Here is a 143,677-nt window from a genome sequence, read left to right as displayed (position 1 = left end):
GGGGTAGCTATTTTAGAGGTTTTATAAACAGGGAAGAGCCAGCATGCCTTACTAATCTATTAGCATTCTTTGAAGGTGTAAGTAACCACGTGGATAAAGGTGAACCGATAGATGTAGTGTATCTGGATTTTCAGAAGGCGTTTGATAAAATCCCTCATGAGACACTCTGCAGAAAACTAAAAAGTCATGCACTAGGGGACAAGATCTTACTGTGGCTTTGTAACTGGTTAACAGATAAGAAACAAAGAATAGGTCTAAATGGTCAGTTTTCCCACTGGAGAGGGTAGATAGTGGAGTCCCTGAGAGATTTGTACTGGGACCTGTACTTTTTAATATGATCTGGAAAAGGGAGCAATGAGTGAAGTGATTACATTTACAGATGACACAAACATCTTCAAAGTACTTAAAACATTAACAGATTGAGAAACTGCAGAAGGACCTTACAAGACTGGGGAACTGGGCATCTAAATGGCAAATGAAATTGAATGTGGACAAGGGTAAAGTGATGCACATAGGAAAAAATAATCCTAACTATAGGAATTGTATGGAAAGGAATGGAGAATAAAATTGAAAGCATCCTAATGCCTCTGGATAGGTCTATGGTGCGATTGCACTTTGAGTACTGTGTACAGTTCTAGTTGCCCATCTCGAAAAAGATAGAGCAGAGCTAGAAAGAGGGATGGAATGGCTCCCTTGTGAAGAAAAGTTAAAACACCTTAGGGCTTTTCAGCGTGGAGAAGTGAGGACTGAGAGGGGATTTGACAGAGGTTTATAAAATCATGAGTGGTTCAGATAAATAGGGAACAGTTATTTATTCTTTCAGATGGTCCATGGACTAGGGGGCACTGTGAAGCTAGCAGATAACAGATTTAAAACAAATTGGAAAAAGTATTTTTTCACTCAGCACTCAGTTAAGCTGTGGCATTCATTGCTGGAGGATGTGGTTAAGGCAAATAGCATACCCGGTTTGAAAGGGATGTGGACAAGTTTCTGAAGGAAAAGTCCATAACCAGTTATTAGCCAGGTGGATTTGGGGAAAGCCACCGCTTGTCCCTGGGCGTGAGTCCCAAGGAATTGGATCCTGCTGCTTGTGATCTGCTAGTTACTTCTCAGTGACTCGGATCGGCCACTGTCTGAAAGAGGATGCTGGGCTCGATAAACCCTTGTAGCACATTTTCTGTTCTTCTGGTGTTCTTCAGGGCTTTCCTGAGCTAGCGGGAGGAGGAAGCGACTTAGAGACCTGTTGGCCGATAAGAATTTGTGCAGCTCAGGAGCCGTCAGCACAGAAAAGGTGGAAAGACAAAGCGATAGGTCTTAAGTCAGGCAGAAGGGAATGCGTTGAGTAGGGGGAGAGTGAGTGTTTTATCCAAGAAAGACTGATTTGATTTTTTTTTTCACCAGGGAGTATTTTATCAGTGTTTATTGGTTAAAACCTAAAATCGGAAGCCTTAGTTCTCATATTTCCCTGCTTATAAAGTCTCTGTGCCTGGTTATCGGGACACCTCATTATAACATTCCCCTCCTTATGCAGTTATTAGAGATGTCTCTAATATAGTAACTAGTTACAGAAGGCTTTCCCCCCCTGCATTTAGTAAAAAGCTAGTTAAGTCTGTGTGATGCTATCTAGTGACTAACTAGCCACTTGTGTTTCTGTGTGACTGCTCAATTTTCCGAGCAGCTCCTGGTAGTGATCGTATTCCTGTGCCAGACCTTTCTTCTTGGTTAGTATGACAGGACTGGTCACTCCTGTGATTTTGCTGGTGGGTGGGAACCGGCTACAGATTTAGGTGAGGGTAACTGCCTAGGGTGCCAAATCACCAGGCCACAGAAGAGTCTGCTCTGCTTGCTTTAGGCCCATGTGCTGGCTTGAAAGGGGCACCACCATAGCACTGCCCGTGAGCGCCATATCCAGTCCTGATTCATGCGACATGACCTGAGAAGTAACTGCCTTCAGAGGTGAAGGGTCCTTCCCTATGAGCCCAGCTTATTCACCGGGGTGGCAAGCAACCCATGCAAAGGCGTTCTAAAACCCAATGAAATAAAACATCTGAAAGTCTGCTCCTGAACTTTTTCAGCCTGTGTCCTGTCAGCAGCATGGAGTGAGCCTGAAATGACAGGCCAGACCATGTCCCCACCACGTTGTAGAGTAATAATTGGCCGAACTGCAGCAGGATCTACAAGAATGAACTGCAAACTGACCCACATTGCTGTCCCAGGAAAGCGTGCACCGGCCGCTGGCCGGCACGTGGAGGTTACTTCTACTCCAGAGGAGCAGTGAGAAACAAAACAAAAAAACCCGTGAGTAGTTAGGAAGGGGTTAGGGGTCAGGGAGGAGAGGGGAAAGGGTAGGAAGGATAGGTAGGGGTATAGGGAACTGGGGAAGCCCTACTCAAGTTGCCATGTGTTGCCTTTTAAAATTCCACCCCTGTGCATGGAGAAGGCCATCTGCCTGGCCATGCATGCGCAGACATTAAAATCTGGCTTGACTGTATGTGCGGGAAACGTATTTTGTAACATGCATGTGCCGACGCACACGTTATAAAATTGGCACGTCTTTGAATATCCAGCCTATAGGGAATAGCCACTTCTTATTACTGGCATTAGCTGCATGGGATTTATTTACTGTTTGGGATCTTGTCAGATATTTGTATCCTGGTTTGGCCTCTGTTGGAAACAGGATGCTGGGCTTGATGGACCCTTGGTCTGACCCAGTATGGCAACTTCTTATATTGTTTTGAGATATGATAATTATGTAGTAAAGGACCTAGTAATGTGAGCCAATGAAATGGAAACAACTCTTTCCACTGGACCAGTCACAGCACTGTTTCAAAGGAAAACACAGCCTGAACTTTGTCATTTATTTTCTTTGTGCAGTAATACGATAAAAAAAAAAAAGAAAAGCCTCTTTGCCATTAAGTAATTAATAGAGCAGAGGTGAGTTTGGAAGTCTAGAAGCCATGCACACATGGGTATTACCCAAAAGGATGGTTCTTGCACCCAAAAGGGCGATTTCAAGGTTTGTTGGTATCATTTAGCAACACCACGATAGGGAAATGACCCTACCGTGAGCAGAAGAGGTAGATTTAATGCGCTTCTTATACTGGGCCTATTCAGATATTGGGGACAGAGTCCATAAAAGAGGCTTTTATTACTGAGTAAAAATAAAAGTGGAAAATCTGGAGAGGCTTCCGGGTAACCCTGCACTAGTGTGACAAACACTGCTAAAATTGTATAAGCAATATTGTTTTAAAGAGATTTAGATATCCTAGGCACTGCTTTCTTTACGGGCCATCGCATTTGTGTGCGTTTGAGAAAATGTAACTCTTTTGGGTTGCGTTTTTAACATAACAGCTCTGCTTACAGTTGAGTGCCAATGAACTTTCTGAAGCACAGTTTTGAGTATCTGTCTTGACCCAAGCATCAAGAGAAATTAAATCTTTAACACAACTACATGTTCCCCTTTTTAACTTTCTGCCCCTTCTCCCTCTCCCGTTTACAAAAGGCACCGACTTTAGAAGCGAGTCAAATCTCCAGCAGCCACTCTGCAAGAAATAAACGCAGCATCACCGGTTTCTGCTTAAGATGCGTCCAACAATTATTCCGGAGCTCTTACTGGGAAGGTCCGTGGAGAAATCCTGCCAAAAGTAGCAGGTACCCCCTTTTGCAGAGAGTCTCCCCATCCCCCATCGTATGAGGAACCTGGGTTGGGCGCCAGTTGATTAGCAAACCTTGCTGGCAATTGCTCAGCATTTATTAATAAACATGTGAACTCACTGGGTTGATTCGGAGAGCTCAAGCATGTCTAGAATGCAGATTGATGCTGGCATTTTGTCCTATCGCTAATCTTCATAACCGCTCTCCAGAAGTTACAGATCTTTCTGCACTGCCACAAACCGAAGTACATTTAGTCTCTGGAGATAACTGGCTTTTAACGCCCTAACTGCCAAAGTACATCATTTAACTGTACCTGCTCTTCCCAGTCTCCTGCAGCAGCAAAGGGTCTGAAATTCTGCCACATATTTGCATCTTTTGCATACTAAAGCCACTTTCTAATCTTGACTGTGTTATGTATAATTTATTTCCCATTTTTGTGTGGGGGAAAAGGGATCTTGGGGAAGGGAGAGGTATACAGAGGACGAGGCATGGGAAGAGGAGGGAGAGGGAGAAAGGTTCTTTCACTCCCTTGCTCTCCTCCCCTCCAGTCTCACATTCTCCTGCTCTCATGCATGCATATCCCCCCTCCCCACCCAGGTGGGCACCAAGCCCCCATTTCTTGTCACCTCTGCTGCCACACTCCCCCCCCCCCCACCCCCCCACCATCTGAACTCCTCTGGGCTTCAACCCCTTGACCCTCATATCACCCAGCTGATCTCCTCTTACATCCCAGCCCCCCTCCTCACTGCCACCTACGCAAGCCAATCCCCCTCACCCCCTCCCTCTCTGCCAGTGAGAAGGAGAGCAGTAGGGGCCTTGGGCCCATCCTCTCCTCCTCTGCTGTCCAGGTGCAAGCCTGTGATTGGAACGGCAAAGGACACCACTGCTCCCAGCGGCAAAGAAAAAGAGGTCTCAAGGTGCCAGCGCTTTCCCGCCTGCCGGCCTGGATCAGGTCAGGGGGAGAGTTGCCAGCCACCTGGCCGCACGCGGTCCCCGTGATGCCGTGACTCCGTCCCTTGCTGCAGCATCATTAATACCTTGTACAGGGGCTGGCGCTTCCACTAAGCAGTCGCCCAGAGCACCGAGATTTTGAGGGGAACACTATGGAGACAAATGGGTCCAACGTGGAAAAAGCGCAGCATGCTATTATCAAGCCGCTCTTCCTGCAAATATCGTCTGTGTGCAGCCAAAGAAAGAAAAGCTCTCTAGCCACAGACGTGCTGGCCCGGCTGTCACCGCTCACACTACTTTCCAGCTCCCCTTTCTCCCTGGGCTGGCACCAGCTGAAGAAAATTAGACCTGCCAGCTTGGCCGCTGCTGCCTCACACGTTCCCCATTCTCCCTTACGGCCCATGCTGGCCAAAGCATCTTTCAACATCTTTATTAAACAATAACAGAGTACAAAACAAAACAAATTCATTAGAGTGCAATATAATTGCCAGATTTGCACATCCATGGAAACATGAAACATGAATATCTCTTTTTCCATCTTTTATAATTCTGTCCCTCAATCGTCCCACCCCCCACCCCTCTCATCACCCTCCCTACAATATCAGCTTACAAAGCCTTTACTTGATGCTCAGTATTTGATCAGAATGTCAGGAGAGAGCATTTTTCTCTTATGCCTCCATGACTTAAATGATATCCTTTTAACCCTTCCTTGTCGTCGTCCCCCCCTTCTCCATAAATGGCTTGTGCATCAACCACTAAAGACTCCACAAACCAAGGAGCTCAGATATTCAACACCCAGCTCTCAGCACTCAGCGAGAGACCCTGAATATATTTTTGCCACACGCACGCAGAACTTTTCTCCGTCTCGTATCCGTCTCACGACTAGCCATGTCTCCTACCTGCATCGAAAGGGGAAGCGGATTTCGCCAGGGCCTATCCATACCTTTCCAAACCAACAGAATTGATTTCTTGCCCGATAAAAAGGCTTTCCTCACAAGAAATCTTTCTTCCTTAGTACAAAAGGACACGATTAATATCACAGGGCACTTTATGGCCAACTCCCTGACTTAAAAAAAAAACCAACCACCTGATTCCAAAATTTTTATTTATTTATTTATTTATTTATTTTAAGTTTTTCTATACCGGCATTCACAATAGATATCGCATCATGTCGGTTTACAATTAACAAGTGGATAGGTAACAAAAAAGGTAAAAACTAATATTTATATTAATAATGATAATAATAATAATCGTAGAAATAATAATAAAACATTAAACAAGAGAAGGCTAAGGTATGCAGTTACAATAAAACAAGGGAGTAATACAACTTGGAGCATAGAAAAGAAGCAGGGGATTAATCACAGGACAATCCCAAAATATATTTTTGACAGGTGTCAGTGACTGTTGAGTGGGCCTTATAAGGCCTAATGGGAGTAATGTAAGCCCTATGCAGGAATTTAAAGAGCAACCCCTCTCAAGTATTTCCTGTAAGGCCTTTTAAACCATTTCAATACAGTGTCTGCCGACCTGAGAATGGGCTTATGCCATGTTAGCCAAAGTAAAAAAAAGATATGTCTGGGCAATAGAATCTCAGAACTGCAGGCCTTAATGGCGGAGGCAGACTTGGACATTGTTGCTTTTATGGAAAGTTGGTTCACTGAGTCTCATCCCGGGCTATAACTTGTTAAGGAAGGACAGAGAGGACAGAAAAGGGGGAGGAGTAGCTCTTTATGTCAGAAACAATATCCAAGCAACTGAAATGCAAGGGATGTGAGGTAGGGGAGAAGCATTATGGGCCGACCTAAAGAAAGAAGACGGCACTTCCATTTACACAGGTGTGGTCTACAGGCCTCCCACTCAAACAGAAGAACTGGACAGTGATCTACTCGAAGACATCCAAAAGGTGGAAAAGAAGGGTGACGCGTTGCTCGTTGGATTTCATCTGCCAGATGTAGACTGGAGAATCATACTGAGCAGCTGTTTTCCTAACGTGCATGCATCCATATCCTCTGAGTGCCCAATGCAGTATTTAAGTGAGAAGGAAATTAGGGCAATGTAAAAAAAAGATGCGCTACAGGAGAATTGCATGTTTCTGGTGCTCAAAGGAGTTTATTGCATCAGGCGCCACAATTGCAGTCAGGGCCGGTGTTAGCTTTTTTGATGCCCTGTGAAAACAATTACTGTCTGCTCCCCCCCCCCCCCCAATTCATTCAGTATCTGTCCTGGGCAGGCCTGGCGCCATTGGGTGTGCAAACCGTACAACTGCCCAGGGCGGCACACCCAGTAGGGCGGCGTTGGAAGCAGGGAGAGGCCCGTTTTGCCACCGGTGAACCCGATCCCACCAGTGGCAGAAGAAGTGGCAGCCTGTGGTACCGCCGGTTGTCCCGATCCCACTGGTGGCAGAAGCAGGATGCCACAGCAGAAGAGGAAGCCCGTCTGGCAGCTCCTGCTCATGTGCTAGCCCCATAGTATTCAACTCTTGTGGTGCTAACACTTCCTGTATTCTCATCTCGCGATGCACGACATGAGAATGCATGAAGAGGGTTGAATTTCCTCGGGGCCAGCACATGAAGAAGAGCTGCAGAATAGCTGCTCTCTACAAAGAAGAAGATACAGGCTGGCAGCAGCAGCGGAGAAAGAATGACCCATGGGTCCTGATTGCCTGGTCTGCATGTTGTGTGAGTGAATAGGAAGCTGCCTGTGATTGGTGTGTGTGTGATTGGGAGGCTGCCTGTGATGGGTATGTATGTGTGTGACTGGGAGGCTGCCTGTGATGGGTATGTGTGTGTGAATGGGAGCCTGCCTAGGGAGTGGGTGTGTGTGTGTGTATGTGAGAGAGAGAGAGAGAATGGGAGCTCCCTGGGTTGAGTGTGTGTGTGAGAGGGAGAGAATGGGGGCTGCAGGTGGATTCCAACCTGCCAGTAGCTGAAATTAAGAGAAGGGCCCAGGGCTGCTGGCAGATCCCAACCAAAGAAGTGCTGGAGATACCTGGGGGTTTGTCTGAGAGGGAGTGTATGTGTGTGTATATAAGAAATAGAGGAGAAAGTTTGGGCATCCCACTCCCACTAATCCGCGACAATCTCAGGGTGACTGAAAATAAAAAGTTCCCAGTTATGGAGAATGTGAATTTTTAAAATCCTTTTTAGTTTTATTTTTCAGGTGTTATTTGATGTATCTGCTGTTTTGAAATATTTTATTGGTGTTTGGGACATTTAAAAAAAAGCTTATATACAAGTTTTTAATTATTTGATCTTTTATTCATCAGCTTTTTTTGAAATATTATTAGTATGTTTTTAGTATTATGATTGTGTATTTATTTTATTTCTTGATTTTATTGTTTGAATTTTGAGGAATGGTGGTGGTTCTGTTTTTTCATTGTTGCACCGCATAGAGAATCTGGCTTCTTGTGGTTTCCAGTTCAGTTTTTACCTGCGCGTTTGTATTTCTACTTTACGGTTGTTCTTTTCTGTATTTGGTGAAGGTAGGTTTATGTTCTGCATGTATGACAGAGGTGAAGCCCGGCCCACCAGCCTTCCTGCTTGCGGGGGTGGGGAAGGGGTGGGAGCTGAGTTTGCCACAGGTAAAGCAGTGTGCGGGCACATGTGCATGCCTTCAAGGGAACACCAGGCCTCTCATTTTCAGCTGCCAGGAGTTGAGTTCCACCAGCAGCCTCTGTCCTTCTTTGCCTGTCTTTGGCTGCCGGCAGGTTAGGCTCCACCGGCAGCCCTGTGACCTCTAATGCTGCCGTCAGCCCGCTGCCTCCCCCCCCCCCCCCCCCGGGTGTGTCGCCCCATTCAAATGCACGGAATGCACATCCAGTAGCGCTGGGCCTGCTTGCAATGGGCACTCAATACCAGCATCCATTTTGATCTCGCTTCTTTTGGTTATTTTGCTGAGGTGCTGAAGGTCGTTATATCAGGTGCCCATTGCTACGGGCGTCTAAATTGTGCAGTCATAAGAAAAGTGCCCTTCTTTTTGATCAAATCGATACACGTAGATTTTTCTCCACTGCCAGCACTAAATCCAAGAGTCAGAATAATGCCAAGGAGAAGGACACATTATTCGCAACACAGAGGACCATACCTTTCAATTGTTTCTCATGAGCCTTTGACTGCGAGTTAACTTTACTCCACCTGCGGAGCTAGAGCTAGAGTCCCTGCATTATAAAATGTGCGCTGAGCACCCAGCCTGTGAGCATGCTTTCTTGCATGGGGTGGAAATCGCTAACATCTTCATCTACATGGAATGTACAGGCGCCAGGCACTGTCGGGTATGTGTTTGTTAGGGCACGCGGTTTGGATGCGCTAATCTCCCTTATTGCATCGGATGCTATTCTTAAACCTCAAAATGTGAGCCCAATCACGAGTACACCCTTGTGCTAGGCTGGTGACATCTTATTGCACCGGCCTGAATATTTGTATTCATACTACTGTGCAATTCATGTTTGAAAATTAATTGTGAGGGTTGTGTGTGTGTGTGTGTGTGGGGGGGGGGGGGGCGTGCAAAGCTGCTAATGTGTTACATCCCACCTTGGATGAATTTCTTATTCAAAAAAAGAGGGTAATCCAAATAATAAATACGTAAATAAAATTACTCTTGCACCCGCCCTGATCTCGCAGTATTTTCCACAGTCTGCAGTTCGGAGAAATTCCAATGGAGGGCAGCAGAATAGCAGTTTTCAGATGAGCAGGAACGGCGGCCGTCACGGCAACAGAGGCCTTACTTTACCTTCCCTACCTCTTCCCCAGTCTCACAGACATTTCAGCCTGCCTAATATTCTGTAGCACTATGGTGTATCACTATGTCCTTGGGAAGCTCTTCTGCCCTGCTGACATTTTGTACACCCCTGACAAAGCAAAATGGCTCTTCGGTGCCCCCACCTTCCCCCCCGATCCCTCTTTCACTCTCATCCCAACATCAAGAACTGGACTCCAGTTTGATGCGCTGTGAAGCTGCACCTATGCTGGCAGGAGTCTGCCTTTCGGGGGTGGCAAAATCACGCCAGCCCGATGCCCGGATGGGTGCTGTGCTAGAGCCAATGCCGCCAAAGAAGGGAGCGGTCTGTGGGAGTCGCTGCCACTGGCAAGAGGGAGCACAGTGCTGGAGCTGTCTCCAGTGATGGAGGAGAGGGGGGTGTCTGACTGAAGGTTCACCTAGGGGGCCAAATACTTTTGCACTGGCCCTGTGAGTGGGCATTGATCAGGGTTTAGGAGCTTGGAGGCCATTTAATGCCAGGTGAGAGTTGGTGATTGCGGTGCCCCAAAGAGCCATTCTGATTTGTTGGATGGAGAGAGGGCTCGGGGAGAGGGACATATTAATTTGTCTTGGGAGGGGAGGGGAAGGGCAGAGAAGATCTTCAGGACAAGACCTTATGACAATCTGACATACAGCGCCTTAACCCGGATCTGGTGTTACATTTACCAGGGCCTGCCTGAATAAATTCAGCTCTGGATAAAGAATAGCATCGTAATATCCAATGAGCTTGGTTATCATCCCGGCTGTATTGTTTTTAATGCTAAAATCGTTAGCGATTACGCCAGGATTTAGCGGCCTTCGGTACCTCGGCTGGGAGGTCTGGCCGGGCGTGTCGGGCCCCAAAACGAGGGCATGGGTGAGGGTCTCTCATTTCTGGTGCCCCCCCTTCCAGTCCGCCTGCCGATCAGGACTGCTGCAGGCTCCCTCCACGGTCTCCTCTGCTGCTTGTCTTTCCTTTCTGTTTTGCCCGTTACTCCCGGGGCGCTTGTCCTGGAAAGCCCCGTGCGCCAGGGCCTGCGTGCGGCTGGCAGGGGGAACGAAAGTTCCGAAACGAAAGGCTTTACGCCTGTTCCAGAGGAGCGGGGGGGGGGGGGGAAATACCCCAGGAGTCCTGCAGTTTCAGGCAGCTGCACCTGCCAGATCGCGTCTCTGCTTGCACAACGCCCCGGCTCGGGCTCCGGTGAAGTTTGGGAAGTTCCAGGTGGCTACCGAAAGTGCAAGCGCGACTTGGTGGTGATTTCCACGGTCCTGCCAGCAGGTAGCGATGGGCACCCGGCCAGAGGAGCGAGGATCCGGGGAAATTCCCCTGCGCCTTCTGGGACTCCGGGTGGCTTCAAAGAGTCCAGGGTCAAGAGCGGGGAAGCCCCCGTGTGATCGGGCTCTGCAGGCCCCTGGCAAAGGTACTTCGGGGACAAAAGCAAGAGGAACCGGTTACAAGAAGGGCAGAGAGAAGTGGGATTTAAACCAGGTCCCTTTTTTTTTCTCCGTTTTCAAGGATCCTAAAAATACTTCCAAACTTCAGCCAGGACTTAGCCTGGCTGGAAATTCACACAATGAAATGCTGGTTTTTCAGGGTTAGGTGCCCGAGTCCCGCCCCCTTTGCCAGGAAAACCGTTTTGTACTGCTGAGAATAACAAGAATCAAGTTGGCACAGTAATCTCACCGGCCACTGCTATCTAGACTGAGACTAGAAAAGGAAGAAGAGTGAGGGAGGTTTGAGGCGTTTGTTTTTTTTTTTGCAGTATCCAGCCAGGAAGGAGTTAACCTGCAGCACAGGGGCGAGGGGCGAGGTACTGGTCCGGGAGCCTCCGAGCAGGACACCGAGCCCTCCCGGCCATCATTGCACACTTCTAGCTCAGGGGCTCTCTCTGGCTGCCAATGAGCGCCAGTTTAAACTTTACATGTTTTTTGTGTTAAGCGATTAACAAATTCTCAATAAATACAAATAGATCCACAGGCCGGTAAGGGGGCTGCAGTTTCTCACTCCTTATAACAGGCAGAGCCTGTTATTGACTCATAAGGTCCCTGCATCAGTTGCATCATTTTACCGTGCAGTTAAAAAACAAACCACCCAATTCATTTGCTTCTCAAATCACCCCCCAGCCAAGCCTAGCATTTTCGGCTCCTGGCTGGAGTCTCTCCTGCGACTTTCAGCCCCTGCCCCCCCCCCCCCGCTGCATTTTGCTGGAGGCTCCCCCACATGTGCCTTAAACAGGAGAAACCCCATTTTAATATCCCCCAAATGGCAACGGCTCCTCGGCACAGCTCTTAACAGCCCTTTTTGGATTCGGACTCCAAACCACAGGGAGAGCCAAATTGCAAGCAGGGGGAGAGCATGAAACAGCAGGATTAATTATCGCTCCAGAAAGTTATGAAAAATGCCAGCAAAGAGGAGGGGAGCTTAAACCACACACACCCACAGCCACAGCCACCCCTCTTCTAAAACCTCTAGCCCTGAAAGCTGAGCTGTTACTGCCTTCTACACTGTAATATCTCATCCATTACCCACGCATTTCCTGGGTGGAGCTCAGGCGAAGGGAGAAAAAGAGAAGAGAGAATTTATTTAAAACACAGTCCAGACCAGTAGCAAGTACCAGCAGGCAGGAGAGAGAGAGAGAGAGAGAGAAACAGACAGCAGAGTCCTTAAATTATAGGGTGAGAGAGAGGATGAACCAAAGTAAAGTAACACTTAGCAGCAGCTCTCCGGAGGCAGGAGCAGCCTGGAAATCCTTTTTTTGAGAGCCTGGGGCCGCCTGGATTCCCCTCCCCCCCCTCCCTTTACCCCTTCTGCTCCTGGGATGATGAATGAGAGACCGCTTTTGGCCCTCTTCGGCTGGGACCTGCCCCAGCTCAGGGCAGTTTCAGGCCTTTAAATGCTTCCTTCCTCTCTCTCTCTCCCCCCTGCAGGTTTTCAGAGGGTTGATTTGGAAGCAGAAAGCAGATAAAGGGAAGGAGGAAACAGAAGGGTTGTTTTTTTTTTTTTCAGTGTAGAAATTAGTTTTTGTTTCAGAAAGTTTTTTTTTAATTTTTATTTTTTTTTATGCAGAGCATTTCTTTCTGACCTAGACTGAGATCTTAACCTGAGTCTTGGAACTTTGGCTGACTTCAGTAACACAGATCAAGACCTCTTGAAACCTGACAACAGAAGGAGGAAGTGGCTTTTGAAGTTTCAGCGGCGCTGGGGTCGGGCTGGAGGTTGACAGCCCGGCCGCCCACCGCCCCTCCTGCAGCCCGGCAGGCTCAGCATGGAGCTCCCTAGGCTTCTGCTGGTCCTCCCTCTCCTGCTGGACATGCTGTCGGTGGCCCTGTCCCTGTCCACCTGCAAGACCATAGACATGGAGCTGGTGAAGAAGAAGAGGATAGAGGCCATCCGGGGCCAGATCCTGAGCAAACTGAAGCTCTCCAGCCCCCCTAAGGTGGAGAGCGAGGAGCTGGTGGTGCCCGAGGAGGTGATGTCCCTCTACAACAGCACCAGGGACATGATCCAGGAGATGGCCAAGGCCGCGGAGATCCTGGAGGAGAAGGAGGCGATGGAAGAAGAATACTATGCCAAGGAAGTGAAGAAGTTCCCCATGTACCGACCAGAAAGTGGTAAGCGGTGACTGGGCACCCCCCCTCCCCTCCCTGTGCCAGGTGCTGTTGCTTGCTGGGCAGGCTGCTCCTCTGGGGAAGCTGTTTTGAAGGAGGCTTTTTGGGCGGTGGATCTGTGTGTGATGGAGGTGTGGACTCCCAAGGAGCATGTCCTAAGTGTATGGCCTTATTCAAGCTCCTGGGCTGAGGTGACTAGGTGGGGGGGGGGGGGGGGGATTTGGGCAGGAAAGAGGTAGTTTGTTTTACCAAAACCAGAAGCCCTCCCCTGGCCTGGCACCGGGACAGTAAGCCTTCTTGTTGCCGAGTTGGGCCCCTTCCACCTCTTCCTAAAAATAAAAAAAGGTGTCTCCAAATTTAGCATTCTCATCCTGTTTTGGAAGGTTAAAACAACAACAACTAAAGAAGGGAATTTTACTAAAAAAGACATTCTTGGTTTCCATTCTAGACGAGACTGCCAGCAGCCTGGCCTGGACAAAGCAGGTTGGGATTCTTTAGTGGCAGGGTGCTTGTAACACCTTCAGCTGCTGTGCCACTTACAACTCCTAGGAGCTCCTGCTCCCTTTGCACCTTTATTGATTTTGATGAATTTGGAAGGGTCCCTCCACCCCCATCTCCCTGTGGATTTTCCACCCTTACATCCAGACTCTTGGTTCAGGGATCTTCAGAAATTCTTCCCCTTCTTTTGATCTCCCTGCCTTACTTCAATTAAAAAAGAAAATACTAAAATATAACGAACAGAGTGAAAGTCTACTATCTTTCCTTATTATTGGCTGGGAGACTCCCCACCAGCAGATCTATTTTTTAATTATCTAGAAAACAGCTTTACATTGAAAGAGAGGGCGTGCACGCTCAAGCAGACTTCCTGAGTGAATCCTGCGCTCAGCATATTTCATCGGAAAAGTCATCACCAGAGGCTCCGGTAGTGCTGCACTGATCCCAGCCTGCCTGCCGCTGACCCGAAGTTAGAGGCATGGGTGGCCTCCAGCTCTGGGTGAAATGTCTGGCTACAGAGTTTGGTTCTCAGTCCTTAGGGCAGGGAGGCAAAACAAGAGGAACTGGGTTTACGCCCAAGGGACAGTTGGGTAAACTGAAAGGTTTAGTGATTGACCCCCAAGATCACACAGAATCAGTGACAAAGCCGGGGATTAGAACTGCGGCACAGGGAGATACAGAGACTCGCTCCGAGGTCACACACAGAATCGGTGACAAAGCTGGGGATTAGAACTGCGGCACAGGGACACAAAGTGACCCTCCTCTCCACCCAGGCCATGCGCGCATAGTAAGCGGCAGAGCCAGGAGTTGAACTCTGACCTCCCTGTAACTCACCCGTGGCTTGAGTTTGCTGTTCACTGCGCTGATCAGCAGCACCGGGTTGCGGTGAACCTATGGTGGCCAAGTCTACTGGTCCTGAAGGGGCAGACCTGGAGTTAAAGCTCAGATGTTGGGCGTTTGGTTTGGTAATACAGGATCTCAGGTTGCGAACTCTCATTCCTCCCACGCAGCATGAATCTGAGAACCTCGGTCAGGCAAGAGCTCCAGCATCTTTCTTTCTGTCAGCTTAGTGGCAGGCAAGGGCCACATCATGGTCCCTTAACATCCGATTGAGGGTTGCTAGTACGTAGATGTAAAAATAGATAAATATCTTCAGAGGTAGTCACTGGGTTGTTGTGACTGAGGGTTGTTGTGTGATTGAGGTGGCAGCAGTGAGCCTTGTCATTCCTGTGCTGACAAGGTTCCCCAGGTGTGTGTCACGCTGTGTCTGTGTGTGTATGTACACGCATGTATGCATATTAGGTCTATGCCTGGGTATAGTAGCATGTGTGGGGGATGGCTGCATGTTTTCTTATGGTAAGTCATCCGGGTCAGATTATCTCCCCTAAAATTCTGCTACCTCCATATTATCCTAAAACCCCACACGACCTCATAAGCGAGGACCTACGCAAACAACACATTAACCGCTCCCAGGCTATAATTACCTGCTATACACAGCAGCGGGCAGGGGCGGGCCAGGCCATGCTGCCCACTGAACACTGTGCTGCATGGCTGCAGATGCTTCCTGTTACAGAACACATCCTGAGCTTTAAAAGTTGTTTCTTCTCTGCAGTAGAAGTGTGTTTAAAAAAAAAAAAAAAAAAAAGAGTAACTTTTAACCAGTAAACTGAGCAAACGTGGACTGGAAGTCAGAGCATATATAAGGGTTTTATTTATTTTCAGAGCAGGGGCGAGGGAAAGGAGTTTAGCCTTCTTGCCTTCCTCTATACCACTTGTCCACATAAACAAGATGATCTAGGGATTGGAGACTCTGACGGCCTTTGGCTCTTTCTTTCTGCAAAACACGTTGGAGCTGTGAGAACTTGGTGTTTGGGTGGTAGTGGTTTGTTGTAAACAAAACACCTCCCTGTTTGCAAGGGATAGTGCACAGGAAAAAAAACCCCAAAACCCCGGTGCACTAAATACCTCTTCCAAATACACAACACCCCCCTCCCTCGCAGCCAGTCCCTGAGTCAGGAGGAAAGTGATTGACGAAATCTCTCTTGACTCAGCACGCTCCTAGCAAAGCTCAATGAATCCTGTATGTTTTGTGTGAACCTATAAAACACCCAGAGGGTTCTGAAACGTAACCACGAATCAACCCAGCCGTCCTCCGGAGGGACTGATTTATTTGCCTTTGAATTTCTGAGTCACTTTGTGGCGTGGCCCCAGGCCTCTTCAGCATCTCTACCTGCCCAGTCGGTGACCTCATCCAGCATCGAACCTCATCTGTTGGCTGATGACACGCGCGGCTTTGCATCACAGCAGGCACTGAGCAAACTGCAGCCATCTCAAGGGCTGTCTCTCAGCAGAGGCCCTGAGGTTTAAGGCTGAACGCCTCCAAGTCCAAACTCCTCTGCTTAAACCGATGTGGGTGTTCTCTATTCACTTTCAACCTCCTGGGGGGGTACAAAGCAACCAAAATCTCCCAGTGGAAGCGCACGACTCCTGACTTCCTCTATGCACCTATACCAGATTTGTCAACTGCCCAATTACTCTGAGAAACGCGACCTAGCTACTGTCGTACACGTACACTCGTCACCGACCGCATTGATTACTGTAACTCTCTCTTCCATGGCACTGCATGATACAATCTCAAACATCTCCAATTCTTGCAGAGTGTGGCAGCTGGACTTTTGGTACAGGCCAGATCCGCTGATCATACTACCCTCGATTTTGTGTGGGCTACACTGGTTGAGAGCAGGACAACATTTAAAATGTTTTGCTTTCTCATGTGTGAACCGACCGGCCCCTGAATATCTTTCCTAGCTTCTGCTCTCCCACACCCCCTTGAGGGGATTTTGATTGCCCCCAACAGGCCGTTCTCCCCTCCCCTCCACTGGCTGCAGCCAGGCTAAGGTGCACGAGATGTCACTCGCTCAGCCGCTCAGCCCCTGAAATACGGAACAAGATTCCCCTAGTGCTGCGGCGGGAAACTTGGTTACCTCACCATCCGGGAAAACGTCAAAGCTTGGCTGTTTAACCAAGCCTTCTCCTGCACTGCACAACCGAGACTCAGCCCTAGTCCTCCAGAAGTCTTCCTGACCGTGAATCCCACAAGCTTCGCCCACTTCCAGGCTATCTCTGATTCTTAATGTCTGTTACACCGCTGTTTAACATGTTCCATACCTACAGATGCGCAATTCCTACCCAAACGCCGCCTTATTCCTATCCAATGTTGTACATATTGACTAGAAATCTCCTTCCTATTGGTTATCCTATCTGTATGTATTCATTACTTATGCAGGCAATAAGTAATGAATATGCAGATGATACAAAATTGTTCAGAGTAGTTAAATCACAAGCAGATTGTGATAAATTGCAGGAAGACCTTCTGAGACTGGAAAATTGGGCATCCAAATGGCAGATGAAATTTAATGTGGATAAGTGCAAGGTGATGCATATAGGGAAAAATAACCGCAATTTAGGTTCCATATTAAGCTCAATTTAGGTTCCATATTAGGTGCTACAACCCAAGAAAGAGATCTAGGCGTCATAGTGGATAACACACTGAAATCGTCGGTTCAGTGTGCTGCGGCAGTCAAAAAAGCAAACAGAATGTTGGTAATTATTAGAAAGGGAATGGTGAATAAAACAGAAAATGTCATAATGCCTCTGTATCGCTCCATGGTGAGACCACACCTTGGATACTGTGTACAATTCTGGTCGCCGCATCTCAAAAAAGATATAATTGCGATGGAGAAGGTACAGAGAAGGGCTACCAAAATGATAAGGGGAATGGAACAGCTCCCCTATGAGGAAAGACTAAAGAGGTTAGGACTTTTTAGCTTGGAGAAGAGACGACTGAGGGGGGATATGATAGAGATGTTTAAAATCATGAAAGGTCTAGAACGGGTAGATGTGAATCAGTTATTTACTCTTTCGGATAGTAGAAAGACTAGGGGGCACTCCATGAAGTTACATGTGGCACATTTAAAACTAATCGGAGAAAGTTCTTTTTTACTCAACGCACAATTAAACTCTGGAATTTGTTGCCAGAGGATGTGGTTAGTGCAGTTAGTATAGCTGTGTTTAAAAAAGGATTGGATGAGTTCTTGGAGGAGAAGTCCATTACCCGTTATTAAGTTCACTTAGAGAATAGCCACTGCCATTAGCAATGGTAACATGGACTAGACTTAGTTTTTGGGTACTTGCCAGGTTCTTATGGCCTGGATTAGCCACTGTTGGAAACAGGATGCTGGGCTTGATGGACCCTTGGTCTGACCCAGTATGGCATGTTCTTATGTTCAAAACCTTGTTATGTTATGTAATCCACAAAAGATGTGGAGAAAATGCAAAACACACCAAATAGTATCAAAAAAATGAGTGTGGTGCTACCAGGTAGTTTTATGGTCTGATAATTCATATAGTGACCATAGGTTGCGTGATTGTGTTGTCAAAAATTGAATTAATAACAACTGTAGGTAAATCAAAATCAACAGTGTGTATTAATGCTCCTCTGGCCCCACCTGTTTTTTTTTTGTAATCCGCCTGAGGCCTGCTTTTTTTTTTTTTTTTTACGAAAAGGCAGAATATCAGATGCGTTGGTTCTGCCTGAGCTGGAAATACAAAGCAGCAGGAGGAAACTGCCAGGTCTCCCCCCCCCCCCCCCAAAAAAAAATAACCAGGAGACCAAAGCGTGATGCATTATAAGGGTGATCCTGTGAGCAAGGCCATCTTAGGCTGGTGCAACAGACGTGAGTGCACCAGGCCCTGTGATGATCGCATCGCTCAGGCCTGAGCAAGGCCCTGCTAGCAGGAGGAAGGAGCTGAATCAGATGTGTGGACCCCACCTCTTCCATGCATCACCATTATCGTTGTTTATTTAGGACGTACTTTTCCAGCAAAAAAGAGTTCAAAGCGGTTACAACAGTGAAATCAGTAATTGGGTGCAGTTACAATTAAATGTCAAAGTCAATAGCAGTGGTTTGTGGTTTTGGGCTTTCACTTGGGGGTGCTCTGGAGGGCGTTTCGGCATTGGTACGTTGGAGGGAGCGGGAGAGGGAGACCCCATAAGCAATAGCAGCTCAAGGAGGAGGTAGTTTAGTGGTGCAATTTCTGAGGGTCAAAGGTAGTCTGTGATGATGTAAATAGTGCGAGATGTTAGAGCTCTCTAGTGGTGTTAATGAGTGCAGGGATGGCTGGTGCTGAAAGCTGCTTTGAAGAGCCAGGTTTTTAACTCATTTCCTAAATGTTAGGAAGTCTGGGGCAGGCCAGATGATCCAGAGCCTCAAAGGTCCTTTTCCTGGTGCGGGTGAGGCGCGTAGCTCTGGGGGACGGTGTCACACGGCGGGCTTGAGACCATGAGCGAGGCGGGCAGGCTGGGTTTTAGGGGCTGATGGAGCTGCCGAGGTAGGCAGGGGTCGGCTCTTTCAGGGATTTCTAGGCCAAAATCAGGATCTTGATGAAATTGGTGTGGACGTGTTGGCAGCCAGTATTAGCTTTTTAGGACTGGGGGCGATTTGCTCAGATTGGTGCGGGCAGTAGCGTTTTGTATAAATTGAAGGGGGTGGGTAGGGTGCTGGTGATTTTCTACAAGTAATGTGTCACAGTAGTCCAAGCATGAAATGACAGTGGCCCAGATAAGAGCTGCGAACGCCGAGTTGCTTAGTAATGGGCAGAGCTGGAAGAAAGCTGCTCTGGTCACCGCTTGGATTCGAATCTTGGTGCTCAGTCTGCAGTGCAGAATGAAGCCTGAACTCCTGGCTTGAGAGCTGAGTGCTGTTCCCCCTGGGCTCACTGTCGGGGGAAGGGGACTGGGATCCTTCCCCCCCCCCCGATCCAAAACATCTCTGTCTCTTTTGGGGCTTGAGCTTGTTCAGGAAAAGATGATGGCAGCGGATTGTCAGTCAGCTCAGAGCTTAGGAAAAGCCCCACTCCAGCCTAAGGATGGCCCGGCCTGTGCCTGCACAAAGGGCTGACGGCCGGGTCTGATGGATTTCCGTACCGAGAGCCGGGGCCTGACCATAGGGGCAGAATACCAGAGCTTTCAGGGGAGGAGGGGGTTACTTTTTGTAAAATGTAGTTGCAGAAGCTGTGTTTTTTTTTTATATTCAGCTGTTGATTCTCATGTTGCTCATTGGATGCTCGGGTGCGTGAGAGATGATCTGTGACACGGCTGTTGCTGGGGCTCACACAGACAGCATTTTAAGCTCTTTAACCGGTGACTTAAAAGGGACATTCTGCAGGGTGGGTAATTATTACTTGTCCTGCGGATGCTGGCGTGGGTGGGAGGGTGCATGAGGGTTACCTGCCTCCTTTCCTTGGGGTTTTGCTTTCAGTAGATTAAAAACAGAGAGTGGCGAGGTTTTGCTTGTGATATTTCAGGCTGGTCCACAGGAGGGGCCTTGTTCTGTTCCCAAGCAGGGCCAGCGGAAGCACTGGGCAAACTAGGCCTAGGCCTACAAATCAGGAGGCGCGAGCCACGTGGGGCCGCGAGTGGCAGCGCCATCCTCTTTGCCGCTCTCATGGCCCCACATGGCTCCTGCCCCCTAATAGGGGTGGCAGTGTGACCGGGGTGGGGGGGTGGGGGGGGAGCATAGCAGAAGATGCCTAGGGCGCCTAATCCCCTTGCACCAGCCCTGCTCCCAAGACCCTTATAGAGAGAAGGAGAGGGCCTCTGGCACATGTGATGTCAGAAGGGTCACAGCCCGGGCAACCTGTGGTTAACAGTTTTCCAGCTTGGATTAAGGAGGATGTGATCTGCTTATCAGGTGCCAACTCTCTACCCCACAACCCGCCCCTGAACTCCACTTGTATATCAGAGGATATGAAAAGGGAGAGGCTGGCACCAGCTGCTGCACGTGCAAACTTTGTGTGTGCATGTGTGTGTGTGTGTGTGTGCGTGTGTGTGTGTTTGTGTGTGTGTGTGCATGTGTGTGTGTGTGTGTGTGTGTGCATGTGTGTGTGTGTGTGTGTGCGTGTGTGTGTGTGTGTGTGTGTGTGCGCATGTGTGTGTGTGTGTGTGTTTGTGTGTGTGCGTGTGTGTGTGTTTGTGTGTGTGTGTGTGTGCATGTGTGTGTGTGCGTGTTTGTGTGTGTGTGTGTGTGCATGTGTGTGTGTGCATGTGTGTGTGTGTGTGCATGTGTGTGTGTTTGTGTGCATGTGTGTGTGTGCATGTGTGTGTGTGTGTGCGTGTTTGTGTTTTCATTGATTCGAAACCTGAGACAGCAGGACTGAGAGAAAGAGAGAGAAAACTCCCTTCAAGATCTTTATCTGGGCCTGACTGAGAGCCCACGTTCCTAGCCATTCTGTGCCTATGGAGAAAGGCATTGTCGTGAATCGTAAGAGTTTACAAACATTAGAAAGGATGTATAGTTTGTTTGCGCCCTCCGGTGAGAACAGCCCTTGGCCTCCATCCTGTGTCTCCAGTGATGTTTCACACACGTTTCTGGGCGTGTTCAGGATGAATTCATTTACAATATTGGGATCCTCTCTGGACAGTGAGGACGCGCATCTGTACGGGTCGTGTTCCCAGTTGGTGGGGGGGGGGGGGGGGGCACAGATGGTTGCTTGGAACCAGGTCCCTCTCTTCCTTGACCCACTCCTAATACGGGCCCTGACCTACTGCAGCCCCCAGGGCTGACACGTGCTGGACCGCCCTTGATGGTGCCTGCTCCTGTTCAGGACTGGGTGGCAGCGGGCAGCAGACTCCCAGTCCTGTGCCATCTTTGCAGTTTGATAACCTCCATGTTAACATGAGGCCTTCGGCTAATGCCAGTCTCCCTCCCAGCTCCCAGCTCCTGTCTGCTCAGTTACTTCAAATGATTTTGTTTTTACAAGTTTTGACTGGCACTGCACAGACAGAATGGAACCGAGAGCTCAGAATGTGCTCTCTCTTCTACAGTTTTCTTTTGACCCTGTTGGACAATAACTGCTTTCGACAGATTGCTTTGGTTATAGAAAGAATATACCTTCTGGGCTTGGTCATCTAATTCCACTCTGAAGTAACGAAGAGTAAAACAAAAAAACGAAGGTGATTTTTAACGAGGGAATGGAACAGATGTGTTGCTGGGAGTCGCAGAACAGGAATGCACGTAGCTAGCACTCAGAAGGATCATTTACACACAGGGACTTTATCCTTGAAGATACCAAGGATATAATTACAGGTTTCTGCTATATCCTTTGTGTTGCTGCCTCTCTACGGAGGACACCATTCTAGTACTTTTGTAATGTTTCTGTCGTGGCCTCCCTGTACCCAGTGTTGTACCAGATATTCCTTTTGATCATGGGGAGCGTAAGTCATTTTCTGAGGGTCCCATGGTTGACACTGGGGACAGAGTCTGAACTGGTAGGTTATATTAATGCTAAAACATTTGGGCCCCCTGCTGCCCTCTGTACCTCTGCTGACCTCCCTCTTTGTATTGAGCCTCAGTTGCCCTCTCCCCTGCTCTCTTCCCAGGATTGTTTCTCAGGGTCTGGCTGGCTTGTTGCTGGAACGTTACCCCCCTCCATTTTTCTTTTGCAGCTGGCTCAAGCTCATTGTGTGAGGCAAATGAACACGATCTGGTCTTCACGTTCAACGCCTCGCTGATCCGGGCGCAGGTTGTCAGCGAGTCCCTGCTCCACCGCGCTGAGCTGCGCATGCTGCAGGTCATGTCTACCCGGGCTGAGCGTGGAACCGAGCAGCGCGTTGAGCTTTATCGGGTACGTACACCATCAGTCGCTTTTCCCTTCTCCTGCAGTCACTTTCTCATCCTTTGCCTTGGTGAACTAATAGGTGAAAGGATGCAATGAATTAAAACTGACCCAAACCTCAATGGTGTTAAAGGGACACTGTTGCTTTTTCCATGGACTCGTCCCTTCTTGAAAGCTTTGGGAGTTTGATAGCCCTGATTACTTACGTCTTTTTTTTGTTGGCTCCTTGATGTCCCTTCGTGGTCCTGTTTGGTTTGCTCCTTTTCTGTTGGCCCAGTAACATCCCTTGGTGACCGTGCCGGACGTTGGGTAGCTACGATTACTAACTTCATGCATCTTCGTGCTGTGACGGCCTTAAGGGCTGAGTGGCTCCAGTTGCTTGCCTTTTTTCTGTTGGCCCAGTGATGCCATTGGGAGTTGAGTATCTCCAGTTGCTCGCTATTTCTGGGACCAGTGCAATAAAGTGTGCTCAGCCTAGTGCACAGATAAAAGTGCGGCCGGACGCACGTTTTGGATGCACTAGACTAGCAACCACATTCAAAAAGAGGATTAGCACATCCAAAATGCGTGTTCAAACAAACGCGCAGCTAATAGCGCTCATCACATGTAAATGCCATGCAGATGAGGCTACTAGCTATTACCCCCAGGGCAGAAAAATGCCGGTCGCCTATCGCACCTTTTTAATGCAGCAAATTTAACGCCAGCCTTGGAGCTGGCGTTAAGTCTCACCGCAAGCCAAGGGAGCGAGAAAAAAACCCCCAAAACACTGCTCTCTTTGGTTCCTCCTACTGAGTATCATTGCGATACTAAGATCTACTATTTGTGGTGATGAAAATTAAAGGAGCGTGTAATGGGCTGATAGCCAAGAAAATATTTCTGGGCGCACAATGCACACGCACAATGTACATGCTCCAGGGCGATGCTATTGTGTGTGTGTGTGTGTGTGTGTGTACTGTGTGTGTAAATCAACTGTGGGGGCGAGAAAGCGGACGCTCGTACTGAGCGCACATCCGCAGCCCCTGGGCGCCAGATGCTTTTGAGTGCTAGGGACGCACGGATTTTACCCAGCGCATCCTTTTTAATGCAGCTGCTCATTCAAACACAGCAGCGGGCGCTCAGGAGAGGCGGATGTGCACGGCCCCTCTGTTGGCTGTGTCTCTGTGACATCCCTTGACGAGAGTGTCGGGAGCTGGGTGGCCTCTGTTGTTTACTCCTCTTCTGTTAGTGCTGGGATGGTGTTTTGGCTCTGCCCCCCATGCTTTTTTATTTTTATTTTTTTCTGTTGGTTCGGTGATGGCGTTGGAGGGCACAAATCACTTGCACCTTTTTTCCTCGTAAGGCTCTGGTTTAAGAAATGGATTTGCCCTTCTGGTTCTGGTACAGTTGCCTGTCGACGGAGCTCCATCTTGCTTTCCCTGATTCTTATGGCTCTTTGCGTCCTTTGATGAGAGTGGGCCCGCTCCTCCGTGCATGATATTCTTCTTGATCTCCCTAATTTAAAAGCAGCATCACATAGGCAATAAATGATACTCCATTAGCCCAATGTCTCTTCTTCGTGTTTATTGAACGGGGCAGTAGTGAAGATTGAATTTGTCCTTGGTTCAGCCGTGCCCCCATGGCCAAGTTTTGCTGCGGCTCAGAAGCTGATGTTCGACCCTCTTGTCTGCCCTTCTTCGCAGTGCACTGCACGGGGGACCTCGCGGTACCTGGCCAGCAGGTTTGTGAAGCCCACCTCCGAGGAGCGTCTCTCCTTTGATGTGACAGACACCGTACGGCTCTGGCTGAATGCGAAAGGTGAGGTGGAGGGGGGGGGGGGGGGGCGGGATCGCGGTCACAGTGCTGGGGGAAGCTGGATGGAGGCTCCCTTAGCTGGGAATTATGAGAGTTGCATCTCCCAAACTTTCTGGGTAGAAAGAGCCTGGAGTCATTCCTCTTCCAGCTTCTGCAATTTGCATGCCCTCCCCTGCAGATAGGTCCATGCTCGGCACACGCTATCTCTTTATTGTCCCTGCCCGCTCTTCTCAGTTCCTGTATTTGTTTCATTACTCTTGGGCTTGCCTTCTCTGCTCCTCTCTCAGCAGCTCCTGTATCTCTCTTTGTAGTGCTTCTGCCCTTTTCAGTTGGTGGATTGCTTTTAATGAAGAAACATTTAATGGAAAAGTAAATTTAGCAGCAAACCATTCACTTTTTCTTCAATAAGAAACTGATCCCTTCCTGTGATTTGTGTATTTGTTTGACATTCATTGCATCTTTGCTTTAATTTACTTTTTTGTTTTGCTTTTAGCTACTGTAGAGTGCAAATGGCATCTGAAGTGCAGGCTGTATTGTACCTGTAGACATCACTGTGACGCGATCTCCTCAAGCTCCCAATGGCATTATTTTGGGCATAACACCACCCTGACTTCAGAAGCTGTTTTCATTGTTGCAGGACATATGTCACCCTAGATAGCATAAATGTGTTACTTGTTTCTGGATCCCAGGCATCTGGCTATAATTTCTGCTGGAGTCGGACGACTGCTCTTGAGTTGGCTTCACAGCCCAGCTTTGCATTAAAAAAAGGATCTTCTGAATGTGTTTCTACTACTACTACTTATTTCTCTCGCACTACTCTGTGTACACAGCACTGTACAGATACACAAAAGTGGCAGTGCCTGCTCCTAGTCAAGACACAGATACGAAGCAATTAAGAGGCTTCAGGAGCTTTATCAGAGAACACAATGTTGAGATCAATGAGGTTATGATCAGGGAGAATCAGGGTTTGAGATTTAAAAATAGCCTTAAAAGGAAAACTTTTAGGTGGGATTTGAGTCTTACTAGAGAGAGTATGACCCCTTAACCCATGAAGGCTGTTCCAGGCAGCAAGGTGGAAAGTGCAGAGCCTGGAGCTGGCCATGGAGCTTACCCAGCGACCAGAGATGCTGAGGAGGGGTGTAGGGAGAGTCAGGAGAAGTAATTAGGAGCTGCAGAGTGAGTGCATGTGTAGGCGAGTAGGAGAAGCTTGTGGAGAACAGGGCTGTAACCAGGGTTGGAAAAATGACTGAAACGCAAGTGCGAGCTGGCAGTGGATGAAAAGCTGGGAAAAGTACTGCTCTCCTCCTACCATGTAGGTTGGAGGGTAAAGGGAAAGAGGACTGGGGATCAGAGTGGAGAGATAGTTGGAGGGGGGAGGGGAGAGAGGGGCAGATATACAGTATGCTTGCCTGCCCAAGGGCGTTAAAATGCCTGGTTACAGCTCTGCTTCAGAGGAGGGGTTTACCTAGTCATGATGACATTGGAGGGAGATAAGTCAGACAGCTGAATCTGGCACAGCCTGGAGGTGAGTTTGGAGGAGGTGAGGATAGAAGGAGCTAAAGGGAGAGAGGAATGAAGTGGGGGAGATAGAGGTATAATAAATCTGTCAGATGGGCCTAGTAGGCCTGCTTGGTGAGTGCCATAGCAGACTGGAATTTGAAATGTATGACGTCTGCATTCTTACCTTCCACAGAAGTTAATGAATGAGTAGATGAATTAACAAATTCTTTCCTTGCGGGGGCAGCGCCTCCCAGAATAGAGCACCAAGGAGGATGGCGGTGCTTAAAAAAAGGGCAGATGGAGATCCAGAGGGACAGGGAATACCAGAGTTTCTTCTGTACATAACTCCCAGTTTCTTTTCTCTTGTTTTCAGATCAAAATGAAAGCTTTAAGCTCAGCATTGCCTGTTCTTGCAATAAAAGCACCGAAGATTTAAAATTAAGCATTGCAGGTAAGGAAATGTTTTAAAAAAAAAATCTGTTCCATAGGTTTTAGAACCAATTAAAATTTCAGCATGTTGGCCCCTTGCTTGTTTTTGTTTTTGTTTTGCTTCCCTGGGAGTCGCTATGGGGGCTCGTGTGTCGTTATGATGTCACAGATATCCTAGCCGTTATAGACCAATCTGGAGCCTGGGTGCGTGCGAGGTCATTGGTGATGCTGTTCTGTTGCTCCCAGGGCTCCGCTTAAAGCCTTTCCTCAGAGCAGCAGGGAGCAGGGCCTGCTCCCTGCCGACTGGGCTCTTGACACATTGCATGGCAGGCTGTGGGCATTAGTCTTTCTTTACTCTGGCACGGCTCCCTGGCAGCTACAGCTTTTTTTGGGTTTTTTTTTTTTAGGAAAAATGTCTGAAAAGACTTTAATAGCCTCCCATAAATTTCTGACCAGTTGATGGTAGTAAAACTGTCATGGCTCTTGCTTTTAAAGGTCTGGAGAGTAAGAGAGGGGATCTGGGCGAGCTCCCAAGTCCGAACCAGCCTTACCTGCTCATCATGTACACGCCCTCGGACCGGGCCAATCACCTGCAGGGTTCGCGCCGTAAGCGGGCCGTGACCACAGAGTACTGCTCAGTGTGAGTACAGCCGCTTGCTGCACATCACCCGCTGGCGCACCTCATTCTTCAACCTCTCTCTGCTCTGTAATGTCATTGCTGTCGTACACGGTATTGCTTCACTGGTTTGTGCTGGTGAACCCTCCTGGTCCCTCACCTTACGGTCTCTCGTCCTCTTTTCAGACTGGAGGAGAAGAACTGCTGTGTTCGCCCGCTTTACATCAATTTCCGAAAGGACCTCGGCTGGAAGTGGATCCACGAACCCAAGGGCTACTACTCCAACTTTTGCATGGGCCCCTGCCCCTATATATGGAGCTACGATAACCAGTACAGCAAGGTAAGGGAGGGGAGAGGGCTGGGGGGACCTTGTAGCCCGGCGGTAAAGTGTCGGTGCCTTTGAGAGAGCAGAGGGAGGGTTCTCTGGACCTCCCAGTCTGGCAAATGGATGATCCACGGCTCTTCCGCCCCATACTCTGCACATGGCAGTCCCCCTCTGATGGAAGGGGACGCCTACCCAGGCATCCCCTTCCGACCACGTCACTGATGCACGGCCCAGGCTGCAGCCACTTTATTCAGTGGCAGTGGAAGATTTATTTTTTTTATGTGCCATGATGCAGGATGTTCTTTTTCTGACCACCAAGGTCAGAAAAATGGCCTTGGTGGGCTAGATTGGGCCCACTGGCCATATTTTCCCTTGGCCTGAAATTACGCTTTAAACTGCAGCACTTTCTCATAATGTTCTTATGGCTAAAAGCTTTCTATGCAATAAAGAAACCCAAGCCAGTTTCAACTCCCCCCCCCCCCCCCTCAATAAAACAACTACTAAAATTCTATTGCATAATTTATGCCACCATTTCTAATACAATAATTCAACGCAGATAACAATAAAACATCCATAGTTGTTATCAACAAACAAAACATCACATTAAACACATAAGATATTCAAATGCTTTCCAAATCGTTCAACCAGTTCTTCTATGTGGGAGGGTCCATCAAGCAACCATAAATGGGACAGAACCACAACAGGAACCCTGTGTCTCCAGTTCTGCAGCAAACTCTACGTGTCCACGGAAACACCACCAGTAATGGGCGCAGAGCAGAGCTAAGGTGCTTGCAAGAATGTTCAGCTTCTGGTGCCGACTCCATAACAGCAAAGCAAACTCCCTCCACAGAGGACGCAAAGCTGCAAAGCCCACACCCTGTGCAGCAAGCCTGCCATCCCAAAACAAGCACCAAGTCCCAGGACTCAAACAGCAAAAACCCTACCTGCCAAAGGGCAGCCTTGCACATATTGTACACAAATACACCTCCCAGTGGGAAAACAGAAACTGACACGCCAGCAGAATATTGCACCTTCTTGCAGTTTGACAGCACACCTGCATCAGGCCAAAAAAAAATCTCTTGAACCTGAATGCAATGGTGAGAAGTGGGAGGGAAGAGACTCACTTTCAACAAATTATTTTATTTAAAATATTTATATATTTAAAATATTTATATACCGTTTTACCAATACAAGACTGACCAAAGCGGTTTACAATGGTAGTAACATAAAAATTCAAATAAGATAAAAATAATAAAACAAAGTTAGAATAAAAATACAAGCTACTTCATGATCAATATAAATAAAATTATAACAAAAGAAGAACATTAAAATAATTAACTGTTATTTTTAAAGTAAAAATATAGAAAGAAAAAGAGGAGACACAAACATAATTATCAACAGATTATATTGTGCGTTTGTAAATGCTTCTGATGTCTTATTAAGTAACAGCTGAAATTTATTTTTTAAGGAAATATAATTTGATTACAAAATTGAAAATCTAAATTATTTTCTGCCATGCAACGTGCGCTACAGTGATTTAAAAGACACTACTTCCATCAGTCCATCAGACCTGTTTTCCAGCTCAATGCAAGATGCAGCCAACCTTCAGCAGACTCCCAGTACCTCCTTTAGGCCTCAGCCACTTATGAGACGCAGCAGGGAGGGGGGGGGGGGTTCCAGGTGAGGGTCTGCTCTATTTTTTTTTTCTTTTCCAGGGGTGCTGCTGCCCCCCCCACTATTGGTTCTGACTTCACATCTGGAAAGAAAGGCAGATGTTAGAGGCTAAGAAGAGAAGGAGGGGGTGGAGGGCCTGCTGGAGGGGAAAAACGGGGAGTTTTCCTGGAAAGACGTTAGCACCTCCTCGCCCAGATGCCACAAGGCCTTCTTGCCACAACTGGAAATACTCTGTAATAAGACACCTTAATTTGTCCTTATTACAGAGTGGCAAGTGGTAGGTGGGGAGGGGCGGGGATAGTTGCAGCAGTCGCGTCTCTTGTTTTCTGTACGGTGGTTTGCTGCGCTTCCACTTACAGAACAAGCCAGCAGGGAAGAGTGCAAAGTCAATGCCAGAAAAATAAGTGAGAGAATGCAAAGGAGCTGTAAGTGAGAAGGCGGGGGTAGGTACAGCCCGGGAGATTCAGAGGCGCAGGGAAAGCGCCCATGCTGAACTAGGTGACATAAGACAGCCTTACAGCAGCGGAAGCAGAAAAAAAACCCACAAATAGCTCAACCCCCAAACAAAGAAGTAAGCCATCAAATCTTTGGCTACGTCTCCTGTTCATTTCATAAAAAGCCCGGCCAGTTTGCGTCAGGACCCCATCCACCTGGTGGAGCTTTGCACTTCGGATGGGTTTTGAGCCGGTGAGGGCCGGGATGGGCCACACGGCTGCAGGGGCCCGCCCTGTGTGTGCGGTGCGCCTATGTGTGGGGGATGGGGGCGGGCGGGGTCCTGACACATCTTTTTACAGCAAGGTGTCTCTGAGAAAAGGGAAAATGAAGTGACCCTGCTAGAGTGCTGTACACTCACCGCCTAAGGTGTGTGTCACCTGCTGCTTTTAAAGCAAATGAAATCTAAACTCAAATAAAGGAAAAAAAACAATCCCACTTCTCGGTGTAATTACCTGTGCAAAACTGGGCCTGCCGGCTTCAGCGCTGAATGGTAACACTGTAAGGAGGAGGATGGCAAATGCGTGCCTTGGATCCGTGCCCTTGCAGCTGCCCCGAGGGGTTTCTGCTGCGTTCCACCTGTGGGGACAGATCATCCCCTTCCCTCTCCTCCAAGCCCACTCACACGTGGCGGGAGGTCTCAGGGGATGCGAATCCTTGCATCTACCTGTCCCTGTTACAGTGGGAAGGAGGGGAGGCGCAGGCAAACCACCGCTCCCTTCCACCTAAGTACAAGATTAGGAAAGCTACTTGTCAAAGAGGATTGATGGCTCAGTGATGAGGTTAACTTAGTAAGAAAACAATAACAATTTAGACAGTCCCTGAGGGACCTATTTCCCTGCATTTCGTGTATTTAATTATTTGGTATTTATATACTGCCAGTACCGAAGTCCAAGGTGGTGAACAATACAGCATGCACAATTTAAAACAATCAAGAAAGAAACGAAATAAATACATAAAACTAGCAAGATAAAGCACAGGCATCATAACAGTTCAATAGCCCAATTACGGCTCAATCAAATGCAAGTCTACGTGGACGGGTTTTTGAAGAGGACTTTACATGTCTTTGTGCTCGTAAGGGAGAGAGTTCCCAAGCCCACCCTCTGGTCTCTGCTAGATGAGAGGGAAGTCCAACAGCCCCCTCTGGGAGAAACGCAAGGCACAAGATGGATTATACTGGTGGAGAAGTTCATTAGCCCAGGGAAAAGCAGTTTGTGGGCTAACATTGCAACCTTTCAAGTGACTGGCAACCAATGGAGGTCTTTAAGCAATACAGAAATACGATTTTGCATCGGAGGACCGGAGAGGAGATGAGCTGCAGGGCTCATAGAGCTGACACGACATATAGCGAATTGCAATAGTCTAATAATGGGACCATTCGTAAATGACATCACGATCCGACGGGGGGGAGTTACCACTTTTGTGACGAGGGATTGAAAATTTGTGATGAATTGTGATGAGAGGGGAGGAGGGGGTTGATTTCAGGCCAAAATAGTATGATGTCATTTATGGATGGCTCCAATGGCAAAATCAGAGCCTGTACAAGGCATCAATCAGTTAGGGGTAATGATGGGTTTACGTTAAGTTAAGTTAATGCACCTAACATAAAATCCTGAACGAATCACGTCCAAAATTTCACCCGAGGACAGAGTTGTACTACAGTGTTATCAATCCAAAGCAACCGAGGTGCTGTAATGGGATTGCACTCCTCCCTATAATCCACAGCTAAAAGATGAGTTGTATCATCTTTCATAAGAGCACAGGGTGCCCGGCAGGCACGAGAGCCAGGAAAGAGAGCAGGGAGTGCTGAGGCACCCAAAGTGCATGCAACAGCACTCTTACATCAGAAGAGACACCTCCACCAGCTCTCACGGGCTCGTGCATTTACAGCTCCCTTCTTTCCGGCTGGCTTTCAAGTTTCCCATCCATTTTAAGTTCAAAGGCTGCATTCCCATCCCCTGCATGCAAACCAGGCAGATGCGATTGTTCCAGCTCTTCTTATTTTCCGTCACAGATGTATTAAGTTAGCCCAATATCTTATGTATTTAGTTTGACTCTTAACCCACTTGTTCACTGTGAACTCTTCTCGCGAGTTTCACTTCTAGCAATGCACAGCAAATAAATACAAATTCTGCATCCAGCAGGTCAATAACAACACAAATTCGCCAAAGCATAGCAGTACAGTTATTCGACCAATATAAATAGCATTGTGATAAGACTTTAGAAAGCAATTATCCAAGAGAAGGTTTCCGCTTTGCTTGATTGAAAAGGAAATGGAAAATGTGTAAACATTTCAGGTTAAATCCCCAACCCTTCTTGCTGGAACTGGTGGAGAAATGGAATATAAGGAACTTATTCTGCAACTGATAACTGGCCACCAACTTTGTCTTGGCAAGGAAGTGGAAATCATTAAGGAGTGGAGAGCTGATGCTTTTTGACAAATTAGCCAAGTCCCTGAAAGGGGAATGGGATTTCTGGGGTTTTTTTTGTGTATGTAAGGGTCTGCAACCTGTTTATGGACAGTAACATGTTGCGAACAGTACCGGGATGGTGCATTACGCAGTTGCCTGAAACGAACGGGGCGGATTTACTCATAAGCGAATGTCCGAGGGCAGCCACCCTACCTGCGTGAGTCACTCATTCCACATCCCTGGCTGCCGCACCGCGCCGCTACAGCGGCTGTTCTGCCCCGCTGAACAGCAGACGCATCTAGTGGCCGTTTCCTTCCAACCGTGCCTGTCGGCAGGCCCATTGCTGCCGCTGGATTAAACAGTGCCTTGTGGGGAGGGGGGCCCTGGAGGAGAGGACAGCCAGCTGTCCACATGCCAAAGGGCAGCCAGGGGTACAACTCCACCGCTGGATTGGCGAGATCTCAGTTTTTTTCATGTAGAGGTCTAATGGGGACCGTGTTACTTGGCTGCTGAATGTTTAAAAATATTTTAACAGAGAATGTCTACAGTACCTGAATGGAATCTCCTTGAAAAGGATCACCAAAGGCAGAATGTGAATACAAATAAATAAATTAAGTGAAAAAGAGAGAGGTTTTCTTGCCCCTGTTTTCAGAGAGAAAGGTAGATTACAGGAAATTCTTCAAGCCCTTCCACAAATGACTGCTGTATTTGGTTAACCCATTTATTTTTTGGTCCTGGTAGTGGTAGTTTCCTTCTGCCTTTGGGGGATTCCAGCTCACATCAGAACACCTTGAGCCTTCCTTTAGAACTCGCGAGGGAGGGGGGTTGTCCAATACACTTATGTTACCTCCCTCCCTTCCACCACCACCACCCTTCATGGTCAGAGAAACAGCAGGCATCTGAAATAACCCCCTCTGCTCACCTTCTACTTTCGTGAAGCTGAAAACAAAAATACAAAAAGAGGCTCCCAGGTGCTCCCTATAGCTTGGTGTCCAGGGGCTCTGACCCTCCCTGCCCCCACTCCACCACTGACCCAGTCATTTGCAAGGGCAGGTCCTCAGCCAGGGGCCACGTGCCAGGACTCCTCCGGGAACCCTACAGTCATCACCCCTAAGTCTGGCCACCAGGTGCCACCATTGCATGTCAGCTGTGGACCTTCCCTCCCCAGGGTCTGTGAGTGCTACCTCCGCAGCATCCCCCCAGGTGGCCTCGGGAACGGAAGGCCGACATTTCTACAGCGCTGCACGACCTACGCGGCGCTGTCCTGACTCGGGGGGACAGCAGACAGCACTGCCGCTGAGCCAGCCCAATTATCACGTTTATTCGACCAGAAGTGAAAATCAGGGAGGGAAGTAGTGGTCATTAGTGGATAAGGGAAAACAAATGACACTTTTTTTTTTTTTTAATTCCTTTTTAACTCTGTCTTTCTGCAGGTTCTGGCCCTGTACAACCACCACAACCCCGGAGCTTCCGCCTCTCCCTGCTGCGTCCCTCAGGTCCTGGAGCCCCTCCCCATCATCTACTACGTGGGACGGACCGCCAAGGTGGAGCAGCTCTCCAACATGGTGGTGAAATCGTGCAAGTGCAGCTGAGAAGAGGCCCTGCCCGAGGAGCACGCACACCAGCCCCTCGGCCTTAGAGATCTCCTGGGGGTTATTTGATTGGTATTTAATTCTTGCTGTGCTCCTGGGGCCAGATGGTTTTATGTTTTGTTTTTTTTTTGTTTGTTTGTTTTGTTTTGTTTTTAAAATAACTCATCAAATGAGGGGTTATTTTGCCATGAAATTTTCCAATTTTTTTTGGGAAAGTTTAATTTTTTTTTTTATATGTACATGTATAATAATTATTTTTTAGAATTTATTTAAAAAAAAGGCAAAAAGGGGGGAGGGGGTAAAAAAAAAAAAAAGACAATTTCCGGAATGGCCCTAATATTTTAATTTATATAAAAAAAAAAACAAAAAAAAGTGGCAGGAAGGCAAGAGGTTGAGGAGCCTGCTGGAGAAAGAGGCCCTGTTCCCCTAGGACAGCAGCAGAGGGTGCACCCTCCCCTTCCAGCTCCACCCTGGACTGCATCACCAGGCTGACCCCACTCTGGAGCAGCCACCTCAGGGGTGTAAAGCACGTGGCAGGAACTAGGACCACTGATGTTCGGCCACCGACTGAAGCTGGATGGGAGAGATCAGCTGACACGGTCCCTGTGATTCAACCTTTGCGCTTCCCCGAAGGACTCCGCGCTGATACAAACAGGAAACAATGGACATTACATTTATTTTTAAAGAGGGGAGGGGGTAGTTTTTCTATCTTCCTTCCCCTGCTAATAAATGCTGAATGGAATTGTCAGAATTATGATTTTATGTTTTTGGCTGGGGATGGGGTTGCAGGGATGCTATAAACCCCCATTAGAGAGGGGCAGATAGGCAGGAAGGGAGTCCTGTGTGTCATTGGGAAATATTGACGAAAAGTGACACCCTCTCCTCCCCAGCAACTCCCGTCATCCTCGAGTTCTAATCCCAGCTCCATCACAGACTCTGCCCTGGTCCCCTGAGGAGGTCACTTTATCTCTTTGGGCCTCAGTTTCCCCAGCTGTAAAAGGGGATCCTCATCTGTTTAATCTTAAAAAAAAAAGAATAAGAAAAGGAAACTCTCTTGGGAGAAAATACGGGGGTTTGGAATAAGAGCAGGACCAGCTCTAGGCTAACTGAAATGGGTGCGCCTCTCCTGCTCTGGCATGGCGCTGTCTCCTTTGGCAGTGGATCCAGTACAGCATCTGTCTTTCTCTCTCTTCTATCCACCCCCCACCCCCGTTCCTTTTGCTCAGCACCCCCTCTCCCTCCCCCTGGACCCCTTCTCTATTTCTCTCTGCCTATATGGTGTGGAAGGGTACGGAGGGAGAAGGTGCCAACATGATGGCATCCCCTTCATTTATGGCGTTCTGTGCGGCTGCACAGATCACCCACCCCAAAAGCCAGCCCTGAATCAGCATGGTGGCACGCAGGCTGATAATCCGAGGCCTGGTACAGTCCCTTTGAAAGCGCCAGTCATGAGGCAGGCATCCTCTCTACGGTCTGCAAGGTGAGCAGTGTCAGAGATTAAGACTGGCAAACAATTATTCGGAGATTAGTAGCGGCCATGGCACATAACAGGCCCAAAGCCTCTGTCATAAGCCCCACCAGCCTCATTTTGTTTTCTGCGCGGAGCCGCCCAGCTCCTGGGAATCAAGAGCTGCATTTGCCAGCAGACAAGGAAATGGGACTTGTTCAGGTGTCCATAAAGGAGGGCTAGTCCATGCCTGGTTGGCTAGGGAATGTTTAAACATGCCATAAAAATTCTACATAGAAATACTTAAATGGAGCAGGAGAGAGACATTTCCTTAGCAGTCCATTAATTAGCTTTGGACCATGCCTTCCTCAGCCAGGGAGAACCGTTGACTCCATGTCATCAGGAATAGGCCAGTCCAGTCCTAGTTTTACTTCCCCTCCCCGCAGCCCCTCTAGTGTTTCTATGGATGTGTAGTCCCTGCTTTCCTTAGTGATACTGAAACCAAAAGTTCAAAGATAGGGCAAACCAGAACTGGCCCAATCTGGCCCCCATGGGATGGAGCTGCGCAAACGTGCTTTAAAAAATCTGAAGACACAGCTTGCAAATATGGCACCTGAGTATTAAGGAGCATGGAGAGCAAACTAGGCTTGTGGCTCATCCTTGCTTTGGGACTTCTTTCTCTGGACTGTTGTAGGACAAAACCTGTTTGAAACTGGTGCTGTGTGACAGATGGTGATGAGCTGGACCTCTCCCCTCCCCCATCCCAAGCTGCCTGTATGGAAAGAGGCCTTCTCTGATGGATTGGATAAATATCAGGCAGCAGGGAGGGATCTAGGTATCCTGGGTGAAAATCAGTGCCCTCCCTGAACCTCTCTTCCACTGTGGCACGATGGGATCCACTGTGGTCCATGTTGGACCTCTCTTTTGCTGCAGCGAGATGGGATTCGCTGCGGCCATGCTGGGCCTCTCTTCAGCCGTGGCAGAATTGGATATGCCCCAGCACCATGAAATGGGTGATCTGATGGTGCCCTGGGCACCCCCTCAGCTCACGGCACCTCAGGGCAACCACCCAGCTACCCAAACACCAGCTCCGTTGGGTAGGCTCACCCATACTGTCACACAAGAGAGAAAGAGAGGCCTGAAGCAGAGGCAGTTCCTCTACTAGGTGAAGTAGCAGTTGCCTATAGGGTGTCAAAGCTTGGGTGGGGGGAAGCTGCAACACCCCCAGAGAATTCCAGGTGCCGTCTACACACTTTGAAGGCACAGCACCACGAGCTGGAAGGGAATGCATGCTGGGTAGCGTGGGGGGGGGGGGGGGGGGAGTTATAGAAAGAAATGGCTGGGCAGAGAGGATTCTGGGCAGGTAGAGTGTCAAGAGGCAGAGGATGCTGGACACTGCAAAAAAAGGGGCAAAGGGATTGTAGTGATCAGCAGGGAGTGAAAGAAGAGGATGCTGGTGTGAGTGTGTGTGTGTTGGGGGGGGGGAGATGCTGGAGAGGGGAATAGAGAGATGGGATGCTGGGCACTGAGGACAGGGGGATGCTGAAGTTGGCAAAAGGTGAGAGCGAGAGGTGGATGCTGTGTCGGAACGTCTGCTGATGGGCAGGTGTGTAAGGAGGGAGGTGAAAGATTGAGGGTTCGCTTAGGGCGACTAGTACCCTTGCACCGGCCCTGGCTAGACGAGATGGAGGAAGGTGGGGAGAAATACTGCAGAGATGGCTGCAGTCATGGTCTGAAGAGGAAGTGTGACACTGGTAGATTAGGCCTTTTCTCTCTCATCCTATTTCTCCTGTTCGCTGAGGCTTCCCACGCGCTCACAGAACCCCTCCCCCACCCCCTACATACTTGGAGAGAAAAGGGCCTTATCACACGCTGGAGGGGCTGGTGGGTAGCCCGGCTTGTATTCCTAGAAACCTCATTTTTAAAGCTTCCTTCCTATCAAGAGGTCCCTGTACAAAGAAGCTCTGGAGCGGGTTGGGGGGGGGGGGGGGGGAGAGCAGCTTATTCCGAGATCGGGTGGAAGGATCGAAATAGTAATGGTCCCCAGTGACAGTAGCACCAGTGCTGGACGGAGGGGAGGGCAGGGGCAGGCACTGTTTGATCCTGTCTCCCCCCTCCCCATTACCCCCATAGCCTTCTGTAGGAGCAGGAGCGTAATGCAATCGACAGAGGCTTGCAGAGCAGGGGACGAGTTGCAACAGGAGGCTGTAGGCAGCTGTCAGGAGGGCTGGCATTCCATTCTCCAGCAGGGAGAATGAATACTGCAGGTCACGGAGCGACGTGGAACTAAGGCCCCCAGCCACAGGGTCCACGTCCCTCCATGAGAATGAAGGAAGAAAAGGGGGCAGGGTGACTGCAGGGCCTCAGCGAGGAGGAGGAGGAGGTGGTGGTGGTGGTGGTCTCCCTCCTCCACCAGCACACAGAAGGGCGACCGACGGGGTGAGCTCCCACCCACAAGACTCCCTGAGCACCGGGTTTTCCGCTTCCACGGCTGTTGAGGAAATGCGACCGAAATTCTTTGTAATGGGTGTGGGTGGCCCTTATTTTTTTTCCTCCTTCTTACCTCGTTCTCTGCAGAGTATTTATTTACGTATTTAAAAACTCTTTTATACCGCACATTCAAAGTTCTGTGCGGTTTACAAAATAAAACGTTCATAAACACCGATAAAAAACAGCATGTCAAACACATCAGCGCCAAATCAATAACCTCTGCCCCATAAAGCAGCACCAAACACGTATCAGGTGCTCCAAAGCAGAAGAGTCAGGGCGAGCCCCTTCAGAGAGAGCACGGCTACCCCGGCGAGGTCCGGGATGGAGATGGTCCCTGCTGGGATGACTTGACAGGTACCAGACACATAGGAGAAGAAACATCGATTTTATTAATGAGTTTGTAACCGTACTTAATGATAACCTACCTATACATACCTTATTTGGTGCCTGTTTGTAAACCGTTGCGATGGTACGTAACTTAGCGACGGTATAGAAAAGTTTTTAAATAAATAAATAAGTAAATAAGAGCCGGATGCTGCAGCTGCACAGACAGACAGACTGGACGTAGAACCTGCCATAAGCAAACAGCATGTCAGGCCCTGCCATTAACCTCAGAAGAGGTCCTCGTGCACTTTGGAAGAGCTCTGCGGGGACTTGACCTTGAAGGGGGGTCCGCAGCCATGGCACAGGTTCCCAGCCACTATCAGGTCATTTTATTAGGTTTTATTTTTTTTCCCCCAGCAATTCCCTCCTCCTTTTGGGCTTCCTGCTCAATCGGAACCTGTGGATTGGGCTTCAGCATGTTTTCCGTCACAACAAACTGGGTATTTTTTTCCCCCTTTTGCTTTTGCGGCCCTCTCTTGACTCAGCCCAGCCACTACCGCAAGGATCCTTTACCAGGTTCCAAAAACTGCCGCTCCCTCTGGAACCTGGCCAACGTAGATCCCGAGAATGGCGGCCAAGACTCCCTCCCCCTCCGGGGACTGTGAGTGCTGCCTCTGCAGAGTTCCTGGCCTAGGATTCTAACCCAGATCCTCCCCATGGCAGAGCACAGCAGCCGCCACTGGGTCGCCTGCCAGCAGCTGTTCTACTTTTGACGCCTGCGGGTGAAATAATCCCCTGAGGACGCAAAGGCCCTGTTTTAGGAAGTGACTTTCCCAGGGGCACTTTTAGCTGCCAGGTCCCCTCTCACCTGCCCCAGTGCAGGACCACAGAGGGCTCTGCTCTGCCCCCTTGTTCTGTTGGCCGCTCTCCCGAATCGCACCCTGGCGCCCCACATTTCAAAATTCACACTTGCCCTCCTTCCAGTCTGCTACTACCCTTGCCAAACAGGATTACCCTGTCCATCTCACAACCTCTCTTGCCTGCAAACTCCTCCCCACTGCCTCCTTGCCACACTCGCCTCCCTCCTCCCGGCCCCCTTCACAGGATTAATTGTGAGCTCTCCAGCGGGACCCGCCACCTCCGCCCTGCTTCCTTCACCTCCTCTTCCTTTTCTGAAATCACAGAGGAGGAGACTGCCCATCGTCTCTCCTCCTCCTCCTCCGACGCCCATCCCCACACCCAGGCATCTCTGCAATTGTCCCCTCTTCCTTCAGCCATCTGCTGCCCTGGCTTTCCTGCCATCTCTCTCCTCCCTTTTCCATCCACATTGCTTGTCTGTGCCGTTCACCTCCGCCGCCTCGACTTTCTTTCATCTCCGGCTGTTCTTGACCGACTCCAGCCTGGTGACTTCTTCGTGGCCAATTCCTCCTTGACCTAGCTGCTGCCTTTGACACCGCTGACCACTGTCTAACTCTTTGACGCTCCGCACGGCCCTGGACTGCAGGATTCCGCGCTCTCCAGGCTTTCTTCTTACCTCTCTCTTTGCACTTTTATTGTCTCCTCTGCTGGTTCTTCCAAAACCGATCGCTGTGTCTGCAGGCTCTGTCCCGGGCCCTCTCTACAACTCTTCCCTTGCTGTTGTGATCTCCTCCCATGGCTTTCAATACCCACTTTTATGCTGATGCCTGCTTATCTGGCGTCGCTGCCTGGCTGTCCCGCTGCCATTCTTAAATGTAACATGGCCAAGGCAGAACGTCCGGTCTCCCCTCCCCCCCAAAATCTGCTTTCCCCCTTCCCTCTTTTTCTGTCTCTGCGGATGGCGTTCTCATCTTCTCGATTCCTTTGGCCTGTCACTTTGGGGGGGTCATCTTTGATGCCTTTTTCTCCTCCTCTGTGCTCATCCAAAAACACTACTAAAGCCTGTCCTTTCTTCCTCTCTCACATTGCTAAAATCCATCCCTTCTTTTTTGAGCAAGCTACCAACATGTTCAGGCACTCTCTTATCACCTCCTGCTTAGACAACTGCAACCTGCTCTTTGCAGCCTCTCCCCGAGCAATCTTTCTCCACTCCAGTCTATTCATAATTTGGCTGCACGACTTATCTTCCTTCAGCGTTGCTATGATCATCTTATCCCTCTTCTCAAGTTACTACTACATTCGCTCCCCATCTGCTTCCGCATACAGTTCAAGCTTCTCGCCTACAAATGCATTCACTCTGCAGCTTCTCATTACATATTTTCTCTCTCCCTGAATTCCATTCATCGGGCAAGTCACCCGTCTGTACCCTTCTCCTCCTCCACCAACTCCTGGCTCCACGCTGCATCGAATGCCCGGAACAGACTCCTTGAATCCGTGTGTCATGCTCCCTGTCTGGTCATTTTCAAATGCAGTCTAAAAACTCACTTTATGAGGTTGCTTTTAAGTCCTAAACACTCCTCTACGATGAACACTCTTTCTACAAACTCTTGTTTGTCATGACTAGATTGTAAGCTCTCTGGAGCACAGACCATCTTGTATGTCTATCTGTATAGTGCTGCGTATATCTAATAGCGCTTTAAAAATAAGTAGAACTAGTAGGCAGCAGAGAACAGTCCTCTGCTTCCTGCTCTAGCACGTCCCCTCCTGGGAAGTGTGCAGGGAACAGGAGTGAAGGGGTGAGCTTGAAGAAAACAGAGCACAAAGCACAGCAAGGAAGAGCCATTTTGCTCTCTAATCACGCCCTTCCCCTCCTGTCAGTCAGGAACGGGAGCAAACACTGCAAAGAGTAGCTCCTCTGCTCCCTAATCCAGCCCTCCCCTTCCTCCTCATCTCTCCAGCCTTAAGAGCCCACCAGCAACATTTTTGAACCAGGAGCCATCCACAGAAGTCTGCCCCAGCCCTTTAAATGGTTACCCACATTAAGTTGGGGAGAAGGGAGGCATTTTTATGTGGATGAACATACTTTACCTGTATGAAGTTTGAAAATTCCTCTCTAAGGATGCTCTTTTCCTGTAGGCAAGGCATGGAGTCTCCTAGTGACCATAGGCCGCCTAACCAATAGCAGGGCAGCTTTAAAAATGCTTGATGACATTACAGTTTCCGAGATTTTCCAATGAACTGGCCTGGCCTGTTTCCCTATAGGAAAGAGAGAGAGATTCTAAGTGTTGGGGATGTCAAGGTCACATGAAAAGCATCATCCAGGCGCTCTGCTGTCCGTGACAAAAAATGTGACAGAAATTGGAGAAATAGTTAAAATGTTATGGGGGTGGGGGTGGAATAGGCAGTGATTTTGACAACGTGCATATTTACCGCCAATTCTCAAGTGTCCTTTTCAAAATACCGATCAGATTGCCATCAAAGCTGTGAATATTCCCAAGAATGTGCCATATACCATCAATAAAATATAAATGTTTGTTTTGCAAACAGCAGGCAGTTTATTAAACTAGAACTGAACTAAGTCTAGACAGAAAGGGGGGGGGGGAAGGATTTAATGCTGGATTTGCATATAAATGAACCGCGTGGCATATTAATGAAGGCCTAAGTCTTTAAGTTCCCTTTCCAGCTAGCTCAGGCGTGCCTTGCCGGCCCGAGCACGATGTGCAGGGAAGCGACCGGGAAGAAGGCGCCTCGGGCAATGCCAGTTAAGACCTGCCAGGCGCCAATGCCACAACTTGCTGCATCCTTCAAGATCCTTCTGTTCCTGAGGGGAAAGGTGGGGGGGGGGGGGGGGGGGAGGGGGAGGGCTCCTTTCCTCCCCCTTCCGGGGAAACAACCTTTAAATAGGGTCCTGGGAAAATAAAGGAAGCAAACCTTCCCCAGAATCTCCCCGTCTCTGGCTTCTTGCTTCCAACAGTTCCCGAGCCACAGATTTTCGACCCGCAAATGAAACTGCTCTGTGACTCGGGTTCTACTTGTTAGGCAGACTTGCACCTTCCCTGGGTGGAGGGGAAGGAGACAGAACGAGTCGCTGGGCATCAGACGCAGAAAGTTCCCAGAGGCCCAACTATGATGCCCAGATCTTTTTCCTGGGTGGTAGCTCCTAATATGGAACCCAACATTGTGTAATTACAGCAAGGGTTATCTTTCCCTATATCCATCACCTTGCACTTGTCCCCATTAAATTTCATCTGCCATTTGGATGCCCAATCTTCCAGTCTCACAAGGTCCTCCTGCAATTTATCACAATCCGCTTGTGATTTAACTACTCTGAATAATTTTGTGTCATCCGCAAATTTTCTCACCTAACTCGTCGTATTCCTTTCCAGATCATTTATAAATATATTGAAAAGCACCGGTCCGAGTACAGATCCCTGAGGCACTCCACTGTTTACCCTTTCCCACTGTGAAAACAGACCATTTATTAATCTTACTCTCTGTTTCCTGTCTTTTAAGCAGTTTTATAATCCAAAAAGGTGGGTGCTCCAGAGGTAATCCCACCATCCCCTCTCATGGCCCATAAGCAGCCTCCATCCCCTGCCTGCAGAGAATAGCAGGGCCTGTGTTCAGGCTTCCACCACCCTGATGTCACAAGGGAGGGGACAGCAGAGGCTTTGGAAGGGGGCACTTTCTGCAGGCGACCAGAGGAGCTGTAGGAGGCAGCCCAGTTCCTGGGGCAGGGCTGAGAAGCGTATCTGCAATAGCAGCAGCTGCTCCTACCCTCCATCTATGGAGGAGCAGCCTAGAGGAGAGAGCAACGGGTTGTGAACCAGGGAAGCTTGGGCTTGAATTCTCTTTCTTCCACTGCTACTCCTTGTGAACTTGGGCAAGTCACATCACCCTCCATTGCCTCAGGTACAGCTTAGATCGTAATCCTCTGGGGCAGAGAAATAATTGTAATACCTGGATTATAACTTGCCTTGAGCTTGAATTTAGGAAAGGCAAGTCATTAAGTCTGAAATCCCATAAAATATCCTTGCTGTGTTTCCACAGCTGGGTCAGTCATTCTGACCCTTAAAGTCACTGGCCAGGCCTGTAGCATTACTATTTTACAGGGAGCGCTCATAGTCAATAACTGTTTGCCAAAAAAGAAGCTTATTATATTAAGGAGTTGCTGAATCAGGGAAGACCTATCCTTCCATTAATGTATGCCTAAATCATGACAAAAGCATCCCTGGTTGATGCCGCAGCGCATGGGTTTCTGCCACACATCTGGCTTCCAGCTGTGGCTTCAGTTCCTTAGGGGTGTGGGGAAATAAACAGCCGAACGCAAGAGTGAAAGTTTAGTTTACAGACAAGTTATTTCATTAAAACAGCATTCTCTGTCCAAAAACACTCGCTGTCACAGAGACGTTTGCTGTAAATGGGGCTTCGGATAGCCTGGAAGAATGAAGGATTAGAGAGAAGTTTATTTTAATCGCTGTAGCACTGCTCTGCACAGCGCTGCATGCGCCTGGTAGCACTATACAAATGACTAAAATGGCAGCAGGCCGCCAGAGGTTCCCCAGGCAGCTTGGAAACAGGAGGAGAGGGAGAGAAGAAGGGCATAGAGCCAAGAATGAAATGTGTGAAAGAGGGCAGAAGATGAAGACAGAGAGAGGGCCCGAGGAGCAAGCCAAGGAGAAGGAGAACGCGAGCGATCGGGAAGAACTTTCTCGCTAAGCTGGATAGCAGGGACGTTGCTAGATACTTCAAAAAGCCAGGGTGCACGGGCCCTAGGCTATTTCCTCCCCCACCCCCCCACCCCAGGGTTGCCAACTTTTCCACAGACCAAGGCTGGACACTTCAGGACCAGGACGGGGGAACCCGACTCTCCCCTCGTTTGCATAAATTTGCCACCACTGCCCCTGAACCTTCCTCCTCTCTCTTCACCTTCTGTTCCTTCTACTCTAGTGTCCCCAGGAGAATGGCAGTGAACAACCTACTAGAGCAGCGATTCTCAACCGGTGTGTCCCCAGGCACCGGCAGGTGGGTCGTGTGCTCCCGCTGGCCCGGCTGCGGGAGCACACGACCCACCTGAGTGGGTGAGAGAGGCGGACATCCTTCTACTGCTGCCGTTGACGCCCGGGCTGTCAGCACGCTCAAGCCCGGACGGGAACGGCACCAGTGTCAGTAGCAGCTGGCAACTTCATCGTGGTCTGTTCTTCCTGCTCCCACGGCCCGGAAGAGGAAGTGATGTGTAGCGGGAGTGTGGGAAGAAGAAAGGGCCATGCTGCATTCAAAAGTAGCGGCGGCAGCACCTGCCCGAGAAGCAGCTCAGGCCCGGAGAAAAACAGAACATCAGCTGATGATCTGCAACGGGAGAGAGCAGCTTTAGTCCCCGCAGCCGATGGGATTCTTTTTTGGACCACGGGGACTGGAGGAGGAGACTGCAGTTCCCATTTGTGCTCCAGGGGGTGGGGGGAAATGAGATTGAGAGTGAGCCAGCATGTGTGTAAGTGAGAGAGTGAAAGAGAGAATGTGTGTGACTGAGAGCTTGCATGTGAGAGAGAGATCATGTGTATGTGAGAAAGATAGAGCATGAGTTTGATTGAGAGCATGTGTGTAAGTGAGAGAGAGAGAACACATGTATGTGATTGAGAGAGATTAGTTAGGGAGATGACTGGTTAGGGAGGTGAGTATGTGTGTGAGAGAGTGTGAGAGACTGGACAGGGAGAAGACTGATGTGTGAGAGACAGAAAGAGACTGGTCAGGGAGGTGACTGTGTGTGAGAATGAGAGACTGGTCAGGGAGATGACTGGTATGTGAGAGACAGAAACTGGTCTGGGGTTGTGACTGGTATTTGTGTTTGTGTAAGAGACAGAGATACTGGTCGTGGGCCCTAAGGAAAAGGACTGTGAGGACAAAGCTTCAGCAGCTACTGCTGCTTCTGGTATGTGCTATTGGACTGCAGATTAGCAGATTAGCTTGTGCATGTTATTGCAGATCCTGGAATTATGTTAGGTGCTATATTTCTGTTTCCATTTCTCCAGGTTTGCACTGCATGCAGAGTGTCTTTTTTGGGTTTCCATTCCAGTTTCTGTCTCCATATTTGTAATATGTGGTCTTTCTGTATTTGGTGAAGGTTGGTTTTCAGTGTGTGACCAAGGTCAAGTATTTTACTAGCATATAAGCATCTGTATCAGTCTTATTTGTTGTGGATATGCATTGTAGTGATCTGCTGTCTTTTCGTAAGTAGGGCAATTGCACCTGGCAGTAGAGGGAGCTTGTGTTGCTGTTACTGAGATGACACCAGAATATCTTTTTTGTATGGTGAGTTGCACAGGGAATGTCCCAGTTCTGCACCCATTGTTGGGGGTCGGGTTTTCTGTGGGTGCAGAGTGTATGTTTACATGTAGCCCCGTGACGGTCATGTGTTCAGCGTGTCACGTATGTGAGAACCATCTGTCAGGAGTGTCCCAACAGAAAAAAGGTTGAGAATCACTATTCTAGTGGATCATCAGGGTAATTGAGGATGAGTGATGCATTCATGAATCAATTTGAAACATGAGAATGACGGAGCATAATCTGCATAGATGCATGCATTCCATTAATCATGTGTGTGCCTGCTCATTTTTTCCAATGTTATGGAAATATTATGAGTGCATCAGTTATCCACACCCTTCATTGATTTCTTCCTAAGATGTTCTCACAGCTAGCTGAGGGACGCAGACACAGAACAGCACACAGTCACTTACATACAGCCCTGGGGTTACAGTATTGTAGACATTCAAAAATTAAGAACATAAGATTGCCATACTGTGTCAGAACAAAGGTCCATCGAGCCCGGTATCATGTTTCCAATAGTGGCAATCCAGGTCAAAAGTATATGATAGGATCCCAAGAGGTAGAGAGATTCTCAGGGATAAGCTGTTGATTTCCCCAAGTCCACTTTAATAATTGTTTATAGACCTTTTCTCCAAAAATTTGTCCAAACCTTTTTTTAAACCTAGCTAAACTCTGGCAACGAATTCCAGAGCTTAATTATTTTTTTGAGTAAAAAAATATTTTATCTTATTAGTTTTAAATGTACAACTTAGTAACATTATTGTGTGTCCCCTAGTCTTTGTACTTTTTGAAAGAGTGAACAACTGATTCACGTTTACTCATTCCACTCTACTCATTATTGTGCTGACTTTAATTTGATGCTGAAAACAAACTGGCAATGAGACCTCTGAAAAAAGTGAATAATAACATGCCATACCAAAACAGCACTAACTGCCAGCATTCAAACAGTAACAACCCTAGCTGTGAAAAGGCAATACTGCAAATATTACACCAGGCCCTGTAACACCAATACACCTCCTAGTATGAAAATAGAACAAGCTAAGCTGCTATACAGATCCCTACATAGAAACAGCATGCTACCGTAGAAGATTATCTCACTTTGGTCACAGCAGACTCTCACCAAATACAGAATAAAGACACTATAAACAAGAATAAATGTGCAAACTGAACTGGAAACTACAACATGCCAGGCACCTTCTGAAGTGCAACAATGGAAACATAAACATCACCATTCCATACAAAACACTGAACAATAAAATCAAGAAATATAAAACATCATAATAGCAAAATCATACTCATATAAAGAATAAGCGTTTCAAAACGGCTGACAAAAAGAATAACCAATAATTAAAAACTCATAAAATATTTCAATATTTCCCAAACACCAATACAATATTTAAAAACAGCAGAACATCAAATAACACACAACAAATAAAACTAATCAGAATATAAAAATCCCCCTACTCTCCATATCTGGGAACTTTTGATTTCCAGTCATCCTGAGATTGTTATGGATTAGTAGTGGATTGGGGGCGAAGCACAAACCTCCTCCTCAATGCATACATACTTGCTTACTCACAAATGCTCATACCCACACATGCTCTCTCTCTCTTTCCCATATGCTCTCTTCCGTACACACACATATATATGCTCTTTCACACATGCTCTCTTTCACACACAGGCAGCAGCAGCCTCTTCCCTGGTCCAGCGCAGCATCTTTCATGCATGGATGATTCTCTCACATGTTCATGCACGCATACATGCTCTTTCTTTTTCACACAAACACACGCTTTGTCTCTCATGCTCACATATATCGTCTCTCAGCCACATGGTCTCTCACATGCTCTTTCTCTCAGACACATGCTCTCTGACATGCTATTGCTCAAACATACACATGCTGTTTCTCTCACATAGTCTCACACACACATGCTCTCTCTCTCTCATACACACACACACACTCACTTTCTCTCTCCCCAGAATGTGCAGGGTGCAAGCAGCAACAGCCTCTTCCTTGGGCCTGCGCAGCATCTCTCATATACAGATAATCTTTCTCTCACACACATACATATATTCTCTCATGTGCTCACACACATTTTTTCACTCCCTGAAACATACAGACAGCAGGAGCCTCCTCCTTGGGCCTGTTCAGCATCACACACACACACAGGATCTCTCTCAAGACTTGCCGTAGGGCAAATGATGCTACCCCAGCGAATGGTACCTCCTTAGGTCTCTCTTTGGCCGTGGTGGAATGGCATCCACCATGGCCAGGCTGGGCCTCTCTTCAGCCATGGTGGGTTGAGGGCTGCCGCAGTCATACTGGGCCTCTCTTTGGCCGCTGCAGGATGGGATCCATTGTGGCCCCTCTGCCACATGATTTAATGCTGGTGGTGCCCATGGCACCCCTCAGCTTACGGTGCTCTGGGCAACTACCCAGCTTTCCCTATCCAAATGTCAGCTCTGCTCTCTCTCACACATACTAAGACACACACACTCTCTCTATCTCTCTCCCAGGACTGTGTAGGTTGCAGACGGCCTCCTCTCTTGGGCCCTGGAGGCAGAAGCAGCCTTCTCTCTTCGGCCACACAGATCCAGGCAACGCAGCAGCTTCCTGTCTCTGACCCTTTAGCTGGCCTGTGCGCCACCCTCTTCTTAAGTTCGGCACAGTACCAGCTGATGCAGCAACCTCTTCTCTTTGGCCGGCACTTGGCAGGGAGTAGGGATTTAGCAGAGGACAAGTGGTGGGAGATTGAAAAAAAGTTTAGCGGTGGATGTGGCTGAGACTTGAAACATTGATCTTTAGACTTGGGGCCTAGGCCTCGTATGTCCCTGTTGGGTCGTTAAGCACTGGGAGTTACCCAAGGAAATGGTGAGATCTCCTTCCCAGAGGATTTTAAGAACAAAATCAGAAACACCTAAGCTTGGAATGGTTTATATTTATTTAATTTTATTTAAATTACTTCTATACTCCTTACCCGACCAGCAATGGGTGCCCACCTCAGTGGAGGCTTTGGGGTTATTGGGGCCCTGGGTGAGAGAGAGTCATTTCAGGTCACTTAGAGGCTTAAGATTAATGACCTATACCTGAGTTGAACATTTTTCATTTTGGTTTCACTCTGCCCTATAGTGAAACTGCAATTAAAGTTGTTATGATGGATCATCTTAACGGCAAATAAAATAGTGGTGTGTTAAAATGCAAACACAGCAACTTCCCTGAAAAATGTTTACCCCACATAAAGTTGCTGCATAATTTTAGGGGCCTGCAGGTAGGATGACTCGATGACCTGCTGAGGTCTTTGTCTTGCCCCCTTATTGTGTGTTAAAGGCGCTAAAGGACAGCGGAGAGTGTAGGACTGAAGAGTTAAGAGCACAAGCTTGCCACGCAGAAGTATTTCCAGAGGATAATTCGGCCTCCCACGCTTTTCCCGGCCTAGCTCGACACCTGCCGAGTCTGCATAGCCCTTCGGAGCCTTGGCTTGCTGGGGCTGGAACTAAAGGCAGCAGATTCCAGGGACAGGCCGAGAGCTGCCGGCAGACCGTGTGGGTCATGTCCCGAGGGGACATCTACCTCCTCCATCCACTCCTCTGTGCCCGCCTGTCTCTCCCGCTTTCTAGCACTTCTGCATTCCGCCTCAGGGCTCAACAATGCACAGATGCTATATATATATATAAATAAATATATATTGCCAGGGTGGAAGGTCATCCCAGCAAAATAAATCAAACGCACTCTAAAAATAGCCTGGGCGGCGGAGCGTGTCCAGTTACAAGGGAGCGCCGCTGATAAGGGGCAGGGGACTAGGGCAGATACCCCCCCCCCCCCCCCCCATCTCTCTGGCCTGAAGCAGGCCGAAGCAGGCCTCTACCAGTCTGGGAGGGGTTGGGGGGGAGCAGAGTTTCCTGGCTGCTGGTACAGAGAGGCCTAGGCCCCACCACAGGCAAGTGTCAGGTATCAGCCGGCTGTGAGCATGGTGCTGGGGGGGGGGGGGGGGGGACAGAACCTGAACTTTAACTCCTTGAGTGCTCCACTTCTGGGCAGGGGCGAGGAACGCTGGAGAGGCCGGAGAAGCGGGGAAGGTGCAGGCAGCCGAAACGGCAGACTGCTGGAGAGTATTTTGCTGTCTACCAGAGATGACGGTAAAAAAAAAATTTTTTTTAAATCCTACAAAGCAAATGAAGCGTCTGCTTCGAAAGACACAATGCAAAATCGGTATGGGGTAAAGCCCTTTCAGAGCTTCATCATATGAGAGGCAGGAGCGCTACCAGCGTGTGGCCTCAGCCCATGGGCAAAAGTATAATGAATCCCTTCTGTGCTGAGCCTGCTCTGTGCATGACGGCTGCACATTTCAGAAACGTGGCTTGCAGTTATTTACACAGGAAACCCACATCAGGCATTAGTCACCTGCCTTGCAAGATCAGGTGCCCTCTTACTCCTGACACCCCCCCCCCCCCCCTTCGATTCAACACTGAGCTTGGATTACTTTTAAGGAAATTAAATTTTATTCTCTGCCCCCCCCACCCCGCATATTTCAGTCCCGAACCTGTATCGTTCATTATGGCGAGGTAGCAGAGGGCTTTCCCGTCACTGGATGGCCTGATGTGACCTTTGACTTTCCTGCACAACCAGGTTAAGAGAAAATTCTGCACCTGGATTACAAGGGGCATGGGAGGTGTGGATGTGTTGGGTTTTCTTCATTCTCACTTACCTGGCTCAGAATACTCTGTCCAGCCCCAGTTAGCCATGGCGTGGTGGGTGGCTAAGAATGGTACGACCACGCTACGGACACCTTTATTTATTTACTTACTTACTTGTTTATCACCCATTCTATCAATATTCCTAGGCAGTTCTACATCCATAAAAATTATAACAAATAAACATCAGAAACTAGACTAAAAACAAAGCAATTAAACAGACAACTAAAAAAAATGTGTAAAAAATACATTCTCTTTAAAGCGGACAGCGCAAATTGAACACATTTTTCAAAAAGCCTGCTTCAACGGGCAAAGACCAATTGATAAACTGTCCCAGGAAACCAGCCAGATCTTCACCCAGCAATCTGATAGGGACATTAGAACATTCATTAATGGGACAAAAATTATTCTTCATTTCCTCTGCAATGTGGACAATGTCAGCAGCTGACACTGCATCAAATTGCTCCCACGCCCTTATCTTTTTACCCTCAAAATTAGATACTATCGGCAAACTGGAATCAAATTGAGCTGTTAGACAAATTTTATTTAAAAAAAAGAAAAAAAAAAACAAACCCCGGACCAAAGTCCTCAGGGCTGAAACATGATTTCATATTAGTTATGTCATCCAACGGCGAGGTCAAAGACTTAGCAATGTTAAATAGTTCACGTGATTGATTTGGGGCAGCCCTTAATACAGGATGCTAAGTAATGCTTCTTTAGGTCGTCAGCTTTTGACCTCCACTCTTTCAAAGTGTCTAGGCAGCATTGCAGATCATCAGGGGATTTGGACTTGTGCCACCATCGCTCTAAGCGATGCAACTGTCACTCGCTGGCTAGCAAACTGTTGCTAAACCAAAGGCACACTGGGGTAGGTTTCCAAAGGGTAAGATACGCGCGTAACCCCTGAAAACCTACCCCTGCGTGTGCCGAGACTATCTTGCATAGGCTCGACGGCGCGCGCAAGGCCCAGGACGTGCGTATGTCCCGGGGCTTTCAAAAAATGGGCGGTCCGGGGGCGGGGCCGAATCCTCCGGCATAGCGAACTGTGTCGGGGGATGGCGAGCCGGCGCGCACAAGTTACACCTACCAGAGGCGAGGTAAGGTGGGGGGGGGGGGATTTAGGTAGGCCTGGGGGGGTGGGTTAGATAGGGAAAGGGAGGGAATCAGAAATCCCACTCTTCCACGGTCTCAGGATCCATTCATCCCGGAGCTGATCAACTTCAAAGTGGAGGACACACCTCATAACACTAACTGGGGAGATTTTAACTAACAAAGAAGGCTGTGAGACAGACATTTTCATTTCAGTTATCTAATGAACCGACCAGGGGACTTCTGTGCATTTATAGTTGTAATTACGACAAAGAGAAAACTCTGTTTTCAGCAATAACAGCTCAAGTGGGTGACCATGGCTATGTGTAACCTGCTGGATAATTTGGGACCAGCCTAATGCAGTCATGGTATTCAAAATTAGATCATAGCTATCATAAGAACATAAGACCATAAGATATGACAATCTGGGTCAGACCAAGGGTCCATCAAGCCCAGTATCCTGTTTCCAGCAGTGGCCAATCCAAGTCACAAGTACCTGGAAAGTATCCAAACATTAGATAGATCACAAGCTACTATTGCTTATTAATTACCGTAATAGCCGTTTATGGATTTTTCATCTAGGAACTTATCCAAACCTATTTTAAACCCAGATACACTAACTGCTGTAACCACATCCTCTGGCAATGAATTCCAGAGCTTAACTATGCGCTGAGTGAAAAAGAATTTTCTTCAATCTATTTTAAATGAGCTATTTGCTAACTTCTTGGTGTGCCCCCTGGTCCTTCTATTATCTGAGAGAGTAAATAACCGATTTACATGAACTTGTTCAAGTCCTTTCATGATTTTGTAGACTTCTATCAAATCCCCCCTCAGCCGTCTCTTCTCCAAACTAAGCAGTCCTAACGTCTTTAGCCTTTCCTCATAGGGGAGCCATTCCATGCCACTTATCATTTTTATCACCCTTCTCCATACCTTCACCAGTGCAACTATATATTTTTTGAGATGTGGCGACCAGAATTGCACACAGTATTCAAGGTGCGGTCTCACCATGGAGTGATACAGAGGCAATATGCTATCCATCCTTTTATTTGCCATTCCCTTCCTAATAATTCCTAACATTCTGTTTGCTTTATTGATCACCACAGCACACTGGGCCAACAATTTCAATGTAATATCAACTATGACGCCCAGATCTTTTTCCTGGGTGGTAACGTCCAAGATAGAACCTAACATTGTGAAACTACAGCAAGGGTTATTTTCCCCTGTATTCATCACTTTGCACTTGTCCACATTAAATTTCATCTGCCATTTGGAAGCCCAATCAGATAAGGGCAAGACATCAATATGCAAATTAAAATCACTTAAAACAATAACATTCTTTATGTTAGCATTAAATGAAAGCAAAATCTCAATCAAAGTGGATGGACATAGATTTAAAAAGGTAGGAGGGGCATAAATGAGGCACATGCCCCAGTCTTCACTGGAAAGTACCGATGTTTCAAGGTTAGCCATTGACACAACTTTCACATAAGACTCACACTTTCTTAGACAGCTGAGAGTTCTGTTCTAGTACACAGCTTAAGGTAAACACTTCCTCAGAGGAAGGACAGCATAACGAACCCGGCCACCAATCAAGAGAAGCTCCTTTGTTGGGCTCCTTCATAAGTGCAACAAGTGCGTGAACCACTCCAATGACTCCGGCGTTGGATCCAGGGCTTTAAGCCAGTGCGATCGGTGATGCTGTTGCACCTGCATGGTTCTGGGACTCTCTGAAACTGGCCAAAAAGGTCTTACCTGAAAGAGATAGTACATAGGTAAAATCTCAACACAGATGGTTCGGTGCAGTCATTAAGCATAAGCAGCAGTAATATAACCTCCGGTGTCGGGTCCTGGACTTTAAACCAAAAGCGATGGTGTCGTTGTTGTTGAGAGGCAGTGGGGCAAACAGCACTGACATTGCTCTGGGACTCTCTGAAGCTGGCGAAAAAGGTCTTGTCGCCTGCTGCTTAATTGTTCACCTGAGCCAGCTTGATGGCACTGCCATGCAGAAACCTCAGGCTTGAATTCCAGGCCTTGCTTCTACTCCCTGGCTGGGGATGCTGCAGAGGGAACCCAGTCACTGTGCGACAGTGACAGATTTAGGGTACTTGAATACCAGTGCTGCTATCTATGATCACTGCATTGGCCAAGTTAGGGGTGGTGGTGAAAAAATAGGGTAAAACCCCCTATGTAGTTGCGAGTAAGGGCTCATGGTACCGTATCCAGGATAGGAAGGTTCTGATGGAGCTGTAAACTCAAAGAAACAAGAGGAAACTGACAGGCCAAAATACATACATAATAATAAAAATGGTTTCCATGTTTTGTCTTTCTTGACCAGTCTTGCAGAGAGGTGGAAAAAGCCACATAGTCTCACTAGCTTTGCCAGAACCAGAACTGAGTCAGGTTCGTCTCTAATAATTCATTCCTCTGTTTTTCACATTTGCTTAAAGGTTATGCTGGAACATTTGGATGAAAGCAAACACTGAAGCGAAACAGAGTCAAAAGATGAATAGTCAGAAGACTCAAGCGTTTGAGAAGCTCTCTCATGAGTTTTCTCTGAGAATATGCTGCAGGAGGAATATCGATGGAACAGTGCGAGGTGAAGAGCGCAGGCCACAAAACCATGAGCAAAAGTGCCATGCAAGCCACAGAGAATCTCAATGGAACCATGTGAGATGATGAGCAGGCGCAACAGAACCATGAGCAAAAGTGCTTGGCAAGATACCCAGAAATCCAATGGAACCACACAAGGCAACAAATGCACAAAACAGACCCATAAAAGCAAAGGTGACAAGCAAGACACACAGAATCTGGACAGAACCATGCAAGGAAACAAATGCCCACAATGGAATGATGAGCAAAGGTGCCAAGTAGACACATGGAACCCCAAGGGAATCGTGCAAGGTGATGGATGATCTCTTTCCTAAGCGCAGTAAGTAATCTTGTCATGTTTTGTTACTTACAGACTGCTTTTCTTGAAGAAAGTTGAACCCAAAGCATTGTGCAGCAGCATGTTACTAAAGATCAGAAATATAGGAGTACTGTTTGACAGTAAGTTTTGATGATTCTTCATATCCGTGCTGCCTCTTCCTCTTGCTTTGCGACTTATACCTCAGGCTAAGCCATTTCTAGAGCAAGGCCTGCTAAGGAAGGTAGCCCAGTTATTGATTTTTACATGCCTGGAGTACAAATATTTATTTCCACATAAATATCTGTATTCCCTACAGCTGGTTCAGAATGCGATTGCTCGCATTAAGGTGAATTTTAAAAGCCCACCGCGCGCATTAATTGGGGGTTGCGCGAATATGTCAGGCTTGCATACGCCAAGAAGATTTAAAAGCTGCCAGGATATGCACATAAATGCCACATTGCGCACATCTCAGAAGTTTTCAAAAAGGGGCGGGTCTTAGGCATGGTCTGGGTGGGGCATGGGCATTTTGGGACACGAAGCTGAGATCTGTGCGTAAATACTTACGTGCTCTGGCGCGCACCAATGTCCCCTGCTGTGGAACTTTACTTCTGCTGTGGATGCTATATAAGTTATAAAATAAATGGGCAGATTGACGGGGTTTTAAGGGTGCCAGAACCCAAGGGCACAACCCGTGGGGGAGGCAGCTGGTACAGCTGAAGCCCTAGCCTGGCCCATGTCAAAGAGTGTTCTCCAGCTGCCGGCAGAGACCTCATGGGCTCGCCTGCAAGGCGGCATCAACTACGCCGCAGCAGGAGGGGATCATGCTCATCTTCCTCCTTCCACTGCTTACTGGGGGGGGGAGTGAAGGCTATCAAACCATGGGGGGGGGGTGTTTGAAGCTCTTATCCCTTAACTGGGTGAATTGGGGGCAAACTGGTAAAATTGTAAATGGCATCAGCATGCGCCCCTTTTAAAATCCCTCAGTTTACCCGGTAGAAGTGACATCCGTGTGCACTTGCACGCCGCTCACTTAAAATTTGGTGCACAGATGCAAGAGGCCAGGCTATTTTCCAACATACATCATATATCCCTGGGCATGGGCCGATGGACATACACACATGTGCGCCCATGCGCTGGTTTGAAAATTATCGTCATTGTTTCTGGCCCTCTTCTGAAGACATCACATTGCCTTCCAGTGATCGCCTACTGCAAACAGTTTAAGGTTTTATGATTCATTTTTAATGTTAGTCCTGGTTGTAGTGCAGATTATTTGCAACCTTGGATCTCCTTTTATCGACCTACATGGACATTACTTTCAACCCATGCACTCCTTCTAACCTCCTCACGACGGAATGATGCTCGCATGAAAGCGACACGTGACAGGGCCTTTAGTTCCATTGGTTCTTATCTAGGTCTAGGTCTAGGTCACCACAGGAATACTTGGCCCTTTAGGAAAGCTGTAAAGGCTTAGTTACTCATCCTCTGGGTTTACATTCCCATGGTGCAGCTGAGCTGGCAGGCTCTAGACCGGAATATCATATTAAGAACATAAGAACATGCCATGCTGGGTCAGACCAAGGGTCCATCAAGCCCAGCATCCTGTTTCCAACAGTGGCCAATCCATGATGAGATTCTTATGCTAGATTTTATTTTTATATATTGTTAGGTTTTCATAGGTTTTTTTTTAAATAACATATTGTTACTTTAATTTTATTGAGTGTATGCTTTGTGATATACTCTTTTAACAGGCAATAAATAAATAAATAAAACAAACAGGACTACTGGGGGAAATGCCTTCCAGCTGGCAGAGACCTTGGAACTAGCTATGCCCGAAACTAAAACAGATTTTTCTTGTTTCTTTTTTTTAGCAGGTGAAAACATTCCTCAGGGGCTTCCCCAGCCAGGAGTCGACACATCCACGTTTGTTTCTTAGCATGGAACACGATAACTCCAGCTACTCAGGAGTAGAAAGGAGCCTAGAGCCATCATTCAGAGAGAAAGAATTTGCTCACCGTTTTTCTTTCTTTCTTTTTTTTTTTATTGTTTTCTTAACCTCATAAAATGATTGCAAGGTTTCCAGAGCACAGGTATGGGCTTTGCACTTCTGATTTGGGACCTGCACCTCTACACATGAGATGGGGGTAAATCCAGGAGTGACTCATCCTCATTGGGTCGATCTGGACAAGCTGACAAACCTAGCTGGGTACCTTTTGCCCATTGCTGCTCTTCATGAACATGGAAGGGGGGGGGGGGGGGTTCTTTGCTGTTTTTATGTGGGTCTTTGCTTGCCCTGAAGTCTAAATGTTGTGGCTTGGGGCTTCCCAGGAGGCCGGCCCTCTCTCCCTCCTTGTTCTCAGTTGGCCAGCACACACTGGTGGCGGTGTTCCAGCCCTTCACAAGCTTCCTCAGACCTCGGCGTAGGTGGGTGAGCAGAGCCGGAGACAGCTGCCGGCCTGGAGCAGGACTGAAATAAAACCTATGAAAACAAACATGGTCTCGGTGGCATCCTGGAAAAGGCCACGGACATCTGAATTTGATAGCTTCTGTGGTCAGAAATGAACCTTTCAGAGCAACGTTACCCTTCTTCGGTGTCTGGAGGAGAAACATGTGACTGACGATTTTCAGTAAAAGCAGCACAGCCCAGAACAGGTAGTGCACATGGGGGAGATGAGGAGAGGGTCAAGTTTTCAGTAATGGATATTCCTGCAAACCAAAAGCATGTGGGGGTTCTTTGCCTCCAGCCAGGCCCGGATTTAAGCACAGACAATATAGGCAGTTGCCTAGGGTGCCAGATTTTGAAAGCAACAAATATCCAGGCCAAAAAGAAGTGAGTTTCTCCTTGCTTTAGTGCCATGTGCTAGCACAGCTTTCAAAGGGGCACCCATCACCATGGCACTGCCTATGGGCACCACAATCTCAAATCCAGCTCTGTCACCAGCAAATGAGCAGAGTTATTCATTCTCTGCCTCTCTGCTCTGGCTATGGCCATTGTGCACCATAGTCACAGTACTGTCACGCCATGACTAACCCTGATCAATTGTCAGTGATACGGTACCATCATTCCATTCCCAACCAGTACTCACACACCATGGCCATCCAGTCCCAATCACGGTCAGGTATTCACAGCACTATTGCATCATGATCAGCCATTCCAGACCACCGGTATGCAAGATCATAAGGCTTGTAGTTCATCGGGGAACGTTCTTATACAATGCATTCACTAAAGCAAGAAGTGCTGGACGGGACACTAATGACCAGAGGACATTAGAAGCAGTGGAAGGAGGAAGATGAGCATGATCCCCTCCTGCTGCGGCGCAGTTGATGCCGCCTTGCAGGCGAGCCCATGAGGTCTCTGCCGGCAGCTGGAGAACACTCTTTGACATGGGCCAGGCTAGGGCTTCAGCTGTACCAGCTGCCTCCCCCACGGGTTGTGCCCTTGGGTTCTGGCAGCCAGCAGGACTTAGGTGAATCAAAAGAATGAAAATAGAATGGAGAGAGAGGCCAGAGTCAGGGCTGGTGGCAGACAAGTCATAGTCAAGGTTCAGGGCTAAGGTCCATTACAGGCAGCAAGCAAAGGATAGGTCTAAGTCCAAAGCTGAGATCAGAAGCGGACAGACAGGCCAAGACAGACAAGAGACAAAAGAACAAGAGATGTTCAGGGCGAGGCAAGACAAGACTCCAAGGACAAAGACAAGGACAAGGCAAGGCAACAACAACAGGGCAAGAGCAGAAATAAAGCAAGACTGGACAAGGGAAGGCTGGGTGAGGCAAGGCTGCAAGGCTGGACAAGGCAAGGCTGTACAAGATAGGTGAGGCTGGGCAAGTCAAAGCTGCAAGACTGGACGAGGCAAGGAACCCGTTGCTGAGGCATCGTTAGTTGTGCGGCTGGGGCTTTAAATCCCCAGCCATGTGACGTCATCAGGCAGCACCGGCCTCAGAGGTTCCCACCGCGGAGCCTTTAACGATGCCTCAGCATCGTCCAGCCTTACAGCCTTTCCTTGCCCAGCCTTGCCTCATCCATGCACACAAGCCTAAGGGGAAGCTGGAGTCATCATGGTGGCAGCATTCCTGCCGCCACGAAGAGCAGCGCATTGGCGGGTCCCAGGGGTGAGTCCAGTGGCTCCTACTTATCCAGGCCTAGAATCATCTACTGCAAAGTGCCTTACCAGGTCCTTTATTTGGTGTTTAGAACTACCCAGCTCAGTCTCTGGTGCTGCTGCAGTGTGGCGTTTAAGGCCCCATTTTTTTTCACAGACTTCTTCTGTAAGAGGAACCCAAAACACACAAGACATATTTTTAGCTTGCCTGGAAACTATTTCCTCTTAAAAAATGACAAAACAAGACAGGAGAAACAGTTTGACAAAGAGGAGGCGGAAATGCAGGAGGCTCAGAGCCAGCAAACTGCTCTCACTGAGACACGTCAAGCATTAGGGAAAACTTGCAACTGAAAACCTTCTTTTGTGAAACGATTTCCAAAGGGTCCCGTATCGTTGTGGTTACAGACAGGGGATTCTTGGCTTGCTCTACAAATTGAGCTTACTTTCTTATCGAGGAGTTTATCTTCTCTGCAGAGTTTTCCCAAGGTCTAAAGCAAACACAGGCTGTGTTGGCTCACAGGGAGGAGCGCTCCTAATGCCATGCTGGGCCAGTGCTGGCTGAGAAGGACGAGCACCCCCCGATACCAGGGTGAGACACTGGGCCAGTCTTGACTCAGAGGGAAGAAGGCCCCTTAATAGCATGCTGGGACACTGGATTGGTACTGGTTCAGAGGAGAGTGGGCTCCTAATGCCATGCTGGGCTTACTGGGTCAGTACTGGCTGAGAGGAAAGAGCGCCCATGCTGAATATTGGGTCAAAACTCAAAGTGAAATGAAACACTTTGCAAACTAACACTTATTCTCTATTTCTATATTTATGTATGTGATTTATTTGCTTTATCATTATTTTATGGATGTTATCCAAAATTATGAATGTGATTTTACTTGTAAACCACTTGACTGTTTTCATTACTTGCAGTATATCAAATTTAATGAATGATAACAATATTTACAGAGCAGTGCATTATGGGGGAACAGGCCACGCCTTCACTATATCAATTGGAATGGAAAAGTCAGAAATACACTGACCTGGAAACAACACCGAACCCAAGGCATGAAACAGAGATACAGAGTTCTCTGGCCTGGACTCAAACAGCAAGAGCTGGATTATTAAACTCTGAAATCACATGAGTCGGGGCGCAAGAGTCCACCGACTGATCTCAACAGCCACAAGATAAAAGAGGCAAAGGGTTTCTCAGGAGCAGCAGATCCCAGAGGGAGATTTCCAGGCCCTGTTCTATTCAGCATCAAGTCTGGAGCAGATAAGCACTAAAACCACCGCCACTCAGCAGGTAGAGTCGGAAGTAACATTAGGAAACATTTCTTCACAGAAAGCGTGATGGATGCATGGAACTTCCTTCCAATGGAGATGGTGCAGACACAAACTGTAACAGAATTCAAGAAGGCCTGGGATAAGCACATTGGGTCCCTAGTGGAGGAGAATGCCAGAGATCAACTGGGGCTTTATGGTATTTTACCAGGAAAGAAAGCGGCAGACTGGATGGGCCTTCTGGCCTTTATCTGCCGTCATATTCCAGCTAATCTCCATCTGGAGGTCCATATTCAAAGGCATTTAGCCACATAACTCCGACGTTATCCAGCGAAATTCTAGCCGGCTAATAGGTTAGGGGCGTAATTGGGTGAGGAGATGAGTCAGCCGGCTAAGTTAACCAGCTCGCTCCGATATTCGGTTAGCTCTCATGATAGCAAGGGAGCTGCAGCAGGGCAGAGGAACCTCCTCCCAGGTGCAGAATGAAAGGGCAGGCCTCTTCTGCCAGGCTGCTAGGGCCTTCTGTCTCATGGATGCTCTGGGGTTAAGAGCAATGGGCTGCAAACCAGGATTCAAATCCCACTCCCCGTGACCTTGGGCAAGTCACTTTATCTCCCGTCGCCTCAGGTAGCCACTTTGTAAGCCCCTTTCGTAAACTGCCTTGAGCTAAAACTGAATAGACAGTCTGGAAATAGCAACAGAGAACGCATTCCAATGTAAGGCGCACTGTGACAGCAGAGAACAGATGGAGGGAGCCAGATGTACATCTCGTGTGCCTCCGGGCAGAGAATCGTCAGCATTTTCCCCCAGAGGACTGCACTGGAGGTGGGAGGGGAGGATCACAGCAGTGTAATGCGAAAGCATGGGACCACCCTTATTTATCACGGATTCCCACTTAATATTATTGCAAATTCGTTTGTACATTTTTTAAAAAGCTTATCTACCCACTTTTAACCCATGGCACCCCTATAGTAAGGCATAACTGAATAAAATTAGATAATACAATAATATGAAGAGGAGAGGCATAAGTGTATTGACTACACTTTCCCACTAGGCACATGTCTACTGTGCCTAGTGGGAAATTTGGTCTCCTACCCAGGGACCTGCATTGCTCTTCAGGCTCTTCGCTTTGGGGATGCGTTGAGTAGCATGTCTTCTTCTGGGCTGGAAACGTGGTGCCATGGTTCCACTACACTTCTTTTCCAGCACTCTCCATGCAACCTTCAGCAAAGCCAGAAGAGCCTCCATGTACTCAAACACTAGGCCGTAAGCCCTCTTGGGAAGGGACAAGCAAATCACCTTGTATACAGCATGAACTAATAGCCTAATATATCATAATCATTGCCTAAATGACAGAAATTCTGCTGCTACAAATGCACAGGGACAGAGATAGAGTGCAGCCCCAGGGCCTGACCATTACCCAGTATCTAGGGAGGATGTGCTTTAAAGGGATATAAGGTACAGGTGCAGAATACACAGATTTACTTAGGGGAGACTGGAGGTGATCCGGCAGCGCAAAGAACAATTTTAGACACGATGGGACTCGGAGAAAGCTGGACAACAAGGTACTATCTCCATGGAATAACAAGGGCTTTTTCCTGGCTGCACCCATCTCCCATCCCACCCAGCTTGGTTGAGAAATCCCCCAGCAAGTATGAAGAGTTCATCCTTTCTGTGGTAAAAAAAGAGATTAAAGCTTGTCTATTTCGGGTTCTGACTGCTCCTCACACCACTTCATTGTGGTTGACCAACAGTGGGCGTTTAGTTTACATTGCCACTCACTTTGGAATGTGCTCCACCACCAAAGGTGGTGGTGAAAGGAGGGGGAAGGGTTAAGTTAGGTCAGCGTCTGATGCACCCACAGCACTAGCAGATATCTGAGAATGGAGGGCAAATGCTCAGGATGTTTCCCCTCTCTCGCCCCAAAACCCCCAGCCCCCCTCCTAACATTATTCAAGAATAGCAAGGTGACAAACACTGGAATAAGAGGTAGCATTCCGAGTCTTGTTTGCTATTCAGAATGCGCCACTTTTCTACTGCACAGTACAGACACCACAGGAAACACGCTGTCTGATGCTATTACAGGGTGTGTGCTCGTCTCTCTCTTTTTGCGTAGCCCCATATTGACAGATATATATCCATATTACATAAACAAAAAGTTCCTAAGTAAAATGTGCAAAATAGCAAAAGATTTTTATTTTAAAAATATAATCCACGATGTTTCAACATATCTGGTGTGTACACAAGCAAACATTTAAAAATCACATATATTCCCAACCATAGGCCACAGTTTTGCCAGCACACAGGCAGGCTTCTTCCAGGGACACGTACAAACGAAAAATTAAAAAACAACAAACATGTGCACACCTGTGTGCTGGCGAAACTGTGGCCTATGGCTGGGAATATGTTGATTTTTAAATGTTTGTGTACACACCAGATATATTGAAACACTGTGGATTGTATTTGTATAATAAAAATAGTTTGCTATTTTGTAAATTTTGCTTAGGCACTTTTCTTTTATGTATTACTCCTGCTTTGCGCCTTTATTTTGTACCTTCGGGTTTTGAAGACAAATATGAACCTACAATATGCAATGCATGCGCTCCCTCTATACTGGGGGTGCATGAGCAGGTGTGCATAGAAGATACTGCGGTAGCAGCAGACCAGGAAATGACAGATGGGGCAGCGTGGCTCATTCAGTAAAAAAAACAACCAGAAAATGCCCTGGGAGTTTCCCCGGTTCTGAATGGAAAGTGCTGCTTCCTTCCCCTCCGTGCACTCATGAACCTCCTCTCTGCATCCAGCACTTCCTAATGTATACACACACACACACACACAAGACCAGATGTTCTTTTGTTGTGTGTCCATATATTTTTGTTGAATTCACAAGACCTTTTTCAAACACTTTCCATTTAATTAACACAACTAACTCATCTGGGAGGATCTTACTATTTATCCGTAGGGACCTTCAATTTTAGTATTTATTTTATTTTTCCTTGGAATTTATCAGGGTTTACATAAGAACCTGCCATACTGGGTCAGACCAAGGGTCCATCAAGCCCAGCATCCTGTTTCCAACAGAGGCCAATCCAGGCCATAAGAACCTGACAAGTAGCCAAAAACTAAGAAGATCCCAAGCTAAAAACCTAGCATCTCCCCTCTCGCCTTCCCCCTTTTCACCTTTTTTCCAAGCGTCTCCTTCTCTCTTCTCTTCTCCTCCTAGCAGGACACAGGTCCTTGCGCCTCCCTCTTCGGCAGCAGCTCTGGCTTTCCTCCCCAGCGCCAGCCTGCCAGTGCCTGCCGGTCCCACACGGCCTGTACCATGCAGGCACAGCTCCGATGCCTACCCCACTTCTGGAGGAAGAGAGGCTGGAAAGCATCACCGAGCTGCCGCTATGTTTTTGAAATTGATTTTAATCTTTGCAAAATCCTGGGGCTTTATTGGTGAAAACTGGTTTGAACTGATAACAAAGGAGCCTACACACAACATCCTTTAATGACGCAACAAAAAATGCTCTTGCAGTTACAGTACCTGGGACATACCAAATTTCTTGGAAAGGCCTGATCTGGTGGTCCAGCGGCAAGTGCCACGAACTGATATGCAGAAGACATGAGTTTGATTCCCAAGTCATAACTTTGCTCCTCAGGCTGGTTGGGGCCAAAAATACAGGCCCCCCCCCCCCCCCCCTCCACCAGAGAGGAAATGGGGGAAGAGAGTCTCGGTCATCACTCAAGGGTGACACCTAGTGGCCAGACTACTGGATGGCAGTAGCCATGTTCCAGATGGAGTAGTACTTTGTAGCCCCTGGCCAAGACCTGCTGCTGTGATGGCTGGGCTAAGTTGGAGGTTTATAAAAATTGGGGAACCCTTCCTACCCCTGCCGTGGGTAGATGCAAACTAAGGTTCACGGACTATAGTCCATCAGAGGCTGTTTCTGATTGGGCTGGCAGTTCATAGAACTAAGATGAAACCTCCAGCCCCAAAAAATGTGACCTGGAAAGAGTATGGACAGCAAATTCAAGGGGAATTTTCAAAAAGCTGCTGAGGGGCAAAGCTGGGGACCTATTTTTATTTGGCAAATTTTCAGCCATAAACTAGCCAAACAGATTGTGACCGCAAATTATCCTAAAGGCTGCTCAGCGGCTCTTTGAAAATTGACCCCATGTCCCAGTGGTTTAATGGTAAAACCCCCCCCCACTCCACCTTTCATTACCACAATCCTCTCTACCCAGCAGACCATGCATCCAAAAAGACGCCCTCCCAAGCTGCTCTTCCTGCATCTCCCTGGTGGCCTAGGGACCTCCGACCCCCAAGGCCTCCCTGACAACTTCCATGATATCTCCTCCTCCAAATCCATCCCTTACCCAGCACAGAGTTTTTATACGCTGGCAGGCAAGAGTCAGAGTAGGTCTTTCCTGCTGCGGCCCCACCAAATTCAAAATGGCATTGGCCAACCTGGCATAAGGGTTGGCAGGTGGAAAAAGTGGCAGGGGAGGCTGATTTTTACTTGATCAGGCTTCAGCTTGGAGTATTGGGTAGGTATTCAGAGAGAGGCGCTACCTCAAAGGACAGCGTAAAATCTGTGCATGGGAGCCACGTGAAATGTGCGCACATAGCTCTCCCCACTCCCATGCTTCCACGTTCAGCCGCTGTGCCTGGAGCAGTTTTTAAACAGGACTATCTAGCCGGTAAATTACCCTCTTACAGGCTAATTTTAAAACATGCGTGTGCCCCTATATGGGCGTATCAGCGCGCGAGCAGAGATACGCTGGAATTTTAAATCACGTGCACACTTGCGCGCTTATGATTTAAAATACGCCTACTGTGCATAAGTATGCTCCTAATTTTAAGAAGTTACCCGTGCAAGTCTACTTCGTGTATCTTCCATAAGACTTTGTCGGCTTTAATGCATGCATGTAAGCGGGTTTTAAAGCATGCTCACGCAACTGAATGAATAACGATTCATCAAGGAGTCCCATTTGAAGCAAATACTCAAGAATCGCTGTATGCTTCAATCTTTAAACACCCAACAGTGCAGCGTTTCGGAGAGTTACGTCTTCTTCAGGGATTTTTACCACCATCAAACAACTCCTCAAACATGCTGATTCTGAACAGTCTTTTCAATCCTGAAAAAATAACGTAATGTCTCTTTGACAGCACCAACAAATCCACGAGACCGATCAGAAAAGCTTACCAAGGCACCCTTTTCGTCCCTCAAGCCAAATCCTCGCTAAGTAATAGGGCACTATCCACTGCAGGTCCTACCCATTGGAACACCCTCCCACCAGAACTCAGACAAGACTCCTGCCAGATTTCTTTCAAGAAAAAACTGAAAACATGGCTATTCAGCCTTGCGTTTCCTTGAAGGCCCACAATGTACTACCCATGATTGGTTCTATATGTTATTAATTCACCTTTAAATCCTCCCCCACCTTACACCTTCTTTTCTATTCGCCCCTCCACCCTATCTTCCATTCCCCGTGTCCGCCCTCACTCTCCCGTCCCAGTATTCCTTCTCAATCAAGACAATCATTCACCTGATTTCGTCTTAACAGTGATGACACATTTACTCACATTTTGTATAAGAATTGTTACCAAAGGTTTCTAAATGTTTAAATGTTCCTCATTTTGTTATGGAATGCTCACAAGCACTCTTATTTATTCCATGTTCTTTGTTCCATGTAATGCTCTTAGGCAAGTTGAATTGTTTCACTGTAAACCGGTTTGATTTGCATCCAATGCAAGAAGATCGGTATATAAAAAAAACCAAAAATAAATAAATAAATAAATAAAATAACATTATATTCCAAAGTAATATGGCACACAATTAATAGGAAAGATAATGCTGACTTGCGTCCTTGTGTATGGCAATCAGAACTGCCGTTGCAATGCTGCTGTGCTGGCAACCTTCTTGGCGTCTGATGATGGCTCTACGGACGACGCCAGTTTAAACCGGAAAGCGTGTGAATTGTAGATGTCAATCAAAAACCGGAAGCTCAATTCAAAAAATGTTCAGAGTAGAACAACCAACAAGTATTATTACACCAATGTATACCAATCAATCTTGTCATTTAACCCATATGGTTCCACTGTATTTAATTTATGAATCCAAACGTTCTCCCGAAAATTGAGTCTGGCATCTTGATCAACCCCCCACAATGGAATGTGTTCCAATATAGTCCACCTAAACTCGTTGAAGGAATGACCTTTCAATATGTAATGGGATACAATAGGTGCTTTTAGATCTTTCGTAGAAACTCGACTACAATGTTCGTCCGATGTAAAGTTTCTGACAGGGGCACAACCCGCACGGGCCCTGACTTTTAAGGTCTGGGGTACTGATGTGAAGACATAAGGGAATAAGCACAGGACTGTTTCTACGGCCAAGTCCAAAAGCAAAACTCATTCAAGCAGCATTGTCTGAATTATCAAGAAGGCTGCTCACCCTGTCTAAATATTGTTAGCCGTAATTTTGTTTTGGGTTTTACAGTGCTTGGTCTTGATTGTAAATATTGCTATCCTTAACATAAGGCTTGGGGGTAACCTTCATGGAGCGGCAATTATTATCCTAAAAAACTTCCTGGGCAGACTGGACAAACCATTTGGTCTTTTTCTGACGGTCGTTACTATATTACTATGTGGATGTAATGGGCTCACATACTGGAGGATCTTTTCCAATTCTCGTGGAGTGAGGGTCCTGAAGTCAGACAGGCTGCCAGTCTTTTCACACAAGGGGCCATAGTGCAACATTTACTAAAGGGAGCTGGTTAGCAATTTTCAGAAAGATATTAAAAAAACAAAAATAATGCATACATTTGCCTATTTAATAATAATACATTAATGTTCATTTTATATAATTTTTATTAAAAAGTAGATGCTTGTTCTTGGGTGGCAAAAAAGAGTCCCAAGTATGAATACAAGGAGGGGATCTCAGGGATGGGGACAGGAAAAGGAGGATAGCACAGGGAATGAAAGAAGAGAGGGACATAGGCTTGGAGTTGAGAAGAGGACAGGAACTGGGCATAGGGAGAGGAAAGGAAATGAGAGGGAGAAAGAGCCAGGCATGGGTACATGGAGAGAAATAGAGGGAGAGAGGAATGGGCATGGAGGGGGAGAGGTGGAAAAATAGGACATGGGGAGGGGAGAGGAAGAGCCAACTGGGAATGGGGAAAGGAGAGGGAGAAAGAGCCAGGCATGAGTAAATGGAAAGGAATAGGAGAGAGGAATGGGCATGAGGGGGAGAGGTGGAAAGGTAGGGGAGGGAGGGCCAACTGGGAATGGGGAAAGGAGAGGGAGAGATGTCTAGGCACAGGGAGAGTGAGGGAGGTGAGCAGCTTGGGGAGAGGAGAGGAAGAGGAGGAGAGGAATGAGTTGGAGAGAGGCAAAAGGAGGGAAGACCTGGTATGGGGAAGGTGGATGGGAGATGAGGAGGATTAGGGAAAAGGAAGAGGGGCAGGAGAAGAGGCTCTAGGATTTGGGAGATGGGGGAAGAAAGAATGGAGGAGGAGGGACATTCCTAGATCTGATGGACAGGAGGGAGGTGTTCTCCATTACATTCCCAGCTCCTCTCTAACTTCTTTTCCTCTTATCTCCAGGTTTGCAGGTCCTCTCTCACACACACACATACACACACTCTCCTATCTCACCCACCTGCGACCCCCCTCAGCCAGTCAGCCTGCTAGTCCCATCCCTCTCCCTACCAGCCAGCCTGCTTGCTACCTCTACCCCCACCCCCAGGCTGTTTGTTCCTCTTCTCTCCTCGCTCGCTACCTCTACTGTTGCCACTACTGACCCTGGAATAGCTTTTGGCACTGCACCGAGAACCAAAACTGGCGTCCTCATGAGAACAATGTGAGTGACTTGGGACCGTGCGGCTCCTGCTCTCCGAGAGCCACACAGTACAAGAAACTATCCGCTGTTCCACGCCTGGCAAGTTAAGAATCATTTTCAGCTTCAATTCCTCTTTGGTGGTGCCACCAGCGGGGCCACATGGGAACCGTAGGAGGGCTGTAGTTGGACAGACCTGTTATGGAATGCTTTTGAGGACTAGAGCCCATTTGGTCAGATGCAGGAGCAGTGATCCAGCCACACAGTTTGTATAATCCAGAGGAAATGTTAAACACATATGGGGGGGGGGGGGGGGGAGGGAATATCTTAAGATTCAGAGCTTTTGTAGAGAAACATTTTATTTTTTTATATAACTGGGTCTAGACTGCTAATGGATTATTCTTGGTTACTCTTTGAATGTTGTTTTAGGCCTAAGCATATTATTCTCAGAAAGAAAACCCTGGGGAATTGTGTGTTATTGGCTGCTAGGTTGATAATTGCTTCCAAATGGAAGTGCACTAGACCTAGACATGGAGCAGCAAGAACGACTTACTCTCTTTTCATTCTGAATGATTCTGAGCAGCGATTTTATTGAAATCCCTCCCCTTCGGTAGATGCAGTTCATTGGTCATTGCTTCCTCTTATTTACCTCCGAATTCTTCCTTTCTGGTGACCCTTCGGTTGTGTCTTTGTGTATTAGCACAACTGCTGTTTTCAATAAAGACAGATGTACAAAGCAGTTTCCCCATGGGCACAAGGTGGGAGAAACCCTCTAGCACATCTGGATCCAAAGTTCGAAAGAAAATGGTCTTGCATTATCTATGGAGTAAAAAACCCGACTGCTCTAGATGGATCTATGCTTCATCTTTGGGCCAACATCATAACTTTTACAGGCCATATTGATTAAAGAGACAGGTTTGGAATGGTCTCCTCCCTGGCCTCTCCAATACTATAAGCACAGATTTTTTATTTACTTGTTTAAGTTTGGGAGTCAGCTAGCACTTCAAAGCTTGATAAAATTCCACCATAAAACCATCCAGTCCCAGTGAATTACAAGGAGTAACTGATTTAATGGCTTCTTGAATTTCCATCTCTCTAACCGTAGAGTCCAATGTATTTTGTGTCCTCCAGATTTACGGTAACTGGGGCTAATCTAATGTATTAGAAAATGCATCAATATTACATATTTATTTATCAAACAAGTTCATATACTGCCCTTCTAGTATTACTGAAAGCGGAAGACAAAATCATCAAAAATCAAAAATAAATTGACATAACTTTAAGAACAAACATATGCATAGCTATAAGGCCTGCATGACAAATAAGCATTAGCATTACAATAATGTCATCAAATAATAAAAAGTAGCCATTCACATTGCCAATAAATTAAACATATATTAAAACAGCCATTAAGCATAGTCAATTAATATAATTATACATGCTTAGCTGCTAGACCATTCCTCAAGCTTTGCTAGATTGTTCCTCATGTTTCTCTCACCTGCCATGCTAGCTACCCTGTTGCAGATTTTGGTATTATCCACAAAAAGACCACCCTCTCCTGGTAGCCCTTCTGCAATATCACTTATGAAAATGTTGAAAAGAACCGGTCCAAGTTCCAGTCCCTGCAGCACACCACTGGTAACCCCTCTTCTCCTTGGAGTGAACTCCATTTACCACTAATCTTTGTCACTTCCCAGCACCCAGTCAGTCACTTTAAACCAATACCAAAGGTGATCTTTTTATTTATAATCACCTTTGTGGAACTGTAGCAAAGGCCTTTCTGAAATCAAAATACACTATATCTAACACTCTTCCCCGAAAAATGAATGAAAAACACTGCATTATTTTGAAGGGCCAGCTGCTATTTTTTTGCGATGACACTGATTCCTTCATTGCACACTTCTTTTGAAGAAGATAGTATAAAAGCATATCATAACATACCACTCCCCTGGTCAGCCAGTCAAAGAAATAGATCAGATTTGTCTGACAAGACCTGCCTCTGCTAAAACCATACTGCCTTGGATTTTGTCAGCTAATACACATTGCAAGGTGTCTTTAAAGCCCAAGAGGAACAAGGTTCTGATGAGCTTGAAGTGGGTTTAACCTCTTGTAACAGTTTAACCGAGCCTGCTCTATTCTGTAATTGAAAAGAATTTCAAACAGAGGCAACTGGCAAATCATCTTAAAATCGTTAAGGCTTTGTTCTACTTCTTTCATTCTGCACTGGATAAGTTTCATCTTTTCAGACAAGGAGACAGCAAAAGATTTGACATCTCTCTGGCCTTGAATTCCTTCCGCCCTTTACTGCAGGCTCCATGAATGGATTTCATGGGCTCAGTGAAGCTGCCACAGAAACATTGTGTGTCTATGGGTTTCTGTGCATTTTTCTGGACAGAGGGGCCATGTCTTTCATTAGATTCTCAAAGGGCTCTGTGACCCACAAAAGGTTAAGAACCACTGCTTCACTGGCCCCTCCGAGCAGAGAATTAGCAACCTAGAACTGTTTTTAGCATTTGCAATTTGGAAACCAAAATCGTTTTTCTTTGTCAGGTGAATAATCTCCCTCTATGCTGACATAAATTCTAAATATAACGCCTTATCCGCTGAAGCTCTAGTTTTCTGCCATTGGCATTCTAGTTCACGGTTTGGCCTTCTTCAGAAAACCACGGGCGAGTCTGTTCTTTCTTCTCTGAACTTAGAAAGCACTGTAAGTAAGCTACACCCCAGTGTTTGACCAATGTGGAGACCGGTGTTACAGACAAACCTAAGATTTAACCGGCTCAGCCCTTCCTCCTTCTGGAGGCACTCATAAAAGCCTTCTCAAAAATAAAGGAAAGCGAGGTGACCAGGCAACTGCAGAGATCACACAAGTTTTATTAGTACTTTCTGAGTGTGCCGTGGCCATATAGTTCCTGTCTTGATCAACACAGATTGGAAGAGTACTCTGTAAACTGTTGGGCAATGCTTGTAAACTTGAATTCTCTCCTTATTCCTTCTTGCTTTTACATATGGTGCTAATAAGCGGGCGCTTTAATCACGCTCTGAATATAGCTAGCTTTCTGTAAGAAACTTGATTTGCTTGCTTGTGGACCTCACATGGAATTATACTTATATTTCTGCTTCTGAAATTCCAACAATAAAAATGCTATCTTTCCTGTTGCCTTGTTGGTTCTCATCATTTCCTAATTGTGCAGTTCCTGCTGCCTCAGCTTATTTTTTTCCCAGCAGTAAAGTTTTTAATCCCTCCCCTAAGAGTTGCTTTGAAAGCGTCCCCAGTTAACAGCGGGTGGAACCTCACATGAATCATTAAATGAAAAATATTCCACAACTGCCTTGCTAACCTGAACTACCACATCAGGGCCTTCAGAAGCCAAGAGTTAAAGTGTCAAATCCCCCTTTAAAATTTAAAAAGAGATTCCAGCATGATCAGATATCATAATATTATAGATCTCAGCCTGAATTACTGAAGACATAAGCAAGCTGAATATCAAGAAATAACCTATTCTTGTGTTATGTGTGCAGAAAGGAGAAAAACAGAAAGATCTCTTATCTGTAGGATGTAAGATTCTCTATGGATCCTTCATCAGTAATTTCATGGTTTCCTTTAGATTACCCTCTTTAACGCCCTGGTATTTCCCTGCTATAATAAGAGGTACTGTATTGCCTCCTGAAGAGGAAATCTGATTTTGTAAAGCTTTGAAAGAATTACAGGGAATCCACTCTTGGGGCGTAAATGCTTAAAATAATTACTTTTTATGGGGCCAGTCTGATGGCTCCGTTGCAGCACCGCACGCATGACCATATGAAGGGAGCTGTGTTCAGTTCCTGGCCCTCTTCTGTTTCTTAGTCTGGCACGGGATGGGGATGCCAAGTGGGAGGGAATCGTAGTCATTGTACAATGGCGACACCTAGTGGCCGGATTTACGGCCTTTTTTTTTTTTAATTTGCAGTGTTCTGAAAGGAGCCCCTGGCGCATGTCCCTCTGGCCCAGGACAGTCACTGCAATGATTGTAATAGAATAAGTCAGGAAGGACAAAACAGGGGCGTTAAGAATGAAGGCTGATGATGTCAGATCACAGCCGTTGTTCCGACTGAGCTGGGAGTACAAAGGAACAGGAGGAAACTGCCAGGTTGAAGAAATAAAATCAAGCTTTTTTTTTTTTTCTTCTTGTGCTCAGAGACACAACACCTGTAACTCACCTCCCTTGAGTATCTGAATTTTGAGAAATCAGTTGAGGCAGTATATAAAAGGTTTCAATAAATACATTTTGAAGATTTTTTTTTTTAAAACAAGATAGCCACTTGACCTTTCTTCCTTATCACTGGCAAAAAAAATAAAGGGCCAGATGCACTAAGCATTTTCCCCCATGGGAAAAACCCCTTAGTATAGATCTGGACCACAGGGATACAAACAGCCTCACTGACAAGTGTACTGACCCACAAGGCCAACTGAAACCCTCCTCTCCCCCGCCGCCGGTCTCTATTCCTTTTCCCAAGGCCCCTCCGGGGGCGGACGGTTCCCAGCAGCGGCTCCCTCCTCATAGCCAGCGGTGCAGGCTCTCTCTCCTTCTTCCTGTTTGCCTTTCCCAGCCGCCGTGGCCCCCTGCACGGATGTTACCAGGGGGAGAGAATGACTCACGAGTTTCACAGGCTAGAAGATGCAACAGAGGGGGGGGGCCTTGCAGCTTTCCCCCTCTCTCTTTCTTTATGGACATATTTAATGCCGCGTGGAAATTTCTGGATTTTTAATTCTTTTTTATTTCTTGCCATTCACTCGAGGAATCCTCCTCTTCCTGATGGATGCCTCGGGTGTCTTAACGAACGCCTCCGACGTAGCCTGCCTTTTTCCATTTTCAGTTGACTTCGCTTTGGTACCGCTATTGCTATTTATCATTTGTAAAGTGCTACTAGACATACGCAGCGCTGTACAGACAGACACACGTACGTGTTCTTCTGCCCCTGCCTTGGCCTCCCCTAGGATGGGGGGGTGGGGGAAGGTTTACATAAGGCGCGCACTCGGGGGGGTACACGATGGGGCTGTAATTAAAGACGGGTTGGGAGCTGGACACTCTCCTTCCCCGGCAGCTGCAGAAAAGATCAGATAAGCTCACAGCTCCAGGGAATTCTGGATAAACTCGAGATTTTGTTTTGCACTTCTGGACCTTGCCTTCCTAACAGTGCTGAAACATGGTCAACTTCCCTCTTCTAATGGAGGGAAATCGGGCGCCGTGCCCAATCCGGAGCGCCGTTTCCCCCCGCGCATTGGAGGAGCGGCATGGGGGCCCCTTCATCTTCAAGCTGTCACGGGTCAGGATGGAGGAGGACGGGTTAATGCTGGTAACCAGATGTGCATCTGGACAAAATCCAGATTTTTTTTTTTTTTTTTAGCAAGTACAAAAACAAAAACAGCAAACACTCAGAAAGCATCCCCTGGCGCCTCGAGTGGAAGTCTCACAGTGACAGTGTCTATAAGCGGGTCCAAGCAGTGACGTCATACAGGAACAGGGCAAGAGGGAGGCTGTAGACAGCCCTCTGCTCCCCATACAAAGTCATGTGCCACTCAGTCCTTACGTAGTCCCTAGCATGTCACGACAGATATGTCAGCTGGCCCTAGGGTCTCTGCTGTTATACTGCACAGGATGCTTAACTAGAAAGGGGGGGTTCATGCTAGGAGGATGGCACCAGTGATTTGGGAAGCTGGTGGTGGCAGCGGGATGGGACGGTGGGCATCATTTGCTACCTCTGTACTCCCAACTGCTGCAAGCAAATTTGGCATTCATGTCCCAAAATGTCTTGTGTCAGCCTTTTTGGGGATGCTAGCAATGAGCTTCCACCCTGCCCCATCCTGCCAGCTCCACATCTGTGTGGTCTGGAGAGCACTGCCTGCCTCCGCTCCCCAACACCGTGGGCACTGCTGCTCCTTTCTCCTCCCTCCCAGCAGCCAGCCTGGGGGGCGGGGGAAGGGTGCACGGTGTTGCCAGCCTGGGCTGCTTCCCCCACCCAAGTGTGCATGAAAAATGATGTTGTTGGGTGGCTTTCTTGTGTGGGGGCCAGTTTTGGTCTCCCTTCTCTGGAAATATAAAGTGTTACATTTGAAATGTGCCCTTTCCAGACATCCCTCTTCACTCACTGCCCTAACCCCCCCCACCCCCCCGTGCCCTAAGAGTAGCAGCCACAGAATGGCTCCCCAGCCATTACACATCATCGCCACCGGAAAAGAGGCTGTGGGTGAGGTGGAGGGACGGAGCTTCACTGGCACCGGATCTTTTTTCAGTCCTTCAAACACGGAACAATTTCAGCTACTACCGAGGGCCGCCTCATCCCCAGGTTCTGCCTTTCTGGCCGCCAAGTTTTATTAGCCTCTTTATTACAGCCTTTGAAGATTCGGCTGCAATTTGTTTTAGTTTGGGCTCCACAACCACCTTCATATTTCTGAAAACACAGCATGCGAAGGAGAAGCAAATCCACATGCGGAAGCCTTTCGGAGTGCAACTGCCAGAGGCTCCTGTCTGCATTTTTTTAAAGTTACATTTATCGCCTTAGTCACCAAAATTATGTGTAATGTAACTGGCATAAAAGCTAGAGAGCTTTCCAAGGGTACAGCCCAACCCTCCCTCTCCTCAGGAATCATATCGGGAGCCGGGGTTTTTCTTCTTGGTTTCCGGGTACTACAGCTGTGGGGGCCCTGAGTCAGCTGGCGCTATTTCTGGGGCCAGTGGTTGAAGCACCGTTGCTGTATGAGCAGCAGTGGGGGCCACTCTAATTGCACAGAATGCTCAGGATCTCTTGGGTTTGGTTCCTGTATTTTATCTTTGCTGGCTCTGCGGCTGCTGATGTGCATGATAAAGGTAGGCTAATACCTGCTGGCTCCCCCTCATATGCTACACCATGGGGTGAGATCCTGCTGCTGCAGGAGCGGACAGTTCCCGATCGGTGAAACCAGCACTATCAGCCAGCACTCGGAAGGCAGGGCCCTACTTACAGGCCGATACAGTACAGTGCGCTCCAGCGGAGCGCACTATTAACCCGCAATTGGACGCGCGTTTTCGACGCGCTAGTGTTACCCCTTATTCAGTAAAGGGTCGAAAACGTGCGTCCAACCCCCCCCCCCCGAACCTAATAGCGCCCACAACATGCAAATGCATGTTGTGGGCGCTATTAGGTATTCCCGCGCGATTCAGAAAGGAAAATGCGCAGCCAAGCCCCACATTTTACTTTCAGAAATTAGCGCCTACCCAAAAGCTTTTCTATGCACCCTCCGACTTAATATCATGGCGATATTGAGTCGGAGGTCCCGAAAGTTACAAAAAGTTAAAAAAAAAAAATTTTGAAGTCGGCTCGCGACTCGAAAACCTGTCGCTCAATTTTGCCGGCGTCCGGTTTCCGAACCCGTGGCTGTCAGCGGGTTTGAAAACCAATGCCGACAAAATTGAGCGTCGGCTGTCAAACCCATTGACAGCCGACGCTCCTGTCCAAAAAGAGGCGCTAGGAACGCACTAATGTCCCTAGCGCCTTTTTTTACCTATTTTTACCGCCAGCCCTAATTTGAACATTGAATTGCACGCACAGCTCTCCCGCGGACTTTATTGTATTGGCCCATTAGAAATCAAAGCGACACGTTCACCTGCAGCTAGGACCGCATTCGGGAGTTTGTTGTGGGACAGCCCAATAGCTGGGATACTTACGCAGAGAGACTGTCATTCCGTTCGAAAGCAAATAAGATTGAGATCCCTGCACAAAAGCAGGCTCTCCTCTTGACTCTTATGTGGGGAGAAAACGTGTTCACCAGTCCCACCGGCTCTTCCAAACCCTAAGACACATAAGGAGATGGAAGCCTTGCTAAAAGGCCCATTTCTTACCTGTTCTGTAAGACACAGTGTAAAGGTTTCAGCTCCACAAGCGGGATCAAGGTTGTAATGAGAATATCGGCCCCTGAATAGAAACACAGACGCATGCTGGCCCATCCTCCCAACTAATTCAGCTTTACAATTCTTATCACGCCTCAGAAATCCCCTGTGCTTCTCCCGTGTTTTCTTGAACCCTGACACCGTCCTCCATTTCCGCTGGGGGGGGGGAGCTGTTCCCTGCATCCACCACCCTCTCTGTAAAGAATTATTTCCTTAGATTACTCCTGAGTCTCCCACTTTTCCGTGTCCCAGAGAGCCGCTTTTCCATTGAGAGAGCCTCGCCTCCAGTGCTTGGAAATGCTGGAGGCATTTAAATGGCTCTATGGTAGCTCCCCTATCTTGCTTTTTCCTCTAGGGTACACAGGGCTGCGCAGACTCACACAGCATTGGAAATCTGGAAAATTCCTAAACGTGCCTCATCCAGAATGAAGTACTTTGGCACGATCTCCTCGTTGAGCCAAATCTCACCCATGCAGCATCAGAGGGGAAAGGCTTTGGCAGCTGAAATGGTGCTGCAGCACACACACAAAAAAACCCCAAATCTGGGTCGCAGCCATCGATGTGGACACCGTCAGTCACAGTAAGAAGTCACACAGCAGCCAACCCGAGGGCTATACTTCCAAACTCGTTTTAGCTGCAGAGGACGGGGATTGATGCTCTGTATGCAGATTTAAAGGGGCAGGGCGGAATTTCTTTCACAAAGAAAGGCTCTAATAAATGAGTTTGCAGATCAAACCTTAGTCATGAGAAGCATAGGCCAGGGGCCTTCCCTCTCCTTCCTGCTTTGATGAGGGCCCTTGCAGATTACAAATCCTTTCGAAAACATGTCAAGGCTCCCACTTTTGCCCTAGTGTTCAACTTAGTTGCTTGACTTTTTTATTGTAATGTTTATTCAAAGAGCATCCTGACTTTTTAAGTTTAATTTTTTTTCATATGGTACTGGTAACCCTTGTAATATATTTGCTTGTTGTATGATTTAAATTGGTTTGTTTTTTTACTTTGAATGACTTAACTTATGTCATAGTTTGTTGATTGTGATATGTATGTGGTCTTGCTTTAAGTTTTAGTTAACTGGTTTCCATGTATGTTATTGTTTAAGGTTTAATAGGTAAGTTTAAGAAGTAATCTGCTTAGAACACCACAGCTTGTATTACGCAGGATATGAGTTTCTGAATAAATACATAAATAAAAATAGGGGGAACACCCAAAGCCTCTGATTCACAAGCTAGTATGTGCGACTTTTTTTTAGTTATCAGGACCCTTTATTATGGAATTTCCTCCCTCAAGATATCCAAGCAGAGTCCAACTATTTGAGGTTTAGGAAGGCAGTAAAGACTTGTTTTTTTCTCTAAAGCTTTTTGCAACTAAATATAAATTGTCAGATCCAGGATGACAGAGAATGTGGTATTTATAATCATGGCACAGTCACATTAAATTTAAGCAAATGGGTTGTTAGCTATTTAATCTTTTGGGGTTTTATGTTCATTTTATGGCAATTTATAATATTTTTATGTTTTATTTATTCATATAAGTTTATTTAATTTTTTTTGTCCTTTTTTAAGGTTACTTTATCTTTGTTTATTATTTTCTGTTAATATTTTTATTCAAGTATTATGTATGTATTTGTAAACCGCTTTAGCTGTTTAAATAAACAACTAAAATTAAATTAAATTAAAAGTGATGCATATCACATCCAGATTGTACAGAACCTGGCGACACATAATACGGATGTGTTAACAGTTCACATCGATGGTTGTGAATGATTTATATATTTATTTATACTTGTTAATTGCTGCTACAGCACATGCAAAGCAATTTACAAAGACATAAATACAAATACAATTCAACTATAATCAAAGAACCTAGTACTTTCACAGTGATTAAATAGTATAAAAAATAAAAAAGTGCACACTAACAGAACAGAATTAAAAAAAATAATAATTAATAATTTCTCACGGACCTGTAATACTATAAATATAAAACAGTCTCAGACTTAACTGGGTTATTTATGGGTTAGCCAAGTTTGGTTTGCTTGGCAAAAGAAGGCATGGTCCATTTGACCACGGCAATCAGCAGGTAAACAATTCAACAAAATAGGTGCTAGCTCTGAAAAAGCCTTTTTCCTGGTTCTTTGCAATTGGACTTCCTTAACTGCTGGGACAGAGAGAAGGCAAGCCTAAGGAGACTGCAAATCTCCAGATAAAACATAAGTCTTCGCAGGCAACTGTGGATATTCAGGACCTTCATCGTTCACAGCTTTGTGTGTCAGTGCCAACATTTTAAACCGGGCTTGAAATCTGACTGGCAACCAATGTAACTGAATCAGCCGAAGAGAAAAATGGTCTCTATAATTAAGACCACCCAGAATCCTTGCCGCTGTATTCTGTATCAAATGCAATCTTTTCAAAGTAACCCGAGGCAATCCTACATAAACTGCTACAATAATCTAAGCAAGATGTGATCACTGCATGAATTACCATGGCCAGTCATGAAAGCTTCCAGGCCTGGGGTGCCAGTTATCAGAGAAGACACTCAGTTCTCCCAAGCTGTCCACCCCGCAGTGCGGCCTCCGCCATTGCAATGCGCAGAACACTGAGCTTGCAGGAAGCTGTGTTGCAAATGCTTGCTTACGGCCCTTTCCAGAGGATAACGCCACTCATACAGGCCGATGCAATATCGACGTGCATGAAAAAAAAAAGGGTGCTCATGATTGAGCGCCCGCTCTCCTAACACGTGCCGATACACCTCTCCGGGGCCCCCGGCGCAATATACAAATGGGCTGCCGCGGTAAAAAGGAGACGCATGGGGAAACTGTGCGCCCCTAGCGAGGCGGCTGTCAGAGGGTTAGGAAAACGGACGCTCGTTAACTGAGCATCCCTTTTCCTAACCTGACTGCCGGCACACTTTTTTTTTTTTTTTTTTTCACAGTTCTTTTTGTATTCCTCCGACTTAATATCGCCAGGGTATTAAGTCAGAGGAACTGATATTAAGTCGGAGGAACCACAGAAAAGCAGTATTTTCTGCTTTTCTGTACACTTTTTTTGGGCTCTTCGAGAATTAACGCCAGCTCCGGGGCAGGCTTTCATTTTTGAGAGTAAAAATGTGCATGTCGGGTGCACATTTGTTTTTTGCATCGGGGGAGGGGTGGGGGGAGGGAAATAGCTTACAGCCTCATCAACATGAATTTACACGTGCTGAGCGCTATTAGCTACGCGCTCTATTGGACGCAGGTTCTGGATGCGCTAACCCCCGTTTTGCATTGGGGGCTATGGACGCGTGTCCGATCGCGTGTCGGTGCACTGCAGCCAGCGCACGGTATTGCAGCGGCCTGATAGTTATGCGGGAGAATTACCAGAGCCTCCTAGGAAGGAATTGGTTCTCACCTTTCGGAATCATCACAGACGGGCATCTGAATTCCTATATGGGAACCTACCAGATTTCACCTGGGGACTCAGAAAATTTGTATCAACTGAGGAGGAGTAGCTGGGGAAAGAAAAGAAAGTGCCTGGCCTCTGTTTACTGCTCCAGCCACTCCCCCTTAGAAAGCCTGCAGGGGACAGGAGAGGAGGGGTGAGTCTGATTCAGCTGAGGGTAGAGTGTGGGAACAAAGGTCAGGGACCCCACACCTAACATGCGTTACAATAGAGGGGGGGTGGGGAAGGAGAGTTCTGGAATCAGTCCTGGAGGGAGTGTGAATTAGTTGGGGAGGGAGTGGAAGACAGAAAGCTGATATACATTCTGCCTCTTCTTCTCCCCCACTATTAACAGCAATCTCATGGTGACCATAACCCAAAAGTTTGCAGGTATGCTGAATTCCCTCAGGTATTCCTTGAGGAGGTGGATTTTTTTCTAATTTCCTCATTTTATCAGAGTCTCCCTTTTTTAAATTAAATATTTAAAGTCCTCCCTTCAGTGATTATGTTACATTTGATTTCATTATGATCATTATTGCCAAGCAGCTTCCACCGCAGTTTCCTCTTATACCAAATCCTGCATTGCAGTGAGGATTAGATCTAGAATAGTTGGACCCCCCCCCCCCCTCAGTCAGTTCCAGGACCCACTGGTCCATAAATCAGTAATTTATGGCATTTTGAAACTTCACTTCCCTAGCATATCCAGATGAGACATTTACCCAATCAATATTGGGGTAATTGAAATCTCCCATTATTATTATGTTGCCTAGTTTGTTAGCTTTTCTAATTTCTGTTAGCATTTCATTGTCCATCCTGGCCAAGTGGATGGAAGTATACCTCCATTGTTATACTCTTCCTCATCACACATCGAATTTCTATCCATAAAGATTGCACATAGCATTTTGTCTCCTGCAGGATTTTTATTGTTTGATTTTATGCCATGCTTAACATATAGTGCTGTCCCTCCATCAGTTTGATATAATTTATACTCTAGCATCACAGTATGTCATTGATTATTCTGTCATCAAGTCCTTGAGATGCTTATTATGTCTACATCTTTGCTCAGTGCTATACATTCCAACTCTTCAATCTTATTTTTTAGACTTTTGGCATTCACTGAATTGTCTGTATGTGAATGCCAAATGTCTAAAAAATAAGACTGAAGAGTTGGAATGGATAGCACTGAGCAAAGATGTATATTTGTGAACTGTATTCACAACCTGCCTAGCAGTTGAAATGGGTAGTTTGGAATCATTTCTCTCTGTCTGCTCTTTATTTAAATGCACCTGGGCTACTTCTGCCTCTATCACAACCTCTCTGTCGGGATATTCTAACTTCCCTGTTATGCCAGCATCCTTTGAACATGCCTCACTGTGAAGAAATGTGAATCGCTCTTCCCTGCAGCATTGCCTCATTCATGCTTTGAGACTCCAGAACTCTGCCTGTTTCTGTGGTCCTGAACATGGAACAGGGAACATTTCTAAGAATACTAACCTGGAGTTTCTGGATTTCAACTTTCAACTAAAATCCTAAATTTGGCTTCCAGATCCTCCCTCCCACACCTTCCTATGTCATTGGTGCCCAGAAGCACCATGTCAGCTGACTCTTACCCAGCACTGACTAAAATCTAGTGTAGCTGCATTTAAAAAAGTCTGGACAAGTTCCTGGAGGAAAAGTCCATTAACAATTACTAAGGTAGAGTTGCAGAGATAATCCACTGCTTATTCTTGGGTTAAGCAGTTTGGAATCTATCTACTCTTTGGGATCCTGCCAGGTACTTGTGACCTGGCTTAGCCACTGTTGGAAACAGGATACTGGGCTTGATGGACCTTTGGTCTGACCCTGTATGGCCAGTCTTATGTTCTTATGGTATGTGAGATCCACCTTCACACCATGCAGGCGAGTTACCAATTGATCCTTATGCTCAACAGCCACCAAGCTATCTGTGTTCCTAAATGATTGAACAGCCATCCTAAGCCTTCATTCCTGGGCACATGTGCCTGGAGATACATCCTTGGAGCAAGAGGTTATTGCAACGATGATACATAAGGCCTTATACAACATCGCGCCTCTCAACTTAACATTTCAAATTCAACTACACACATCCGTAAAACCTACCAGAAGCGCTTATCAGAACAGACTAATCACACAACCGGCGAAATCCGCTCTAAGGAAACGTGCACTGTCGACAGCGGGCCCTTCACTTTGGAACTCGCTCCCTCCAGACCTGCGTCTGGAACCATGCCACACTACATTTAAAAAGAAACTTAAGACTTGGTTGTTCAAACTAGCTTTCCCCTAGAACCAAGAACAGGAAAAAAGTCTTTTCACTCCCACAATGATATTTTTCAGATCTATTTTATTCTTCCTTATTCAATTAGAGATTCACATATTCATGCTGACTACATACAGTCTACATACATATTCTCATGTGGACTTACATATCTCCATGTTATTTATTGATTTATTAACTGCATGTTTATTAACGGTTTAATAGTATTTACTATTTGCTTACTGCTATTAATTTGTTTCAAAGTAAAAACTTGTTTACTTCGTTTGTTTCAATGTAAAAACTTGTTTACGTCTTTTGCTCAATGTAAAACTTCGTTGTTTAATCCTCTTCTATGTAAACCGCTAAATGTAGCGTTTGTTACTGTTCTATGTAAACCGGGGTGATATGTATATTATACAAGAACCTCCAGTATATAAATTATTTAAATAAATAAATAAATAAATCACCTGGAGGGCAGGTCCTAGCAACAGGATCATTTCCTGCTACACAAAGGTAATGCTCTCCTTCCAGGTGATCTTGCTTCTCCAAGACAGCACGGGGCGCCCGAGAGCTCTACTCTGTCCCTGAAGGTCTCCTCTATATACCTCTCCTTCTACCTCAGCTGCTCCAGGTCTGACACTAGCCTCCTGAGACTGGACTCATTCTCTGAAAGCCAAGAGATCTTAGCATAGATTGCACACATGCAACACATACATGAGACACTTGCTGCAAACACTGGATAGCTCTCATCTTGCTGCTGGACCACTGTCTGCATCTTAATATTATTGAGTTGTTAGTTATTTAAGTTGTTAAGGGCATAAGGATGCTTAATCTAATGTAAAGTCCCTTAAATTTATTTGGTGTATTTTATATTAGTTGTCAATGATCAGCATGATGCAGGAATAAGTTAGTTTTGACTTCTAAAAGCCAAAGGATAAGCTAGTTTTTAACCCTTAAAGGCCAAAGGACAAGTTAGTTTAACCACTAAAGGCCAAAGGAATAAGCTACTTTTTAACTTCTAAAAGATACTACACTGCACTTGATCTTAGCCAAAAGGCTGAGAAGCGATGTCAAAGGATACAAGAATAAGTTAGTTTTGGGGTTTTTTTTTTAACTTTTAAAGGCCAAAAGAAACAGGAATAAGCTAGTTTTTAACTTCTAAAGGCAAAAAATCCACAGGACCCAGTTAGTATTGAAATTCTAAAGGCATAAGAGCACAGAAATAACCAATTTACTCCACAATCTCTCTTCTCTTCCAAGCTTTAAGTCACAAAAATTCTCCAGAAAAGCAGTACTTACAGATCCCGTTCAGTCACCAGCACAGCCAGCTTCTGTTCTCAGTGGTCCCTACACAGAAACTACATGTTAGCAGAATAGCTCACTTTGGTCACATTCACAGAACATCCTCATGAAATACAAAATGTGACCACTGCTTATAAACAGAAATATTAACAAAAAAAATCTTAACTCTTGCCCGTTCCAGACTCACCCTCTCCCCTCTTCTGCCTTGCACACAATAGGGGAGGGGCAGAAGGGAGAACAATAGGAGGGGAGGGTTGGATAAGGGAGAAAAGCAGCTTTTCTTGCTCTATTTTGACCATTCTAGCCTTACCCCCCACTCCTGGTTCTTGTTCATTGCCTGGGAGGGGAGGGGAGGGGCTGCCCTCTGCTGCTTGAGATTCAGGGCACAATTGGGGCAAATCTCCATGTGCATAGCGAAGGTGCTGGTGCTGTTTCCCCAAATTGTTTCACTCTAGGTGATTGCCTAGTTTTCCTAATGGCCCTGACCAGGGCTGGCGTGGCCTTGTCCCTGATGGACTGGGTACAGCCTGGCAACCCTCCTATGCTCCTCAGCAGGGCCATCTCTCGGCTATGGCTCTGCAGGAGCTGTGCTGTATTTATTTTCAAGGACCCTGAGAGGCCTACACCTTTCAAAATAGTCCTTGTTCTTCTCACATTCTGAGGGCTAGGGAAGAAGCTACAAGGCATTAAGCATGGATTATTGTTTTCCCTTGGAAACTATTAGTTATAAATCTCTCCGATTCATTGCAGACAAGCTGTAGAATGCACCTTTCAAGGAAGGTGTGGTAGGAATAGATCCTGGGTATGTGCAGAGAGAAAAATGGATTGTGTAACGAAATGAAGAGCTGTGCTCCTCTCCCTCCCCCTGGCCCAGGATCGCCAGGTAACACGCAGAAATGAAACAATCTGGCAGTCTTCTACTATCAGGAAATGAAGGGGCAGGTCAAAAGCAAGGCCTAAAGCAAGCGACATGACTCGTGCCGAAGCCTACAAGTCCCAGAATGCCTTGCAAAAAGGAAGTTAATAACCAGAAATAGTCCTTCCCCCTCACCAAATCTCAGAGTGCCAGATCTATCCCGACCGGCCAATTTAATCCTACTTTCTCCCCACTGACTTCCCGTAAATTCTGGGAGTAGAAAGTCCAGTTTTCTAGGGCCAGGCTGTGAACCCAGAGAAACCAACTCTTCCCTTCCACCCAGTCGCTATAAGCAAGTGCAAGCACTAGGTAAACTACAATAATAGTAATATTAATAACCATCCAACAGGAAAAGAACTACAAGTCCTCAGTGCACTAAAAAAAAAAAAAAGATTGGGCCAGATCAGATGGAGTTTATTTGGAACCATAACTGTAACCTAGCACTCTTGTTCTCTAACCTGAGGTGGAAGGGAACCCGTGTCACTTCTCCAGAAGCGTTAACTATACCACAGGCTCCAAGGCACCCAACTCCTGTCTCACAGTATGCTGGGACATGTACAAAACCAGAACTATAAGTCCATCCCATGCATCAGGCCAAAACTTTCTAACTATAAATGTGGTCAACCACTGGAAAGAGTTACCCAGGAAGCTGGTGGAATCTTCGTCACTGGAGGTTTTTAGGGGCAGCATGAGCAAACATCTGTCTGGGATAGATTTTGGTATGCTGGATGATGCCTAGAGGCCAAGAGATGGCTCGCTCCTGCCCTGTGCAGTCCCTTCCAGACTCATCTTCGTATGAGTGTATGGGCCTGATTCATTAAACTTATCCCCCATTGACACAGAACAGGGAAAAGCCTTTACCTCTGACTATCCACGTTCCCTTCTGAAACATCTCTGATGTTTGATGCTTCTTGGTCAGTTTCCTGTCTGCGAAGCCTCAGCAAAAGTGATTCGCAGCGTGTACAAAATCACTCTCCCTTTTTTTTTTTGGCCAAGAACTCCTCAGCCGAGTGGGCGGTTTCACTTACTAATTTCTCCCAAACAACCAGACAGGAATTTCCTAGCTCACTTTTCAAAGAAAGGGAAGAGGCAGAGGAGGAGGAAAAAGATGAGGCGTCCGAATTTTCTGGGACCGCAAGGTACTTTTCCCAGGACCAGCTGAGCCGTAGGGGGGCCAGACATCTGGGGATGACGCAGGACGATTCATAGCAAGGCAGGAGGCCTTCGAGAGATCTTCAGCCAACATGTTACGGAGACCCCCCCCCCCCGACCAGGCAGGCGGATTTCAAAAGGTGGCTCGGAAAATGCTTTGGGGAGGTCTAGAAAGGCCTCAGTTCAAGCCTTCCCACCGGATGAGTCGGCATCAAGGGGGATAGTGTGGTTCCTCAGGGAGAAAGCTGTCATTTCAAAGTAGCCTGCACTGCTCTCTTTAGGAAGAAGGACTCTCTCTCTCTTTTTCTTTCACTACCTAATTTTCCTTTCACTTTCTCCCACCTTCCTCTCCTAGGAGTCGTGGTGGGATGGAGGAGGGGGGAGAGAAGGGGTGCTTTCCACACTGATTTTAAAGGCACTCCCCGCCTCCCCTCCTTCTAATCCATGGAGGCAAACAAACAAACACTGGCATCCCCTTCATTAAGATAATTGCATTAAAACAAACAAACAAAGAGCTACGAAATCTCAGCTGTAGGGCTGAGGTGGAACCACTGAATCACAGGGGCAACCTCCCCAGCCATAGGCAAAAGGGGCCAGGCCAAAATAAATGGTTAGGGATTTGCAGGGCTCCTGGGAGAGGTACAGCAAGCCTCCTCCGAGGCAGGGAAGCTGAAGTGTGGTGTGCCATGTCACAGTGGGCAAAGGCTGGATGCCCTCCTTGTCTGCCCTCAGCCTGCATTTCCCCGTTTCATCTCTTCTTTTGGGGGTCTGTTAACGCATTTTTCCATGCTTCATTTGCGAATTAATAGGTTGGAAGAACAACAGCTGCAATTTATATATATATACTCCAGAAGGAAATAACTTCCCAGTAAGTAACCTGCACTATTTACTGGAGCTGGGGGAGGAGAGGCTCTACGGGGGTCCAGGTCATATCTGGGCGGCAGGGGTGACCAGTTTAACCACAACACAGCAGCGCTTATCAAAGGGATACACACACAGACAGACAAAGACCGTAAGGCGAGACTTCAAAAGAGAACTCAGAACTGCACTCGCCCCCATGCTGGCTCGCAAAACTCTCTCAGGAGTCTTCCTCCGGCTCAGGGGGCGACGTCACCGCTTTCCCACTGCCTTCCGGGCGAGGCCGAAGATTGCCCGCAGGCGGAAGCGGAGGCTTGCGGACGGCTGCCAGCGCCCCCTGGTGCCGAGCTTAACTCCTTCACGCTGCCCAAGCAGGAGGCGCTTTTCTCGCGTTTAACGCCCCTGCAAGCGCAGGTGGACAAGTTGACTCCTAGAGTCGGGCGAGGAAATGTGGATTTTATTGTCGCCAGAAATTGTTTGGAGAGACTTGATTTCCTGGTTTTAAAAAGGTGCGCCGCGCGTAGGTGGAGAGAAGGTACTGGGGAGATTATCCTTGCATGAAAGCTTTTTCACCAGCTGTTCACAGTGCTTGAATCAATGGTTTTTGTTTGTATGGGGTTGTTTTTGTTTTTGTTTTTTTTTGGGGGGGGGAGAGGTAATTTTCAAAAAGAAAAGTTAAATGCATTAAAAAAACTGCCAAGCCCAGTCGCAGAATTCTCATCAGGCCAAGGTTACTTAGGGACATAGCTCAGGGTCGTTTTAAAGATGATGCTGAGACCTAAGGGAGCTGATGGAATGAGCAGCAGTGTAAGAAAGCTCACGCATGCCAATGCAACACTGTGCCCTGGGGCCAGCGCGTGGCTTAACACACGTTTTGGACGTGCGTCCTTAACGCCCGATGCAACACAGGCATTAGCATGTCCAAAACACGCGTTCAATCGAGCGCGTAGCGAATAGCCTCATCTTCGTGTACTTTACATGTGATGAGCGCTATTAGCTATTCCCCACGATTCAAAAAACTTCCAGCACAGCCAGGGTGCCCATTGCAACGTGGGAAATTTTACACCAGCCCAGGGCTGGCTATAAGGTCTGCCACATTCAAGAGCTCATTGGAAGAAAAAAAAATTCCTGCTTTCTATGATCTCTCCTAGTGTTGTCGCGAGACTAAGTAGGAGGAACCACAGAAAGCGAAATCATTAAAAAAAAAAAAAAATTTGTGAAAAAATTTTTTTTTGGGTGCCCAATATATACCAACAATATACACGGTCCAGGCCATGTATATTGTGGGTGTATATTGTGCTGGTAGCGGGAGAAAACGGATGCTGAAATTGAGCGTCTGTTTCCTAACCCGCACGGACAGCCACCTCTCCTGGGTGCCTGATGCCGAGGAGGCGCTAGGGATGTACAATATCCCCTAGCGCCTCCTTTTTACTATGGCAGCTCATTTTAACACTAAATCTTGCGCCCAGGAGAGGTGGATCAGTGCGTGATAGAGCAGGCACTCAATCATAAGCGCCCGTTTTACGCCCGCCGTTATCACATCAGCCTGATAGAGCGGTCGTCTACTTGGCATCTAAATTTCAGCATTCAGAAATACAGAGTTATGAATTCTGGGTGCTGAAATGCAAAGGAGCAGTGGGAGAAGAGTTACTGATTGTCACGGTTTTGCAAGCTCTATAGTCTTCCCGTGCCAGGATTCAGCCAGCTGCACGTCCTTCCCTTCTCCAGGAGTCCTCAGCAAACCTTGCCAGTTACTTCCTCACTGCTCCTACTACACTCATGCCTCAGCTCAACGTAACCCAGCCTGCTCAATACTAGGTGCCTCTTCATTGAGTGACCTGGACACTCTTTCCTTGCTATTCTACCTTGCCTAGCCTTGTGGTCTCTGGGCCTTTTGCCTTGTCAAGCTCATAGCCTCCGAGCCATCTGCCTTGCTTTGTGGCCTATCCAGGGCTTCTGCTTTGCTCTGTATTCTCTTGGGCTTTTCCTCCTTATGGCCTATGGGCCTACTTTACTTAGTCTCATGCTCTGTTGGGCTTTCTGTTCCCTGTTACCTGTCTAGTCCAATCCTGTACTTGTCTAGACCAGTCCTGTCCTTATCCTGCCCAGTCCGGTTCAGTCCCTTGTCTATTCCCCAGGCCTTGCCATTGTCTTATGCCTTGGATTCAGCCCCAGCCAGTACCTGTATCCAGCTCTCAGCCTGTGCCTGCCCTCAGTTTCCAGCCTGCCTTGCCTTGTCCAGACTATACCTGTCTCAACTCCCAGCCTGAGCTCTGATGTTTCGCAGAAGACAAGACCTACAGTCCACCAGAGCCTGCAGGGGAGGGAGTTGGTTAGGCAGAAGACCAGTTTCAGTCCTGTCCTGCAGCTCTGTCCTGCCTCTGTGGGGGTGCGCCCTGACTCCAGCCTGCCAGTCCATGACACTGACGATGTCAGAAAAAGACCTCCGAGTGATTACATCTGATGATTTCAAGGCAGTGAAACAATTGACAAGGCAGTGACCAAAGTCAGAGAGTTGCTAGGGTGCATAAGGAGGGGTAGTTAGTAGGAAGTGGGGTCCCTGCACATGGTCACGGTCTCTAGCGCTCATAGTTGGGGGCTTTCCTCTAGGTTTATATACGGTTAAGGGGTGCAGATGTTTTAGGAGTGGAGGCCTGTGGGAAAGTTGGGGAATATTGGGTGAGTAATTAGGTTTGGGGTGAGATAAGAATACTTTTGCAGGAAGTGATGCTAATGTTATGTGTTTTTAGTTGTACACTGCTATGTGTATGTTCTATTTATTATTTCAGGAAAGCCCGAGTCTAGGCTGGGGGATTCAATTTTAGATTAAGCTATTAATATGTCTTTTCTTTTTCTTCTTTAAAAGAAAAAGAAAACAAAAAAGAGAAGAAAGTCTTGAGGTCAATATTCAGAGTCATTTAGCCAGAGAAATCAGATGTTATCTAGCTAAATGACTATTTGGGCACTTGTCCGGCTACATTTTAGCTGGATATATTATCATTCTGCTAAAATTTAGGCGGATAAATTAAGAGTGTTCAGGGGGCATTTCAGGAAGGAGTTAAATTAGCTGGATAAGCAATCCGGCTAACTCCAAGTTTCAGGGTTAGACGGATAACTTATCCGACAAAGTCTGGTCGTGCCAAAGACTGTCCTAAAGTTAGTCAGATAAAGTTATCCGGCTAACTCTCAGGGGTCATTTATTATTTCACGCTAGGGCCTTAACACACGCGATAAATAACGCAATGCAAATGTGTATGCCAATTCCACATGGAGTATTCCAGTGGGAGTTGTCTCTTCCTCTCGTTATACTTTTCATCCATTATAAAGATTACAAATCTTTAGTGATGTCAAATTTATTATGAATACCTCAGAATGTCTCTGTAACACCTCCCCCTAAATCCCCCACCTTCCGAAACCCACCCCGATTCAAAGTGCCCCCTTGAAAACTGCCTATGTGATGCGGGAGCAGGGTAATTAGCCTAACCGTGCCCTTTTTTTTATTGTGGGTGCTAGTTCTGCTATATTTATAGCATTTTGATAAATCTAGGGGTAAGACAGCCAGCTATATTCAAAGTGCAGCTATACTATTGAATATACCTTCAAAGTTAGCTAGACAGGTTTATCAGTAATTCGATGTACTAAGTGGAATGCGTCGGGAATGTGCTAAGGCCCATATTGCTATGCGACAAGAAACACATTTGATTAAAGCAGAATATTAGAAGCTAGAGAGGTTTTTTTTTTCTTCACAATCAGATGGAAGGAAAGCTGGGGTAGCAATCCTCATAGATAAAAAGATATCCTTTAGAGCGGATTAGGATAAGTTCTTATTGGAGGTGGCTCCCTTTAGTGGTGTGTAATGTTATATGCCCCTAATGTACACACCAAAATGAAATGGCTTTTAGCAGCTTCTAACCAAGTACCATTATTGGTGGGAGGCTATTTTAACTTTGAACAAATCATCATCTACAGTTTTGCAGAGATCCAGTAAAGTAGTAGGAAGCAACATCATTTTTGTGTCTCGGTTTGGATTGAATGGACACGTGGAGAGCGTTTATACCCACTTGAGAGGGAATACACTTGCATTTCTAGATCAAATGATGTACATTCCTGTACTGATTATCTGTTACTGAAAAGGGATGTGTTCTCTAGAGCGGTGGCACTTTCAGAGAAGTGGCAGACAGAGCCATCAGTGATAAAATCCCTAGGAAGCTGACAACCTTGCCAGACTCCTGGGAGCCCTAGCACTTGCCCCCCGCCCCCCTGCTGTTCCCCAGCATCTGCCCCCGAGCTGTGGGAAATGAGTGAATGGTGGGGGTCTGTGTGCGATGTATGCTCTAAGGTCAGTGCAAGGATATTAGGTGTCAAAGCAAATCTTACAGTCTTGAGTCAACTTGCCCCATCCCTGGCCCTCCCCAAACAAAATAAAAAATTATGCATTTGCTTTACAATTCCATATTAACTACTTCTCTGACCCAGAAGGGAGAATTTACATGGAAAAAGATATTCAAAATCACTTGTATATTATATTTACATGCATTGCTGTAAACTCTGCAAAAAGGACATCTTAACCATATGGTATTAGGCCTATTATAAAGTACATTGGGTGTGGACTTGGCTCTCAGAAAGTCATGAGTAAATCGAATTACAATATAGTAAACCTCCCATGCCAAAACGGCACTAAGTGCCAGCACTCAAATAGTAACAACCTTACCTACGAAAAGGCAGCCCTAAAATACCAACACACCTTAGCCAACAGAATAAACTAGGTTGCTATAGATCTCTACACAGAAACTACATGCCTGCAGAATACCTCATCTCGGTCACATATGCAGAACATAGACAGACCCTCACCAAATTCAGAATAAAGAGATCATAAATTATAAATAGAAACATGCAGACAAAAACTGAACTGGAAACCACAAACCAGACACTGTATCAGTGCAACATGGAATAACAGAAAAATAAACATTCCTTATAAAACAAAATCAATAAATATAAAACATCAATCATGACAGTAAAGCATACTAATAAAAATAATAATTAAAAAACAGTTGACAAATAGAATAATATCCAATAATTAAACTCGAAACATTTACAAAAATTTCCCCCAAAATAATAAAATATTTCAAACAGCAGACACATCAAGTAACACCCAATAATCAAACTAAGTATAAAAATAACTTCTCGCTCTCCATACCTAGGAACATTTGATTTCTAATCACCCTGAGATTGCTGTGTAATAGGAGGGGGAGTAAAAACGTTGTTCTCTCTCACACATGCACATACACACACATGCTCTTCCTCTCACAAACGCACACCCTCACCAGCACATCAATTTGAGGCACCACACGTGGTCATCTTTTTTTTGCTTGCAGGGGGTGGAAATCTTGTCAGGGTAATTCTTTTATGCTGACTACTGCCTGCCATCACAGGCATTTCTTCTTGCTGGCAGATACTGTGAACCCCACCAGAGTCATTCTTCTGGGCTGTGGGATCTTCTTGCTGGTAGGGAGTGGGAACCCTGACAACGTCATTCTTCCTCGCCACCACGGGTCTTCCCACAGGCGTTAGAAATTTAAAGGCACGGTGAGGTGGCCACCGCAGCAGTTTTTTTGGGGGCCAATTGTTGCCGCTTCCAAAACGTTTTCGCCTGAGGTTGTTAACAGGAATTGGATCTTGAATTAAGCCCCTCCCATTGTGTAAAATGTTTCCTAAAAATAAAACCAATTAAAAATAATATGGTTTTACATGAAACGCAGTATAAATTTTGATGAGGTTTTATGTTGTGCAAAAACAAGTGCATTGATTGAATATAGCTCAATCTGATAAATGTAAGAAGAATCATAATGGAGTGGGAATTCTAGGTCACCAATCTTTTTTATAATTTTTTATTTATAAGATTTTTCAGAAATGATAAGATACATCCTGTATGAAAGTACATAATGCAGAATAAAGAGAAGAGAAAAAAAGGAACAGAAACAAGGGCATTAGACAAGAACCAAGAAACTTGGCAGGCAGCCAACACATCAACCATAACCAAATACATTCAAATATATTTTAGAGGGGTCCATAAAATGTACAGTAAATACCTCATACATATTTGAAACCTTCACCTTTTAGGTCATAATACAATCATTCAACATTCGCAATGTCACACACTTGGGCTCGCCAATGACCTATACTTGGATTGAACTTCCAAAAGGTGGCAATAGTGAACCTAGTTGCTGGAAGGAGCTGTATTTTAAAGGAATCAAGGATCCCCCTCCCTCCCCCCTCCCCCCACCCCCTACCCCCCGTGTCCCAGTAGTCCCAGCAAAGGAATTACATGAACATTGATGCCCAAGATATCTGCAATTTCCTGTTTAACTTGAGATCAATACTGGCAAACATCTTGGCAATGCCACCACATACCTATCTCCCCACAACCTCTCCAACAAGAGGTAGACAAGTCAGGAGAAAGTTTAGAGTAAAAACATAGGCATACGATATGTTCAGTGAAATAGTATAATCATAAGCTCAATATGCCTACTACAAATAGAGACGTGATGTACAGATAGCTTTTCCAAGTTTTAGAAATCTAGAGCAAGGCCTAGATTTTATATGTCCATTAATGAGTGCGGTGTTTTTTTCCCCAGATCTACCCACAAGTATACCCCAATACATACCCGCTATCCTCTTGGTGGAGGCATCTGGATCACTCAAGAAATCTTCCGTTCCATTTAGAGGCCTCAAGGGCTTAGCCAAATCAAAATGGCCCCTTAGTGCCCGTCATAATTGTAAGTATTGAGAGTGAGAGCTAAACAGACTTCCTGACTGAGCATTTGAAAAGTTTGAGACCCAATATCACAAACATGAGACCCCTGCCCCTCTGTTTTTGAAGGCAGGGGAGAAAGTGCATCCCGAGAGGCAAGGGTTCTCGTAAGTAGGAGCAGTGGGAGACAAAGCCTCACGCTCACCACCTAAGACCCTGCCTTTAGATCTGCGGAGTGTGCGCGAGGAAAGGATTAGGCTGGCACACTCTCCAGCTAATAAGAGAGATTGAGGGCATAAAATGAAGCCTTGTTAGACTAAGCCCCCTCTGCTTGCTCCTTTTCCAGGGGGATCCACAAAGTATCCTTATCACTGAACCATGCTTTTAAACAGACAAGTTTCGCCACCCAGTAGTAAACTCATAGATTGGACAAAGCTAGACCTCCCTGCTTAAGCTGACTCAGCTGCATCCTGGCCTACCTAACATTCAGGGCTGGATGTAAGATTCTGGTGCCCATAGGCAGAGTGCCATGGCAGCACCCCTTTGAAGCTCTGCCGGCACACGGCCCTGAAGCAAGCAGAAGCAGGTCCCTCTTTGGCTTGGATGTTTGATGCCTTCAGTATTTGGCACCCTAGGCAGTTGCCTAGGCTGCCTATGCTTAAATCCGGGCCTGCCTATATTGCATATATATTTAATGATTAAACTATATAGATCAGCAAACACTTTAGCCGGAACATGCTAGAATAATTATAACAGATTCTGCAAGACATTCATTTTTCAACTATTGATTCTACCTATCCAAGAAATGGCTAGATCTGCCCAAGCTCCTAAATCCTGTTTAAGCTTGTTGAGCAACACGCCATAGTTCTTTGTAAAGAGATATTTAAAGACCTTTGAAATAAAGATGCCCTCCTGCACGGTGCGAAAACTACCAGTTAGCAATTGTCACTTTGACACCAATGGGAAACCATTCAGATTTATCAACATGAACTTTACATCCAGTGATAGCACCATAAGCAGAAAACAGGTCCGGTAAAACAAGTTCAGACACCTGTGGAACTATTAGATAAACCAAAACCCCCTGATATCTGGGTGTCTTCTAATAGCTGCCGCCAGTGGCTCAATAGCCAAATCAAAAAGTAGTGGAGAAAGGGACCTACCCCTGCGTTGTTCCTCGAGCAATGTAATAAAAGAGGAGAATGAACCATTAATTAAAAGACGTGCCCTGAGTTTTTCGTACCAGGCACCAATCCAAGCAATAAACCTGTCTGGTAAGCCAAAATGTGCCAGCATTTTGTATAAGAAAGGCCAAGACAGCCAATCAAAGGCCTTTTCTGCACTTAAGAAGATAATCAAACCAGAAATTCCCTCTCTCTTAGAAAATGTAGTATATTAAATAGCTGTCTATTGTTAGAAGTAGAAACCCTGTCCTTGACAAACCCTGTCTGCTGTGTATTAAACCAGGTAGCACCGTTTCCAATCTGAGCTGTAATACTTTGGCCAGGATTTTAATAAATCGGAGTTCAGTAGAGACGCAGGCCGATAAGAGCTGCTATTTCTGGCATCCCTCTCTTTTTTTAATAAATGAAAGAAATAATGGTGTCAGCCATGTCACCCGGTGACATTAAAAGTTTGTAACAAGAATAGGGCTACATCTGGCAGGAATATTTTAAAGATATTGGATGTGGTAGCCATCTGTTCCAGGACACTTTCCACCCAGCAATGCTGTAACTGGCATGAATTTTGAGCATCAAAATAGGAACAGAAAGCAAGTCTTTCTGGGGATCTCTAAGTTTTGCTAGGTCTAAGTTGATTCTCTAATATCATCTTTATTTCCCCAGACAGAGTCCTAGTACAAATCCAAGACGTAGTGAACAAATGTAACTTTCAATTTCTAAAGAATCAGAAGTTCTTTCACCAGATGGCTTCCAAAAAGTCATAATGTTCGATCTGTTAGCCTTCTTTTTAACTGCTCTGGCCAAAAATAGTCCCAGGTTTGTCAATGTGTTCATAGAATTTTCCTTCTATTCCTAGATCAATTTTGGTTATGTCCTCTTATCAAGAAATTTTGGGAAAAAATAATTTGCATTCTATATGTAATGGTGTTAATACCATTCGATATACTGATTGTCCTTTTTGATGAACTGAGAGAAGTCTCCTTGAAAGACAAATCCATTAGATCATGAGATTGCAAAGTAATGTTACTGGCAAAAATTTTTTTTTTTTTTTTTTTTTTACAAAAATGACTCATGACAGAACCCCCTACAATGAAACAACTGAGAAATGCTATAAGTCAACTTTGTGATATGGAAAAGTATTTGAAAAAAATAGATCTGGATAAAAAAAAAAATCAAAACAGAAAATATCTTTAAAAATTTGGAATATGTACCTTCAAACCTTGCTTCACAGAGCAAGACATATGATTTTATCGTGGCTGATGGTGGACAGAAAGAATCCACTACCAATACTGCATTTTATTTATTTATTTATTTATTTATTTATTTATTTATATTTCGCTTTTCAGCACTTCAAAGTGTACATCAAAGCGGATTACATTCAGGTACTGCAGGTATTTCCCTATCCCCACAGGGCTCACAATCTAAGTTTGTACCCGAGGCAATTGAGGGTAAAGCGACTTGCCCAAGGTCACAAGGAGCAACAGTAGGATATGAACCCTGGTTCCCCTGGGTCGTAGCCCTCTGCTCTAACCACTAGGCATTTAATAAAAAGAGGTCAACAAAATAAAAAAAGCCTATTTACACAGGTAAAAAAAGCATTAGAAATGGCTTTGCCACTGTCCTCCCCATAATCCTCAGAGTTTGCATTAGAGATGAAAGTTATTACCTCAATGAACTGTATAACATCCAAAAGTTCAACGCCTAAGGTCCCAAACAAGAACCCCGCGCTAAAATCATGCATCCACGCTGACAACATTTAAGCAGCCTCTCTTAGCCTGCTTCCGATGAACCCTCCTTCCACGCAGCCCGCTGCTCTAAAATTCTGTGAAAAGTAATCATGGACATAAACCTGCTGCAGAAATCTTATTCTGTACGGGAAATAGGCAAAGATCCGCACATAAACGCTCACACGCATACTGAGCGCGTGCATGAGAGGCTCTGTGGGAAAAAGAAAAGGAGAGAGGCAAAAGAGAGACCGAAACCCACGCTCCAGACTAGTGTCGTCAATGTACAATCTAATCCCAGGGAAGAAAAAAAAAAAAAGATCTGTTTTTATAAGCCAAAGATGAATGGATTGCTCTGATCTTGTTGTTTCTTCCCCCTCCTTGCTCCTCTGGTATCAGAGACCTCCCACAGGGCTCAAGGCCTGCAAAGAGTCAGAGATGCGATGTGTGTGTGTGTCCGTGCGTGGATGGTGTGTTTCTCTGTACTGCGACCGTGTGCGTCTCTTGTGTCCGATATGCACGGTGGATTTACAGCCCTTTGCTCCACACACCCCCCTCCCCCAGGTCCGTTAACCTTCATTTTCCGACCCGGCATCCCCTGCTGCCCAGCAAAATCTGGGGTGCCCACGGCAAGTGAGCAGACCTCGGTTTGCCGGCTCAGCCAGGTGAACTCAGAGAGAGAGAGAGAGAGACCAAGCCCCTTCTGGTTTCCCCCAGAAATGAGCTGCAGTTCTGATAATCCCGAGGAAATTAAGGAAGGCTATCTCCAGGCATGCAATGAGGTTTCTTATCCAGCTGTGCCATACAGCGTCCCAGCTCAGCCCATGAGAAACCCACACAGTCAAAACCGCTGCCATAGAGGTCCCCAAATTGTGAGTCGTGACCCCACCTGGGAGTCACAAAATATCCCCTATGGACTTTTGCTTCTCCTTCTTCTGGACCCCACGCTGACCTGCAACCAGCAGCCACAGTCAGCGCAGGGCCCGTGAGCCTCCGCCCATTCCCAGGCCTCTCCCTCTTGCCCTGCATGGTCCTTCCTCACGCAGAGGGGCAGGGCTGTTAGCAGACTCCGAGGTCCTGCACTGACTCCCGCTGCTGCCTTCTCACATTGGGTGAATGGAGGGGGAAGGAAGTGGGCGAGGGAGAGTGGCGATCGCTATTTTTTTTGGCCACTTTCTTGGGGTCATGCAAATATATTCATGTGCCAAAATGGGGTCATATTAGATAAAAGCCTGGGGTCAGCACTGCAATCATCCGGCCCACATCCGCCACTCGGTAGGGGCAGCTGCCCTGTTCTTTTCAGTGATGGATATAAGGTTTCACAAGTGGATGAAAATACTTGTAGCCCTTAGTCAGGTTTGGAAACAAGCTCAGGCATGAGGTTCTCTTAATGGCGGGCGTGACACTGTTGGGTTGAAGCTGTGGTGGGAGGGAACATGGAGAAGCTGTACAAAAGTGCTTCACACTCTGGCCTGGTGGGCCCAGTGCTTTACATTTATTGTTGAGGTATTTACAACAGAAAAAAAAATAGTCTACGTACACAGTTTCAATCCCTACCCAATAGATGTCTTCTCTCTCCCAGCTCCTCAGCACTAAGATGCTGGCCTCACTAAGAGTTCCGAATTGAGCCCTCTGGGCCACCCGGAAAACCTTTTGTGTGGAGCAGAAAAGGCTTGGTCTATCCTCAGCTTGCACAAATAGATCCAGAAGGGCCCTGCTGTATGGCCACCAGTCAAAAGCCTGGGGCTGCTTCCCTTGTCTCACAAGAGCATGTTCACTGAGACCTGAAGAAGATGCCAATGGCTTCTGTTTATAATTCCTATTTGAGGAGCCTGCTGGAAAGATGGGGTGCCGAGAGATTCAGGCTCTCTGAACATCCTCCCGGTTCTTCCTTATTCCTGGTGCCTCTTTCAGCTCCTCCAGGAGACGACACCTCTGAAAGCTCTCTGGGATCTTAGTAACACTTCCGGATGGCTTGAATCACAGCCTCACAGGAAGGATGGAAGAATCAGAGCATTTCCCTGAGTTAGGGTCAGGTCTGCGGCCAAGCGAGGCATGGTTCTTGTCCTTAGGGTTCCGCTCTGGAATATTCCAGAATGTGTGAGTGGATGGCCTGCTCCAGAGGCATGCGGGCCAAACTAGAGCAGCAATGCAGGCTAAGTGTAAGCCTAGGGTGGGATGTTGCAACTCAAGAGTCTGCCATGGCATAACACACTCAGAGTCACTTCAACCGGTGCCTCGACTATAGGCAGACATACAAGGTGTGTGTGTGTGTGTGTGTGTAAGAGGCAGTGTGTCTATGCAAGGGTGAAAGAATGAGTTGTGTGTCTGTGCATGCAAATGTGTCGGATTAAGAGAGAAAAATTGTGTGTGTGTGTATGTACAAGAGACGGAGAAAAAAAAAAAGAGACATACGTTCGGCTTTTTTTTTTTTAATCTTATCTCTACACTTAAAAAACAAGACTTAAAGTTTAAGTAACTGGATAAAAACCTATTCAAATCTGCTTCCCAGCATAGCTTCTGTTCCAAAACCAAAAGCACAGTAAGTGACCCAGCTTCCCTCTCTGGAGGTCTGGCTTGCGGTATCCCGGTATGCAGAAGAGACCACCGGGAGAGAGCCTGGGCAGCACGACCCCACACAGAGGTGGTTCAAAGGTGTCATCTTCACCTTATCCATCCCCATTCCTTCCTTCTCTCCCTCCCTCCCTCCCTCGGTCGGCCTCTTATCTATCTGCCTATATCGCTCTCCTCTTCCTTTTTTTTTTTCCCTCTCTTTCCTTCTCTCTCCATTTTCTTAATTGCATTTTCTTCTCCACAGGAGACCTGGACTCCCAAGCATCTGATCCCCCCCTTCCCCACCATGATGCATCCTTCCCCCTGAGCAGTCTGACGCTTGGCTCAGGCCCAGTACAGAAGAAAGAGACTAAAAACCAGGTAAACAACTTTAAAATGAATAATAATGCAGGCTTGGTCTGTCTGGCTGGGGCTTGTGAATTCCCCTTCATGATTTCACTGGGGGTGGGCACCAGGGGGAGGAAGGGCACAATGAAGAGAGAAAGCAGGAGGGTGTTGTGATGTGGGTAGAGTGGGAGGTCTCCCCCTCCCTGCACAGGAAAAAGGACATGGGAATCTATAGAATCGCATACCCAAAATCAAAGAATTACAACTGGGCGGAATGCTAGAGTCCACCGATTGAATCTTTAAATCACCCTTCCCCCCGGGGCTTCTGGCACTTGGGCAGATTAGGCTCAGATCTCCTGGCTAACAGAAGGGCTCCCGCAGAGCCTCCGCCATGGACAGATTAGTTTGCTGGGCTGAGTACTGGGGATGGGAAAAGGTGGCTGGCTTTCAGGTGATTGTTCCTTTCGTTGTCATAATTGCTTCTGTGCTGGGATTGTTCTGTACAATTGGTCTGTGCCCTTATTTATAAGTTTAATTATTGTTTGATTTTATTGTACATCCCTCAGACTGATTTGGTCATTAAGCGAATAATAAATGTAAGTAATAATAATGATGAGATCCATATTTAGCTTGGGGGAGTCCCAGTTAAGTTACCCAGACAAACTTATGCCAGATGTTAAGCAGCATGAATGCACCACTGGATATACCCAGCTATCGGAAGGTTAGGCACATAAGTTATCCGGCTAACGTTAGGACTGCTCTGAAGCAGCTGTAAAGTTAGCCGGATAATGCTGAATATATGTCAGTGTTATCCATCTAAATTAGCAGGATAACTTAGCTCCAGCCTGGACCGCCCCAGAACTACCCCTGACGTATCTGGCTAAGATTTTAGCTACCTAACAACTTAGCCCAATAACTCAAGGGCTGGGCTGTGAAACAGGCGGGAAATTCAAAACTGCAGGCCTTGTCCAGCTGTGTCCCAACTTACATTGAATAGCAGAGCTCTCCCACCCACCCGCATCTCTGCCCCTGAAAAGGTTCAACATGCAGTGCAAATTGCCACATGAAAAATAACAGCAACATAAATATTTCCTGTCGCTGGTTCTGAGTCGTCCCCCCTGGAGTTTCATATTCTACTGATTTCTTTCCAACGGAGAAGGTTTGTCGATTGTGCATCATTAAAACCTTTCAGGTATCTGAAGATCTGTATCACATCTCCCCTGCTCCTCCTCTCCTCCAGGATATACATATTTAGGTCCTGCAACCTCTCCTCATAAGTCATTTGATGGAGACCCCCCCACCATTTTTGTCACCTTCTCTGGACCACCTCCATCCTGTCTCTATCTCCTTTGAGATACGGTCTCCAGAACTGAACACAATACTCCAGGTGAGGCCTCACCAAGGACCTGTACAAGGGGACTATCACTTCCTTTTTCCTGCTGGTTATTCCTCTCTCTATGCAGCCCAGCATTCTTCTGGCTTTAGCTATCGCCTTGTCACATTGCCGGCTTCAGACTGCCAGACGCAATCGCCCCAAGGTCCCTCTCCATCAAGTTTAAGATTTCGGAGTTCTCCCAGCCCCTGTCATGGAGGAGAAATGAGATGAGGCTTTTCATCGTGAGTGCTTATCCCGAAAGCCCCAGGCATTAAAGAAATCAAACACCATTAATGTAATCTTCTCTCTCATTAACTGAAATCCATTCCTTCGTCTACCCATTTCTCCCCACCCCCACCCCCACCCCCTTTAATGCCCCGGGAGGTTTTTCCTAGCACTGTTTAAAATATCTCTCATTCCTGAAATATTGGTGGGGGGAAGCGTGGAGAGAGTCGGAGCAAGGTACAGCTTGCATTCCTGTGGTGTGGCAGGAGGCACCACCACAAAATTAGAAGGAATAAAAGGTGGTGCTGTAACTCTTTTGGTGTCTAAGCAGGAGCGGGGCTAGGAGGGAACTGGGATTCCCATGCAAGGATCAGATAACATCAGTGCTGACCACAGAGCACACAAACCCTTTAGAACTGGGGCCCAGCAGTTCACTGCTTTCATTCTGGACAGGTTTTTAAAAATGTTTTTGGTATTGGTGGGTTTTTTTTCATCAGTTTGTCCTAAAAGAAATTGGTTTTACTCTATTTCACAGGTGGCTTAAACTTTCTGGCTTTGTCTATGGGCATAATATTACTGTCCCGCCATGGGGTGGGGGGTTGGGTGGTAGGCATTAATCCCTCATATTGTACAGATTCTAAATTTTAGCCAAAAAGCCAAGAAAGGGGGCCATCTTCAGCTCATAGCTCAGACTCTGCTCTTAGTCTTAGCCAAAAGGATCTGTGTCAAATTTTTCCACTACTGACGGCATACAGGGGGGATGTACAGGATCATGGGTGGATTCCCTTTCCAAAATGGCTTGGCAAACCAGATGTGAACAAAGGAAACCTAACAAGCAATGCTGGAGGTTACACGATGGAGGCAGTATTGGGATCAAACTCATAAGTGTCCGGTGTTCAGAAATCAGGGCTGCCAACTGTCAGCAAATGTACTGACAGTCAGTAAAAAAAATCAAAGAAAAATATGTCCATAAAAACATGAATGACAGGGCCTGTCTCTCCACTGCTGTGAGTAAAGAATCTGTGGGTTGAGGGAATACCTCTCACTGCATAAAGGAGTGAATCTTAGAATAGAAAATCCAGTTGTGCACAAAATGACAACAATAAAATGCATGTCTCTAAAACCATTGTCAGTAAAGTCTGGCAAACTGTCAGTAAAAAAAAAAAAGAATGAGTTGACAATCCTGTCAGAGATCCATGTGACACCCACAAACATGCTCCCCCCTCTCCCCCCGCGACACCTGTCACACACACACACACATACTCACCCACTAGGAGACGCCCCCCTCCGTTCTACATACACAGGCTTGCTCCCAGATGTGCCCTTCACGGATGGAGATACATTTCATTGTCAACTGTGATGGAGGAAAACCCAGTCTGGAGAATTCGCTCTCAGGAACGTGCTGTACATATTACATTGCAAGCTAGTAATGGAAGAGAAGACCGGTACTCAGTGGAGCAGAATAGCTGCCGAGTGGTTAGAGCAGCAGGCTACAAACCAGGGAGACCTGGGTTCAAATCCTGCTGCTGCTCCTTGTGACCTTGGACAAGTCGCTTTCCCTCCCCCCCCCCCCCCCCCCCCCCCCATTGTCTCGGGTACAAACTTAAGACTGGGAGCCCTTTGGGGACAGGGAAATACCTTAATGTAATCCACTCTGAAGTGTCGAAAAGGTAGAAAACAAATAAGCTGGGGATGGACTTTTAAAGGATCCCTTTGCAGAGCCAGCAGCCAAACAATCTTTCCAGCGGCATCCTGGCTCTGAGCTTCCTGAAAGAGGGGAATTAAAGTGCAAGAGAGACTGCTTCCAAGAACCCATTCCAGTCTTTCGGACCAAATGGCAGATATTCTATAACCGAGGGGGGATTGGAAATAAGAGCTGCCTCTCAGAGAGTTTGCACGTAGCATTTCCAGTCACTTACCATATAAAAGTATTTGTTGATGGCAATTACTTTACCTAATGTTGTTATTAATTGTCAATTTCCTACCCTGTTCCTGGAAGGAAACCAGTTACCGCCATCAATGTATTGTCCTACCACCGTTGGCCAACAACCGTCCAACTGCCAGGGCCGGTGCGTCCCAATAGGCGAACTAGGCGGCCACCTAAGGCGCCAGTCATTAGGGGGCGGCCAAGAGCAGCCATATGGGGCCACGAGTGGAGCCCATTCCAGGTACCGCCGAGAGGAGTAGAGACTCGCTGGCCTCTCACACACACATACATGTTTGTATGTGTGTGTGAGAGGGATTGCGTGTGTACGAGAGAGCAATGGAGTTAGTGAGAGAGAGAGGGAGGGAGCCCTGTGTAAGGATGCGTGGGTGAATAAGGCAAGGAACCTTAGTGTGTGTGGGGCCGGTCTGAGTGAATGAGGTCAGGGCCAGAGCCTGGATCGGGGTGGGGGCAGGTGTGAGACAGATGTTCCGCTTAGGGCACCCAAATCCTTTGCACCGGCTCTGGTCACTGCATGGCCATGCCTAGATCAGCCAACCACCGTCACCGCATTGTCAGTCACCACATGATGCGCGGACACTGCCAACCAAGGTGACCGTCTTCTGCTGCTAGGGTCCGCCCTTCCCAACCAGGGTCACCCTCTTGTCGCGCCAGGGCGCTCATTCCCAAATCCATTTCCGTACATGCTTTGGCTGCTTTTGTGAGGACTTTATTCTGTGGAATATGAACCTTCTGAAGGGAGCAGGATATTGGGTTGTCAGGTACCCATGCTCGTGCCAGGCCACTGCCAGAGCAGCCTATTGGCCACACAAGAGGGGCTCATCCCCTCTCCATGCTGGGCATTTCATAGGTGCTCACCACCCAGGGCCAAATAAAATAGAAAAATGCACCACTGTAAACCAGGGACCACATCTAATTTTATTTTACTTTTCATCTCGGTCACCAACTGGGATAAGTCATGGCTCGGAATGAGCTGGCATGCTGTATTAAAGAGGGGAAAACCCAAGAGAACTGGCAAGAATAAAAGAGAAGGCCGTGTAATCTTGTTTATTTGGCCTCCTACAGTGCAGTCAGAACCCATGCCTTCCTCCCTTGGTCCTCCCGCACCCCCCCCAAGGCGTTCATTGCTCACAGTCCCTGTGACTCAGTGCTTGATGTGGAGGGGAGGGGGAGGGGCGCGGGAGCTGGAGGTAAACGTGACAGGAATGCATCGTTCAGCCCTGACTCAACCCCGTACCAGGGAGCCAAGAGCTTGAACGGGTGCAGCAAACAGGTGGTGCCAGAGGACTCGGCCCTCCCTCCTTCCACCCCATCCTCTTCCAGGCTTCCCTTTTTTAAGATCTGGGGGGGACTCGGGTTTCTGAGGAGGGGATTTGGTAAACTCCCTCCCCCCCCCCCACAGAAACTTCTGAAACAACCCCCATAAAGTACTTTTGAGGGCTGAAGAGGTTAGCTGTGGCCTGTGACCAAATTAAGCTCTGTGTGTCCTCTGCATATACAGGTACCAGCCCCCTTTCCTGCCTCCTCCGGCTCTGCACCTGTAACCTGGGTGGGGAGAGAATGTCCGGGAGAGGTCTCGCCCCCAGTTCAAAGCACATCCCCTGTATTTAAATCCCCTCCCCTCCGATGTGGATGCAAAATAAGACATCGCCCAAAAGTGTTTGCTTTGCTAAAAATTGAATCCGCTGCCCCTCCGTCATTCCTGCCGATTCTAAATTTGGCAAAATGCGCGCTAGGGACCCAGCTCCTGTCCGTCGGTCCGTCCCTCCCTCCCTCGGGCTGAGCTGTCGCCATGAGTAATCTTGTTTTGCTCCACGGCAGAAGGAGGGGGACTGGCCACTGACACACACACGCTAGGCATTACTCATCAGACTGTAACAAGACAAAAAAAAATAAAAACTCACCCAGACATTTTGGAAAACCAGGAGGAGCGTGGGTTATTTAATTTGGGATTTGAAAAAAAACTTTCTTTGCCACAGCTCAGCTTGAGGTTGAAAGACTGATGTAATAAGACACACCACGCGCGCACACACACACACACCCAATGTGCTTGCAAAGGTGAGTTCAACTATATGCACAATTTAGCATGCCTCCATGCAAATCCCATGTTAATCAGGGCACTAGCTATGCAGAGAGATGTGTAGATTTAACACATGTTTTTTTAAGGCTAAAAATGTAATTCCTGGTCAGAGGTGGAGTAAAGTTTCTACGTCTGGTGTTAGCCTCTGGGGCTGAACCCGGAGTTTGTGATGCGAAGGTCCTGTATGCGGGAGTTCTGTGCATAAAATACCATTTCCATGCAGAAAACATGTTGTATGTGCATGTCTTCCTGTGGTTGTTGTTTTGGTTAGTGTGCTTTTTAACTTCCAATGCATTAGCTGACCGTTACCTTACTGCGCTGGAAATTTGCTTTTCTTTTGAGCCTATGAGTAAAGAAGTTCAGCACACATCCTTTACTCACAGTCTTACTACTTCAGGGCCTGGGGGTGTGAGTCCTACCACAGTCAGAGCATCCTAAAAGGACATCACTTTCAATCCTGCCCTTGCCACCACCCAAAGACCTCCAATCAAAGGAAATGATTAGATATAGCAGGAGGGTATGCAGCTGTCCTTCATGCATAAGAGTTATTGTAATGCCGGGGGCCATGGGGTAATGTCACCACTACCTTTTTTTTTTTTTACCCTTGATGCATTCACGGATTCTTTTAGCTCCTATTTTTCTTAGACTGGAGCCAGATGCAGGACTGTGACAGGAAATGTTTCATAGCCAGGAAAGGCTCTGCAGCTGAAGTCAGGGCTTCCCAATCTTGTCTTACTGATTACTGCTACTAATCGAGGCTGATATTCAAAGACATTTAGCCAGATAACTTGCTAAATGTAAGGTTCTGAATACTGAGTAGAGTAATTATCCGGCTAAAATCTAGCCACAAAAAAAAAATATATTGGTGTTCCCGAGGTAGGCCTAAGTTACCCAGCCAAATTAGCTGGATAACTTTACACCTACCTCAGAGCAGGTCTAAAGTTATCTAGCCCTGTGTGGCTGGATAACTTTAGACCTACGTCAGAGCAGGTCTAAAGTTATCTAGCCCTGTGTTGCTGGATAACGTGCTAGGTTTACTGGGTATCTTGAAATAAGATCTGGTTAAGCAGCATCACATGAAAAAAAAAAAAAGGTGAAGAATGGGCCTGCAGCTTGATTCCCCCCTCCCCTCCCCCTCCCCCCCAAGTTTTATAAATAGCCTTGCCCCCCCACACTCCCTCCCAAATGTTAAAAAAATGTTGCAGGGTCTGCACAGGTCAACCTCCCTCCCACCCTAGTTCTTTTCTTAAATGAAAATCAGGCTACCTCTTACCTCCTGCCCCCAACATGGCTACATAACATTAAAACCCAAGGGCCTGATTTTCAAAAGCATTTGCACGCTTAAAATTGGGTTTTTCATGTGTAAATGCTCTTTACCCGTTTAAGTGGGCTTTTGAAAATTGCTACAATATATGATATTGAATTGTCCATAGGAGTTTTCCGTATAAATGCACTTTATGTTTGTAAACGGCTTTTGAAGATTGCTATGGTAGTATGATACATTTTAGGGATGTGCATGCCTTACATTCGTTTCTGCGGACTGTGTAGTACATGGATAAAAATAGATCGCATATGTGTACTTTTAATAATGAGTTATGAGCATAGTATCCATTTTTGCCCATGTACTAAAGAGTCCATGAGGTACGAATACACCGCCGAAACGAATGAAACGAATACACATCCCTTCTACATTTACACGCCTAACTTCTTTGAAAATCACCTGCAACCTTTTATATTTAAACATAGCTGGTTAGGTGTTAAAAGTTATAGGGCTATGTGCTGTCAGATAATTTTAGGCGAATATATTCAGTGGAATTTTTATCCTGTTGAAAATCTGGGACAAGTTATCGGCTAACTTTAGCCGATAACTTGTCCGCTCACCGGCCTTCTGCATATATCCCCCCTCCCCCCCCCCCCCGGAGTATTTAAGTGTTTTGTATGCATGAGGCACATTTGCTTATTCTTTGGTCTCCGGCCTATACAGACTTGCCTCCTGCATATTCATTGTGGATATTCAGGAAACCTAACTGGCTGGGGAGTCCCTACGACAGGTTTGGGAAACCCTGCCTCAACCTCTCAGGCCGATGCAATACCATGCGCTCAGGTTAGCCTATGGTTGGACGCGTGTCCATAACCCCCGATGCAATAAGGGGGTCAACGCGTCCAAAACAGCGCGTAGCTGACAGCCCTCATCACATGTAAATGCACCACTGATGTAAAAAGATAATCACGCGCCCGAGGCACACATTGTAACCCTCAAAAATTAACGCCAGCCCCAGAGCTGGCGTTAAGTTTTGAGGAGCCTCAAAAGCAGAGCTAAAAAGCAGAAAATAATGCTTTTCTGTGATTCCTGCGACTAAATATTGTGGCAGTAATAAGTCGGAGGAACCAAAGAAAGCAGCAACGTGAAGAAAAAAAAAAAAGTCTTGCCAGCGGTCAGGTTAGGAAAACGCACGCTCGGTTTATGGTCGTCCGTTTGCCTAACCCGTGGCTGAGAACGGGTTAGGGAAGCCGGGTGCCACTTCTGGGCGCCCGATGCCGAGGAGGCGCCAGGGATGCGCAGTTTCCCTTGGCGCCTCCTTTTTAAACGCCTACTGCATCGCGCGCCCGGCGGAGGTGGACGGGCGCGCGTTAGGCAAGCAGGCGCCCGCCCATTTTTCCCGCGCACGCATGGCATCGGCCTCTCCGTGTGTGACCGAGGGCGAGACACTTTACCCTGCCGTTAAGTAACAAATGCCCCAAAATGTGCCGCCAGGCTCTGCACTCCAGAGCTGGCTCCCTGCAAGGGGCTGCGCAGCGTTACCATTGTTACCACCCGCCGGGAGGAAAGGGGCTAGAGAAACGCTCAGCAGTTACTTTGCTTCCCTTTCCAAGATTACACAAAAGCAGCGTCGTCTTTTCATTTCTGCAACTTTGCTTTCCAAGGCCTTTCCCCCTTCATCTGAAAGCCATGGGGCAGTGCTCTGCAGGCTCACACAAGGAACCCGGTGCAACAAGGCTCAGTCAAAAAAAAAAAAAAAAAGGAAGACGAAAGAAAAGAAATATCCCTCATAAAGAGCATCTCATCACGGTGAGCAGTCCTGGGCGTTGCAGGGGGCAGAAGTGAATCATAAAGGGACGTTGGTCGCTTTGTACAGATCCACACAGAAAGGGATCCGTTCTAGATGCCACCCAAAGGGCACGTGACATAGAGGGGGTACATAGCAGACAGCCCCGTACTCACGTCAATTCATTAACACCGAAAGATCTTTTCCATTTTATGATTCTTTGGCCTGGCACTCTTCCTCCTGCTCCTTTGCGCTTTCAGCTCCATCTGAACCAGCTCTCTGGGGGATATTTTTTCTTCCCCTTAATTTCATACTCTCCCCCCCCCCCCCCCCCCCTCCATCCCAGTTCCAACTCAGCTCAGACAACTCTGCAAGAGCCCTCGGCCAGGGGCCGCGGACTGCAGCTCCCTCTGTATCCCGGCTAACGTGCACCCTCTGTCCGGCCTCTCGGCATTGACCCAATGGCCGGGCACCTTTGCCCATCCCACAGGCCATGAGCGCTGCCTGCGCGGCACGACCAGCCTTGGATGAGCTAGGGGGACGGAAGCCGACGCTCAGAAACCAAACCCGGGGTCCTTCGTGCGGAAATGCAAGGCATGTGTCACTGAGCCACTGGGTTGGTATTAAAAAATCTTTAATAAATATATTTCTAACCCCCTCAGTTTAAAAAGAATCAGGTCCCCCGCCCACTTGTGCTTTTTTTTTTTTTTTTTTTTTTTAATGGCATGCTAAGCGTCCCTCAGGATGTCCTGCACGGTGATGCAACACAGGCGTCAGGGACCCTGGAAAGTACAGGATTTAAGCCAGAAAAACCCTCCAAAAACAAACAGCATTCCCAAGTGGCAGACTCGAAGAGTCAGCTGCCGTCATCCAGCATCCCCACCCTGCAATTAGCCTTCCTGTGGGACACTCGGCTGGGGCAGGAGGAGGACCCGAAGAAGCATAGGGCAGGAGCCAGCTCGGTCTGCAAACAGCTCCTGCGAACTGTTTGCCCTTGCCTCAGGTGGCCTGATTTCTGGCTATTCAGCGGCACTGCCACAAAGCATACGGAAGAGACACATTGCCCCCCACCCCCATGGACTGCTGAAGCCCCACCACGCTCAGCACAAGGTGATGTTCACGATGGAAAGGATGTCAACGTGAGCGACGCACGGGCAACCTAACAGGAATTATGACCCCAGCCATGCAGGAACTCAAAGCTGATGTGAGACACATGGGAGGCCCAGGGCAGAAACGAAGCCGTGGGCCCAGCCAGTGCCAGGCACCCTGAAGCTCCGCCTCGGGGATAATCGCTCAGCTTCACCCAAGGGGGCGCTCTTGCTGCTTGCTCTTCCCGCACTCCCTGTAGGGGACTGGATTCCACTGCCATGCTGGATAAGTCCCAGTAAGGACTACTTTTATTTTTTTATTTTGGTGGGGCGAGTAGAGGAGGGGGGGGGGGGAAATACAAGAAGAGTCTGTTGGGGATGGATAAAGCGCAAGCTCTGCAGAACTACCCGAGAGGGCCCATGGCTACGGAAGGCACCTGGGGCCTCGCTCCCATGCAAAGCCTCCCGAGTCGTCTGCCATCCACAAGTCCCTGAATGTGCTGCGGTAAAAACCAGGCCTGACTCAGCCTGGCAACAGGGAAAACATACAATAAACCCCCCTCTCCGGGGGCCAGGCTGGCAGAACCTAAAACAGACATTTGATTTCGGGAGATGGTGGTGGGTTCACGCTTTAGAGAGAGCTTCCTGGCCCCACAGAGGGTTGGCTCTGGAGTGTCTCTCTTGGATAAGACAAGAGACTGCAACGGAGCAGAAGCCTTCAGCTGAAGCTCTCCCCTACCCTGGAGCAGAAGGGTCTCGGCTTGCTAGAACCAACTTAAACTTCTTGTCCTGTTAGCGAACATTAATAAAAACTGGCAGCCGTAACAACGCAGAGATTTTCTTTTACTAAGCCAGAGAACATCATAATTTCTATACACCGCCTATGTGTACGTGTGTATCTCTCTCTTTGGCCCAGCAAGTTCCTTCTGGTAGCGTAGTAAATGACGGCAGATAAAGCACATTTGCTTACTGTAAACAGTGCTTTCCACAGATAGCAGGATTAGCCATTACGTTTGGGAGATGTCATCTGCCGGCACTGAATGGACTCGTCTCTCCTAGCTAGTACCTGAAAAAGAAGAATATAAATTAAAAAAAAAAAAAAGTAACTCTGACCCCACCATGGGGTGTAGACTACTGAGTGAGCAGGCTACATAAAACTGCTTGTCTGAATTAACTGCCTTTTTTACACCTAACGCCAGTGTTTATGCTCATCTATTTTCCTCATTTGGGTCTGCTTTACATTTTTTGAACAATATCCTTTTAGCTTTAATTGCATCCTTTTCCTCATCATTAAACCATGCTGGCAATTGCTTGGTCTTCTTTTGACCTTTTATAATGCGAGGAATACATTTGATCTGGGCATCCAAAATGGTAATTTTAACAATGTCCTTACCTCAAGCAAATTTTTTACCCTAGCAACTGCTCCTTTTAGTTGTTTTTTTTTTAAATTCTATCATAGTCTCCCTTTTTAAAGTTCTATGCCACTGTAGTAGTTTGATATAGTCCTCTCTCCAGTGATTATGTCAAATTTGATTGGATTATGATCACTATTGCTTAGCTCACCACAGCAACCCCTCATATCAGATCGTGCGTTCCACTGAAGACTAGATATAAAATAGCTGCCCCTCTCACAGGTTCTAGGACCAGCTGCTCCATGAGCAAAACCAGATTTGAGAAACAAGGAAATAAAAGTACTTCCCTCAAAACTTGTCCTTAAAGAAATTAATTTTCCCAACATAATTATGTAAAATTGTTGGTCTTCATAGAAACACTCATGGTGCATAAGAAGTTGCCAAACTGAGTCAGACCGAAGGTCCATCAAGCCCAGCAACTTGTTTCCAACTGTGGCAATCCAAGTTACAAGTACCTGGCAAGTACCTAAACATTAAATAGAGACCATGATACTTATGCTGGTAATAAGCAGTGGATATTCCCTAAGTCATCTTGATTAATAGTTTATGGACTTCTCTTTCAAGAACTTGTCCAAACATTTTTAAACCCAGCTACACGATCTGCCCTAACCACATCCTCTGGCAATGAATTCCAGAGCTTAATTGTGCGAGGAGTTAAAAATAATTTTCTGCAATTTGTTTTAAATGTGCTACTTGCTAACTTCATAGAGTGCCTCCTAGTCGTCAGGGCCTATGCAAGGGTGTTAGGCACCCTGCCTTGCACCTGCCCCCACCCCCCCCTCCCAGTCCAGACCTCATTCACTGAGATGTTGCTCGTGGCATGCAGAGTGTTTGCTTCTCTGGGCCATGTGCAGGATGGGCGCCGCTTGCGGCTCACTGAAATCTACTTCTCTTGGCCAAGAGTGGGATAGGTTCTGCTTGTGGCCCCACATAGCTGCTCTTTGCTGCCCCCTAATGGTTGGTACCCTAGGCGACTACCTAGTTTACCTAATGGGACGCAACAGCACTGCTAGTCCTTATATTACGGAAAACCTAAATCGATTCACATTTACCTGTTCAAGTCCTTTCATGATTTTATAGACCTCTATCATATCCCCCTCGGCCGTCTTTTCTCCAAGCTGAACAGCCCTAACTTCTTCAGCCTTTCCTCATAGGGGAGCTATTCCATCCCCTTTATCATTTTGGTTGTCCTTCTCTGTACCTTCTTCAGTGCAACTATATATCTTTGAGATGTGGCGACCAAAATTGTACACAGTACTCAAGGTAGGGTCTCACCATGAAGCGATACAGAGGCATTATGACATTTTCTGTTTTATTCACCATTCCATTCCTAATAATTCCTAACATTCTGTTTATTTTTTTTGATTGCCGCAACACACTGAGACGATGATGATTTCAATGTGCTCCAATTGTTATTCACTGCCAGTCAAATTTTCACAGATTATTTAATAGGTATAGGCTGCTCTATAAACAAATGTGGAGTTCTGACTTCGGGTCATCCACATCTTGGGTCAGTAGAGAAAAGAATGACCAACACGTTAAAAAAAAAAAAGAGGCCTTTTAGTATTCTTCCTGTTTCTTTCAATATACCAAATTTTGGTCTAGGTACATAGACAACATTTTTTTCTTATGGACATTGAAAGTTGAACAGCTTCATTTATTTTTAGATTTGTTAAACTCCAAGGATCATAATTTGAAGTTCTCTATGCAATTCCATGAAACCCAGATTTCATTTTTAGATAATCACAGATTGACAATAAATTTGTTTAGGAAATTTACTAAAAGAACCTACAGTTTGAATCAAGTTTATTAATAGGTCAATTTGTAAGGCTCCAGCAAATCTGTTAAAAAAAAGGATGATTTTCAACTACATGCCCAAGAATTGTACAATCACCTATTAAAACCGAGCGATCCATTTGCAATCTTCCACAGGGCTTATAAAAGAGCCTTGAACACATACTATGAGTGGTTATTACTTGACAATACATCTGAGCTCCCTAATTGTTTGATGTGTGTTATTTAACACTCCATGAGGGCAAAAGCTATAGCATCGCTAATCCATAAACACTGGCACATTCTAGGGTTGCACACTGTGTTCCAAGATCCACCATTGAGAGAATACACATGTGGTAAAAATCTTAAAGATTATGTAGTGCAATCTTATTTATCTCCAGCATAAGCAAATATTGTGCTTAGCTCTAGGAGTCCCTCTTCATGTGATAATTGTCTTTTTTGTACCCATGCCTTCACAGGAGACTTCTGGCATGATCTTTAAACAGGTAAGGTATATAGATTAAACAGCAACACCAAGTGTACATCAACGTTTCTAATTTATTTTATTATGAAGATTTACATAGAGTGAGCAAAACACAAGATTGGGACTAGATTAACTGAACACTGTAGTTGCCTTAACACACAAAAATAATACAGGCACTATGGTACAGCATTATCCCGATAACTCTAATTTTCAGTACTTGAAATGGGACATATCGGAGCATACAAAATTCTCTGCTCGGGAAGGAGATTGTCAGGCTATCTTGAACTTGTGAGAACAATTTTAGATTCATAAACTACAAGCTGTCACTCCTCAGGGTTTGAAGAGATGCGTGGTATTCTGTTATTTAATTTTCCTTTTTATTTTATTGCTCTGTCACGAAGGTGACAATTCCTGCATCGCATCGCTCAGCTGTTTTCAGTAATGTTATGCTAATACTTGTCCACGACTGGATGCGTTACCATCCTGCATAATTTAAGTTAGCCATGAACTCAGGGATTTACTTCAGGGTAAATCTGAACTTGGCACCAAAGTGTGTGAATAACGAAGACGGTCAAGGTTGGTGAAGACAACATGTGAGAAGTGCTGAATGCTTTTTTCCATGGATAACTGGAGATACATGATGCTTTCTTTTTTTTTTTTTTTTAGTTTCAATGAATATGGGACTCCCCCCCTCCCCCCTCCCCCCCCCGATGCAGAATAAATTTCAAAACACGAACGTGTGTAAGGGAGTTAAGAAATATAAGGTGTCAGATGAGATAAGGGAAGTTGAAGAATGCAACACAAGTTATCCAAGATAAGACTATTTATATTTTTAATTTGCAACATAAATACAATTAAAAAAAAATAAGTTAATCCCAGACCTATGATTATATATAAGGCAATTTGAATGCCAAAATGGCTGGTGGTGCCTATTATAAGGTCCAAGGCAATTTGAAAGTAAAATACTTCAGACGGTGCCGTCTATGAAAATGATAAAATCTCACTGTTGTTCATGCCTATTTTAGTATATGCACAATCATATTGTTTGTAGGTTACCTTTATTGTATTTGATGATGATAAAAAAAAAAAAAAAAGAAACAGGTATGCACATGCATTTTAAGTGTTAGAGAATAATCCCAAAAAAGGTTAAGGTTGAAGCCCTCTTATTCAAGACTCAAAGGGGAGGTGGATCCTTAAGTCTGGCACAGGTGCTTATGACACATCCTCAAGTTGTACGACGTTGCGACACTGGAAAATACCGTTTCAAGAAACTGCAGTAGAGGTGACCAAATTCGATTGCCACTGTGACTGAAGCCTGACTTGTCCAAGCTAGAAAATGGTTTAATTAATTTTTAATAAAGACTCACCTAGATAGTGGGTTAGGTAAGTTTGACTATGACCAACAATGGCACCACTGCCCACTCTGGCCAACAAGATCTTTCCTCAAAGAATGGGATTGATTTGATCAGTGGTCAGAATGACCATGGTTGAGCATTACCCAACCGTGCTAAACTGTCAGCACCCACAGATGATCCTACTGTCCAATCATGATTGACTGTGACTCGCCATGGATGGAAGACACTCAATAGTGGAATGGAAAATAATACTGGACAATGCAAACGACCCATGAGATGTTTACCAGTGAGGTATACAGTACCATTCTTTTCTGAGGGTGCACAGGGGACACAACTTTATTATAGGACTCTGGGGATTAAATCTAAAAAGAAAAGGAATAGAGACAGACAGATTGACAAAGAGACACAGAGAGAACAATTTTAGTGTCCCTAGGCACCACATCCCCCCAGAAAACTCAGTGAATGGAGGCAAGCAAAAAGAGACAGACGCCAAGAAAGGGGATTATTTTGACTGCTTTGATAGTTTGACTGAGGATGTTGGCTCACACATCAAAGGCAGAAGAAACAAAATAAAAAAAAAAAATTCACCACCACACAGCATTCAGAGTGAACGCCGCACTAAGCGTAAGAGTGTTTTAGAACCAAAATGGAGGCTCATGAAAGAAAAAAAAACAAACCACCCCCCACCACCACCACCACCACACATTTAGAAACTCTGTAAAACGAAGAGTCGACCAGGGTGTGGCATTGACAAGGCAAGGACTTAAGCAGGGAAGCAGAGGCTCACTTCTAACGCTAAAACCAGTGCTGCCCAGTTACGGAAGGATTGTAGAGCTGAGTGGTTGGTGTGGATGGGCAGACTACACAGGCCACATGCTCTGTTTCCGACATCATCTTTCCAGGGAATGATTCTGCCCACCATTTATATACTAATGCCAAAGAAAAAGGGATAAGGTACCCTAACAAATAACAAGGGAGGGCTGGAAGAAATCGGATGCTTTCTGTTTGCAGCCCCTTGCCTAGTATACTCCAGTAGGTTTTGGAGGCCATGATTAGGTGCCTTTAAAACCATTGCAATCGAGCTTATGTGCAAATGTTTTGTTAAGTCCCCTAAGGTCTGTTTCTTTACAGATCTGGAGGAGCTCTGCAGAAAGCAGCAAGAGAGTAACCATCACATTCTAGGATTACAACTTTCCAGCCTACTTCCTGGCATGGGTCTGTTCAAGCCCCTGGCAGGATCTTGCAGTAAAACTACTGAGATCTCCTTGTTCCAGGAGATCCTGATGGTGTTTTCCTAAAGAACTGCAGGTGATATCTTATTGCTGAGAACGGGGTGAATTGCAGATGAATCCCAAATGATTTAGGTTTACAGAAAGTCAAGGCGACAAAACTCAGCTTATGGAGACAGGGCCCTTCAATCAACACTGCTATCACTGTCCCTGAATCTCCTGGGAGACTGCCGCTGCATGTTTCTGGATCATCCAGAAATGTGTTGGAGAATGTAGGAATCTATAACTGTATCAGTGCTTTGATGGAAGAACATTTACTGTGATTGGTTTGATTTGGATTTTATATTTCATTACTTGCTTTTTACTAATCCAAACTCAAGGTGAGCTGCAAATTAGGTACTGTGGTTATTTCCCTGCCCAAGGGGATTTAAACGCTAAGTCAGGGGAAGGCAGTTCTGGTCTTGAAGTGCCACAAACAGGTCTGGTGTTCAGGACATCCACAATGTACTGAAAACCAGACCTGTCGTGACACTCCAGGTCCGGAGTTGCCTATCCAAGGCAAAAGGAGGGTGAAGAGACTTGCCCAAGGTCATAAGGAGCAGCAGGATTTGAACCCTGGTTTCTCTGGTTCTCAGCAGGTTGCTCTAATCACTAGACTAACTCCTCCACTCTTGTCTCCTATGCACTGGACTTTGTAAATATTTTTGCCTAGAACAATTACTTCCCTATTGTCCGTTATTGCTTGGGATTCTAGCTCACCAGCAAAGAATAGAGAATTATGGATGTTCCCTGAACAAAAATGTATGCCTGTGTTAAAAAGGAAAATTGATTCCAGTATACAAAGGAACTTGGTCAGCCCTGGTGCAGTGAGTACATGCACCCTCTGGTTCACTACCCCATCTGATTGACCACAACTAATGAGAACCCATCTCAATGTTACTTATTCTATATTAAAAACAATGAATCTTCCCCTTCCTATCATTCCTCACCCCATATGCTCTACACCTACAATAATAACCATCACACTTGTCCCCTCCTATCACTCCTCAACCCATGTCCTCTACACTCAGGGTAACAACCATCATCCTGCCCCCCCCCCCCCCCCCAACCCCCCTTCCTATCTCTCCTTATTCTGAGTTCTCTACACTCACAATAATAATTATCACTCTGCACTCTCTTATCTTCTACACCAGGGATCCTCAAATACGGTCCTCATGGATTGCAAACTGGCCTGGTATTCAGTATTTCCACAATGAATATGCATGAGATATATTTGCATATCTTGAGAGGTTGCTTTAAATCCTCTTTTAAAGTCAGTATTGTTAATTTAGCAGAATGTATGCAAGTTATATACACTCTTACGAGGGAGATCTTAAAATCAACCCATTAATCCATCCCCTCCTTTTCCTAACCTTATATCTGCTACACTCACAATAATAACCATCCACTTGTCCCTTCCTGATATTCCTTATCCCACGGTGGCCCATCCTGCTGTCTTCCAGCCCCTATCTGTGGAAGAGATGAGCTGGGAGAAATCTCTTATTGATTTAATACATCCCTTCTTTCCCCAGCATCAGTCAGACTAAAACAAAAATCACAATTACATTTGCAGCTCCTAAAAGTTTTTATTTACTTTGCAAAACTGAAACCTTTACACTTCTAATGGGGGTTCAAATTGGGCCAAATCAAGTCTGCCCGTCTCCTAGCAGAGATCCGCGGTGCTTTCCAGGCCATCCTAGTCCACAAGGCAGCACCCTGGGCCAATGTTACTGTCCCATGGACAGCTCAGAATCAATCTGCAATTTAGCAAAAAGGACAACATTGAAGAGCAATGCTTAAGGGCACCAGGGTTCATGGCGGAGTTAGATTTGGACGCCGAGATGCCTGTACTTAGGATGATGAGTATGATTAATTCGGTTACGTGTACCTCTTTTTTGGCCCTTTGGTTTATTCACTGCCTTTGACCATATTTAAGAAGAAAAGATATTGCAACAAGTCTCTGTGCTTTTGTCATAAATTGTGTGGATTAATGGAGGTGGACGGAGCGAGTCTCGGGCCGCCGCATATAACGTGGCCACGAGCGGCAGGGAACGTAGGAAGGGTGGGGGAGGAGAGGTGGACCGAGTTGGCCAATGGCAGCGACAGCAATTCAAATTGCTGCGATGCCATTGGTCGACACTCAAGCAAAGAGTTAGCACTGAGGGGAGCAAAGGCAGTTGGGTATTAGCGGCGAAGCTAGTGGCAGTTGACTGCTTTCCCGCCCTCCCTAAAATAAAGTGAATATTGTTTATGGTTTTTTGAAATATTCGCGTCGCAGTTTAAGCGGAAAACACAAGCCATAAGTTGTAATGTATTGTTTTGATTTGTGAAGGACATTGGCGGGGGCTGGGGGGGGGAGGGGAATGCTTGTGTAGCTTGGGGCTGCTACACGGGAAGGCTTAAAGAGCAAGGGGGGGCGATGCTCAGGCCGCACGCTTACCCTCACTGGTGCCGTGGCGGGGTAAGTGAAAGGGGGGCTGAAGTAGGCTTACCATTGGGACGAGGTGGTAAGCGAAGAGGGGCATGAAGGAGGTGGGGGGGGGGGAATTAGCTTTTGGTGTTATGTATAAGTTTAAAGCTCGGGTTGTGTTTTAATAAACTGCAGCCTTATTTTAATGCCATATGGTTGTATTTGTGTTTTGTACGGGGGGGGGGGGGGGGGGTGGTGTTACAACAGGAGTGGACTGCTTGTCTCGGGTCCCTATGTTATTGTAACTTTCTCAACTATGTGCTTACAAAGAACACTACCAAAAAGCTGCAGCAAATTCACAATACTGCAGCCATGCTTCTAACTGGAAGGAAACTCAGTGATCATATTACCCCGATTCCAAGAGAAATTGCACAATCTTCCTGTTGAAGCCGGGATTAAGTTTAAAGTTCTTACTGTGATATCAGTGCCTCCAGGATATGAGCCCCAAATACCTATGTGACTTACTGGCTTGGTATGAGCCTGCAAGACATCTGTGATCCTCTTAGCAGGCCCTGCTAACCATTCCTTCTGCTAGAGCTGTCAAGCTGTCAGCCGTTAGCTTTTTTTGCCCTGTTAGTGTGGAACTCTCTTCTGCTGGATCTAAGACTGAACCAAGTCTTTTGGTTTTCAGGAAGAAGATAAAAGCATGGCTGTTTGCCAGGTCTTTCTATAATTGTAATTTACCACCCTGAAATACCTGCTGTAGCAGACTAAAGGTCTTTAAAAAAGTTAAAAAAAACCCCAAAAACAGACCAAGATCTAATTTTCCATTAATGTTGTTGAATATATTTTGATGGTGATTTGTTGTTAAGTACTACTTCTTTGGTTATTTTTAACTTTGATGTATTTTTGTGTGTATTTGTGGAGTATCTGCTAATGTTGATTGTAACTCACTTTGGGCTTTTGTTTTGTAAAGGTGGGATATCAAGTTAGAATAAATAAATAAAAGAAAGTGGAGAATGGAAAGTTAAAAATTATTAAATCGAATGGTCGTCAAGAAAAGAGAAAAAAAACAGATAGATGAATCTTTTTCGGTCACAAAGAACAGGACAGGAACACGGAGGAACAGGAGGAGCAATAGGAAGCATGAAGGAACAAGAGAGACCTGGCAGATGTTGGTGGTCAATGCGCCATTCCAAAACTCAAATGGCTAAAAGCACTCAGTCAAGTCCAATTGGCTCAGCAGCTCCTCTTCAGACCAAGTGCTGGGCTACCAACCCTTGGAAAGTCTGGGGAGAGGAACAAACTTTGAACGTGAATGGGTGTTAGGGGCTCGTGCTACTTCTCTTGGGCCAGGAGCCTCTCTGGCTGGGCTGCTCAGTCACTGATTCACATCTCCATCCAGTGACCAGCCTGGATTCAGAAGTGCAGCAGCATGCACGTTGTTGATCGTGAAATATCTCGTCAGACTCAGATCAAGGAACTGAATGTTTACTAATCTCATAACCTATCTTATATGATTTATATGTAGTTAATTCCTATCTCTATTCTTCCTAGCTACTATAGCTCCCAAGTTCAATCCCCTTGTTATATTGTAACTTTGCTTGTTTCGGCCTTCTTGTTTGGTTACTCTGTTTTTATCCCCTAGTTCCATGTAAACCGACCTGATATGAATCCCATTCATGAAGTCCGATATAGAAATATTTTAAATAAATAAATATTATGTGCGGAATGCGTGCGTACGTACATACGTGATGACGTGCAATCGCTGGCCCGATTGCTCACATGCTACTGAAAATAGTTTGTGCAGCTCCCGAGGCTCAGAAGAAATCCTTCTTTATTGAGGGAGTGGTGGGTGCCTGGAATCGCCATAACAATTAAACCAGGGACAGAATTCAAGCATGCCTGGGAAAGATATTGAGGGAAGCAGCAATAGTGAGGGAGGGAAGTGAAAAATCAGCAGGAAGCCTGAGGTGACAGATTAGGTAGAGTTTATGGGCCAAGAGATCCTTATCTGCCAATCACTACTGGACTACTAAATTCAGATCAGCCAAGATGAGACAGAATAGAAGAGAGAAGAATCCTGGGTCCTGGGATTGGGTGGAGTAAGGCAGGGTGTCTAGCAGGCTGGGATTTGGGGTATACATTATATTACACTTTAGATTTCTATGTCACCCTCCTCCAAAAAGGATCCAGGGTGGCCTACAATATAATCAAAGTACATCCTAAAAAATACAGGACAACAGCATATGCATCAAAATACAATAGCATATAAATACAAAAGAATATTAAAAAACCCCAAAAACCTATCCCCTCCTCTCACAAGGGATCAGGAAAATCTACAAACACTCCGGAGGGTTTCACAAACCTTGAGTTGACTATACCACACCATAACCCTATTATGCCTAGCTGTCTCCTCCAATACTCGCCAAGTAACCTGACCTCTGACTGGAGAGGGTGGCCAGAGCCAGCCAGATGAGCAAGAGACTGTTCTCGATGACCAGAGTGGGAGTGGGTCATGGCCACCCTCTGCCATCTATGGTCCACAATACTCCCCCACTACCATCTGCTCTTCATTAGGGATGAGCTTTCTTTTTGCTTTGGAACCAAATCTCCTTCATTTTTTTGTTTCTAAACTGGCACCCTCTCCCACCCCCAGAATAAATGCCTGCCTGTTTTTAAGAGCTCCTGCTCTCTCTGGCCCCTCAAACCACACCCTCCACCAATGCCTGGAGCCCAAAGAGGAATAGGAACATTCCCCGGTTGCTCCTGCCACCCCAGCTCATATTTCACAGTGGCACAGCTGCCCTGAGAACGGCATCAGTTTGGAATCCAAACCAGTCCCAGCTTTGAACCAACCAACGCCATTTTGAAATATGGAATTAGCAAGGGACGAGCTAATGGGGATTGCTCCTGTCCCTCTTTTTGGACCACAAGCATCATGGTTAGAACTGGGAGAGCTTGAGGGGGGGTCGTGCGCACTATTGTAAAAATAGCTTTTAGTGGCTGATTATGTTTCGGAGATTTTTCTTGTATCTTGGTTTTGCAAGAATGGGAAGAAACATTTATTTTTAATATTATAAGTTAATTATTTTTAAAACTATTACAATTGTTTGCTGCATTGTGTTGTTTTTGTTTCTAAGAATTTGTTTTTTTTTACAATTGTTGCTTTTTTTTTTGTAATTTGTGCAGTCTTTGTAGAAAAGCCAGCTACAAAAGTAAATACACAAACAAGCGTGCATTAAATACCTAGCAGGCTTCAATAAGGTAGCAGAAGGACGCATTTTCCATAGAATAGAAAGGTCAGGGACATGGGTGTCATCATACGAAGCTGAAGGGAGGGAAGCTCCAAAGGAACGGGAGAAACTCTTTTTTCCACCGAGAAGGGCGGTGGAAACCTGTAAAAGACTTCCGGAGAAGGTGCTAAGAGCCAAAGCATTGGCAGAAATCAAACACACGGGGGAAAGATACAAAAGGGACCTTAGTGGCAGAGAGGGGGAAGAGCACAGATCGAGTAAGACCTGTGATAGCCCAGGAGGCAGACACAAATGCAAACTACGTGAACCAAGTCCTTATGTCTCAACATCTTCTATGCTCCTATGTAAAAAAAAACTCCGGCTAGACCAGAGAGTGCCTTGGAGTAGAGGAGCTAGAAATATGATTTTCCCTTTCGGGTTTTCAATTGAAAAAAATAAAGAAGGGGGGGCCTATTTTCGTCCTTAACCTCTTCTTGAATTGATATCAGCCTTGCTTTTACTCAGGGGTGAAACTCAGGCTTCTGGATTTTTCTGTTCAATTCTGTAATTGAATTAAACCACTGCCCATGCTGTGCCTGGCCCAGAGCATCTCTAAGCGAGCCTGCATTCAGCCGCAGTTTGCCATTTCCATTTCTTGCACCGCATGGTTTCATTATCCTAGCCCTGCTAATGTGCTGCAAAGCGTGGGAGCTGCGTGTAGGTTTGATTTTATGGGGGTCCCAATTTGGGGACCCCCATAAAAAAGTACAAGCTTTTCTTTCTGAGGGGGCAGGGCCTTGGGCGTCAGATTCGGAAGGCGTCCAAAACCTGGGAGGAAAAGAAGAATGAAGCCCTTACCGTAAAGTCCTCAGCCTGGTGGGCACCATCATCTTAAATCCAGGCCCGCGAGGGACGGCGAATCCACTGGCGCTAACTTCCACCAGCGCTGCCAAGCCCAATGGCAACTGAAGCAATTTTTAAACACTTTCACAACAGATTAGCTGGAAGATAAGAGGCGTTTACTTTCTACGACTTCTGAAGTGTGTTCTTTGCCACTGTTGTTTGCTAAGGTATTTGGGCCGTAAGCAAAAGGTACTTTCCTTTTATACTTTCATGTTAAGCAAAGAATTGTGCCTGTCTTGTTAATCCACGTGGGATACGCGGAATTAAAGTTCAACAAACAAGCTGAGGGTGAGACGTTTTTACTGGATTAATTTAGCACATCTGTGAGGAGCTTTCCAGATCAGCGAAGAAACGGGGATGACCCTTAATTCATTTAGACTTTGAAACCTTTCCCGGTTTGATGTTGTAGTAAAACACCACGCTCTATTTATGGTGCCCAAAAGTCAGTGGAATGATTTCATGGCAAGAGAAGTGGCTTGCAAGGGTGGATTTACACAGGGGATGCTCGCCACACATTTTGTCTTTTTGGCTGAAGAACAGGAGAATAAAGATTTGGATTAAAAAAAAAAAAAAAGAATAAAGTTTTTGCTCTGAAGAAGAAAGCCAGAAATCAGATGCTTGTGTTGGGGAATGTGGAATACAAAAAGAGTAATTAATGGGATTAGAGGCATGCTCTGAGCAAGTAAGGGCACTTCTGAGAAGTTAATTATTCTTGCCTAACCCAACCCCTTTTAATCCACCTCGGTTTCCAAGCTTCCTGCTGGGGGAATTTGGTGCTTGCAGAATTCAGTTATCATATGCTAGATAGAAAAATATGAGCGCAGGAAAAGGGTCAAAAAGAAACAGAGAGGCCTCCGCCCAATCACTGCTTTTATTTTATTGCAAGGTTTATCAGATATTGCACTCCCACTGTATTTTCCCCTTGCAAGGGCCGAAAATAGGATGCGTCCACTTCTACAATCCGCAGGACTGGAACCCCGGGCATAGGCGGGCCTAGCACTCTTCGGAGCCCTGCAACTGCACTGCTAACTTTGGCTTCCAACGTAGGAGAAAGGCGCTGCTTCCGTTCTGGGCAGCCGTGTTTGCCTTGGCCCGGTCTCGCCACTGATTTCAGGGCACAAAGTAAGCTTCTAATTAAGCCACAGGCCTCCAGGCATGAAATCCCCAGCCAGCGAGAGGGAAGGCCAGCCCGCCATCCAGCGCATGGAAGTCGGGTCCTGTTTTTACTGCTGAGGCCAGCGCCACTTGTCTTTCGTGTCTGAACGGTGGTGCAGAATTCAGACCAGGGGTGGGGGATGTAGCAAGGCGAGCTAATTAGGTCGTTGTTGGTGGAGGAACCCGCCCCCCAGGGAGGGAAGGACAATAATTGTTTCCTCGTGTTCAACAGGCAGTCAACCCCTGGCGCAAATAAGTTCCCTGGGCCCACAACACAACGGCGCAGAAACCCCGTCTGAGGAGACGGGATACCAACGGAAATCGGACTTTTGCGGCGCCAGTAATCCGTAGCCGGTCAGTTAGCAAATTCAGAGCGGTGCAAGTCCAAAATACGCTTCCAACCCCCTACAAAACTAATACCCTCATCCCATGCAAATACATGATGATGAGGGTATTAGCTATTCTCTCAGATTCCCCCCCCCCCCCCCAAAAAAAAATGTGCGCACGACCTGCACATTTGCACGCTCAGAAATGAACGCCTGCCCAGATCAGGAGTTAATTTCTGAGCAGCCCAAAAAAGTGTACAGAAGAGCAGAAAATACTGCTTTTCTGTACATCTTCCGACTTAATATCGTGGCGATATTAAGTTGGAGGAACCAAAAGGTTTAAAATAAAAAATAAAAAGTGTGCAGGCGGTCAGGTTAGGAAAAGAAATTCTCAATTAGCAAGCGTCCGTTTTCCTTACCAGTGGCAGTGCACAGATTAGAAAAATGAATGCTCGTAAAATTCAGCGTCCGTTTGCCTAACCCGCTGACAGCCGCCTCTCCTGGGCGCCTGCTGCCAAGGAGGCTCTAGGGGGTGCACATTTGTCCCTAGCGCCTCCTTGGCAGCGCGACCCCTCATTTAAATATTCTATCGCACCCCCAGGAGAGGTGGCTGGGCGCACGTTAGGAAAGCAGGTGCTCAGCAGTGAGTAGGGCCGGCGCGTCCATTAGGCAAACTTCGGCGGTTGCTTGGGCGCAGAGCCGGCCCTGAGAAGCACACCATCGGCACCCAAACGGGGGGGGCAGCGCAAGGGTCGCCTAGGGCGCCCAATACCCTTGCACCGGCCCTGACGGTGAGTGCCTGTTTTCCGCGTGGCTTTATCAGATCGGCCTGCCAGCGCATGAAGAGAGCACAAGTTTAAATCTGCCGCACCTGCAAGACCCGCGCCCTGCTGCAATGGAAGCCTGCATGGAACCAAAGTGCTCTGCCAGCAACCTCTTACCAGTCAAGCGACAGTTTACGAATCGATTGCTTTCCCTTACAAACACTAATGATGATGATAATAATCTCTTGCCAAGTCAGTCTTCCCTCCCTCATCGAGCCTGGGTATTTATCGAGACTGCCGAGTGCGGCATGGTAGAGCTGCACATGATGCCTGTATACACGATCCGGGCTTCCACTCGGCTACAGAAAGCCAAGGAGCGACGCTCCAGGCCCATTTTACCCCTTGCTATTCTGCATGTATATTTGGCGTCCAGAAATCGACCTGAAGCGGGATAACTTGGACACTCATATTGAGTGCCTGTTGCAATTGTGGGTGCACAGCCAAGTCTCCTGGGTGCCCGGTGCAATTGAGCAGTAGGGACGCATAATTATTCCCTAGCGCTTCCTTTTTAACGCAGCAGCTCATTAAAATATTTAACTGGGCACCGAGGGGCGGTGGTTGAGCGTGCGTTAGGAAAACAGGCGCTCAATACGCGTGCCCGTTGTAACGCGTGTCTTATTGCATCAGTCAATGTTTGACGGCATGTGCTGCTGGATGTGCTTCACTTGGGTTTCAGCAAAGTATTTGATACTGTCCACCTCATACAGGAGATTCATAAATTAACTGAGCAACCTGGGTGGGGGTAGACCCCAAAGTAGTGAACTGAATTTAGAAATTGGTTGACTGAGAGACAACAGAGTGAAGGGGTAAATGGAGTTCACCCCAAGGAGAGAACGGTGGTTGGTGGAGTGACTCAGGGATAGTTCCTGGGGCCAGTCCTGTTCACTATCTTTGAGATCAATATTGACACCGGGTTTTGCTGATGATAAGAACATAAGACATTGCCATGCTGGGTCAGACCAAGGGTCCATCAAGCCCAGCATCCTGTTTCCAACAGAGGCAAAACCAGGCCCCAAGAACCTGGCAATTACCCAAACACTAAGAAGATCCCATGCTACTGATGCAATTAATAGCAGTGGCTATTCCCTAAGTAAACTTGATTAATAGCCGTTAATGGACTTCTCCTCCAAGAACTTATCCAAACCTTTTTTGAACCCAGCTACACTAACTGCACTAACCACATCCTCTGGCAACAAATTCCAGAGCTTTATTGTGCGTTGAGTGAAAAAGAATTTTCTCCGATGCCAAGATCTGCCACAGACTAGATCCACTAGAGGGGAGTAGACAGAACCAAGAAGTGATTTAAGAAAGCTTGAAGAATGGTCAACTGCTCGGCAGCTCAGTTTCAGCACCAAAAAAGTGCAGTTACATTTTGGGCAGAGGAATCCAAGAGAGCGGGTGGTGATAAGGAGCAAATCACCGAGGTTCACGAAGCAGGGAAGAAAGCTAAGGGTGATTATGTCTGATGGTTTCAAAGTAGGGAAACTGCAGCAAGCAAGAGGTTAGGGCCAGAGTGAGGCTGGGGTGCACAGGAAGACTCGTAGAAAAGAGGAGACGATTATGCACAGGCCATTGGCGAGAACTCGCCTGAAATACTGTGTAAGGATATAGACTGAGTGAGGAGGTCCAGGGAAGGGGATACCAAGATGGCCCAAGGTCTACATCAAAAACCCTACGAGATGAGACTTAGAATGCTAAACGTGAGTACCCTAGAGGAGAGGTGAGCGAGTAGCTGAAAGGTATTCATAACACAAAAGAAGCAAACTGCTTTCAAGGGAAAGGAAACTGTAGAAGAGGGAGATGTCGGGGGTAGACTGAGGAAAATATTGGGAAATACTTTTTGTCATGAAAAGGATGGTAGATGGTCAGGGGCGGATGGCAGGAAAATATCAGCCTGGGGAAGTTTTTTCAAAACCGGCTCATGGGGTATCTGACGCCCTCATGCACTTTCCCTGCAGCCCGTGTGTCAACAGCTCCCAAAAGCGTGCCAGGTCAGCCCTGGAACCTGGCAGAATTGAGCCAAAATATCTCCAAAAGAAACTTTTGTCTTTCCTAAACAACTAAGAAGCTGAGCACATTCTAGATCAGGGGTGAGCAGAGCTGCCGTCCCCATTCCATCCATGCAAATTGGTTGGGCTCCCTTCACATCTGCTCCTCTCTATTGTAGAGATATAGCCTGGCTGCCCGGTCTGGCTCTTGAACCAGTTGCAAGCAATGACAATGCCAGCCAGTGTCAGACACACACGCTCAGTCACAAACAGATTTTTAGATTGCAAAAGCTTTAGTGGCACATACACACTGACATGAACAAAAATACATACACTTTCTCAGACCCAAAGACACACCCACACACAGTAAATAACACTTAGCAAATAGCATACTATGCTATTTCCCATGAGCCTCCTAAACCCTAATTTGCATACAGCATTCCTTCATTTACATATAGGTAAATGCAAATTAGCACGTAACTGCTACCATCTTCTGACCCAAATTTAGCATAAATGCTTGCACCTTCATGCATAGGCCCCTAAGTCACCATCCAATGGGACCTCACCAAATGTAAAATACCAGTAAATACCATTAGCCACCAAGAACTCAGATAAATCAGATGGCATTAAAAAAAAAAAGTAAAATGCTTAAAATACAAAAATTCAAATAAAACCCTTACTTTGAAGAAGTCCAGCCATGGATCAGCTGTCTGACGGGCCGATGCAATACAGTGCGCTCAGCTGAGTGCACTGTATAACCCGCAGACGGATGAGGGATAAATAGGCGCTAATCCACCCCCTAATGCAATAGGGGGATTAACACCTATTTAACACGCGTCCGACATGGAGTGAATGAGATAGCGCTTATCACATGCAAATACATGTGAATGAGCCTATTACTCATTCACTCCGAATGCAAAATGATAAATGTGCGTCTCAGACGCACATTTATCGCTCAGTTATTAACGCCTGCCTGGAGCAGGCGTTAATAACTGAGTGCATTGAAAAGAAGTACAGAAAAGCAGAAAAAACTGCTTCTCTGTACTTTTTTTTAAAGTAAAAAAAACAAAACAAAACAAAAAAAAAATCTCGGCAGACTGCCGAGTTATGAAGACCGACGCCGGTAAACTCGGCCTCGGTTTTCATAACCGGCCGTCTGCCAGTAATGAAAATGGCCGCTGATAAACTCGGTGGCCGTTTTCATAACCGGCAGCTGCGGCAGGTGGCGCTAGGAATGAGGCGCTAGGGTCGCTTGCGCCCCTAATTTGAATATTGCATGGTGCCCCCCCTTGTGGGCGCCATGCGTGCGTTAAAAAAGCGGGCACTGAAAAGTTAGCGCCAGCTTTCAGCGCACATAATTGCATCGGCCCCTAAGCAAGCAGTAAGGAGCTATTTTTTCCCAAGCTGTGGCTGTCAGTTTTGCTCAGCGGAGGAAGGATGCCTAGGATGGCTCACCAGAGCCAACTGAGGAAAGGTGACCCTGCTCTCTAAGAGCCTGATTTACTACAGCTTTTATCCCATTCTCAGGCCGATGCAATATCGGCACGTGTTAAAATGGGCGCTCAATCATGAGCGCCTGATCCACCTCTCCCGGGCACCCGATTTAATATTTAAATGGGCTGCCGCGGTAGAAAGCAGGCGCTAGGGAAGATTTTGCGTCCTTAGCATCTCCTCAGCATCAGGCACCCAGGAGAGGTGGCTGTCAGCGGGCTAGGAAAATGGACGCTCAATTTTACCAGCCATCTGTTTTCCTAACCTGTGCACAGCCACGGTTTAAGGAAATGGATACTCGTTAACTGAGCGTCCGTTTTGTTAACCTGACCACCAGTAACACTTTTTTTTCCTGTTCTCCTTTTTTAGGTTATTCTGACTTAATAGCGCCTATTAAGTTGGCTCTGGAGCAGGCCTTAATTTTTGAGAGTATAAGTGTGCGCGTCAGGAGCACACACATATATATATATATATATATATATATATATATATATTTTTTTTTTTTTTTTTTTTTGCATCGGGGGTAATAGCTAATAGCGCTCATCAACATGAATTTACATGTGAGGAGCGCTGTTATCTACGCGCTTATTTGGAGGTGTGTTTTGGACGTACTAATCCCCTTATTGCATGAGGCGTTCTGGACACGCGTCCAAGCGCCGGTAAAATCGTGCGCTCAGCTGAGCGCACTGTATTGCGTCGGCCCCGATTGTGTGTATGGGAAAAATGCTTTGTTAATAAGGCCCAATGAGATTGAGCAACCTTCCCAGACAGAGCATCAAAAGAAAAAAAAAAGATTGCTACCACTCCCTCTCTGTGTTAGTCTGCAGCAGCCAAAACAACAAAGAAGCTAGTGGCAACTTACAAGCTTTCGAGGACAAGAGCCCACTCCGTCAAACGGACGCATCTGGAGAAGTAGACTCTTGTCCTCGAAAACACGTGTTTCAATAAACTGGTTAGCCCGTAACATGCCACCAGCCTCTGTGTTGCTTTTCCTCCCTTCACAGTCACTAAAGTCAGAACCAGGACGATCCCAAAGGACGGTTTCCCCATGATGCCCCACCTCTCATTACTCAAGTTGAAAGAAAAGGCAGATGGATCCTTGATGGATTGCAGCTGTTTGTGGGATCCTTATGTTTTTGGCACAGTCCCTTGGCTCTGCTATCCCATGGAGCTAACTTTCTGAAGTTCAAGGGACATAGTAAATACAATCTGACTGTAAGGAGAAGGTTTCCCCACCCTCAACAGATATGGATTAGCTGCTCAAAGAAAAGCAGCCGCAAATGGAATGAAATACTCAAATGATACAAACAAACAAACCAACCTGCAATGAATGCAGTTTCCGTACTATGAATGTGCACACGTCATGGAAAACCTAATGCAAAAAAAAACAACAAAACCCAAGTAAACTTAAGGCCTTGCGTGCATTGAGAATATTCTTTAAGCCCTGTATTGTTTTCCACAAAAAAGCTAGGCTGAGTTTCGCAAAAATCAAACCCAGTCCACTTCTATTGCTGAAGCTTTTCCAAGGACACCCCACTCAACTGCCTGTCGGACTCCACATGCTGGGGATAGCTACAGAAAAATCCATGGACATGGGTAAGCCACATACAGAGAAACAGTTGAATTAGCACCAGGAGAAAGTCAAAACCAGGGCCACCTCTAAGCTAGGAACATTCACCCTGTTCTGCAGCAGGGAGCAGTGACATCACTGACTTCTCTGTTGTGGTCACAAAATGGCTGCTTCCAGCCACAAGATGGAGCCTTTACAAAAAGACAGCCAGCACCAGAGCCGTAGCCAGGCAATTTGGTACCTATGGCCAAGTGTTTACAACCAATTAAACAACTACTCTCCAACCTTAACTTGATTTTAAACTCCAGCAAAACAGAGATGCTACTTATCTCACACGTCCCACACATCAACTCACCTTACCTTTATCAATCCACCTCATTAAATATTGATCTCTCTTCAGACGTCAGAGATCTAGGAGCATGGCTTGACAATCATCTTAACTTAAAAAAATTTATAAATACCACCACCAAAGACTGTTTCTATAAATTACAAGTCCTCAAAAAGTTAAAACCTCTCCTTCACTTTAATGATTTTCGCCTTGTCCTACAATCCATCATTTTTTCAAAACTCGACTACTGCAACGCAATCCTGCTTGGCCTCCCCGCTAACAGTATCAAACCCCTTCAGATGGTACAGAACGCCGCCGCCAGAATCCTAACAAACACCAATAAAAAAGAACATATCTCCCCTATCCTGAGCAACCTCCACTGGCTACCCATCAAACAGAGAATCCTTTTTAAAACCCTTACCATTATTCACAAATCAATAAACAACATCGCCCCTATATCTCTCCAAACGCAACTTCGTCCACACCTATCCTCCAGACCCATCAGAAGCGCCTACAGAGGCACACTGTTCGCCCTACCAGCAACATCTTTACTAAGAAAAAGAGCACTCTCAACCGCAGGACCACACCATTGGAATGCTCTCCCCCCAGACCTACGCCTTGAACCCAGTCTGCCAGAGTTCAAAAAAAAGTTAAAAACCTGGCTCTTCAGACAAGCGTTCCAATTTACAGAATCCAACTAAGCACCTTATCCTGATTGAACCTTTAATTTATTGTTTTATACAGTTAACAATATTCAACATATATATATATGCAATATTTAACTTTTTAATTATTTTAATTTAATTTAATTTAGGTCACGAAAACATTCAATGTTTAATGTTTAATTGTTAATTGTTATTTTTATTTTTTATTTTTCATTGTTATTTTTCAATGTTCAATGTTCGATGTAATCAACCCAGGTCTGACCTCCCAGACTGGGGCAATTTCTTCGTTTACTGTAAACCGGACTGATTTGTATTGTATACAGGAATTCCGGTATATAAAAATTAAAAATAAATAAATAAAGTGAAAAACTGAGCCCTCATCCATTACACAACGCACGACACCAGGAGTTGGGAGACTCTGTTCAGTGTTTGTACAGCAATGCCCATGGCCATTGCAAAGGTATTAGGTGCCCTAGGAAACTTTACAGCCTTGCATCCCCCACCCCATCATACCCTCCTCACACACAATTAAACGTTCTGCATTTATAATAACAGCTTTTACATGAAAAAGAGCATTCAAAGCACAGTCTTCTGAGGTAGAAATATAACTTGCAATATGTATATTATGTTTACATGCAATGCTAAGGTGCCAAAACCCTGCAAAAAAGCAAGAGATGCTTTGAACCTATATGGTATTAGGCCTACTGTAATGCATCCTGGGCATGGGCATGACCCTCAAAGAGCCACAAGAAAAAAGAATTTCTATATCAAAACAGCACTAACTGCCAGCATTGAAACAGCAACAACCCTACCTATGAAAGTTAATACTATAAATATTACACCAGGCCTAAAATAGTAATACACCCTCTATTAGGAAAACAGAACAAGCCAAGCTGCACATAGAAACTACACACTGATGGAATAACTCACTTCAGTCATACATGCAAAGCACAGATAGACCCCCAAATACAGAATAAAGAGACCATACAGTATAAATAGAAATGTACAGACAAAAACTGAACTAGAAACTGCAACAAGCCAAATTCTGTATGCACTGCAACAATGTAAAAAACAGAAACATTACCATTCCTCATAAAACAAAATTAGTAAAACCATAGCAATAAAAAGAATAATTCAAAACAATGAATAGAATAACATTCAATAATTAAAAACTCAAATAAAAATCACCCAAACAGCAATAAAATATAAAATAACACCCAACAATTAAAATAAGAATTTAAAAATATCCCCCGTTATCCATACCTTGGAACTTTTTATTTCCAGATGCTCTGAAATTGTCATGGATTAGCAGGCAGAGTGTTCCTGTAATTGTGCACACACCTGCTCTCTCGCTCTTCCCCACATGCATACACCCATGCTCTCTCACTCTCCCACACACATGCCGTCTCTACTCACCCACAACACACGCTCTCTCTCACTTCCTCTTTGACGTAGCAGGCAGCAGCAATTTCCTTCTTCAGCCCCCGTGGCCAAGGGAATAACTTCCAGCCACATGGCTGAGCCAGCTCTAGCATTAGACTATTTCCGGCAGGGCGTGCTCCTCCTTCTCCTCCGAAGCAGCGTGGCCCCTTCGGCGTGGTAAGCACGGTCTTATTAAGTGGAAAAGCAGCGAAACCCCACCAGAATCAGCAGCATTGCCAGCAGGGCCGCACTAACCACGCTGTTGATTTTGATAGGGCCGCGCTGCTTTTTCTCACACTGCTCTGGATGGAACATGACAGCGCTATGTCACCTTTTGGTAGCAGCGCCTATGACTGTGGCCCTATTGGCCATAGGCACACTACGGCTTTGGCCAGCACACAATAAACTGGGTCTAAACTTGAATACCCAGTAAGTGCCAAGTTTCAACATGACTAGCTCACAGAAGCCAACTGGAATTGTGAGCATGACAACCAGATGGCCCCATGTACACATAATGTAATATTAGTCCAATATAAAGTCACCACCTACAATGTTTGTTGACCTCTATTTTTTTGGAATCCAAGTGGACTACATGGGCAACCACAATGGGGTAAGTCTGCATGGAGTGGCAGTTATGACCCAAGAATAGATTTGGGGTAGCCTGCACGGAGCGTTAATTAGGTCCCTAGCAGCAATGATATGGCTGCATTGGGCTTCCAAGAAAGTATTTGGATGACCTGCATGGAGTGGAAATAGACTGATTAACCGGGATGATTTACATACATATAAACTGAAGAGTAGAAAGGAGACATTGGTGTAACTGAATTTACAGATTACATGTAACTAACTTGGACTTGGGTAGGCATCAGTACAAATAGATTTGATTTATAAGATAGGCAGTGATAAAATAACTAATATCTGTGTATGGCAAGGTGGATGGGAGGTGCGGTTAGTCACTCTTAGCACTGAATGCGTTTTTCCCTGCTTCCTAAAAAGGAAGTAGTTTTCATTTTTGTGTAGCGTTTCAGGTCATGACTGCCACGGGGCGGGGGGTTATTCCTGAGAAGGCCCTATGGCGAGTGAGCTCGCTCTTTCCTTTGGTGAAGGCAGAGCTATGGAGCATCCTGGTCGGCGAGGAGTGAAGAGTTTGTTCTTCAGGTAGCCTGGCTTTGAAAGGTTGGCATAGCGTTTTCAATTTGTCCCTCTGTGGCACTGGGAGCCAGTGAAGTTTTAGCAGAGCGGGCATGATGCAGTCACAGTGTTTGCAGTCCTCCAGAAGGCGTGCTGCGGCATTCTGGATTAGCTGAAGGTGATGAAAGGCTTTTCTCATCGTATATAAGTGTGTTGCAGTAAACCAGCCGAGACATTATCACGGCATGAATCGATGTGGTCAAGACTCCTCGTTTCGATATACAGCTAGGGCTTGTGCAGCCACTGTAGATCAGTGTTTCCCCAACCAATGTGCACCAAACCCTGATCAGATGAGCCATGGAAATGTCACCACTGCCCGCTGCTCCAATCCAGGCCAGCATCTGAGCTTTGCTCCTAGCACCCAGCAGCAACAAGAGAGACACCAGGGTTGGGTCAAAAAACTTTTATTTATAAATGTCAAAACTGAAATTCTAAGCGGTGAACAAAAAAAAAAAAAAGAAAATCAGTCATAACACACAAATATATCAAACATATTACAAAAATACACAGTACAAATGGCTGCCTTCATTTTAATTTGCTTGGGAAGACATAAAGAATGCCAACACTGTCTTTTGGGAGACATGACAGGCAGGGTCCGAAAGGAAGCACCCATCGCATGCTCCCCCCCAAAAGGTCCCGCTGGAGACTGGCATGCAGCTGGTGGATTCATGGGCGCCAACAATGCCATGCACGGGGGGGCGTAACATGAATAGAAAGAATACAGCTGCAGTGCACCTATCCAATTCCTCCGCACAGGTTAGGAAAGTCAAACGCAGGGCCAGACACCTAAGTTACCAAAAGGATCCAGAGTAATTTCGAGAAGGATGGAGATGCTCCCGAAGAGACATTAGGCCCAGCCTCTTTTTATTTACAGTTTAAAGAGTTCTGGAAGTGATTTCTTCACCTGGGGCAGTTCCCCTAGACACGAACCTCCCCCCCGCTGAAAACTCCAGTGTGGGCCTGTTACTACTGGGGGCAGTTTGAACATCCCCACTATCAGCATCACTGCCTCGTCTAGCAACCCAGGGGTGGCAAAGGATGAAGAAGAGGAAGAGAACACAAACATTTACAATCTCTTACTAATACAGAGTACAGCGGCCTCCTCAGGAGGGAGGAGAGGAGGGAAGGTGACTGGAGGCAGCCATTTCTGGGGTCCAGGCCCAGTTCTATGTCCTTGTTGACGCAAATTGCTTGCGACACCCCCATTTTTTTTTTTTAAACTTGTCATAAAAGATAATCAAACACCATCAGCTCTAACGCAGCCTGATATGGGGGCTGCAATTTTAATGAACTCAGCGTCACTTTTTTAAACAGATGTCGGGCAGATCTGCTGTGGTCTGGATGGGGGCGAAGGGAGGCACGTTGGGAAGGGCGTGAAACTGAAGTTAGAGAGACTGCTGCAGTCTCCTCGGCCTCACGTTCCCCCTTTCAGTCAGTGGGAAGGGCAGGATCCAAGGTGACTAACCCTGTCCCGGGGTGGGTTGGAGCTGTCAAGTCTCCGGCAGCTGCGCTGTGTCCCCCTGCACCACAAAACACAGCGGGAGAGGCGAGCGTACAAGGACTCTGTGACACAATCCAGCTTCTGGTCACCCACCTGCCCCCCCCTACTCTCAAATGTATTTTTAGCTCTAATCACCCTGTCAAAATAATGACAGATGTGCCCCTGGCTGCCTCCAGCTCTCTTAACGTTGGACTTGTGCCTGACCAAGTTTGACTTAAGGGTGGGGGCTGAGCAAAGCCTGGAATTCCCCCCCCCCCCCCCCCCCACCCGCTCCACGCGGGTCTCTGTACTTTTCTGATCATTGCTCAAAGCGGGTGGTGAGAGATTGGACTAACTCAATCCCTAAAGCCCCCCCACACATATTGCGGGGGGAAGGAGGCTGAAGGGCCAGTGAAAGGAGCATTGGGAGAGCTATCGCAGAGTAGGAGTGTGAGTGTCTGTCTCAGTACCAGAATAACAGGGAGTGCCGCCGGGCCGAAGTGAGGTGCATTAAAGCAAATTTATTCTACATTAATAACGTTATGCCTGGCTCTCGGCAGGTGTCGTGGAGAAGATGAGTGGCCGACTCCATGCCCCCACACACCAGAATGCCTTTGTCACCACCACTTGGAGTGCTTGAACCAAATAACTTTGCCCCACCACAAAATAGCATAAACAAGGCTAACACCCGTAATTTGGGAATTGTTTTTGGTTTTTTTTTTTACAAACTGAGCAAGTTATATCTCAGGGCAAAGCTAACTCCAGGTGAGCTCAGACTGGGATATTCTAGCTAAGAAATACCTGGGGTGTGGAGAAAAAGTGCACGGGGGGAATCTGTCTTCCAGGACTTTTGGACCGGGTGTGCCCATCTGTCCCCAGGCTCTCCAAGCTGCAGCCCCATACGCGCACTGTCTGCAAGGGCCCGGCCCTGCCCCTCTCCCCGTTAGCTGCAGGGGAGCTTCCAGGCACTTCTGCTCCCTTAGGCTCCCCCTCCCGAAGCCTCGCCAGGCACAAAGGTTTCCCCATCCCACCTCAGCGGCAGGACAGCCGGCAGGCAGGATCCTGCAGGAGGAGACTGTGGCAGGACGCTTAAGTTCCTGAAACGTTTTGGTAGCTCATACTGCATCCAACTTTCAGCCGAGGGCTCGAAAAGGCGCAGGGGCCCTTCCGTTGATCTGCATCGACTCTTCAGATGCTTACAAATCTCCTGCACTTTAAAGGCGATTTTGTGTTATTTTACAGGAACATTCGAAACCCAAGCCATGGAACAGGCAGCCTGCAGAGCCTTTACAAGCTGGGTTCAGGCCCCAGCTCCTCCTCCTCAGGAGGCAGACTCCCTAATTCTTGCCCCCTGCTTCCAGTTATTGGACTCAATTATGTCAGAGTCCTCCAGGATAGAAATAGATACACACACAAAAAAAAACAAAAAACAAACCCACCACAGAATGGGAAAAAACCCAGCCCTGCAAAGATTGTTCCCAAGCTCGTCGTGGGACCCTCAACGCCAGCCCGGTTTTCAGGATATCCACAATGAATACAAATGAAGTACATGCCGAAGATCCTATATATGCAAATGTGTCTCATGCATATTCATTGTGGACATTAGGGATGTGCATTCATTACATCCGTTTCGGCGGGTTCACTCGTACCTCGCCAGCTTTCTAGTACATGCGGAAAATGGAAAGTGTACACACATTAACAGCGAAATACACGCATACTCTCCGTTTCCCCGCGTGTACTAGAAAGGCGGCAAGGTACACGTGTGTACCCCCCAAAACAGATGTAACGAATGTGGACATCTTGACAACCCGGCTGGTCTGAAAATCACAAGTTCCAGGTCCTCAAGGTCAGGCTTTTTTTTTTTTTTTTTTTTAAACAAACGGTCATCTCATCAGTGTCCCAACGGGGGTCAGAAAACAGGGCGACCCCCCCCAACACGCATGCACACACATTAAGACTCTTAGGCTCAGGTAAAAGAGACCTCCTCAGTTCATAGCTCAGACCTTACTCTTGAATCTTAGCCAAGAAGGGACGGAGAAGCTGAAGGGATGGGCTGAACTCATCACTGCTTTCACACACACAAGACCTTTCTGCTCTGCATTTCTTGCTGACTGTTTAATTCTTCATTAGCTGATGTGTGTTCACTCCCCATTCCTTTCACATTTTGACTCCGCGCCAGGACTAAATGTTGACGAGTGTGCATTTGGGGTCAGATTTATTCCTGAAAGTTGAATCCAAGGCTCTACTTAGATGCATTTAACTGAGTATTAATTATTTCCATAAGTAATTGGTGGCAATTCCGGTGACACATGCACTTTCATCTCCTAGTAAATGCACAAGCAGGAGGAGGCTGGACTAACTGAGCATTTGCTGCTGGATCAGAGATGTACATGGCAGTAAATGGTATTAGAGGAACTGTAACTATGACTCCCGTTATGCAGTTGGGGTAAAACCAGGACTAGCTTAGCCTATGATATGGTTCAACCCTCCCCTTCCCCCAGTTAGGGCCACACTGAACCTCCCAGGTTGTCCAACTCCAGACCTTGAGGGTTGCAAACCTGTCTGTTTTTCAGGATATCCCTAATGTATATGCACATTTATATTATGGAGGGATATCCTGAAACCTGAAAGACTGCTACGCGGCCCTTAAGCCTGGAGTTAGATACCCTCTGTCTGCCTGGTGAACTCTCCTGTGAATCTGTTCTGATTTTAGGCAGGTCCTGCTCTCATGATGTACCTTCAACCCCCGATGCAGTTTGGTACCTGTGGTACTGATTCCAAGCGGAAGCAGCAGGCCTCAGAAATTCTACAGCACACTTGGACACAAGTTCACGTCTCTCTCCAGAAACTGCGTCATTTGATGGTACTATCTGTATTGCTGTCAGAGGCTGGACTGGTCTGGCTGGATGAAGAGGAGCCCCTATTAAATGCACCTCTGTCAATCACCATCAGCTGCTAAAGGAACACATAGTCCCTTTCCTAAGGATGCCTCAAGAGCATCACTGCTATTCCTTAGCTTACACTGACATCTAGTGGTGGGAGAAAGGGAAGCAGCTGGTCTGGTGTCTGCAATAAGCAGCCTGCTGTGTGCAGCTTCTACCCTGTCCCTCATAAGAAGATCCTTTCACTACCCCCACCATGTCTCTTCCTATGGAAGTAAATCAGCTCAGGACATGGCGTGAACTGGCTGGGCTTATGCCCAACATTATTTACAGAGGGATGGGCCTTTTAACAGCAGGATGCAACAACCAATTCCTTGAGTGTGCCAACACTAGCTATCTGAATCCACTGCACACAATTGCCTTTTACACAGGATCTCCGCAAAAGATACCCAGTACACGATAAAACTGACAAATACTTTAATTACAGCTTTGGAATGCAGGAAATCTGCCTTTTTTTTTTTTTTTTTGCTCCCTTCTGCTCTCAGCTCAATTGGTCATTGGCTGAGGCAGCGTCTGTGCTGGACATCACTGATGGTCCAGGCTAAGTAGCCTTTCGTGGCGTAGTTTCATGTCAAGGCAATGGCTGGGCAGTTCTCACTCTGGGAGACCATAGACAAGTTAAGGTTTTGAAATAAGGTCTGGGAGGTTTGGGAAAAGGTTATTTACACTGAGTCTCAAACACTTATTTGGAGCCACTGTGAGACACATTTCCCCCCCCCCTCCCCCCCACCCCTACCTGTCCGTCAGGATCTGCGTTTGTCCTCCCACAAAAGCAACAATTAAGCCTGGAAAGAACCTCCCTCTGATTTACAGCCAACCACAAAGCAAGTAGCTCATGGCATATCATGTCCTTGGTTTTAATTTTTTGTTATTTCATTTTTGTTTTATAGGTAGATCTGGACTGTTGTATTCGTGATGCTTACTTTGGAATCAGCTACAAGACAGAGCCAAACAGCTGGCTCTGAGGCGACTGCAGCGTGCTGGCTGCGGCTGGCAGGGTGGCTCGGATAAAGAGAGACCTTCCAGGACTGCCTGCACCTCCCAGGTTATCCAGTGGCAACTGAGTGGTCCAAGCAACCACCAAGTTTCCTCTACTGCTTGTTCATATTTCACCTTCTGCCCATTTGCTGGGAAAGGTCTGGCGTTCAATAAAGTCTCATGAGCTGTTTGTAAAACCTGGAGGGAGGTCCTGCACTGCCAAGGATGTATGGGTGGCTTTTATCCTAAGTACCGGCATCTCACTGGTCACCTCCTCCTCCTCGTCTTTCATGTCCCCCACTTCCTCAGGCTCTTCCTCGTCAAAATAGCTCTCCTCCTCATCCCGGGTAACGATGTCCAGATTATCGAGGTCAGGATTATCATCTACCTCACTGCAAGGACAGGAGAGGGGAAAAATGTCAGTGACTGGGGCAATGCCTGGGCTGCGCACAACGACCCAAACTTCTCGTTATCGGCGCGACTCCCCACTCCCACCACCGTGCTCTGTGCAACTGCACGGGGCGAACTTAATACCAGATTACGGACTTTTCTACACTCTCCTCTCCCAGCCCTGCCTGTTACATTTACAGAGTCTCCTCGCTCTGCCTTTCCCTGCTGTTGACTCGTAAACAGATTAGACAAATGTATGGAAGATAGGTTTCATGAACCCTAGTTGACCTAAGGGTCAGGGATGTCCCTTCTGGTTCATGGCATTCTTAGATCATGTGTGCTGGTCATTAGAAGGCTCTGACAGCTGATAGAGGACTCTACACATTTTATTTCTTATACTCTTCCTGTGAGCACCTGCTGCTGGGCTAGCCAGATACTGGTCCGACCCAGCACATCAATACCAAGATCTCACCCACAGTAAATGGAGCGCTGATGATAAAAGTCATCATGTAAGGATGATCCCTTCGAATAACACCTGTGTGTGCCTCTGCTCTGCAACTCCCAGCTCAGATTACTAGCTTTCAATACCATTATTATTAATGAGTTTGTATATCCTTGTTGGAAGAGCGCCACCAGACATTCAAAGAGCCATGGCCAGGCCAACAGAGGTCACCCTCTGTAGTTACACCGCAGTAAAAAAAACAACAAAAACACTTGAAGGCACGTGAGAACTTCTTTACAACAGCAGCAGCAATGCCACATCCGAGACCGTCCAAAACACCTGGCAGGCACTGTACCCTCTAAGCCATGCGCATATGTGCGTACAGACACAGGTCATGAACCCTGTGCACACGGCAAAACATAGGGCGCTCAAGAAATCCCGATATTTGCATTGTACTGGCTCGTGGCACGCAAATCTGAACTCAGCTAATAAAAAGTTGCACAAAAAGAAAATGTCTGCATGCACAGTCTTTCAAAAATGAGAAGGAACAGTGCAGGTGAGACTTGAGAGATCTTGTTGAGTTGGCCTCAGCAAGATCCTGCACCGTGAAGGGGCAGTCCCCAAGCCACTGAGACTGGCATGGGTACCAGAGTGACTGAGCAGCCTCCTGCAGGGAGAGAGGAGGAATGGATTACCTGGAAGGTCCGACGCCGCCTCCATCCCCAAATCAGCAGGTCAAGACAGGACATGACAAAATGAGGAAACTCTACCGGCCCCAAGATGTGATTGTGGCAAGAGGCAGATCGTGAAATACTCCTGCTGAGGCCCAACTCAGGAACGCTGAAATGTGCTCAGCCATAGAAAGAAACCTGACTTTTATGTGGGTGGGGGGGTGGAAATGAATGCAAAGCTTGAGGACAGTGAACTTTGCAGCTCCCACACAAGGTGACCCCGGAGACTCACCTATAGTCGAAATCTCTGTCACGGCCATCCAGAAAGCGTTGATGCATTTGTGTGACCAGCTCCTCTCGGAGAAGAGCCTTCTCCTCGCTGTCTGGGACCCAATCCTCCAGCTCTGGTTGCATGTCCTCTTCTTCACTCAGCAAAAACCAAACAAACAATCAGTGGTCTCATATGAAATGTACTGTGCTCCCAGAGGAGCAGTATTCAAAGAGCTATGCAATGTAGCAAGAGACAAAAACCAAACAGGGCAGAGGGAAGAGCATCCCCTAACTCGACACTGGAGCACTAGGTCAGTGCTCGCTCAGAGAGGAGAGTGCCCCCTAACACTATGCTGAGGTTATCGAATTGCCAACTTTATTTCTAAAAAATGTAAACGATGGAAGGTGCACTAATCAAGGTACCATCCCCGTTACCCTTTAAGTCATTAAGTTATAATCATTAACTGCCCACCGGTCAACCTTTATCTAATAACTGCAGCTCCACACAAAAAAAAAAAGTTTTTTAAGAAATGTTTTGGGGGGTTTTTTTGCATCTAAAAAATATACACCACGTGTCTCTTAGAAACAAATCACTAAATTTCACAATGTATCGCCATTCAACCACTACTCTCTTCGCCATTTTATATTTTAAAAAGAGCACTGAAGTTGCTGGGCACATGGAAGAGCCTTGGATGTTAACATCACGATTGCGCTCCCCTGACAAAGAACGTTTTCTGAAACTTGGCCATGTTGGATAACAAATAATCTTGGGTGAAGTTAAGATATATGAAACTCAGGTCTATGTAGACGGCTTTTTCAACAATTAGATTGGAGTGAGCAAATAGAGAGTAGTGGTTGATTGATATTACAGTTTGTGAATGGCGATACATTAAGAAAGTTAGTGATTTGTTTCTAAGAGACACGTATAGTATATATTTTTTAGATGCCAAAAAACCCCAAAACATTTCTTAAAATGTTTTTTTGTGTGGAACTGCAATTATTAAATAAGGGTAGCCAGTGGGCAGTTAATGATTATAACTTAATGACTAAAGGATAAACGGGATGAAACCTTGATTAGTGCATATATGAAACTACCACTGTCCATCATTTACATTTTTAGAAATAAAGTGGCTAAAGCAGTGTCCTCCACTTACGTTTGTTATTATAATCAGTGGGTTCAAAATGTTTTTGCTTTTTTGTTAAATTGTTAACTCTACGAGTGGAGATAATATGCACTTTCTGGGAGGTTATCGAATTAGCAATAGTAAAGGTGCAAGCCAGAGACTATCAAATATAAGCAGTGCCAGGCTGGGTCAGACCTCAGAGTCCAGTGAGCCCAGCATCCTGACTCCAAGTGGCCAATCTGGGTCTCTTGGAAGTACTCGGCAGATTTCGTCCATGATATAGGAGGTGGCAATTTCCAAATCCATCCAGCTAATAATATTTAAATGGATTCATCCATCCTCCAGAGACTTGTGAAAGCCATTTTAAACCCACCTACACTACTATCTTTGACCACTTCCTCCAGCAACAAATTCCACAGCTTAATTATACATTGACTGAAAAACAGTCCTAGTGTTATCTGAAAGGGTAAATGTTCCTTATTTACCTGTTCCAGCCCACTCATGACAGTAGCTAATGACCATATTGGCCCATCCTGTCTACCATTTGGGTAGATACATACAGTCCAATACCAATCCTCCACCCCTTTTCCATCCCCAGCTTGTCTTATACCCGACCTCTCAATCCCATCACTCTCCTCTGCTGTCCTATCTGGCCCAAGAACGTCCAAAATCTGTTAAAAGTGCTGGCCTCCACCAGCTCTGTTTACAAGACCAATATTTAACCCAACATCTCTATCATATCCCCTCTTCTGCAAACTGAGGAGCCTTTCGTTGTAAGGGAGCCCTTCCAGCCTCTTTATCATTTTTGTTCCCTTTTCTGTACCTCTTCTATCTTTCTTGAGATGGGATGACTAGAACTGCACACACTACCCGAGCTGCAGTCGCGTCAGGATATTCTCAGTTTTATTCTCTTACTAAGGATCCCTAGCATTCTATTTGCTTTTGTGACTGCTGCCACACACTGAGCCATGGACTGCAACGTATTGTCCAGATTATTCCCCAAGGATCTTTTCCTAGGTGGTGACCCCTAAAGTGAGACCCAGTGCCAGAGAATGGATGCGCTAACCTTCATCTTCCTCTTCCTCTTCCTCCATGCAAGCCTCCTCCTGCTCCTGCTGCACATGCAGCCGCCTCTGGAGAGTCTGCTCTTGGAAGGAGTTCAACAGGAAGTCAGAAAGGCAGTGCTGCTCTGACACAGCCCCGCTGCTCAGAGACACAGCCTCTTCATCTGTCAGGTACTGCCCCACGTAGTGCTCGTATAACAGGGGATCCCGTGACCGCATTTGCTCGTCACTGAAGTAGTCCCCGCCTAGGGGTGAGAGGAGACATGCAGAGAGCAAGAGAAAGTTATGTGATGGGGGCAGCTTTATTTGTACACAGGTTATAATCACTTACTCACTGTGTAACATTCAGTTAGACATTTAAGCCCACCTTATGTGTTGACTGTAAGCTCTTTGGAGTAGGCTGTGACCTTGGAGATTTACGACGCTCAGTGTCTTGCATACTGAGAGCGCAGTATAGACAATAAATGAAAAAGAGGCCACACTGAAAATTCCTATCAGCCAGATCACCCTATTTATAATTCCTGTAAGAGGCTTTTTATTTACAATTCTTTCTTGGGACAATGGTTTGCAATGCCTGATCCTCGTCGTCAATGAACAGCACAGCCATACTACTCACCAAAGATATTTGTGTTTGCTTTTCATTAATGCACATATTTAGTTGTGTGTTTTGGTTTAAAGGGGTGTAGGTGAAGGCAGTGTCCCTGCTGCACATTACCTTGAATGAGCTGCTGCAAGGCAGCAAAACGCTTGTTCCGTAAGCAGGTCCGGTCGCTCTTCTTCAGGGAGGACTTGGAGATCTCCCGGCAGTAGAAGTCCACCTCGTAGTCCCCCTGCAGGTGGCTGAAGCAAACCAGATGCTCCTGCTGCAGTGCCTTGCGGAAGCGCTCCAGGAACACCACGGGCTTGGAGCGGTACAGCTCTAGCAGCATCTCCAGCTTCTGCTGCAGGGTGAAGTCCGGCTCATCCTTCTGCTGGCTTCGGATCTGCACTCTGCTGCCAGCCACCGCCATTAACATGTTCAGGAGGGGCCCACTCTCCACCAGCTCGGCATCTCTGGGGCCCGTCTCTACATCGTGGAGCTGCGGCTGTTTCAGATCTTGCCCCACATTTTCAACAGTCCCTTTAGCTTGGGCCACCGGGCACGGCTCTTCACCCATTCTCATCTTTTCCTCTTCTACAGCCTTTGTGTGAAGGCTCTGGGTCAGGCTTCTATCAGATGGGCTATTCTTTGCCAAGGATGGGACATTCAGAGGAGCAGGCTTAGCTATGGCTTCCAACTCTGATTCAACTCCATTCAGTTTAGCTATCAGAAACAAGAGAAAAAGAGCTAGAGCATTAAAAAAACCGAGGAAGAACCTGTGTCAACACTAGCACTGCTGTGCTAGAAAAACACTGGGATCACAACCCTAACATGATTCCAGATAATGAAGACATTGTGATCACCTGGGACGTTCCCATTCCCAAAGATAAAATGCTTGATGCTAGAAAACAAGACATAATGGAAAAAGAGAAAAACACAAGAACAGTATTCCTAGAACAGAAGTAACTGTATGAAATGACTATTCTGAACATAAGATATGCCATACTGGGTCAGACCGAGGGTCCATCAAGCCCAGTGGCCAATCCAAGTCACAAATATCTGGCAAGTACCCAAACGTTAGATAGATCACAAGCTACTAATGCTGGTAATAAGAAGGCTATTCCCTAAGTCAACTTGACTAATAGTAGTTTATGAAGAAATGCAATCAGAGCCCAAGTAAACATGGCAGAAAGATACAGATATAGTCCCATTTGTACTGGATGCCACCAACTTCATTAAAAAGAACTTCCAGGCACATCTTGATATGTTGCCTGTTCATATTAAATCCTATAAACTCCAAAAGGAAGCTCTCTTTGGCATTAGCAATAATCACAGAAACATGGCAGCAGAAAAAGACCAGAAGACCTATCTAGTCTGGCCATCCATACCAACTATTAATTTTTATAATCCCTACCAGTCCCTCAGAGATTCTTTGTGTTTATCCTATGCGGTTTTTTGGATTCAGATACTATCTTTTCACCACCTCCATGGGAAGGCTGTTCCGTGCATACACCATCCTTGCTGTAAAGAAATATTTCCTTAGATTACTCCTGGGTCTACCCCCCCTTTCACCCTCAACCCACAGTCCGAGAGCCTCCTCTGAAAGGAAATCTTGAAGGTTTCTGAGGTAATCTGAGACTGAGATCATATCGAACTGTCCCTGGCTTATAAACTAGGTTCATTCCTGTCAAGGCATGCACAAAACCCACCCACCAATGTGGAGACACATCAAGAAAGGATGAGCAGTAAGAAGTGGATCAAAGGAAATTTTCAGGTTAGGGAAAATTAGAAACTGTTTTGGTTTGTTTTTTTTTTTGGGGGGGGGGGAATCAAATAATGATCAAGACTCATGCTACAATCTAGTAAAAGATGAACATAACTGTATTCAGCATTTTTTACCCCTTGTTGATTTACATTTAACTCAAACATTTTCACTGGTAAATTAAGGTGAGTTACATTCAGGTGCCGAAGGCATTTTCGTATTCTTAGAGGGTTTACAATCTGTTTGTACTTGAGGCAATGGAAGGCAAAGTGACTTGTTCACATTCACAAAGCACATCAGTGGGATCTGAACCCTGGTTTTCAGCCTGCTGCTCTAACCACTAAGGCTTATCCTCCATGCCAGAGGCTACCCCTCTAGTAGACTACACCCATGGCATACACTCAGCTTAGCGCACAGCTTGCTGCGGGGTTGGACCTGGACGCGGTACAATAACTCCCCATGCAATAACAGGATTAGCGTGCCCAACACACACCTCCAAACTAGCATGTAGCTAGTCCCATGTAAATGCCACGTAGATAAGGTTATTAGCTATTACGTCCAATGTGCCATCCCGGAGCTGGGGTTAAGTCTTCCTGAGCTCCAAGCAGCCACAAAAAAAGCCCAAAATATTGCTTCCTGTGGCTCCTCATACTTAGTATCAGCATGTGACTGTGCGCAGGTTAGGGGAACGTTAAGTGAGCGGCACACAGCTACATGTTCTGGGCGCCGGATTCCATGGACCCGCAATTTATCCCTAGCACATCCTTTTCAGCCTGGCAGCTCAGTCGCATACTGCATTGGGTGCCCAAGAAAGGAGGATGTGCGCACGGTTTTTCGTATTTGGTATTGCATCGGTCTGTAGGTATTTTCAGCCCTGCTGGCAAACACAAAGAAAAATTCTGATTTTCAGGACCCCCCCCCCACAGTGCATTCTGGAACTTGTAGTACTGAGGAAATATGCAGAAACACTCCCACAATGCACTGTGGGTACGGCGTCTCCCCCTCCCCCCTTCTCCTTTCCGATGTCTTAGTTCAGGCGTTGCATACATTGCTATGGAGAGTTCAGGGTAAGGAACTTACCCCCTCCAGCCGCCTCCATGTTATACTGACGGCGATATGTCGAGGGGAGGGGGGCACTCGATCACGGGCGTCAGCTGCGTCAAGTCAGAGGGAACGGAAAAGAAAGAAGACCTAGGCCTCTGTGCGTCACTTTAGGCTCGCACCGCTCTATCTCCGCCCCACCGGAAGAACATTTTCGAGCTGTTCACTTCCGCCCCGCAACCTACTCGTTTCTGTCGGGAGTACTTGCACGCAGGTTGTCATGCATGTCCTGTTTTAAATATCTTCATCCTGTAGCCACGTCGATTCTAAAATAAAGGAAGACGTACTGTGTTGCATAGCAAATACAGGATCTCCCCCTATAAAACTCGTGCAAAAACAGTGCTAGCCCATTGGCAGGGTCGGCTTTCCCTTAGGATGCCCTGGGAAAAATGGATAGGTTAAATGTGAATCTGTTTTTGGTGGAGGGGGTGCTGTGCTTTGACATCATAGCAGTGTGATCCATTCGTCCTTAACATACTTTTTTATTATGTACGTACCCCACCCTGCACTATTTTTTGAAGGAGCAGGTAAGAAATGTTAATTAAATAAATAAATCACGCAGTTAGATACCTGGCCACCTTTGATTTCCAGACAGCCTGCGTGTAGCACAGATCAAGGGCAGGGGGGACAGACTGGATATACATAATTTTACACACACACATA

The 143,677-nt window shown here is 46.5% G+C and overlaps 2 protein-coding genes and 2 long non-coding RNA genes across 9 annotated transcripts; 2 read left to right on the top strand and 2 right to left on the bottom strand.

Moving 5' to 3' along the window:
• The first annotated feature begins 11,909 nt into the window (after nt 1–11,909).
• Nucleotides 11,910–33,700, top strand: TGFB1 (transforming growth factor beta 1). 2 transcript variants are annotated; one of them, XM_029570991.1, is made up of 8 exons: nt 11,925–12,015; nt 12,407–12,951; nt 21,950–22,128; nt 23,799–23,913; nt 25,784–25,861; nt 26,335–26,479; nt 26,642–26,795; nt 32,791–33,700. In XM_029570991.1, exons 2-8 carry the CDS (start codon nt 12,606–12,608, stop codon nt 32,947–32,949), a joined length of 1,176 nt encoding a protein of 391 aa, XP_029426851.1. In that variant the 5' UTR covers nt 11,925–12,015; nt 12,407–12,605; the 3' UTR covers nt 32,950–33,700. The 2 variants fall into 2 exon arrangements, with proteins under 2 accessions (XP_029426850.1, XP_029426851.1); XM_029570990.1 differs by having other exon boundaries at nt 11,910–12,951.
• A 17,769-nt stretch (nt 33,701–51,469) lies between these two features.
• Nucleotides 51,470–81,214, bottom strand: LOC115073441. Its single transcript, XR_003852014.1, has 3 exons — nt 81,167–81,214; nt 57,248–57,342; nt 51,470–51,925 (listed from the first exon to the last, which is right to left on the bottom strand). It is a non-coding gene; the product is annotated as an uncharacterized LOC115073441 (long non-coding RNA).
• Nucleotides 81,215–83,135: 1,921 nt separating this feature from the next.
• Nucleotides 83,136–96,860, top strand: LOC115073440. The gene is made up of 3 exons (XR_003852013.1): nt 83,136–83,224; nt 90,731–90,871; nt 96,567–96,860. It is a non-coding gene; the product is annotated as an uncharacterized LOC115073440 (long non-coding RNA).
• A 10,371-nt stretch (nt 96,861–107,231) lies between these two features.
• CCDC97 (coiled-coil domain containing 97) lies at nt 107,232–143,216 on the bottom strand. Of its 5 annotated transcripts, none has more exons than XM_029619791.1 (7): nt 142,961–143,210; nt 140,287–140,874; nt 139,574–139,816; nt 137,406–137,535; nt 135,864–136,002; nt 126,356–126,406; nt 107,232–107,475 (listed from the first exon to the last, which is right to left on the bottom strand). In XM_029619791.1, the coding sequence occupies exons 2-7, from the start codon at nt 140,732–140,734 to the stop codon at nt 107,410–107,412; spliced, it is 1,077 nt and encodes a 358-aa protein (XP_029475651.1). In that variant the 5' UTR covers nt 140,735–140,874; nt 142,961–143,210; the 3' UTR covers nt 107,232–107,409. The 5 variants fall into 5 exon arrangements, with proteins under 5 accessions (XP_029475651.1, XP_029475649.1, XP_029475652.1 ...); XM_029619789.1 differs by having other exon boundaries at nt 142,994–143,210; XM_029619792.1 differs by lacking the exon at nt 142,961–143,210 and adding an exon at nt 142,407–142,647.
• Between the last annotated feature and the right edge of the window lie 461 nt (nt 143,217–143,677).

The sequence above is a fragment of the Rhinatrema bivittatum genome, chromosome 11 (genome assembly GCF_901001135.1).
Source record: "Rhinatrema bivittatum chromosome 11, aRhiBiv1.1, whole genome shotgun sequence".
In the NCBI taxonomy this organism is placed as follows: domain Eukaryota; kingdom Metazoa; phylum Chordata; class Amphibia; order Gymnophiona; family Rhinatrematidae; genus Rhinatrema; species Rhinatrema bivittatum.
This window is presented reverse-complemented; position numbering and strand designations above follow the sequence as displayed.

What these genes read in the sequence shown, in the direction of transcription:
- TGFB1 (XM_029570990.1), top strand. Translation starts at nt 12,606, where the DNA reads ATGGAGCTCCCTAGGCTTCTGCTGGTCCTCCCTCTCCTGCTGGACATG. An exon ending in AGCGCGTTGAGCTTTATCGG is followed by an intron (nt 22,129 to 23,798) that starts GTACGTACACCA and finishes CCTTCTTCGCAG; the next exon opens with TGCACTGCACGGGGGACCTC. An exon ending in ACGATAACCAGTACAGCAAG is followed by an intron (nt 26,796 to 32,790) that starts GTAAGGGAGGGG and finishes GTCTTTCTGCAG; the next exon opens with GTTCTGGCCCTGTACAACCA.
- CCDC97 (XM_029619789.1), bottom strand. An exon ending in CTTGCAGCAGCTCATTCAAG is followed by an intron (nt 139,817 to 140,286) that starts GTAATGTGCAGC and finishes TCTCACCCCTAG; the next exon opens with GCGGGGACTACTTCAGTGAC. An exon ending in GACAGAGATTTCGACTATAG is followed by an intron (nt 136,003 to 137,405) that starts GTGAGTCTCCGG and finishes CTGTCCTTGCAG; the next exon opens with TGAGGTAGATGATAATCCTG.